General features: G+C 38.6%; 2 protein-coding genes and 1 long non-coding RNA gene across 5 annotated transcripts; 2 read left to right on the top strand and 1 right to left on the bottom strand.

Annotated features, from left to right (window-relative positions):
• The first annotated feature begins 21,485 nt into the window (after positions 1-21,485).
• Positions 21,486-24,290, top strand: LOC113093857 (uncharacterized). The gene is made up of 2 exons (XM_026259432.1): positions 21,486-21,651; positions 21,931-24,290. Exon 2 carries the CDS (start codon positions 22,866-22,868, stop codon positions 24,288-24,290), a length of 1,425 nt encoding a protein of 474 aa, XP_026115217.1. The 5' UTR covers positions 21,486-21,651; positions 21,931-22,865.
• An 8,066-nt stretch (positions 24,291-32,356) lies between these two features.
• On the top strand, positions 32,357-137,129 carry lrp2b (low density lipoprotein receptor-related protein 2b). 2 transcript variants are annotated; one of them, XM_026259434.1, is made up of 79 exons: positions 32,357-32,615; positions 34,376-34,486; positions 34,575-34,697; positions 34,772-34,888; positions 35,649-35,759; positions 35,885-35,998; positions 36,211-36,327; positions 36,428-36,571; positions 37,000-37,116; positions 54,138-54,266; positions 54,644-54,813; positions 54,956-55,179; positions 62,462-62,668; positions 66,876-67,078; positions 67,182-67,322; positions 67,468-67,677; positions 68,184-68,376; positions 68,589-68,714; positions 68,887-69,017; positions 69,159-69,296; positions 69,736-70,014; positions 70,100-70,339; positions 70,745-70,867; positions 86,730-86,846; positions 87,193-87,570; positions 87,675-87,923; positions 88,136-88,344; positions 89,253-89,437; positions 90,094-90,322; positions 90,442-90,619; positions 90,705-90,833; positions 90,933-91,099; positions 91,668-91,811; positions 91,970-92,079; positions 92,189-92,366; positions 92,464-92,677; positions 92,990-93,226; positions 93,390-93,578; positions 93,670-94,590; positions 94,684-94,849; positions 95,387-95,545; positions 95,640-95,929; positions 96,465-96,668; positions 96,789-97,031; positions 97,369-97,491; positions 97,637-97,756; positions 97,836-97,967; positions 98,055-98,256; positions 98,363-98,658; positions 99,442-99,958; positions 100,054-100,206; positions 100,288-100,458; positions 100,770-100,993; positions 118,082-118,259; positions 118,638-118,834; positions 118,992-119,237; positions 119,323-119,451; positions 120,046-120,165; positions 120,247-120,363; positions 120,826-120,942; positions 121,033-121,170; positions 121,342-121,464; positions 122,250-122,378; positions 122,502-122,633; positions 125,352-125,477; positions 125,554-125,697; positions 126,282-126,447; positions 126,630-126,758; positions 127,002-127,222; positions 127,677-127,859; positions 128,102-128,221; positions 129,291-129,378; positions 129,496-129,560; positions 129,683-129,830; positions 129,975-130,044; positions 132,216-132,344; positions 133,834-133,947; positions 135,475-135,540; positions 136,709-137,129. In XM_026259434.1, the coding sequence occupies exons 1-79, from the start codon at positions 32,549-32,551 to the stop codon at positions 136,748-136,750; spliced, it is 13,806 nt and encodes a 4,601-aa protein (XP_026115219.1). In that variant the 5' UTR covers positions 32,357-32,548; the 3' UTR covers positions 136,751-137,129. The 2 variants fall into 2 exon arrangements, with proteins under 2 accessions (XP_026115219.1, XP_026115218.1); XM_026259433.1 differs by having other exon boundaries at positions 97,366-97,491.
• On the bottom strand, positions 57,702-61,795 carry LOC113093860 (uncharacterized). 2 transcript variants are annotated; one of them, XR_003287919.1, is made up of 4 exons: positions 61,129-61,795; positions 60,934-61,042; positions 60,546-60,853; positions 57,702-58,577 (listed from the first exon to the last, which is right to left on the bottom strand). It is a non-coding gene; the product is annotated as an uncharacterized LOC113093860 (long non-coding RNA). The 2 variants fall into 2 exon arrangements; XR_003287918.1 differs by having other exon boundaries at positions 60,934-61,795.
• Positions 137,130-144,179: the final 7,050 nt, after the last annotated feature.

Here is a 144,179-nt window from a genome sequence, read left to right as displayed (position 1 = left end):
ACAATGAACTGTAATGTTTTAGTCTTTAGTGAGCCCATTAGTGGTCTTCCAGTGACATCTAGTGGTCGTAAATGCAATTTATCATACAACACTGTCTCTTTAACCTTTATAACTGTTATATGTTGTCTTAATTTCATTCCAAAGAAGCATACGCAATTTATGTATAATTTCACAGTCTAGATAATAGTACTGCACTGATTTTAAATAACCTAGATATGGCTGACAGTAAAAGAATAGAACAGAATTACAGACACACACAAACATGAAATGTTTAAACTACTATATTAATACTCAATAAGCATGCTTAAACCCACACACAGATGCACACATTTTGTTATATATATAGATAATTAAAATAAATGATGGGTGATAAAACCTATTGCAAGTCTTCTGTTTTTATGGGCTTCTATGTCATTTTTCAGGTTTCATTGCAATCATAATCTGGCATAATTATAAACATTAGATATATCTGTATGAATAAATTGATAAACTTTGACTCAATGTGATCTGAAATGCTTGAACAGTAATATTAAATAATAGTAAATACATTTTTCTAGATGAATCCCTCAACAAGCCCATAAACTGTAATGTTTTAGTCTTTAGTGAGCTCATTAGTGGTCTTCCGTTGACATCTAGTGGTTATAATTGCAATTTTTTATTCAACACTGGGTTTTGAAGCTTTATAAATATTACAGTGTTCTTTTTTACCTAATCTCTGTTAAATTTTGCATGATTGTTTAGAAAAAATACAGATCTAATGCATGTGTGATTATATTACCCCTTTTTTTTGCAGTTTAATGCCATTCACAACAGAAATCTTTTGTTTTTTTAGGCCATTTTAACTGTTATAGCACCAGCTATTTTCTGATCTTAATGAAACTTCGCATGCTTGGTGGGTCATCTTTCACATGTTATAACCAAGTTTCATAAAGTTTTGAGTTTTTGTTTCAGTTTTATAGGCTTTAGGTTACATGTGGCCACGGCCCTTTCCTAAATGACCTCTTATAGCTAACCAAAGGACAAAATGCAACATATTTCTGAAAATTATTGATCTAGAGAGTCCAGAGAATATTATTGCAGTGGTTTGATCAAGACTGAACAAAAAACCAGGTGACCCAAAACATTCAAATTCGTGGACCAATTTTACGAAAAAGGCTATAACTCGGGAACAAAATGAGATATCTTCACCAAACTCAGAACTCATATGCATGAACAAAAACTTTAGTCAAATTATAATTTTTTTTTCCATATCTGCCACTTGGTGGCGCTACAGGATGAAAAAAATATCAAATGGCTATAACTAAGCAACCGTTGATCCAATCAACTTGAAAATTGATATGGCCCAATGTGGCACAAGTGCTCTATGAGGAATTTCACTTATCTTAAAAAACATGGCCGCCATTGGCCAAACAACTTTAAGCACCTATTTGACAAGGTTAATGGAAGTCGATCGGAACGAAACTCGGTGGGCATGTTCGACTCATTGCCCTAAAGGTCTGTAAGTATTTTGAAAGAAATTGCCCACAACATTGTCACCTCCCACAGAACACAACAAAGCGATTTGATTACAGCGCCACCTATTTTCCAAAAATGATAATGCATCATTTTACTGGAGTTTTACTGGCTGTTTCAATTACACTCTTCCAATAATTGCTTTTCTTACTCGTTGCATTTGGTCTGATGCTCCATGCCATGCTTAGCTCCTCGCTGTGGAACTTTTATTAACGATTTTCAGCCATTTCAATTACAATCATGCAATTATTAATTTCATTATTCATTGTTGCATTTGGTCTGATGCTACATATGCTTAGCTCCTGATGTTGCCGCTGGAATGCTTGGCCCCGTGATTGCTGCTTGCAGCTATATTTATTCTTCCTCTTCTTCCACCCCAAGTCTATGGTAGCCCATAGAACCGATTGCGGGAAAGTTGAATAATTTGGCACACTAATAGAGGACTGTCTGAACATTAACCGTAGCAAATTTGAAGTCTCTAACTCAAACTCTCTAGCGCCACCAATTGTCTAAACTTTCAAAAACTTGATGCTAATAACTCTTGAACCGTAAGCCACAAAATGAAAATTCTTTTTTCCTGTGATTCCTTGGCTCATGCCGAGTCGAATGGACACCAAAATTCAAAAATCGCAAGGCTTAGTTTTTTCGCTATCGTCAATTGTTCGTAAAACCTACTTTTTCGAACTCGTCCTAGGCCGTTGCGTTGCACCGATTGTCACGAAAATTGAATCAGATAATCTTCAGACCATGCTGGCAAAAAGTTATGGAATTCAAGTTGATTTCTCAAACCGTTTCCGAATAGCTCATGAACGAATTCTTCGAAAAGCACGCAAACGTGAACGTGAGGCTATATCTCCGCAACGGTTTGGCCTACTGAGACCAATCTTGGTGGGTCTTATAAGAACCATTCCCTGGGACTACCTGCAGTGTTTAGGCACTGTGCCCCCTAGTGGTCAGGAGATATGAAAAATGCATGTTTTTGCTCATAACTTCTGAACGGTTTTGCCAAAAATCAAAAAAGTGGTGTTTTTAGATTCAGTGCATCATTCCGAGTCGAATGATACCGAATTTTCCCAATTCGGCCATTTTGGGCGTCGGCCATTTTGAATTTAGTTGTAAATTGCTGTATCTTAAGAATGAAGATCCGTATCGTTTCGCAAATAATTACAAAAATGTCCGGCTCCATGCCCTGAATGTACACAAAAAAATTGGGGGCAGCGCCACCTTGTGGTCAATAGTTATAACGATTTTTCGAAAAATGCTAATAACTTTTGCATACATTAGCCTATTGTAACAAAACTGATGTTGATAGATTCCTTGGGTCATGCCGAGAACACCGATACCCCATTTGTCAATTTTGGCAAAATTTCCTGTCCGCCATTTTGATTCATGTTGAAAACCTACTTTTTCGAACTCCTCCTAGACCGTTGCTCAGATTTTCACCAAATTTGATTTGGATCATCTTCAGACCATGCTGGCAAAAAGTTATGGAATTTGTGTCGATACACGTAACCGTTTTCAATTAGCGTACCAACGAATTTGCTGGAAAGATGCCAAACTGCATCTGAGGCTGTATCTCTGCAAAGGTTGGAGATATTTACACAAAACTTAATATGTGACATTGTCACATCACATTGACCACGCCACATCATTTTGGTCACAGCGCCACCTATTGGTCAAGAGTAATAAACCAATCAATAACCGCTAATTATTACATTTCCAATAATGCTAATAACTTTTGATTGCATTAGCCTATTATCATGAAACATGTCTCAAAATGTTCCTTGGGACATGCCGACAACATACATACCAATTATGTCATATTAAGCAAAACTTCCTGTCCGCCATTTTGATTCATGTTGAAAACCTTTTTTTTTAAACTCATCCTCAACCGTTTGTCTGATTTTCACCAAAATTGAATCAGATCATCTTCAGACCGTGCTGACAAAAAGTTATGGATTTCGTGTCAATAGACGAAACCGTTTTTGTACAGCGCTGCTTCAGATGTCAGGCATCTTCACAAAATGAGTCTGAGGCTATATCTCTGCAAACCTTTGTTGTAATTAAGCCAAACTTGTGTGTGCCATTGTCTAACATGGAGAATAGGCTCACAGACACTCACACACAGAAATGAAATGGTTCAACTATTATATGAATAATCAATAAGCATGATTACACACACACACACACACACACACACACACACACACACACACAGAGAAGTACATGCCCACACATTTTGTTGTATGTAGATATTTGAAATAAATTATAGGTGACACACAACTCACAGAAAGACTTCTTTTCTTACATTTCTATGTCAGGTTTCATTACATTCATATTCTGACATAATAGTAAACATTTGATATACATGTATGAATAAATTGTTGAACTTTCACTCAATGTGATCTTAAATGCTTGAACAGTAATATTAAATAATAGTAATATATATTTTTCTAGATGAATCAATCATCGAGACAATGAACTGTAATGTTTTAGTCTTTAGTGAGCCCATTAGTGGTCTTCCAGTGACATCTAGTGGTCGTAAATGCAATTTATCATACAACACTGTCTCTTTAATCTTTATAACTGTTATATGTTGTCTTAATTTCATTCCAAAGAAGCATACGCAATTTATGTATAATTTCACAGTCTAGATAATAGTACTGCACTGATTTTAAATAACCTAGATATGGCTGACAGTAAAAGAATAGAACAGAATTACAGACACACACAAACATGAAATGTTTAAACTACTATATTAATACTCAATAAGCATGCTTAAACCCACACACAGATGCACACATTTTGTTATATATATAGATAATTAAAATAAATGATGGGTGATAAAACCTATTGCAAGTCTTCTGTTTTTATGGGCTTCTATGTCATTTTTCAGGTTTCATTGCAATCATAATCTGGCATAATTATAAACATTAGATATATCTGTATGAATAAATTGATAAACTTTGACTCAATGTGATCTGAAATGCTTGAACAGTAATATTAAATAATAGTAAAATACATTTTTTCTAGATGAATCCCTCAACAAGCCCATAAACTGTAATGTTTTAGTCTTTAGTGAGCTCATTAGTGGTCTTCCGTTGACATCTAGTGGTTATAATTGCAATTTTTTATTCAACACTGGGTTTTGAAGCTTTATAAATATTACAGTGTTCTTTTTTACCTAATCTCTGTTAAATTTTGCATGATTGTTTAGAAAAAATACAGATCTAATGCATGTGTGATTATATTACCCCTTTTTTTTGCAGTTTAATGTCATTCACAACAGAAATCTTTTGTTTTTTTAGGCCATTTTAACTGTTATAGCACCAGCTATTTTCTGATCTTAATGAAACTTCGCATGCTTGGTGGGTCATCTTTCACATGTTATAACCAAGTTTCATAAAGTTTTGAGTTTTTGTTTCAGTTTTATAGGCTTTAGGTTACATGTGGCCACGGCCCTTTCCTAAATGACCTCTTATAGCTAACCAAAGGACAAAATGCAACATATTTCTGAAAATTATTGATCTAGAGAGTCCAGAGAATATTATTGCAGTGGTTTGATCAAGACTGAACAAAAAACCAGGTGACCCAAAACATTCAAATTCGTGGACCAATTTTACGAAAAAGGCTATAACTCGGGAACAAAATGAGATATCTTCACCAAACTCAGAACTCATATGCATGAACAAAAACTTTAGTCAAATTATAATTTTTTTTTCCATATCTGCCACTTGGTGGCGCTACAGGATGAAAAAAATATCAAATGGCTATAACTAAGCAACCGTTGATCCAATCAACTTGAAAATTGATATGGCCCAATGTGGCACAAGTGCTCTATGAGGAATTTCACTTATCTTAAAAAACATGGCCGCCATTGGCCAAACAACTTTAAGCACCTATTTGACAAGGTTAATGGAAGTCGATCGGAACGAAACTCGGTGGGCATGTTCGACTCATTGCCCTAAAGGTCTGTAAGTATTTTGAAAGAAATTGCCCACAACATTGTCACCTCCCACAGAACACAACAAAGCGATTTGATTACAGCGCCACCTATTTTCCAAAAATGATAATGCATCATTTTACTGGAGTTTTACTGGCTGTTTCAATTACACTCTTCCAATAATTGCTTTTCTTACTCGTTGCATTTGGTCTGATGCTCCATGCCATGCTTAGCTCCTCGCTGTGGAACTTTTATTAACGATTTTCAGCCATTTCAATTACAATCATGCAATTATTAATTTCATTATTCATTGTTGCATTTGGTCTGATGCTACATATGCTTAGCTCCTGATGTTGCCGCTGGAATGCTTGGCCCCGTGATTGCTGCTTGCAGCTATATTTATTCTTCCTCTTCTTCCACCCCAAGTCTATGGTAGCCCATAGAACCGATTGCGGGAAAGTTGAATAATTTGGCACACTAATAGAGGACTGTCTGAACATTAACCGTAGCAAATTTGAAGTCTCTAACTCAAACTCTCTAGCGCCACCAATTGTCTAAACTTTCAAAAACTTGATGCTAATAACTCTTGAACCGTAAGCCACAAAATGAAAATTCTTTTTTCCTGTGATTCCTTGGCTCATGCCGAGTCGAATGGACACCAAAATTCAAAAATCGCAAGGCTTAGTTTTTTTCGCTATCGTCAATTGTTCGTAAAACCTACTTTTTCGAACTCGTCCTAGGCCGTTGCGTTGCACCGATTGTCACGAAAATTGAATCAGATAATCTTCAGACCATGCTGGCAAAAAGTTATGGAATTCAAGTTGATTTCTCAAACCGTTTCCGAATAGCTCATGAACGAATTCTTCGAAAAGCACGCAAACGTGAACGTGAGGCTATATCTCCGCAACGGTTTGGCCTACTGAGACCAATCTTGGTGGGTCTTATAAGAACCATTCCCTGGGACTACCTGCAGTGTTTAGGCACTGTGCCCCCTAGTGGTCAGGAGATATGAAAAATGCATGTTTTTGCTCATAACTTCTGAACGGTTTTGCCAAAAATCAAAAAAGTGGTGTTTTTAGATTCAGTGCATCATTCCGAGTCGAATGATACCGAATTTTCCCAATTCGGCCATTTTGGGCGTCGGCCATTTTGAATTTAGTTGTAAATTGCTGTATCTTAAGAATGAAGATCCGTATCGTTTCGCAAATAATTACAAAAATGTCCGGCTCCATGCCCTGAATGTACACAAAAAAATTGGGGGCAGCGCCACCTTGTGGTCAATAGTTATAACGATTTTTCGAAAAATGCTAATAACTTTTGCATACATTAGCCTATTGTAACAAAACTGATGTTGATAGATTCCTTGGGTCATGCCGAGAACACCGATACCCCATTTGTCAATTTTGGCAAAATTTCCTGTCCGCCATTTTGATTCATGTTGAAAACCTACTTTTTCGAACTCCTCCTAGACCGTTGCTCAGATTTTCACCAAATTTGATTTGGATCATCTTCAGACCATGCTGGCAAAAAGTTATGGAATTTGTGTCGATACACGTAACCGTTTTCAATTAGCGTACCAACGAATTTGCTGGAAAGATGCCAAACTGCATCTGAGGCTGTATCTCTGCAAAGGTTGGAGATATTTACACAAAACTTAATATGTGACATTGTCACATCACATTGACCACGCCACATCATTTTGGTCACAGCGCCACCTATTGGTCAAGAGTAATAAACCAATCAATAACCGCTAATTATTACATTTCCAATAATGCTAATAACTTTTGATTGCATTAGCCTATTATCATGAAACATGTCTCAAAATGTTCCTTGGGACATGCCGACAACATACATACCAATTATGTCATATTAAGCAAAACTTCCTGTCCGCCATTTTGATTCATGTTGAAAACCTTTTTTTTTAAACTCATCCTCAACCGTTTGTCTGATTTTCACCAAAATTGAATCAGATCATCTTCAGACCGTGCTGACAAAAAGTTATGGATTTCGTGTCAATAGACGAAACCGTTTTTGTACAGCGCTGCTTCAGATGTCAGGCATCTTCACAAAATGAGTCTGAGGCTATATCTCTGCAAACCTTTGTTGTAATTAAGCCAAACTTGTGTGTGCCATTGTCTAACATGGAGAATAGGCTCACAGACACTCACACACAGAAATGAAATGGTTCAACTATTATATGAATAATCAATAAGCATGATTACACACACACACACACACACACACACACACACACACACACACAGAGAAGTACATGCCCACACATTTTGTTGTATGTAGATATTTGAAATAAATTATAGGTGACACACAACTCACAGAAAGACTTCTTTTCTTACATTTCTATGTCAGGTTTCATTACATTCATATTCTGACATAATAGTAAACATTTGATATACATGTATGAATAAATTGTTGAACTTTCACTCAATGTGATCTTAAATGCTTGAACAGTAATATTAAATAATAGTAATATATATTTTTCTAGATGAATCAATCATCGAGACAATGAACTGTAATGTTTTAGTCTTTAGTGAGCCCATTAGTGGTCTTCCAGTGACATCTAGTGGTCGTAAATGCAATTTACCATACAACACTGTCTCTTTAACCTTTATAACTGTTATATGTTGTCTTAATTTCATTCCAAAGAAGCATACGCAATTTATGTATAATTTCACAGTCTAGATAATAGTACTGCACTGATTTTAAATAACCTAGATATGGCTGACGGTAAAAGAATAGAACAGAATTACAGACACACACAAACATGAAATGTTTAAACTAGTATATTAATACTCAATAAGCATGCTTAAACCCACACACAGATGCACACATTTTGCTATATATATAGATAATTAAAATAAATGATGGGTGATAAAACCTATTGCAAGTCTTCTGTTTTTATGGGCTTCTATGTCATTTTTCAGGTTTCATTGCAATCATAATCTGGCATAATTATAAACATTAGATATATCTGTATGAATAAATTGGTAAACTTTGACTCAATGTGATCTGAAATGCTTGAACAGTAATATTAAATAATAGTAATATACATTTTTTCTAGATGAATCCCTCAACAAGCCCATAAACTGTAATGTTTTAGTCTTTAGTGAGCTCATTAGTGGTCTTCCGGTGACATCTAGTGGTTATAATTGCAATTTTTTATTCAACACTGGGTTTTGAAGCTTTATAAATATTACAGTGTTCTTTTTTACCTAATCTCTGTTAAATTTTGCATGATTGTTTAGAAAAAATACAGATCTAATGCATGTGTGATTATATTACCCCTTTTTTTTTTGCAGTTTAATGCCATTCACAACAGAAATCTTTTGTTTTTTAGGCCTGTTTAACTGTTATAGCACCAGCTATTTTCTGATCTTAATGAAACTTTGCATGCTTGGTGGGTCATCTTTCACATGTTATAACCAAGTTTCATAAAGTTTTGAGTTTTTGTTTCAGTTTTATAGGCTTTAGGTTACATGTGGCCACGGCCCTTTCCTAAATGACCTCTTATAGCTAACCAAAGGACAAAATGCAACATATTTTTGAAAATTATTGATCTAGAGAGTCCAGAGAATATTATTGCAGTGGTTTGATCAAGACTGAACAAAAAACCAGGTGACCCAAAACATTCAAATTCGTGGACCAATTTTACGAAAAAGGCTATAACTCGGGAACAAAATGAGATATCTTCACCAAACTCAGAACTCATATGCATGAACAAAAACTTTAGTCAAATTATTTTTTTTTTCCATATCTGCCACTTGGTGGCGCTACAGGATGAAAAAAAATCAAATGGCTATAACTAAGCAACCGTTGATCCAATCAACTTGAAAATTGATATGGCCCAATGTGGCACAAGTGCTCTATGAGGAATTTCACTTATCTTAAAAAACATGGCCGCCATTGGCCAAACAACTTTAAGCACCTATTTGACAAGGTTAATGGAAGTCGATCGGAACGAAACTCGGTGGGCATGTTCGACTCATTGCCCTAAAGGTCTGTAAGTATTTTGAAAGAAATTGCCCACAACATTGTCACCTCCCACAGAACACAACAAAGCGATTTGATTACAGCGCCACCTATTTTCCAAAAATGATAATGCATCATTTTACTGGAGTTTTACTGGCTGTTTCAATTACACTCTTCCAATAATTGCTTTTCTTACTCGTTGCATTTGGTCTGATGCTCCATGCCATGCTTAGCTCCTCGCTGTGGAACTTTTATTAACGATTTTCAGCCATTTCAATTACAATCATGCAATTATTAATTTCATTATTCATTGTTGCATTTGGTCTGCTTAGCTCCTGATGTTGCCGCTGGAATGCTTGGCCCCGTGATTGCTGCTTGCAGCTATATTTCTTCTTCTTCTTCTTCTTCTTCTTCTTCTTCTTCCGCCGCAAGTCTATGGCAGCCCATAGAACCGATTGCGGGAAAGTTGTATAATTTGGCACACTGATAGAGGGCAGTCCCAACATTAACTATAGCAAATTTGAAGTCTCTATCTCCTACTCTCTAGCGCCACCACTTGTCCAAACTTTCAATGTTTGTATGCTAATAACTTTTGAACCGTAAGCCAGAAAATGGAAATTCTTTTTTCCTCTGAATCCTTGGCTCATGCCAAGTCGAATGAACCCCAAAATTCAAAAATCGCAAGGTTATGGAAGTTATGGAATTCAAGTTGATTCGTCCAACTGTTGTCGAATGACACGTAAACAAATTTGACGAAAAGCACGCAAACATGCACGTGAGGCTATATCCCGGCAACGGTTTGTCATATTGAGACCAAACTTGGCGTGTGTTATAACAAGCATGAACTGAGACTACCTGCAGTGTTTCGACACAGCGCCACCTAGTGGTCAGGAGATATGAAAAATGCATATTTTGGCTTATAACTACTGAATGGTTTGGCCAAAAATCACACAACTGGTCTCTTTAGATTCAGTGAGTCATGTCGAGTCAAATGATATCCAATTTTCCTGTGTCGGCCATTTTAGGCGTCGGCCATTTTGAATTATGGTTTAAAATGCTGTATTTTTTGAACGCAGCATCGTATCGTTTCGCAAATAATTACAAAAATATTCGGCTCCATGCCCTGAAGGTACTCAAAAAGTTTGGTGGCAGCGCCACCTTGTGGCCAATAGTTATAATGAAATATCACATAAATGCTAATAACTTTTGAATAAATTAGTCTATTAAAATTAAAATGGTCTCGCTATATTCTGTGGGTCATGCCGAGAGTATTGATACCAATAATGTGAAAATTGGCCTTACTTCCTGTCCGCCATTTTGCTTAATGTTGAAAACCTACTTTTTCGAACTCCTCCTAGACCGTTAGCCCAATTTTCACCAAATTTGACGTGAATCATCTTCAGACCATGCTGGCAAAAAGTTATGGATTTTGTGTCGATATACGAAACGGTTCTCATTTAGCGCATCAACGAATTTGCTGGAAGGGTGCCAAAATGCATTTGAGGCTGTATCTCTGCAACACTTTGACATATTTGCACCAAACTTTGTATGTGTCATCGCCACCTCACACTGACCATGCCACATAAATTTGGTAACAGCGCCACCTATTGGTCAAGAGTAATAAACCATTCATTAACCATGAGTAATTACACTTTTTAAAATGCTAATAACTTTTTAATGCATTAGCCTATTTGAAGGAAACTGGGCTCAAAATATTCCCTGGCTTATGCCGATAACATAGATACCAAATATGCCAGTGTTTACTGAAGTTCCGGTCCACCATTTTGATTTATGTGGAAAACCTACTTTTTCGAACTCCTCATGAACCGTAGGTCCAATTTTCACCAAATTCGAATCAGATGATCTTCAGACTATGTTGACACACAGTTATGGATTTTGTGTCGATAGACAAAACCGTTTTCGCATACCAAAGTGACGAAGTTGAAACACAATGACAAAATGACACTTGAGGCTGCATCTCTGGAATGCTGTGGCATATTAACACCAAACTTTGTGTGTGTCATTGAAAAGTCAAACAGAGTACACCAAATTGATTTCATAACAGTGCCACCTATTGGTCAAACTTTATAAGCCAAGTAATCATGCTACTAGAGGTGGTATTATGATTTTTTTTTTTTACCATTTCAATTACAATAATTCCAAAATTACTGTTATTGCTCATTAATGTATTTGGTGTGATGCTTCATGCCATGCTTAGCTCCTACATTTGCCGTTGGAGTGCTTGGCCCCGTGATTGCTGCTTGCAGCTATATTTATTATTATTATTCTTCCGACTGGGAGTCTATGGCAGCCCATAGAACCGAATGCGGGAAAGTTGTTTTGGTTTGTAAGTACACCAATTTTGGTGTGTCTAAGACATTCCCTCTAGCGCCACCAACTGTCCAAAATTTCACTTTAATTTTGTTAATAACTTTTTAACCGTAAGGCCAATCAACAAAATTATTTTTTCCTCTGATTTCTGAGCTCATGCCAATTCGATTGCACCCTATGACGTCATTTTCCATCACAGAAATATGGCCGCCATTTTGAATTTTTTGATAAACCTACTTTTTCGAACTCGTCCTAGACGGTTTGTCCAATTCACACGAAAATTGAACCAGATCATCTTCAGGCAGTGCTGACCAAAAGTTATGCAAATCAATATGATCCGTCAAACCGTTTTCGATAAACGCTCAAACAAATTTCATGTAACGCTTCCAAAAACAGTCGTAAGGCTGTATCTCTGCAACGACTTATCCTATTCAGACCAAACTTGGTACATGTCATAACAAGCATAACCTGAGGCTACTTTGCTGTGTTTCGGTGCAGCGCCACCTACTGGTCCGGAGATATGAAAAATTGCTATTTTTGCTTATAACTTCTAAACAGTTTGTCCAAAAATCATAAGGGTAAGGGGTAGTAATATTCAGTCAAAGTCAAGAGTCAGTCGTTTTTTACTTGCTTTTTCATATAAATGTCTATAACTCTGAAGTGAATTGAGATATTTTCACCAAAATTGACACACATATGTATGGGCTCACTCTGAGCACACATAAAAAAAATGTTGGGACTGAGCCTCTTGGTGGCGCTATAATAGAACGAAACATGAAATTCTCATTGACTTCAATACAGTTTTGTGAAATAAAATGCTATACTAAACAAATGCATTGGTGTAATATTACGAAACTCAGAATGTGCCAACAACACCATCCCCTGAAGGTACTCAAAATATTTTGAAAGTTATAAATCAATTTACATAAAGGCTAATAACTTTTCAATAAATCTGGCTATTGACATCATGCTGGTCTTTTTAGATTCCTTGGGTCAAGTCGAGAACATAGATACAAAGTTTTCCTTATTTAGCTGAACTTCCTTTCCGCCATTTTGATTAATGTTGAAAACCTACTTTTTTGAACTCCTCCTAGACCGTTAGTCAGATTTCACCAAATTTGACGTGGATCATCTTCAGACCATGCTGGCAAAATGTTATGGATTTCGTGTTGATATACGAAACGGTTCTCATTTAGGGCATCAACGAAACTGCTGGAAGGGTGCCAAAATGCATTTGAGGCTGTATCTCTGCAAAGCTTTGACATATTTGCACCAAACTTTGTATGTGTCATCGTCACCTCACACTGACCATTCCAAACTAATTTGGTAACAGCACCATCTATTGGTTACACGTGATAAGCTAATAAATCCTATTACTAGTTGTTGTGTTTATTGTTTTCAAGCCATTTTGCCTAAAATAATCTTAAAACTGTCTTAATTACTCATTCCTGCCGTTTGTCTGAAGCTTGCTTCTGTAGTGCTTGGCCCCGTTATTGCTGCTTGCAGCTATATTATATTCTTATAATTGTTTTGTGCCGTTTCGCTGCAGTGTTTTAATGTGACAGGCTGTAAATTATCTTCAAGTGTTCAGAGAAATACATCGCGAGCTCGCGGGCAGTTGCGCTGCCGCGAATATATCATTTTATTACTTTAAACAGTTCAGAAACATCTGAATTTAGCTCTTGGTGTGTTCTAACGTGTGGATTGCGTGCAATCGCCATTTTAAAAGGTCTTAAATAAGAATGAATTCGCTCGTTGTGAGCTCCGTGGAGACAGCCTGAGCTGATCAGCAGTGATTCTTCTCTCATCTTTCTTACTGCTCTCTGCAGAGAAATCAATTATTAATGAGCCCTGACCCCTGTAATAATCAGATATGTTGGTTTAGCTTGTCAGTTTGAGGGAAATTGTATTATTTACTTGGCATTTTTAACCGGTTTAAAAGTGAAACGAAACCCGACTCCTCCCTTTAATCTCGGGTATTGCAACTAGGGGCGCAATTTTTCTCAAATAATGTAAGTCTATGGGTAATGTATTTTGACATTTAAAAATTAATAAAAAAAAAAAACTTTAAGTCTGATCAGTCTGAAAAGATATAGCACACACCACCGCTCTATCCCGCAGGTTTCTGCCAAGTTTGGGGCTTGTGGCTTTAAAGCCCTAGGAGGAGTAGCGTTCAGAATTTCTGTCAGAAAAATAACTAGAATTTAAAGTTAGTGAACTAACTTTGATGTTGGCTTGGCCATCTTGGCCATGGAGCAAAAGAGCCAAAGTACTTGTGTGCCCAACATTGAGTTGCCCCGCTGCAAAATTAATACACATAATAATGCCATAAAAAAATACACCTGCAACAGTCTTTTTCCATGCTCCCTTGCTGTTTTCTTTTTTTTAATAAAAAGCCTGGGCTATGATAACAGCTATGACAGGGTTGTCTAGCTGGATGTGAAATAAGTCATGCCTATTTTTCTCATGTATGTATTTCACAGTCCTGCCACCGTTGCGTTGTGGGCAACGACACACAAGATTACTGAAACAATGCATTTTAAATCAAGGAGATCATAAGGGGTCCAAGCACAATGGTTTGTATAGATGATGCAGTTACACACTGTTTAAAATTGTTTAATTTGTACTGTATGTTCATTCTATTTATTTATTTGTGCTATTTACATAATGTTTACTTTTTTTAAGTTTGTTTTTGTTAATGTAAAATAGCACTGCATAGTCTTCACTGTAAGATAAAATACACAATCAAACCAAAATGTATTCAGACACCTTCAACATTTCTCACATAATCACAGTTTATTTGCTGTAGTTTAGAAACTGGTAATAATATATGACAATAACTCAGAACAAATTCATCTTGATAATTTCGGATAACTTTGATAAAAAGATATGTAATGGAATCAACCAAAACTTCAGACTGTCAGTATGACAATATTTACACAACTATCAATACTTTGTTGAACAGTTACCAAGCAAGAAATGCTTAATTTGGTTCAGTCTGTGGTGTGAAAAGGTTGCATTAACAATTAAAGAAAGAAACACTTAAGCAAAACATGGGCAGGTCCTTAATTATTATTTTTTTAAATCAATTTCACTGGTAGCCTACTGTATGAAGAATTAGTGGGTATAATATTTCACAGATCACTATTTTGCCATACTCACTTACATAAATGAACTAGTGGCCTGCACCCACTAGTAAAACAATTCTATCCTATTTTTGGATTGACTTTGGATAAATTCTTGTACTACAAGGTAATTCAGTCAAGAGCAGTGAGTGATTTACTTTCATTTTCATACATTAAAGACTCTGACAGCAGAGCTAGTAAATTAGGCGCGGTCCCTTTAAGAGACAAACGCATCCATTATGATGATACACATCCGATTTTTTTTTTGCAAATCTTTACTTTCACTTAAGACATAACCACATACTTATTCGAACACACTTTCCAACACGGGTATTTCGACATATTTTGTATGTATTTGTTGTCGGTACAAAAGCAAGAAGACTTTGAGACGCGTCTCTGCTTGCTCCCTGAACAACACCGCGCTGCTGAATTGAGCTCTTTTGCTTTTCGCTCTTTTTTCTGTTTATTTAAACTGCGATTTGAATTTGTTCGTTCAGGTCCAGGAGGAAGTGAACGTCCTGAACGACAGCTCTGTTCAGTGTTGCTGTCCCTGTCCGCGATACGCGCGGCTCTCTCTCGTGCACACGCGCCATCAGCTGCTCAGTTCAGTTTCCCGCAGCGCGGGGCTGAAGCCAACTTGATGTGTTGAATGCTCGGAGCACGTTATAAAACGTATTCTTAAAATACACATTTCTGTTTTAATAAATGGTCATATTAAATCATAGCATAACACATAAGTAGGTACAAAAATAATCAGTGATGCATGCGACCCTTTTGGTCTCAGTGTAGCTCCCTGCTTTACCATGTTATGCAACGCTGAGCAATTGCTGCGACGTTAAGCCTGACAGAGAAATCTCACAAGCACATATAAACACTCATTTTCATATGTGTAATATATTCTTCTAATTGTTTTGTGCCGTTTCGCTGCAGTGTTTTAATGTGAAAGGCTGTAAATGTGTACTTCAAGTGTTCAGTCGCGAGCTCATCTGTGACGTTCAGCATGATGATTCAGTTAGAAACCAGCTAAGACCAGCGTGACAGTGGCCAAAACTACTTTAAAACCATATAATATATTATTCTAATTGTTTTGTGCCGTTTCGCTGCAGTGTTTTAATGTGAAAGGCTGTAAATGTGTACTTCAAGTGTTCAGTCGCGAGCTCATCTGTGACGTTCAGCATGATGATTCAGTTAGAAACCAGCTAAGACCAGCGTGACAGTGGCCAAAACTACTTTAAAACCATATAATATATTATTCTAATTGTTTTGTGCCGTTTCGCTGCAGTGTTTTAATGCGAAAGGCTGTAAATTCTCTGTGGACTTCAAGTGTTCAGAGAAATACATCGCCAGCTCGCGGACATTTGGCTGCCGCGAATATATCATGTTATTACTTTAAACAGTTCAGAAACATCTGAATTTAGCTCTTGGTGTGTTCTAACGTGTGGATTGCGTGCAATCGCCGTTTTAAAAGGTCTTAAATTAGAATGAATTCGCTCGTTGTGAGCTCCGTGGAGACAGACTGAGCTGAGCAGCAGTGATTCTTCTCTCATCTTTCTGACTGCTCTCTGCCCAGAAATAAATTATTAATGAGCCCTGACCCCTGTAATAATCAGATATGTTGGTTTAGCTTGTCAGTTTGAGGGAAATTGTATTATTTACTTGGTATTTTTAACCGGTTTAAAAGTGAAACGAAACCCGACTCCTCCCTTTAATCTCGGTTATTGCAACTAGGGGCGCAATTTTTCTCAGATAATGTAAGTCTATGGGTAATGTATTTTGACATTTAAAAATTAATAAAAAAAAAACTTTAAGTCTGATCAGTCTGAAAAGATATAGCACACACCACCGCTATATCCCGCAGGTTTCTGCCGAGTTTGGGGCTTGTGGCTTTAAAGCCCTAGGAGGAGATGCGTTCAGAATTTCTGTCAGAAAAATAATAAGAAGAAAAAGAAGAAGTTTAAATAGCATAAGAGTATGTTGGCTTGTTGCCAAGCCAACATAATAAAAATAAAAATAAGTTTAAATAGCATAACAGTATGTTGGCTTGTTGCCAAGCCAACATAATAATAAGAAAAAGAAGAAGTTTAAATAGCATAACAGTATGTTGGCTTGTTGCCAAGCCAACATAATAACAGGAAAAAAAGGAAAAACTTTTCAGATTCATCAGATTCTGTTCCATCCTCTTTGGCTCAGACAGTGTAGCTACATACACTGCAGAACTGCAGAAACAATCAGAAGCTGAAGAATTTCATGTTCTTGTATACACTGATAAATCTTATATTGTTTTCTAAAACTATTGCTTTAAATTTTTAACAGATGGGCTAAAAAGGTACAGAAGAATAAAATATTACCTGAAAATATTTGAAACAAGATATTTTACAGTTGATGAGTTTTTTTTTTTATATATATACTCACTCTAGCAGGTGTCCTTAAGTATGTGTATTTTTTTGTGTACATCCTCTTCAGACATTCCTTCTATGCTTTCTCAGCGTCTCCAGGAGAATGTTCCTGTCGTGTGGTCTTAGACAGTCTATGTGTCTGGATGTGTTTTCTGATACTCACTTTATAACACATTCACATGATTCTCAACAGACATTGAATCCTCCCCAACACAAGCTTCCTTCATCAGAACAACAGAAACAGATCATGCTTAGACCGTGACAGATATGAAAAACATCTAAATACTTATTGAACAAAGTGCTTTAGATATAAAAAATAATAAAAACATTGAACTGCATAAACATTAAGATGATGGTCAGGCAGTGAAGAAGTGGAGTACATACAAAAATGATTTAAATATCTGTAGTACAGTATCTTCCTTACATTAACCTGCACTAAGTGAAAATGTAAAATTGATTAACAGTGAAAAAATAAATTATGCATATGGCAGTGTGCTTACATATTCTACAATAACCTGCAAGTGCAGCACGTTCTGCTTTACATTTCAGGTTTAGGAATGTGTCAGATGTGCTTAAAAACACAAACTTGACTGATTGTCATTTTCCAGCAAATAAAGATTACAACACATTGTTACTACAATATTGTGTTATTATGTTGATAGAGATAAATCAATGGTTTAAAAACAATTTAACTTACACAGTCATTTCTTTCTATATTTCTCTGGAAAGGGTTCTTCACAACCAGTGTGTTGGCAGCTTGAATATACTCTGCATTAGTTGGACACCTGGCAGAAAGGTAGAAACAAACTCTAAATTAGAGGGTTTTTATTTTGTCTAATCGTCTTCAGATTGTGAATTGATCATAGTACAGTTGCAATAGAGGTGGTAATAATTTTTATACTTACATGATGTATTCTGTACTCTATTGTACAAAAAGGACGCAGATATAAACAATAATCTCTGAAGGATTCGCCGTCGATGCGGTCATCGTTTTGTCTCACTGTATGTCTGTCAACAACAATATACTAATTACTAAAGCTGCAAGATATAACGCAAAGGAAAAATTATGATCGTATTGTAACAAACTTATCTTAATATACATATTTGTGGTATATAAAGTATAGATAAACGTATGAATGATGAATAATTACCTCACGTCTTATCGCCGCCACCTTGTCTAAGGAAATTACGTAAATGTATATTTACTGCTGATTGGCCAGCACAGTAAACTCCTTTCACCAATGAGAAACCTTTTGACATGCCCCTACCTTTTGGCACGCCCCTACCTTTCAGCGTGCCCATTGCTCCAGGCTGCAGCTACCCGTCTCAGAACAGATGGCTTTTATGACCCTTATATATATGACCCTATATATACACACACATTATATATATATATATATATATATATATATATATATATATATATATATATATATATATATATATATATATATATATATATATATATATATATATACACACACACATGTAATGACTGTTTTGAATTTTGTGTCTAGAGTTTTGAAAAATGACATCAAGGTTCTGAAATTGGTGACAAAATGATGTAATGTAACTGTAATGTTCCCTGTGCGCATGCAGAAGAAATAATGTGCTGCACACACACACACACACAATTATTTGGGACAGCCATCTTGTTTCAATTCTAGTAAAAGCAAAAGAATTGAAATGCTCGGGCAAACTAATATAGAGTTCACATCACTATAGAGAACCGATGTGTGCCACTGCGCCAAATCAATTGGTTGTGGCTAGAAGGGATAATGTTATAGCTACTGAAATAAGTATATATTGAAAGTATTAGAGACTTATTTATTTTATTTTATATAGACGTAACCTACGCACACTTTCACCCTCCCTGCTATCTGCAATGGTTTCATCTTCACTTCCTTACCCTAAACTGTTAGCATCTTTGGATGCTAACAGTGCTACTGATACTTTCTGCTCCAGTCTTACATCTTGTTTAGACACTGTTTGCCCCTTATCTTCCAGGCCAGCCCGTAACACCCCTTCTGCCCCTTGGTTATCTGATGTTCTACGAGAACACCGTTCTAGGCTTAGAGCTGCTGAAAGGGTGTGGCGCAAATCCAAAAATACTACTCACCTTAATGTGTATCAGCCACTCCTATCTTCCTTCTCTGCTAATGTTTCCACTGTTAAAATGACATACTACCATAACAAAATTAATAATTCGTCTAACTCTCGCATGCTTTTTAACATATTTTCCTCACTTCTTTGTCCTCCTCCTCCCCCTCCTGTTTCATCTCTAATAGATGACGACTTTGCCAAATTTTTCATTATTAAAATTAAACACATCAGTCCACAATTTTACACACCACAATCAGTTAAGCTCATATCACCAGCAGACATACACTAATTTACATCTTTCTCTTCACTCTTTGAGGCAGAAGGCTCAAAACTCATTCTTTCTAATCACCCCACTAATTGCCCGCTTGATCCTATTCCATCTCATCTCCTTCAAGCCATTTCTCATGCAGTTGTACCTGCACTCACTCACATCATAAACACATCCCTCGACACTGGTGTTTTTCCCTTATCATTTAGACAGGCTGGTATAACTCCACTACTTAAGAAACCCAAAAACTTTACCCATCTCTTTTAGAGAACTACAGACCAGATTCCCTTCTTCCTTTCATTGCAAAAACACTTGAACAAGCTGTGTTCAACCAAGTCTCTACATTTCTCACACACAACAACCTCCTTGACAGCAACCAATCTGGTTTCAGAAGTGGACATTCAACTGAGACTGCCTTGCTCTGTTGTTGAAGCTCTAGGACTGGCAAGAGCGGAATCCAAATCTTCAGTACAATTTCACCATCAAGTTAGGCACATCAACCATAACTCCTTTCAAAACAGCTAGAAGCCTTGTATGATTGATGATCAGCTGACTTTCTCAGACCACATTGCTAAAACTGTCCGATCCTGCAGACTTGTTTTATTCAACATCAAGAAGATCAAGCCCTTTCTTTCGGAACATGCTGCATAACTCCTTGTTCAAGCGCTTGTTCTGTCCAGGCTGGACTATTGCAATGCCCTCTTGGCAGGTCTTCCAGCCAGTTCTATCAAACCTTTACAATTAATCCAGAACGTGGCAGCAAAATTAATTTTTAATGAGCCAAAAAGAACACGTCACACCTCTGTTTATCAATTTGCACTGTCTTCCAATAACTTTTTTCTTTGATTCTTTGATTAATAAAAAGTTGATAAGTAATAAAAATAAGAGCATTTATTAAAAATATAAATCTTTTAACAATATGTCTTTACTATCACTGTTTGAATAAACACTGTTCTTTTTAACTTTTTATTTATCTGAAAGTCCAGAAAACATATCTTAGGTCCCAAATATAGCAGCACAACTATTTACAACACTGATTATAAATTAGCATATTAGAATGATTTCTGAAGGGTCATGTGACAGGAGACAGGAGTAATAATGCTTTACAGGAATAAATTGTTTTTGAAAGTATATTCCAACTGAAAAATTGTATCGCAGTAATATTTCACAATATTATTTTGTGAAATAATATTCAGTATTTTTTTTATCAAATAGATACAGCTTAGATGAGCATAAGAAAATAAAAAAAACTTTACTGATTTTTGAACTTTGAACGGCAATGCATTATATACTGTATACTGTAAAAATGTTTTCTTAGTAACCTAAAATGTACACCATTTAGTTACATCAAGGGTCAAATGACATAAAAATAGCACATTCAATTTAAAAGTTACACACTTGTTTTTGCTGAATGTTTTTGCTCAGTTGGACGAAATATCCGCCCAATAGAGAAGGTTTTGCTCAGCAAGAAAGAAAACAATTGACGGATCATTGCTTGATATGTCATCTTACTTAGTATTACCCTCTCTCCCACTTTGCAAATATGTCTCAGATGGAAGAACATGTCTCAGATACATTTCTTGGGACACAAGGAAAGAAATATTTTGTATTTGATATTGCATTCTATTTTCTGACAGTTCACAAATAAATTCTATAACTTAAACATAACAAGATTTATCACAGATTGTTTTTTTTTTTTTTTTTGATTTGTTTTTTTAATCACATTTTTTTATTACAGTCAAGCTTTTCTCGTAAATGTTTGTGAAATGAGCTCTACCACAATCACCAATGTGACCTCATTACCTTTAGAACCATGTGGCAAACAAAATAATCTGTTCTATAACATTGGTTACTTTCACTTTCATTTTAGCGTGATTTCTGGGTGGAGTGTGTCAATTAACGGCCGAAGGGAATTGTATTTAAAGGGAGCGTGTCATACCTGAATCAGAAGCGTCATCCGTCATGCCTTCAATACCTGCAAACGTGGTCAGTACCTTTGCGCCTCCATTTCACACACTGCAACACACGCACGCACCCACCCATTCACATAGCTTTCATATTCGCACATTCTGTGTGCTTAGTGTTTTGTTTATAATTATTGTGGCCCGATAAAATTATTGACGCTGTTGATTTAATGTGTGTGATTTAATGAAACTGAATGAGATGTTCATCCAGTGTTTTCTTTGTTCTCTCTTTTTCTCTATTTTTTTTTTTATGGACATTTTTGTGAATGAATGTGGACACGAATCTGCAAACGTGGATTAGCGTGACGCGGTCGGTTTCTGGCACGGGCACGGATTCCGGAGAGAGACCGCTAGCGGGAACGTGTGGTCATTTCTTATTTTGTTTTATTATTTTTTTTGTCCATTTTGTTTTTCTGTGTTATGATTTTGAACATATGAAAGAAATAAATATCCTGATGACCTTTAGTCTGGGATTATTATTATTTGTTGTGTAACAGGTGGTTATTTTTCTGCTATCCTGGGTAAAGATAATTTTTGACAGGTTTAATCCTGTCTGGCACCCGAAGGTTTTTTTTTCCCCCCCTTTAAAATGGTTATTTTACTTTGGGGGCGGCGACCACCGTTATAGAGTGGCGCCCAAACAGGGACTTGAATTGAAACCTACTTGAAACTTGAGCTTTTGATTTTGACAATCCCTGTGAACTATTGAACACTTTTGAGGAAAAAAAAAAAAACGCACACCTCTGAAACATTGTGATTTGAAAACTTGATATATATATATATTTTTTTTTTTTTTGGAAAATTAGTGAAACAATGAAATTGTCTGAATTAATCTTGAAAATTGTTTTTTTTTGTGTATACTGTGAACGCTAAATGAACAATTAGAGGTGTTCTCTCTAAGGTGTCACAGTAATTGATAATTGTTTGAATAGTGGAAAATAGTGAAAGCGACTTACTTTGAATACTTATTGTTTTTGATTTACTTGGTGTTTGTGAGATAATACTGATTGAACAGTTGTGAAATGTTGTATTTTGTTGTTTAGTATAAATATTTCAGGGACAAACAAACTGAAACACATCTCATTTACTGATATTTATTGGTTTTCACAGTCAACATTCTTGCACTCAATCACCGCAATCATGGCACATACCCCTCCCTCCCAATCTACTTTTGTGGAAATTGAGCCTCCACCAGACAACTCAACTCCAGTATGGCCGCCTGCACTGTGACCGGGGATGCCTCTGGAACCACCTCCATGTGCTCCGGTGTTCTACCATACCCCCACTCCACTCAGCCCTGTTCATCCTGGAACCCATGTGCACATGTCCTCTCCTGCTCTGGCTGGGAGCACTCCAGTACAAACTCTCACCTGGGCAACACAAGGGGATAACATGCAACTTTGCACCTCTTCTGAAGGTGGAACTCATTCATCAGTGGCACAACATGAACTGCCCAACATTCTACCAACTCCTGGAAGGCAAATACAAGAAGTCACTGCTCGGGTACAAGGGAACTGGGATACCTTGTTTGACTTAATGGCAAGACAAGAAACAAGAGTGAATGAACTTACCCAGGAAGTGAAAGATACCTCTTCTCAGCACCAGAGCCAGATTGCTGATCTTGCTGCAAAAGTGGAGGATAACAAAAATCAAGTTTTAACCCTGTTTACTACCACTAAGCAACATGAGGAGACTGAAGCAGATAACCTGACTAAAGCGATGAAGTTAATGATCACGGAAGAACTCCAGAAGGTGGAATCTACCTTGGTTTCTGAACTACGATTCATGGTTGATCAACTCCAAGCAGAGGTTCAGCAGGACATCAAAGCTGTTCAAAACACTTTCCAAACAAGCCATAATAAGATAACTTCACAACTCCAACAATGTGTTACTCAAACTGATCAATGTCTCACCGGTTTCAAAGGGTTGAAAAGTGAAGTGGAGAAAGGATTTCAAAGTGTTAAAAAAAGTGCCGATCAACAAAAGTTAAGCGTCTTGACGCCACCAGGTCCCAGCACTATCAGTATTTCATCCCAGACATCTCCTTCTGCTCCAGTGACTCCTTCAACTTCTTCAACCCCTCCGTTAACATCTGTGGTTAAAAGTGACCATATTAAATTAACCTTCCCCACATTTGGAAGGCCTTCAGATGATGCAGACCCCCTATTGTACCTAACCAAATGTCAGGATTTTTTGGCTATACATCCCCTGACAGATGCAGACATCCTGGCTACCTTCCGTACTGTCTTGTACGGAACAGCACGAGACTGGTGGGAAGTCAGACGGTCCACCATAACCACCTGGAATGAGTTTGAGACTGCATTTTTATCTGCTTTCCTTTCTGAGGATTATGAGGATGAACTGGCTGAACGTGTCCGTACTAGGATTCAAAGAGACACAGAATCCATTAGAGACTTCGCGTTTTCTTACAGAGCTCTCTGTAAAAGATGGAAGGCAGATTTTACAGAGGGTGAGATTGTGAAGATGATACTTAAGAATATTAAGCCATACCTTGCCAGTCAATTGCGTAGCAGAGTAAATACTGTGGAAGAGCTGGTAAAATTAGGACATCAACTGGAAAGAGATTATGAGCAACAGCTTCGTTATGATTGTGGTCGAATGGGCCCTAAGCATCAAGCCACATCACAAAGACCCTACTAAAACCAACCTACTGAGAAAATCCCAGTTCAGTGCTGGAGATGTAGAGGACAGCATCCACCAGGAAAATGTCCACATTATACCTCTCCCCAGTCACCTCAGACGTCTGGTCCACAGTATTCCACCAGCGGCAAACAACCTTATCACCCCAAGTCAGGTGGTCATCCGTCCAACAACTCTGTTGCTGCAACAAGAAGTCATAAGTCACAATCAGCAACCAAGAAAACCTCCTCCTCACTTACAAGCTCTAATGAACGTGTAGCGGTACCTCAACAACTAGTTGTTCCCCTTTGTATCGATGCCTGGTCAGGTAAAGCCATTGTGGACACTGGTGCAAGCTACACACTCATCCATGAGAATCTCATGAGGCAGCTTACATCCCCCGACCAGCTGCAACCGTGGTGCCATGGTCCTCTTCATCTGGCGAATGGAAAAGCAGAGATTCCGTTAGGATGGCTGAATACCACCATTAATTTACATGGCCAAGCATTTACCTTACCTACTGCTGTACTTTCATCCCAAGCTCTAGCCTATGCTGTAGTCTTGGGGTTGGACTTTATTTTCTTCAGTGGGCTGCAACTCAATGTCATTGATCAAAAATATTCCTTCAAGTTGGATCCTTCAAAAGAGTACCCCTTTCAACCAGGAAATCCAAGTGTGTCAAATGTAAGTCCCCAAAAAGATATATGTCAATTTAAGGAAGCCACACAAAACCTTTCCTTATTAACTTCTGTGCCCCCTCCATCATCACCATTGCAAATTCAACACCCGGACGGTATTGATGAAAAGACATTGATAAAAAATGCTGTGGACGCTGCTCATTTACCCTTTGATGAAAAGCTACAGTTACTCCAAATCCTGAACGAAAGCCCTCAGGTGTGTACTCTCCGTACTGGACGTACTGTGGTTCTCCAACACAGCATCTATTCCACCAGCCAAGTCCCCATTAAACAACGGCCATACCGTTTGTCCCCCCTCAATCAAATTGCCCTGGAGGAGCAACTTGATGAGATGTTGATGCAAGGAATAGTTGAACCATCCCACTCTGCTTGGGCATCACCGGTGGTCTTAGTACCCAAAAAAGACGGCAAATTTAGATTCTGTGTGGATTACAGAAAGGTTAATTCTGTAACAGAAAGTGACGCTTACCCTCTTCCCAACATCACAGAAATTCTGGAATCCCTCTCTGGGACAGCCATCTTCTCTACAATCGATCTAAACAGTGGATATTGGCAGGTGACCATGGACCCCAACAGCAAAACCAAGACAGCCTTTATCACTCCTGCAGGTCTCTATCAATTTAATGTTATGCCGTTTGGTCTCAAAAATGCGCCCGCAACTTTTCAGAGGCTCATGGAGACAGTTCTGGGAGAACTTAGGAGAAAAATATGCTTTGTGTACATCGATGACATCATTGTGTACTCACCTTCAATAACTCAGCATTTCCACGACCTCCAGACTGTCCTCCATAGACTAGGAACTGCTGGTCTCACCATAAACTTAAAGAAAAGTAAATTCTGTCTTCAAGAACTCTCCTTCCTAAGACATGTTGTAAGTGTCAAAGGCATTTCAGCAGACCCGTGTAAGACTGAAGCCATTCATACCTATCCTGTGCCTACGAACTTGAAGGAAGTTCAGTGGTTCCTCGGGTTAGCAGGGTGGTATCACCGTTTCGTTCCAAATTTTTCAAAAATTACTGAACCCCTCAACGCACTGAAAAAGAAGGGACATAGTTTTCAATGGTCAATTCAGTGTCAGCAAGCTTTTGAACAGCTAAAGTCTTGTCTCACCTCACCTCCCATTCTGGGCCATCCCGATCTTCAGCGGCCATTCATTGTTTACACCGATGCCAGTGACATCGGCCTGGGTGCCATATTAGCACAACGGAGGGATGTAGGCAGAGAGGAGGTTATAGCCTATGCAAGTCGAACATTAACTGGGGCCGAACTCAATTATACTGCAACGGAGAAGGAATGCCTTGCAGTCATTTGGGCCCTGGAAAAGTGGCAACATTACTTGGAGCACAAGCTTTTTACAGTTGTTACCGACCATGCTGCACTGCAATGGGTCATGAACTCCACGAAAACCACCAGCCGCCTCATTCGTTGGGTCCTGCGATTGCAGAAATTCGATTTTGTTATTGAGTACCGAAAAGGGAAGCTAAATGTAGCTCCGGATGCTCTATCCAGATCTTCGGTTACCCCAGGATGTAACTTGTACACCAGCAGAAAAGACCTAGCCCTGCCTGTATCAGATGTTGTCCTGTGGGTCGAACAGCACAAAGACCCCGAAGTTACAAAATTATTGCAAGCGGTTGCAGATAATTGTGCCAGTCTGAATGACCAGTACGAAATAATTGAGGACAAATTGTATCACAAAGCATACCTGACAAATAACCAACTGCATTACAGAATCTACATTCCCAGCAGTCTCCGATCCACCCTTCTCCAGTAATATCACTCCACTCCCATCTGTGGCCATGGAGGAATCTACAAGACCTATAAGCGACTTCAGGAAGTAGCATTTTGGCCAGGCATGTGGTCAGCGGTGAAACAGCATGTGAGGACCTGTGTTAAATGTCAAACTCTGAAAAGTGATAACAGGAAGCCTGCTGGAAAACTACAGCAAATCACAACAAGCCGCCCAAACCAAATGCTAGGAGTCGACCTCATGGGTCCGTTGCCACGTAGCACAACTCAAAATGAATACCTGCTGGTCTTTGTTGATTATTATTCTCGATGGGTGGAGTTTTTCCCTATTCGGAGTTCCACAGCAAAGAATGTTGCCTCCATCTTCAGAAAAGACATCCTGACACGTTGGGGCTTACCAGACTACGTTCTCTCAGACAAAGGCACTCAGTTTGTTTCATCTGTTTTCAGAGAATTATGTGAGAACTGGAGTGTTATTCCCAAATTAACTACCGCCTATCATCCCCAAACCAACATGACAGAAAGAGTTAATCGAAATCTCAAGAGCATGATGGCAGCCTATGTGGACGACAACCATCAGAGGTGGGACCAGTTCTTACCAGAATTCAGATTCGCCCTTAATTCAGCCGTTCAAGAGACCACTGGACTAACCCCAGCCGAACTCCAGCTGGGTAGGAAACTCCAATGGACAAAATACTCTCTGGCCCTAATCTAACCCCAGATGCTGCCTCTTATGATGTAGTTCATCATCTTCATCATCTGCAAACTCAAGCGAAAGAAAACAGCAAGAGAGCAAAAATGAGACAATTGAGGAACTATAACAAAAATAGGAGAGATGTAACATTCAAAAGCAAGGATCGAGTATGGTTGCGTAACTTTCCCCAGTCTAATGCACAGCGTAAATTTAGCGCAAAACTAGCCCAAAAATGGAGAGGTCCTTATCGCATTATCAAGCAGCTGGGTCCGTTGAACTATCAAATAGCCCTGGAAGACACTGGAGAAGACGTACGTACAGCACATGTTTGCAACATAAAAATGTGTTATCCAACAGCGGCAGAACTGGAGATACAAGAAAAGAAAAAACTCCTGGATATATTTCAAGAATCCTCAGATGACGAAGATTTTCTAGGATTTTCTCTCTCCTAAACAACCATAGGTTGTTTTCTACTAGGGTGGGAGAGTGTGGCAAACAAAATAATCTGTTCTATAACATTGGTTACTTTCACTTTCATTTTAGCGTGATTTCTGGGTGGAGTGTGTCAATTAACGGCCGAAGGGAATTGTATTTAAAGGGAGCGTGTCATACCTGAATCAGAAGCGTCATCCGTTTGTTTGCACATGAGGGTAGCCCGTATGAGTGATAGTTTACAGTGGAAAGACGGCTGTGTGTCAATCAGCTGTTTCATGGGTATGATGTCTGGTGCGTGACTGAAGCATTGCACTTCCAGACCAACTTCCATGGGCAGTGCTGAAGACAAGAAAAAAACTGCTTATCCACCTATCTTGGTGTCTGGTGACCCGCGATACTCATTGGTGCCTTCAATACCTGCAAACGTGGTCAGTACCTTTGCGCCGCCATTTCACACACTGCAACACACGCACGCACCCATTCACATAGCTTTCATATTCACACATTCTGTGTGCTTAGTGTTTTGTTTATAATTATTGTGGCCCGATAAAATTATTGACGCTGTTGATTTAATGTGTGTGATTTAATGAAACTGAATGAGATGTTCATCCAGTGTTTTCTTTGTTCTCTCTTTTTCTCTATTTTTTTTTTTTTATGGACATTTTTGTGAATGAATGTGGACACGAATCTGCAAACGTGGATTAGCGTGACGCGGTCGGTTTCTGGCACGGGCACGGATTCCGGAGAGAGACCGCTAGCGGGAACGTGTGGTCATTTCTTATTTTGTTTTATTTTTTTTTTGTCCATTTTGTTTTTCTGTGTTATGATTTTGAACATATGAAAGAAATAAATATCCTGATGACCTTTAGTCTGGGATTATTATTATTTGTTGTGTAACAGGTGGTTATTTTTCTGCTATCCTGGGTAAAGATAATTTTTGACAGGTTTAATCCTGTCTGGCGCCCGAAGGTTTCTTTTTTCCCCCCTTTAAAATGGTTATTTTACTTTGGGGGCGGCGACCACCGTTATAACCACAAAACCATTTATCTCCCAAAGAGAAAAGAATCACATTCAACTATGTAAAGAAATTCGTACAGATATAATTTGAGTTAATATTATCTTTAGCCATCTTATCTTTTATTTTGCTCTGCACAAGATAACATACAAATTATATAGTCAAAAAGAAAATATCTGGTAAAACATCTCTGCAATATATTCATAACACAGTATGGTGGGAAAATTAAATTTGGTCCAAATTTGTGTGCTGAAAAATTGGTCCAAAATAATTTTAAATATACATATTTTAATACACTATAGGCCTAGCCATATTACAATAACAGTAGAGAAACAAAATGTAACAAACCAAAAGTATTATTATAAAGACACATTTTTTAAACAATTATGAAAAATTTGTGAATCCCAAAAATGTGCACCCCAAAAGTCGTCAAGTCAAGTCACCTTTATTTGTAAAGTGCTTTTAACAATACAGATTGTGTCAAAGCACTTTACAGTATTAAATAGGAAAATAGTGTGTCAATAATGCATAATGACAATAGTAAACAATACATTTTCAGTCAAAGGCAGTTCATCTTTGAATTCAGTGATGTCATCATCTAGCTCAGTTCAGTTTAAAGAATATCTGTGCATTCAAGTCGACGATGTCGCTGGATATTAAATGTCATAAATGACTGACATAAATGAGATGTTTCATAATCAGTTTCAAGAAAGAAAGAAAGAAAGAAAGAAAAAGAGCCTGACACTGAACATAAAATGCTTTCACTAATTCTGAAACATTTCATTTATGTCAGTCAATACACTCTATTTGTCATGATTCTGCCCTCGTGTCCTTGATTTTTCCTAGTCTTGAGGCAGGATCATGGCAGACCCGTGTTTTGTGTTCAAGCACATGGCCTTGTCTTTGGGCCATGTGCTTGTGTTGTCTCGTTCCCTTGCCCCGCCCCCCTTGTTATCCTAGTCTTTTTGTGATTGTCCTATCTGTGTCACCTGTCGTGTCTTAATTGTTCCCCCTATTTAGATCTCCTAGTGTGCTCTGTCTTGCGTCGGTTCATTGTGACTGTTCAACTTATGTGTTCCTACCTGTCAGCCTCCTGAGAGATCTTGTCCTTGAAACCCCTCTTAAGAAGTCTTTTGTCTTGCAGTGAGTGTTTGTTAGTAGTTAGTGTTCAGAGTCTTTGTTTACCTTGTTTATTGTGTTTTGTAGAACTATTTAGTGTCTACCCTAGCCCTTGTTTTCCCCCTCGTGGGTTTTGTTTTTCCCCTTTTTGTATATAATAAATCCTCTGTGTAACCCGATACCTGCCTGCACTTGAGTTCCTCCCTTGCCAACCCTAACAGAATGAACCGACCAAATAGGAACTCAGCAGACAGGATGTCCTCCACTCCTCAATCCCAGTTGGAGTTTCGTCGTCAATGTTGGATGTCATCCCCCACCGACAGGAAGGGGGTCACCCTCCCATACTCGCCCGAGGGGGAATGGATCCTCCACAATTATGCCCGGCTGTGGGAGAAGTTCTCCCAGGAGGAGCCACAGGCCTCCCCCCAGAGGTCCCCACCATAGACCCAGCTGCCAGTGATCCCAGAGGGTCATCTCCTGGCAGTTACTACACTGGGGGAACAGGCAGATCCCTCCCAGAGTCCTGAGGCGCCTTCCACAGCCATCAGTCTCCCCAGGAAGCGTGGGAGACGATTGTCGTGGGAGTCAGCTTCAGAGTCTTCGGTGACCGAGTCTGCCCTGCCCGAGACCAAACTCCCCCAACCCGCCTCCGACCCAGCTGTGGCCTCTGCACCGCGGCCAAGGAGGAAGAGGAAGAAGAAGGGGCCTGCCGGTCCTGTGACCCTGTCTCCTCCTGAGTCGGCGAGGTCTCCTGAGCCAGCAGCGGAGAGCGCTGGCGTGCCCGTGCCAGCAGCGGAGAGCGCTGGCGTGCCCGAGCCAGCAGCGGAGAGCGCTGGCGTGCCCGAGCCAGCAGCGGAGAGCGCTGGCGTGCCCGAGCCAGCAGCGGAGAGCGCTGGCGTGCCTGAGCCAGTGAATAAGAGAACAGTTTAAGTCTGCTGTCGTGAGGGCGGAGGAGAGAGCCGCGGCCGACTCTGCAGCAGAAACTTTGATACAGTCCGTCTCATCTCGTAAGGAGATGCCGGTTATTATAGCCGCCAAAGCCTTGTCTGATTATTTGTCCCGTCTTGTCCAGATCCTGGAAATCCCCACCAGTCCTGTCTTGTCCCCAGAAATCCCGAGTGTCCAGCCGTCGTCTCCCCGTGTCCCGTGAGTGTTGCCCCGTGTCCTGTTGATGTAGCCCTGTGTCCAGTGAATGTTGCCCCGTGTCCTGTTGTCTCCCCGTGTCCAGTAGATGTTGTTCCCCCGTGTCCAGTAGATGTTGTTCCCCCGTGTCCAGCTGTCGTCTCCCCGCGTCCCGTAAGTGTTGCCCCGCGTCCCGTGTCTGCTCCTGTCATGTCCTCTGTCAGTTGTCCCGAGACCCCTCCCCACCCCTCACCACCCAGACCTGCCCGTACCCCCCGTCGTCAGCCTTCGTCCTGTCCTCCTAAGATCCCTACCCCTCCCACCCACCCTGGTCTGTACCCCATGAACTTTGTGCTCCCGCCTCCTCCCCTTCCCTGTTTGTTTTTTTTGATTTGCCACCCTAACCCTGCCATTGTGTATTCATGTTTGCCATTGTTATTATTTGTCATGTCTTGTTGGTTTGTGTCTGTGTCCCAGTCTGTCATGTCAGTCATGTCCCGTGTTTGATGTTCCCTTGAGGAGCGTCTGGAAGCCGCTCCTTAAGGGAGGGGTTCTGACATGATTCTGCCCTCGTGTCCTTGATTTTTCCTAGTCTTGAGGCAGGATCATGGCATACCCGTGTTTTGTGTTCAAGCACATGGCCTTGTCTTTGGGCCATGTGCTTGTGTTGTCTCGTTCCCTTGCCCCGACCCCCTTGTTATCCTAGTCTTTTTGTGATTGTCCTATCTGTGTCACCTGTCGTGTCTTAATTGTTCCCCCTATTTAGATCTCCTAGTGTGCTCTGTCTTGCGTCGGTTCATTGTGACTGTTCAACTTATGTGTTCCTACCTGTCAGCCTCCTGAGATATCTTGTCCTTGAAACCCCTCTTAAGAAGTCTTTTGTCTTGCAGTGAGTGTTTGTTAGTAGTTAGTGTTCAGAGTCTTTGTTTACCTTGTTTATTGTGTTTTGTAGAACTATTTAGTGTCTACCCTAGCCCTTGTTTTCCCCCTCGTGGGTTTTGTTTTTCCCCTTTTTGTATATAATAAATCCTCTGTGTAACGCGATACCTGCCTGCACTTGAGTTCCTCCCTTGCCAACCCTGACACTATTGGCTATTTTTCTAAAGGAGTTGCAAAATCTTACCAATAAACATAAAAAAGGCTTGTCCTCCTGTTATACAAATCATTACATTAAAGGTTTTTGCTGATGCTGACAAGTTTAACTGGAAAAAAGTTAATATTAGATTAAAGTCATACAGAGTCAGGGTCATAAAGGGCTGTAACTTTGTCTGTTTCATCCAGTCCCTGCTTATTGTAAGAGAGGAGCCCATCAAATACATTTTTGGTCTGGAGACAAACTCACCATGGATGGATACTGAGACAGTTATGGAACTAGAAGAATAGAGTCGTTCTCATTCTGTAGCCTACTATCTTCAACTTTGCAAACTTTTTGACAAATAAAACCATAATGGACAGATCAGGCCTTTTTGTTTTAGCACTGTTATGTCTAATCCATGGACCCTGCATCGTGCAAGGTATGTTTTAATAAAATAATGAAATGATCAATTATTTTAATATTTGCATTATTAATATATAGTACAATATTCACACTTGAAAATATGATTGCATTTAGATTTTTTTTCTTCTTTTTTTTTAAAGTATGGTTTTGATGATTATTAAACAAACAATACACTCAGAAATAAAGGTTCAAAAGCTGTAACTGGGGCAGTACACTCTTGAAAATAAAGGTGCTTCAAAAGGTTCTTCACAGGGATACCATAAAACAGTGGTTCTCAATCCTGGTTCTGTAGAACCCGCCACACTGCACATTTTAGATGTGTCCCTATTCAAACACACCTGACTGAACTCATCACCTCATAAGTGAAGACTCCAAGACCTCAAATGTGTGCATCAGATTAGAGAGACACCAAAAATGTGCAGGATTGTGAACCACTGCCATAGAGGAACCATTTCTGATTCCACAAAGAACCATTCAGTCAAATGTTCTTTAAAGAACCACCTCTTTCCTACCTTTTTGTAATCTGAAAAACCTTTAGCCACAAATAACATTTGTGAAACAGAAAGGTTCTTCAAGATGTTAAAGGTTCTTTATGGAACCATTCTATGGCATCAAGAAGCACCTTTATTTTTAAGAGTGTATCTTTTTAAAATGTAAATTAGTCTCTAAAAGATACAAAAGTGTACCTTTTGAAAATGTATAGCCTTAATGACAGCTTTTGACTAAATGAACCTTGTCACTTGTATACTGTTGTTGTTCTCTCGTTGGTCTGATTGCTTCTATTGTTCTCATTTTGTAACTTGCTTTCGGCAGAAGCATCTGCTAAATCAGTGTGCTATTCTGCAACGTTGCTGACCCCAACCAGACTAAAATAGTCTGAATATAAACACTTATTATAGGTGTACCGTAGTGATTCGGATAAGACAAAAACACGGTTTGGAAAATGGATTCATGATGTATTCGCTCATTATATATATTTTTTACAATTTCAAAACAAAAACAACACTGTGGCACAGCCCTGCGCTGACTGGACCAGCAGAGCCGTGAGCGGTGGATTTTTATAAAACAAATAACAGAGGTGGAGGTAGAAGTGCGCTGAGCCATAACGATCTTTTATTTTGATATTTTATTGTTATTTATGTTATGTTGTTGGCACGATGTTACGACAAAGCTGCTAATAAAGTTTTATACGAATACACAGTGGATTCATGTTTGTTATTATATTTACAATATACCAAAGTTTTTATGCCAGTCGTATCATTTTATTTTGTATTTATCCATCACACCTTAAAGCCCGGTCCGTGAAAATTTTGTCTGACATTAAACCGGTGCTTGGTGCTATATATATATATATATATATTTGTATTTATTTTTTTTCTATCCAATGATGCATTTAGAAATCAAAGTTATTTGCTGACACAAAACAATGAAGCAATGAAAAAAAAAAAAATGCAACTTCAGTTACCTCTGCAAAAGTGAGTTCAATATTGCTGATTTCATGAGGTATCACATGAAGTAGAGTTTAAGGTATTCTACACAGTAGCTCCTAAACCCATAAACAGAGTTACTCATTGCCAAGTTATTCCTTGCAAAACCGTGATTTTTTTCCTCCTAAATTATCTAATAAACCTAAGTCCTCAGAACCATTAAGATTTACTTTTACATCAGCCTTCAGGTTCTGACACTTTTCTAGATTATTTTCCTTTGTTAACATCTAATGAACTGGTGAAGCCTACATTTTCAGAAAAAAAAAAAAAAACATTATTTTCTGAGCAGGTCAGTGTACCAGTGGTCAGTTCCAGTGTAGTAATGGTCAGTGCATAAATCAAGACTGGAGGTGTGATGGAACAAAGGATTGCACAGATGACTCTGATGAGCAGAACTGTCGTAAGTATCTCTAGCTGAACAATGGCTTGTTGGATTGACCCCTTATCAAGGGTCATGGATTTTCTCATTCTCTGTATTGTATTTTCAGCTTTACCAACCTGTAGCTCTCAGCAGTTCAAGTGCTTGACAGGAGAGGAGTGTATCCCTTTAGCGTTTGTTTGTGATGGTGAATCAGACTGCACCGATGGTTCTGATGAGCAAAGAGTCTGTGGTATGATTATGTGCCTTAAATGACAGAAAGAATACAGTTATTCAGTATTGTTTCAATATTGTTTGTTTTCTAAGGTGTGCAGACATGTAGCTCAGACCACTTCACCTGTCGAGAAGGGCAGTGCATTCCCAAACAATATAGATGTGACCATGTATCAGACTGTGTGGATAACTCTGATGAGAACAACTGCAGTGAGAATGTCTCTTTCTTCCATACACTAAAAAGAAATGGGGCACTTACTAACACAAACTCCTATTTATCAGTATGCATTACTTAAAACAAAACAAAATAAACATAATGATATATTGTCAGTAATATTTTAATTACAATTAATTATTTATTTATTTTATTTCATTTTGTATATAATTAATTCCTACTATTTTAACCTTGAATTGAATAAAAATATCTGTTACTCATTTGTTTGTGACAATTTAGTATCTCTGTCAAAGAGTACAAAGAGTACCTCAGTGCAAAAGTACAGCCTAGGCCTGTAAAACACTGAAATAAATATAGTCACAGTACTACCAGTACAGTTTTCTTTATTGGTCAATATAGTAATAAAAAATAAATAATTGTCAGACATTCAGAAAATTCTAAATATAATTTGAATAAAGAATTATATTATTTGTTAACAGATGTAACACATCTAACACAAGTACACACACATTATTTGTAGTTGTTACACATTATTTGTAGTTGTTGATATTCTTCGAACCTGAATTTAAACTTCAAAAACTAAAATGAATTGCAAACAGGCCTATAATGAATGTCACAAAGGTCCTTTGCAATGTTATCTTTATGAGACAAAAAGCATATGACTCTTTTAAAGCATCCAATACACATAAAAATCTCAAGATGAATCAGTTACCAAAGAATTGTCAGATTTTGTTTCCATCATCAGGTTTTAAAATTCCAATAACATGCAACAAATTTCCTAATTACTGAATCCAGATTACCCAACCTGCACAGAGAAGACATGTGCTAACGATGCTTGCTACAACAATACTCAGCACTGCGATGGGATACTAGACTGTCGAGATGGATCAGATGAATCCAACTGCAGTGAGTGAAAGTGTAGTGACCAATCAGATCAGTCAGTGAAGCTTGTTGAGATGAATATTCAACATTTGACCATGTATATCACGGTCATTTCTTTTCATATTCTTTGTTTTTCATTTCTCAAACAGCAAGGCATTGTCAGTCACATCAGTTTGAATGTACCAGTGGATACTGCATCCCAATGCCCTTTGTCTGTGATCACTGGGATGACTGTGGAGACAACAGTGATGAGCAAAACTGTGGTGGGTTCCACAATACATGTCGATCATTCTACCAAAGATGCATGGGTTACAAAAGATAACCTTCTATGAAGTAAATGTGGGTGGTCAAAGTATACATCAGGTCACCGATAAAAGTACCGTGTACTTCTGAGTACCATGCAAATACAATAGTGGATAGTTTACTTGTAGTTGTTTCTGATATTATAAAGCACTACTATGTTTTCTTCTTCCAGAGTATAGAACCTGTAGTGGGTCAGAGTTCACCTGCAGTAACGGACGCTGTATGCCTCAGCAGTGGGTGTGTGATGGCATCAATGACTGTGGGGATTTTAGTGATGAGAATGGATGTGGTGAGATTCAAACCTACCTCCTTTCTCCTATGGATATGCAACACATTAAATTAGTATATCATATGGTAAATTAGTTAACCCTAAATGCTCATACTTTCAGACCCAGGTATCAGAGACTGTTACCCTGGCAAATGGCCCTGTCCAGGCTCTTCAGTGTGTGTTCCCATAAACAAAGTGTGCGATGAACATCCTGACTGCCCTGGTGGAACAGATGAGAGCAATAGTACAGCACATCTGACCTGTGGTAAATTAAATTAAATCTTAAAAATTTTGTGTTGATCAGCATGTTACTAACAGTACTCATAAACTTTTATGTAATGATGATGTGTTGTCAAACATTTAACAATAGCATGTCCCCTAACAAGCCTAACAGCCTATCACAAAGTAATTACTAGATGCCAGTGCATTTCTAATGAATATGCATAACATCAGCGAAACCCTCAGTATAACTGGACAATAATGGGTCAAGAATTAACATTAACAATTTCCCTAACAAGCCTAACAGCCTATCACAAAGTAATTACTAGATGTCAGTGCATTTCTAATGAATATGCATAAACTCAACGAAACCCTCAGTATTAAAGCACAATTTAAAGTAGTGTATTTTGTTGAATTATCTCAAATGCCCAAGATACTTAGAGTAACTACCTACAAAAACTGTATCTCTTGTAGATTTGCACCAGTGTTCTTCTCTGAGCTGTGAGTACCGCTGTCATCCTAGCCCGCAGGGTGGAGCATGCTACTGCCCCGATGGCTTCACTGTGGCCAATGACAGTCGCACTTGTGTGGGTAAGTGCCACGAGACCCCTTTATTATCTGATTACAGATCAGGGCCCGTATTCACAAAACATTTTACCTTACCACTAAGAGTTCTCCTAAATAGCAGTAAAGGTTTTTAACAACAGTTTTCCCTTAAAACCTATTTACAAATCAGCAGAGACAAACATTTACTAAGGAATCTTCTGAGACGGACAATACACACACAGTGCATTAACATTCAGACATTTGTCTGCACATGAGGGAAAATGTGGGAAAAACACCTCTCTCACCTGTGCGTTAGTTCCTTTTCATCCCCTTCTTTCCCTTTTCCCTTCCACGCACCCATCCTTCCCTTCACCCAGCTCACTCAAAATTGTCAACAGCATAATATAATGTTCTACATGAATGCAAACGATATTTACAGTGATGTGTGGTGTCCATTGAATGGTCCCAGGGCGGCTGGTACAATGGTCTCGATTTTACAAGAAGTAGACTGAAAGGTGACAAAGATCCAAAGAGTTAAGAGAAATTTTGCTCACTGTAGAGAGTGTGCCATTTCCCAATGTCTTTCATGCAAAATGCCTTTTGTCTCAAGAGGTGATAACTCTACATGATCAATGCTAATTCCAGTTGTTATTTCCTATCTCTCGGGGGATGTTTGTTTTGGTATGAGGTACTTTAGGAAATGTTGCAAGAGGATCAGGGCCTTCTGTAGCCAGAATGATCCTATGGCATGAAGTGTCTTCATACACTTCATACTATGAATTTTACTAAAAGTCAGCACCGGCGGCGCCAGGGGGGGTCTTGGGGGGTCTCAAGACCCTGCAAAAAATGCTCTGACCCCCCATTTGACCCCCCATCCTCTTCCTGATTAAAAAATATATAGCCTATCTGGGACAAAGATTCAATTTTTTTTCTCTTCAAACTACGCAGAACAATAATAAATAATTATTATTTAGACATTTATTCGTACACTGAACGAAGAACCGTTTCTGTCAGACGTGTCTGATTCGAGAACCGAGGAGCTGATGATACTGCGCATGTGTGATTCAGTGTGAAGCAGACCGACACACAGCTCGTCTGAACCGAACTGATTCTTTTGGTGATGATTCTGAACTGATTCTGTGCTTAGGTTATAAGCGCGGGTAAACTGATGGCTTGAATGAAGGCAAAGTCCTTTTCAAAGTCCTTTTTTTATAAACTGTCTCTGATGAAGGGCAGTCATCACTAATGACATTACATCGAGCGCAAAGAACCGGTGAACCAGTTTTTTTTCCAACTGGTTTATTTGATCGAATTGTCCGAAAGAACCGGTTCACTTGAGCACCTGCTCCTTTGCCCCATAAGTGCCCTTTTGTCAAAGCAAAATTTCCTATAATTTTTTTTTTGCAATAACATACCCTTTTGTGAATGCCTGCCCACGCCCAATCATAATATTAGTAAAATGTATTAATAATAATTTAGCCGTAAATAAAATGACCAACATGATGACCTTTCAACTGACCGGAACAATTCCTCACGCCGCACGCGCATTTTTTAACTGCTAAAGGATGTTTTCAACACCGTGGCAGCTGGTAAGTGGTGTTTCATTCTCAGCGAAGTGATTTTGATGTTTATTTACTTATTATTATTTTACAAGAACAATGTGATGTGAGAACATGCAGATATGTTGCTGTGTGTAGCCTGTAGTGTAGAAGTAACACTAGTGTGCTGTTTGAGGGAGAAAAGTTTCACAGGCATCGAGGGGTCTGGTCTTTTTATGTTATTTGACTAAACTTTTATTATATTACAGTACTTATTTATTTTTTAACACGTTGAGTGCCTTAAAAGTAATTATCACAACACTGGTAAGGCTTATTCAGATTTTCTCATTCTCTGAATTATCATTATAAAAATAAAGACAATTCAGAAATTAATTATATAATTATATTTTAAATGTGACGCAATTTTTTTTTTTCCTACAATAGCAACATTGTTTACAACAGCAAAACCACTTTAGCCTGTAAACTCAATAATATCTCTCTGGAAATAAATGTACAAATATCAATGTCAAAAAAACAAAAAATGCATAATATACCTGACATCAAAGTGCAGTGTGAAGGATATGAATAACAAATGTAGCTTGTCATTTGTTTGCATTGCAAAGGTGTTCAATTTTAGACAATAACAACTACAGCAGTAATAATAATAATATTAATCACTAAATTCCAGTGTATAAGTTTTTTAATGTTTTGTATCAATATTTAAGGTGGACTTATTGATTAGGTGCAAGAGTAGTAGTGATGGTTAAAATAATAGATTAATGCTGAAATAGTAAATTGAGCCTTGTTCCTAGATGAACAGAGAGTATAAAGTAATAGATCAAATGAGGAGATGGAGATAGAGGAAGAAAAAGAGGGAAATGCAGAGGCACAAGTGACAGAAAGAGAGCAGGGAACAGCAAGCCAGGAGACAGAGGCTGGTGAGAAAGAGGAAAATGTAGAGGCACAAGTGTTTTCTATAGTTTTTACTATAACCGCTGTTCTTAATTATTCTGTAGAACAGAGAAGAAAAAGTCATCAGTTTGGGACAATTTAAGACATTTCAGTTTCTAATCCCAGAGCTATTATTATTTTAAACTTAAAATTGTCTTCTCTATTGTTTCTTTTTCAAAACTGCATCAAAGCATTTGCTGCTGTATCAATACATAACCATCCATATCGATACGTGAATCAGCAAGGAATTTATCACAATATATTGCTTTACTGATATTTTGAACAGCGCCATTTAAAGCCTTGATCCATGTGCCCCTTTTATACTTTGAGCACCTGCCCCTCCAAAGGTCTCTGTTACGAGGGATTGTAAGCCACGTTAAAAAAGTTAACCGCTTAAGTTATTTGTGGATTAATGCTTATTGGATATGCAAACAATTTCAAACAATTCAGTTCGATTTGGTGAACTGGTTCAAGAAGATCCAGTTACATCGAATGATTCGTTCGTGAACCGAATATCACTACACTTCAGTGTTTTGAAATCTCACACAACAGACACTGAAGAGAAGACAATGCTGAATAAAGTCATAGTTTTTGCTATTTTTGGACCAAAATGTATTTTCGATGCAGTAATATTCAGTTATTAGCCGTGCCCACTGTGTTTTTTTTTTGGTTTTCATGAGACCCCCCTTGAAATGACCAGGACCCCCCCATTGCTCCCCCAATCAAAATTGTATGGAGCCGCCACTGAAAGTCAGATATGCATCTTACTCTTAGATTCATCTTTGAAAAATTTATGTTTTGTATTGAGTTGATATATCTTAATTGGCTATGTAATTGGCATAATACAGTGGTTCCCAACCTTTTTAAACTTGCGGCCCACACAACCAAACACATATGTTTGCGCAGCCCACTGCAAAAAAATTAACTGACCCCACTACTGTTGGATTAATAAATTAGTACTCAGAAGCTAGATTGTTAACTGTATTTACTGAATGAACTATGGCTGTGCGATATGGACAAAAAAAAAAAAAAACTAAAAAAAAAACAACTATCGCGATTTCTTTGATAAATTTTGAGATTTCGATTTTAATCACAATTTTGACACACGGATATGCTTTACAGTCATAAATGCATTCAGAATGATTTTTCATATAACATATTTCCAAAAGAAAACCAATTAGAGCTTTATCAAAAAGTTTTAACATCTGTGGAACAGACATAAGTCAAAATAATCACAGTAGTAAAGGTGTAACAAAATGTATAGACTTATGGCAAAAAAATATAAATAAATAAATCCAGATCCAGTGTCCAAGGACTTTTATTCTTTTTTGCCATGCATTGTTCATAGAGCTCATTAATTGCAGCGGTGCCTCAGGTGTTGAAATATATTTTTATTATACATTATACAGGTTCACACGTAGCCTACTCCGTTTGCAGTATGTGTCTGCGGTGCAGAAGCAGCAGCAAGAGCACGTTATTATAACGTGAAAGCACATTCAAATAATGCACGAGCGCGAATCTCTCTGTTCGCACGCAGATTTCCTTTGTGGCGCATATTAAAACATATAAAAATTATTTTGAACACTTGCTTTGTCATGTCCAACGAAGAAGGAATTTAGCTGTTGCTGTGTGGTTCAGTTAACTCCACATCTTAGCCGCTGTCATCGGAATCCTGCGTGTTGCCCAGGCCTGGCGCTAGCCATTTGGGTGCCCTAAGCACAAATGCTTGGCGGTGCCCCTCCCCCCTCCCCTCCCCAACCAACCACCCACCCACCAACCAACCAAAGAAATAACTACCATTCAGAATTTCTTAGTTAGGTTCTCTTTACTTCCAAAATAACTGCTGCAAATGAATAATTGGAACTGAACAATGTAAACACAAAGTTAAAAGTTAAAATTTAGTGCAAATAACTGTATAAGTGTATGAATTTTATGAAGTATGAATTTTAAAGTGCACATTTTAAACTGCAAATAACCTTGCATAACTGCACAGTAGAAGTTACTCAACAGAGGGACTACATCTCTATAAAGAGACCATTCTGCTATTCTATAGAACTATATGAAACATTTTCACTACCATCAGTTGTCAGAGGCACTACAGAGGCACACGCCTACATTTCCTAGCTGCAAAATCAGCTATCAGCAGTGTTGGGGACGTTACTTTAAAAAAGTAATTAGTTATAGTTACTCACTACTTGTTCCAAAAAGTAAGTTAGTAACTGAATTACTCTTTAATAAAAGTAACTCGTTACCAGGGAAAGTAACTATTTGCATTACTGTAAAAAGAAAAAAAGGAAAAAAAAGTAGCTACATGTCAGAGAGTTTTTTTTTTTTTTTTTTTTGCAGTTTTCACAAGTCAGTTGAAATGAGTAGAACAGACAGGTACATAACTTTCAATATTTATTGCACGTCAACAGACAGCAAGAGTTTTATTCTGCACTTCAGGTGTTTTTGGCCACTAGCTTTGTAGATTCGTGTCACACATTGCATGTACACATTACATGCACGTTCTTGCCTTTGACCACAATGAATTTGAAGTAGTGCTTATATCTTCACCTTGAAAATGCCAACTTTTCATCGGATTGCTCCTGACTCGACATCTCTGCTGCGAATCTCTGTGTAGCTGTTGCGTGTGTGTGTGTGTGTGTGTGCGTTTGGCGCCGCTGGCGAAGCCGCGTGTGCCGGCATGTCTGATTGGCTACCATGAAACACATGAATCTGCCTTAGGGTGTACTCACACTAGGCACGGTTGCCATGAACCGGACCCGAGTACGATTGTCCCCCCTCCCCACTCCCCCTCTGGCCTGCACTCACATATAGGGTTTCAGCATTCGTGCCGGAGCACGCTTACGTCATTATGGTGCGACGGTTTCGGGATAAACAGGAAGAGCGGCGCTCTCTGAACACAATGGAGTGCATCGCTCTGTTTTCTTTGTGGATAATTTTGTGTCGCTTGGTCCACAGCCCTCTCACAGCCTGTTGTTAAACAGATGTGTCGCCTTAGTGGCGCGAAAATTTTCACGGAATCGTGCTGCTCGTATGAGGATGTTTGCAAGGTACGAGCTGAAGTGCAGCAAGGACTTTGCAGTTTTTAGTTTTTATGCGTTTTGCACCTCTGCCGTAGACCAAAGCGACCCCTTCCCTGCCATGTTGGTTTTGGAGCATCGCAAAACCGTGACGCAACGCGTCCTTTTCCGTGCTCCAGCACGGTTAGCGCTCACACTGCATGCGAACCGCACCCAAGTTCAACTGAACCGTGCCCTGGCCCACCTCTTCCAAGTGGGCCAGGGCCGGCTAATTGAGCCGTGCCCGGGCACAGTTCGGAGCACTCACACTAGTCAAACGAACCGCACTTTGGTGGTCAAATGCACTCGGGCATGGTTCAAACTGGATAGTGTGAGTACACCCTTAGCCAATCACAACCGCTTATCTCGTCATTAACCCACCTGCTCACTCGCTGTGTGAGCCAGGGGTCCATTCGGATTGCATAGTTTATTAAATCAATGCATAGTAACGCACCGCATTTAACGTTCATTAACGTTAACGGCGTTGTAACGATGGGAAAAGTAATTAGTTAGATTACCGCGTTACTGAAAAAATAACGTTGTTACCTAACGCCATTCTTTTAAAACTAACATTTTTATTTAAAACATTGTCTTACCTGCAAGCGACGCGCGAGCATCATCCCGCTGTCTCTTCTTTTTTCCACCCCTGACTCTTAGTGCCTTTTCGAGGCCATGTCTGAGGTCGGTGTCTGCCAAATTTGACATTGATTGAGGCATAATCGAACAGACCACTGGGAGGTGGGGAAGGGGGGGCACCAGAGGGAGACTGGCACAGAGATTCACCTTTTTCTCGACTAATGTGGTTTAGGCCTATATTACTTTTGTATTGCTTTTGTATATTAACATGCTTTTAGAAATATTTTATTTGTTATTTATAATAGTAGCCTATTGTGATGATTTTTTTTCACGACCCAGATTTTTTTAGAGTTGGGTCCGAGTCCACCTTTGTCGAGTACGAGTCAAGACCAAATCCACAAACATCGAGTTCAAGTCCGAGTCCGAGTCCAAAAGGGGCCGAGTTGGACTCAAGTCCGAGTTCTTAAAGGCAGAGTCCGAGTCGAGTCCGCCCGAGTCCAGAAAGTAATTAATTTAAAAAAGATTATGAATTGGAATTGTACATTTTTACATTATATTAATATTTTAACCTTTCAACCCATTAAACCAATGGCAATATAAAAATGTAATAAAAAAATACCACTGTTACATCTAGTCATTGCCATTGAACATTTTTATTTTATGTCAACACAACTAATTTCCTATCAAAAAAGTTTTCAAAGGTTTTATTGTATTACAAGTGCATGGAAATACAAATGAACCTATTTTATTATTGTATCACACTATACTGTCCTCCAGTTAAAGATGACATTTCAGTTATTTAATGCCTCTCCCCCACATTTGACAGAGGTAAAGTGCAGCCAATGAGGAGATCCTTAATGATGACATTATGAATTTCTTGTTGTCTTGGAGAACTTGCATCATAAAGTTGCATTGCTTGTTTGGTCAGTTCTGGTCTTGCAAATCCTGCAATGCTGAGCTGTGCAGCATCCGTTGATTGCTGCTGCTGTCACCAGTAAACTGAACCGAAAACCGTTTCTTTCGGAGGCGTCCGATTTGAGAACCGATGAACTGATGATACTGCGCATGCGTGTAATTTTTCAAGTATTTTGTTAAACATCGGAAAGTGTGATAAACTATAAAAAAAAATATGTATATATATATATATATATATATATATATATATATATATATATATATATATATATATATATATATATATATATATATATATATATATATATGTTTTTTTTTTTTTTTTTAAGATAGGGGCTTCATGTTTCTAATCTGTATATTGTAGATTATGTATGGGCCAAAGGGGTTTTCAGGGAAGTTGGACAATAATTAAGACTCTAAAGACTCCATGTTTAATATGAATAAGGGATGATTTATGAAATATCTGTACTGTATTTATAGTTAATGATGACAGATTCACAAACTGTGAGTTTGTAGTAAACAGAACACGAGTAGAGCAGCTGATGATACTGAACTGCAGCATGTGCCGGTGTCCTGACATTTTATCCTACCCTGTCAGATTTTCCTACCCGGGTTTTGAGCGATTCTCGTTCTCGAGTCAAGAACCGGTTGTATCAGTTTTCAGATCATCAATAAACTGAACCGAAAACCGTTTCTTTCGGACGCGTCCGATTCGAGAACCGAGGAGCTGATGAAACTGCGCATGCGTGATTCAGCATGAAGCCGAATGACTCACAGCGCGTCTGAACCGAACTGATTCTTTTGGTGATTGATTCTGAACTGATTTTGTGCTAATGTAATGAGTGCGGGTAAACCGAGGGCTTGAATGAAGGGCAATCTGACGAAACGTAAGTTCATTTAATAACAAATACATCGCAATGGATTATGTATCCGGTGAACTGTTTTTTTTTCAACCGGTTTATTGAATCAAACCGTCCGGAAAAGAATCGAACTTCCCATCACTAATCCACACTGATATCCAGTGAGTGGTGCGTGTGTTTCGTCTGCAAGCAGGAGACTTCTGCCTGCCGGTGTGGTGCAGTAAAATGACAGAAGGGGAGACATTCATTAATTTATCATTTCAATTTTATGCTGGTTTTATTGTTACACATGACGTGGACTCGACTGTACTCGGAATATTTTCCGAGTCCAAAATGTTCAAGTCCATGTCAAGTCCGAGTACAAATTCACCCGAGTGCGTGACAAGTCCGAGTTCATTCAAAATTGGACTCGAGTCCGGACTCGAGTCCGAGTCCAAGTTCGAGTACCCCAACTCTAGATTTTTTGGTGCCCCCCCAGGCACTTGGTGCCCCACGCGCAGTGCGTGATGTGCGTGTGCGGAGCGCCGGCCCTGGTGTTGCCAGATGTTGAAGGGGTTATTGCTGTCATGGACCGCAACAGTGCTCATTGGCTTTAAAGCAGGACACTCTCCTGCATTCTTAACACACCCTCAGGTGCACACGAACGCATTTAGAGTGTCTGTAATGAGTCGATTTTGTGTATGAGAAAAGAAGCCCTATGACTTCAACTACCATCATTTACATTTTCATTAAATTCTGAAATTATCGTACATTACGGGATTTTTTTTCATTATTGATCATAAAGAGGTACAAATTATTGTAATAATTATCGTACGTCTGACAACACTGGTGAACAGTCTGATCCGTTAACATGGGCTCGGAAAAAAGGTGCATACTGCGGGAGGTCAGGGCCGCGGAAAATCGTGCTATAAAGCCATTTAGAAATCGTGCACGCTCAAATCGTGATGATCGTTTACGATGATTTCTATTAATCGCACAGCCCTAGAATGAACAGGCAATGAACAGAAAATAACTCGGGCTGACACTGCTCAGCAAAATCAGATCCAGGCAGAGCTTGGCAGCGGGTAGACAGTCAGCGGAGCAAGCAGTCAGGAGGGAACATGTTGACAGCATTTATGCATGTTTGAATTTGTTGTTTTGTAGCATATGCAGCAAAAATATAAATTGGTGGTTTATTCCTAGTTACAGTTTAATATTTATTTTTTGTTATTTAATTACAATATATTTAAAATTGTGTTATTATGTTATGACACTTTTACATATATTAACAATATTATTATTTATTTTAATAGTAATTGGTGGCCCATCTGCAATACCACCGTGACCCGCTAGGGGCCGCAGACCACAGGTTGAAAACCACTGGCATAATACATATTTACCTGACTGATAATAAATTGTTACATTTGATTTATTCTGACTTATTCTTGAAATGCTCATGTAGATTAACTGAATGCGTATGTTTTGGCAAATCTGTGTCCAGGGTTAAGTGCATACTAGATCTCAGGTTAGATGGAGCATGGGTACATCAGTTGAGATTCTAAATTTCTGACTAACTACTTGACTTTAGTTAAGTTGTACTTAGTTGTGTTAACTTTGGGGGGCTAGTCATAGTACTGGGCATAACTGCTAGTTATTGTCTCATCTTTAATTAAGTTGTACGTAGTTATATTAACTATTGGAGGCTAGAAAAATAGTACTAGCATAACCACTGACTATTGTTTGAGCTTTATTCAAGTTGTATCTAGTTAATTTAACTATCGGGGGCTAGATAAAATTACAATCAAAATATATAATTAGCATAACTGCAGATTTTTGTCTTAACTTTAGTTAAGTTTTATGTACTTATATAACTGTTGGGGGCTAGACAAATAATTATAGCATAACCGCTGATTATTGTTTTGAGCTTTAACTAAGTTGCACATGGGTACCGTCTCAGTTATATATGCAACCCTTGTTCCCTGATGGGGAACGGCAGTGAAAATTGGCTAGTGGATTTAACATAGCTGAGCCACTCCCCGTCCCAACAGATATAAAGTGCGACAGGTGCATCCACTCAGTAGGTTTTAGCCTGAGGAGCCGAGAATGTGTCCCGGCAACAGCGAACGGTTCAAGGTTGTGGCATGGGGACATAACGTCTCCGTTCCCTCCATCAGGGAACGAGGGTTACATATGTAACCAATACATTCCCTTTCTGTCGGTCACTACGAGTTATGTCGAATGACATATGGGGTCCTATGGAAAACGCCACAACCTGAACACGTCACAACCCTGTGGCACTGAAATTGTCGGCAAGCTGTGGCATGCCCCAAAAGCTACACTTAAGGTCGTAACCTCCCCAAGGCCCAGCGCAAATTCACTGACCTTGGTACCAAGGGGCCAAAGGGTGAGTACATCGCTGCTCGAGAAGGCAACGCTGTTGTTCCGCCCACACAAAGTCAGTGGAAGGGATTTCAACCTTCGGTGAAAGATTGCTTCAAATCTTCCCTATTTGTTCTTTCAGCTTGGGAAGACAATAGGGAAGCGAGCCTAGGAACAGGCCGCTACGGAGACCACATCCTACCTGTAGGGAGGTGACATGTGGAGATACTGATATGGACTGACCAGGGGGCAGTACTACATATGGAAAGGGTCTCTGAGGAAGGTCCTACCTTAGAGTAGGGATGGAACAGCTGCCAGAAGAGACTGACAGAACAGGTCTGTCAAGGGAAGACACGCGTTTGCCAAGAGGGAAACCTTACCGTGAAAGAAGACACATATGGGATTACCTGTAGGGAATCAAGCCATATGGACACCTAGCCCAGTACAGAACCTGACCGGAGCTCTGGGCATGCTAACACCAGTACTGGGCCTGGCGACAAACTGCTCCGGCAAGTTTGACCGCCGTGCTGGAGGATGCTCAACCAGGATACCCCAACTGGGGAACTCTACTGGGAGAAGTTAGGGGTAATGGCGCAGCAAGCGTGACACCCAGCCAGCCCTTCCTGCCAATTACCTGTTACCCAACACACGGGAAGAAACTGGCTCTACAGAAAGGTTGTAGAACTTCGCGAAGGTGTTCAGTGTTGCCCAGCCGCGACAAATGTCTGCCAGAGAGGCACCATGAGCCAGTGCATAGGAGGAGGCCACACTCCATACGGTTGACTTGGGAACGGTACTCCAAGGTGATGGCATCCACTATCCATTGGGCCAACCTCTTCTTGGAGACAGCCTTCCCCTTCTGCTGACCTGCAAAGCAGACCAGGAGCTGCTCAGAGCTTCTGAAGCTCTGGGTGGGTTCCAAGTATATGCAAAGCGCTCTTACGGGACACAGCAATGCCAATGCTGGACCTGCTTCCTCTGTGGGCCAGCGCTTGCAGGTGCACCACCTTGTCTCAGAAGGGAGTGGTGGGAACCTTGGGCATGTATCCAGGCCGGGGTCTCAGGACAACGTGAGAGTAGGCCAGCCTGAACACAAGGCACTCTTCACTTACGGAAAATGCTTGGAGGTCCCCGACCCTCTGATGGAAGTGAGCGCGACCAGGAGTGCTGTCTTGAGAGACAGGAATTTAAGCTCGACTGAATCCAGTGGCTCAAAGGAACCCCTCTGAAGTCCCGCCAGAACAATAGAGAGGTCCCAGGAGGGAACCAGGGATGTACTAGGAGGATTTAACCTTCTGGCACCCCTCAGGAACCTAACAATCAGATCATGCCTCCCCAGGGACCGTCACATACACTACCAGGGTGGAGGGTGACAGCCTACACTCCAACCTTTCTTGCAGGAAGAAGCACAACTCTGACCGAGCATTTCTGGGGGTCTTCTCGGTGTGAAGAACACCAATTTGTGAACAGACTCCACTTCAGAGCATAGGCCTGCCTCGTAGAGGAGGCTCTAGCCTGATTGATAGTGTCTACCACCGCCGGTGGCAGATAACTTAGGTCTGCCACGTCCCTTACAGAAGCCACACGTGGAGGATCCAAAGATCTGGACGCGGGTGCCAAATGGTGCCCAACCCCTAAGAGAGGAGATGCTTAGTCATCTTTCTAGAGAACTTTGCATTCAGAAGTGACATGGGGGGCGCCGCTCTCTTGCGTGGGGCGTGACGTGCCGGCCTTGAAGAACTCTAAGCATGGGACGGAGCTGGTGTGGAGGATGCAGGGGGGCACCCACGGCGACAAGCAGGCTGAGACACTGCCCACGATGGAATGGTGGCAACCGGAGGATCACATCGTGGCAAGATGTGCTGTATTGCCTCAGTCTGATGTTGTTCTGTCAGGAACTGCTGGGCACAGCCCCTGACAGCGTCACCACACAGGACAGCCTGGGAGAAGGGAGTGTCGAAAAGTGCACTTTGTCAACGTCTCTCATACCGACCAGGCTGAACCAGAAACGGCACTACTGGACTCCAGAGTGGACATCGCCTTCCCGAGGGACTGCGTCGTGAATTCTGTCACCCAGAAGGGTGAGGTCAGTCGCTGTGCGCAGCTCCTGCATCAATCTCGTGTTGGTTCTACCCTCATGCATTTGTTAAAGCCTTGGCTTGGTGAGTTTGCAGGATAGCCATCACATGCAGGGCAGAGGCAGCTTGGCCCGCAACACTGTAAGCCTTGGCGGCGAGAGTGGACAACAACTTACAGGCCTTGGGGGAGAGACACAGACTATTCCTCCCAGTGGCGGCGTTTTGCGGACACAAGTGCACCGCAATCACACTCTCCTGCTGGGGAATGTTGACGCACCCCTAGCTTCCCTGTCATAGAGGGAAGTGAGGACGGAGGAACGCAACGAGCTGCTTCTGGCAGTAAAAACAGGCTATCCATGACTACATCTCTTCCCCATGCACATCCGAGAAGAAAGGAACCAGAGCAAAACGCGGTTGTGAGCTGCGCTCTACACAGAGAACCAATCAAACAGCCATGAGCACTCAGGGCTGGGCGGTGCATTCACCTCCATCCTGATGCTCACAGCACCCGAGGGGGGCATCCCCACCGAATCTTCATCCACAGAGGTCATTAGCCCATCCCGATGCTGCAGTCGACATCTGATCCCCGGCGGCAAACTGAATGACCCGTTGGGACTGCCATAAGACAGCCAAGCAAAATCACCCAGCAGCTGCACAGGACAAACAATGCGGAAGGGGTAAGAGGTCCGTAGGGCGTGGCCCGGCGGAGAAGCTCTCACTGTCACCTTCAAATCTCCCAGAGCACTAGCCGGCAGTCCTCTGCCTGTGGCAGAGAAACCGTAACGGGTAGTGACAGAGGGGTCTGCTCCTTTCCCTTTAAGAAAGGAGAGACGCGATTGCATCGTTGCCATGGTCACACACACCATGCATTTATGACCTTAAGGTTAGATTACTGTAATGCTTTATTGGGTGGTTGTTCTGCACGCTTAGTAAACAAACTACAGCTAGTCCAAAATGCAGCAGCAAGGGTTCTTACTAGAACCAGGAATTATGACCATAATAGCCTGGTCCTGTCAACACTGCACTGGCTCCCTATCAAACATCGTATAGATTTTAAAATATTGCTTATTACTTATAAAGCCCTGAATGGTTTAGCACCTCAGTATTTGAATGAGCTCCTTTTACATTATAATCCTCTACGTACGCTACGTTCTCAAAACTCAGGCAATTTTATAATACCTAGAATATCAAAATCAACTGCGGGCGGCAGATCCTTTTCCTATTTGGCACCTAAACTCTGGAATAACCTACTTAACATTGTTCAGGAGGCAGACACACTCTTGCAGTTTAAATCTAGATTAAAGACCCTTCTCCTTAACCTGGCTGTCATGGTTCTGCCTTCATGTCCTGACTTTTCTCTAGTCTTGAGGCAGGATCATGACAGACCCGTGTTTTGTGTACAAGCACATGGCCTTGTCTTTGGGCCATGTGCTTGTGTTGTCTCGTTCCCCTGTCCCGCCCCCCTTGTTATCCTAGTCTTGTCGTGATTGCCGTATCTGTGCCACCTGTTGTTTCTTAAAAACCTCTTAAGCACAAATGCTATTTTGGGGATTTCCGTTTTTCATTTTCCTACCTAATTTTGAATGCCTGCTTATACTAATGCTACAGTGTAAGCTCAGAAAGTTTGGTATAATTTCAAAGGAAACCCTTTGAAATTACATAAAACACTGTTGAAATTGATAAAAATGACAATATATGCTGTCTGTGTTATAATAAATAGGGAAAAAAACAAGGCGCTTTTTTATTTTATTTGTGTAAACTGAAGTTTGAAATGGTATAACTCAGGCATTGAAGGGGCTGGCAACATCAGACCAATGTCTTGTGCTTGTTCCACTTGTCAGCTATTAGAGGAAAACAGAAATTTCTTTCTATCCTAATCTATGCAAAAGTTATTCCATTCCAACTGAAGGAAGGAATAATACTATTTTTGTATACAATTTTAGTCTAAATAAGTATGAAGTCATCTTTTGCACACTTGCAGTATGGAATAATGTGATATCTGTATATTATTTTACAGAAAACACTCAGAAGTTACATAAAAAGCTGCTGTTTGTGACAAATAGTATTATTTATGTTGTTTCACATATGATGAACCATCTCAATACAATGTGCTTTTTTTGTGTGTGGGTTTTCTGAACAGTCTTTGAAAGAGAATAAGTCAAATTACACAATAGCAACATGCATAAAATTATAAAAAATATCTGGTCTATCACAATCTAAAATAGAATCCACAATCTCCAGCTTCATATCATTTCATTTATGTCTATTCTGCATCGTGTAAAGATTGGGAGACCTCGCCTGTCTCATTCATATATAATATTTTGATGTTTTATCAGCGTGTCTGTTTGTTTTGGTTCTGATTCAGCGTAAACACGCTCCCCGAAGCTTCTACGCGAACTTTGGAGCGTCAACAAACTAATTTATGTTTATTCCCCCAGTACTGTACTGTTTACTGTACATTCACTGAGATGCGGTCGAACACTGCACAGTTATGAAAATAAACATATTAGCTTATTGCTAGTGGAGCTTCCAGGCCTCAGAATAAAGAATCAAATGTATGAAAGCGAGTAGCACGCGTATACGCTTACCAGATGCGCGTCCTGACCTCTCCACGGTGACGCTGGTAATCCATAACTTGTATTATGAATATTATTCATTTTTAATCCGGCGAATCCCTGCGTGTAGTTTTTCCTCGCGTGCTCTTTGTTCAGAAGCAGCCAAAAACTCCTTTTCCCAGAGAAACTGAGTTTTGGTTCCTTGCCGCTGTCGCCTCTGGTTTGCTTAGTTGGGGTCACTTCATCTACAGCGATAACGTTGACTTGATTGCAAATAAATGCACAGACACTATTTAACTGAACAGAGATGACATCACTGAATTCAATGATGAACTGCCTTTAACTATCGTGTTTGCATTATTGACACACTGTTTTCCTAATGAATGTTGTTCAGTTGCTTTGACACAATGTATTTTGTTTAAAGCGCTATATAAATAAAGGTGACTTGACTTGACAATATAATAAGACGCTTAAGACGCAGTCGCAAAAGACACAGTAAAAGCACAGATTAATCCATGTTGTGATAACTGAGGGGAAACCATTATATCTTGCTCCTGCCCATATTCGCAGCGGCGTCCGAAATCATTTCGCACATTCAAAGGCTAGTGTGACCGCCCCTTGTGTCGTTCGACATAACTCGTAGTGACCGACAAATAGGGGGCTAACATTAAATAGATCTAATACTCAAATAATGGTAAGCATAGGTGACCTATTAAATAGTATTAGTCATAACCTCTGACTAATGTTCAGACTGGCAAGTTTGTAATCACGAGACACAGGTAAAACGGCCGATGTGAGGCACCTTGTGCAACATAGATTCTTAATAAATGAGTAAATATAAAGTAAAGAGTTAACTAGAATAATCAATTGTCAGAATCATAGTAATAATTAGAGACAGCAAACAAACAATTTGCCTTTCAACCTAAATTCGAGGTCATAATAAAATGAAGTCAGATTAGAATTGAATTTAAATTGAATAACTTTGCGAGCTGATAAGACTGAACATGCAAGAAACCCTCAGCCAGCACAGGATACCTTCCTTGGACAGAGTGCATGGACCTTATAAAGGTGATACCTTTTTAAAGGCACATTATTGTCAAATGTTTCTAAAACGTTTATGTCCGAGGCAGATTGCCAGCAACAGCCATTTTAGGATAGTTTGTGGATTGGTTTTAGTTACTTAGGAGTCCTCTTCATTACTCCTAACAAATCACAGATTTAGGAGCTAGTTTAGAGCTAAAAAGCTTTGTGAAATACTCTGAGCAAAAATTTTGGAGTTCTAGGAGAAGGACACCTGCATAATTTTTAAGATTTTCTCCTAAATTGGTAAATTATGAGCTACTTAAGCCTTAAAATGTTTTGTGAATATGTGCCCAGATTTCTGTCTACATCTGGATAATGTCACGCCATGCTAGAAAGAATACTGTGATATCATTGTGAGTTTGTTAGTTGCTTAAAGGTAATGATTTTTTATTATTATTTTATAATGTTTCCTGTGGAAGGCTACATTTATAGTCTTATATTCAAATATAATTCTTAGGATTTGTTAATACAAAATTATCATAATTTAGATATATATGTTAATTTTCCACCTTTAATTTTGATTTGAATGTGTAGTTAGAAGGGCCTTGTCTGCTACGTAAATGCACACTGTTCTCTCGTTTTTACTATAACAGCTGCCAAGATGAACTAATCATGAAAAGTGTTGTTTATAGAAGTGTTTCTTTTTTCTGCTGTGGCAAAATTTTTGATAAGTAAAAAAATCCCACGGCACACGCACAAAATTAAGCACTAAAATATAGCAAAAAAAAAAAAAAGATTGCAATGTTATGAAAAGGTGAAATCCTTTAAAATCTAGTTGCAAGTGCTCCATAAAGTATTACATTATGTCTCATGCATGTGAGTACACCTAATCATTATGGTTTTTCAAGTAATTTTTAAGGTGTTATAGTTTTCGTTTTCATTGGTTAAGACAGAACCGATTTACTGCTTATTTTATTATTAGATGATGACAAACTAAGACAAATATTTTCAAGAGTTGCAGCCATGTTCTTTTATTTTTTTTTTTTTTTTTTGGTACAATCTATACATTTGCATAAGTGTGTTTTGGTTAGATCCGGACAACTGAAATGAGATGTGTTATTGACCCATGCATGTGTTTTATCCTCAGACTATGATGACTGTAAAATTTGGGGTATCTGTGATCATTTCTGTGAAGATCGCCCAGGCACCCATCGTTGCAGCTGTGCAGATGGATACTTCCTGGAGCAGGGTCATGTCTGCAAGGCCAATATTTCAGGTGAGTGGAAACTAAAACCAAAAAGTTTTACGTGCTAAATGTGTCATAAAACATAATGGATCATTATTGGTATGACCATATTAATTTATTTAAATATATTTAAGTGCCTCAAACTCTTTGAATTAAAGATTTTAGTACAAGTTAACATCATCCTTTACAACAGTACTACGAATTTCATTAAAAGCATTAGTTAATAATCATCTTCCTATACTGAAGGCACTACTGCAGACAATTTAGTAGAGTAGTTACTGGCTAATAAACAATAAAGACAAGTACTATGATGCAGATAAAAATAAAATTGTTTTTGTTGTGCACAGCATTTGTGCTAATATTATTGATAGTACATTGTAATGTCGCTTTCCTCTTTGTCCTTACAGGGGGTTTACCACAACTGATCTTCACAGATGGCCGTGATATCAAGATGGCAGATATTCATGGGCGGTTTGTTAGGCTTCTGGTCCAATCAGATGGTAAAGGTTATGCTGTGGGTGTCGGTTACAACTGGCACACTCAAAGGATATTCTGGACAGACACCAATTCTCAAAAGGTGTTTAATGGTTTATAGTGTGAAATTGAAATGTACATATACATATATAAATAAAAGTTATATATATATATATATATATATATATATATATATATATATATATATATATATATATATATATATATGTGTGTGTATTTTTCAGGTTTACTCCATAAATTTTGATGGTAGTGAAAAGAAGGAGGTGCTGTCTGAAGCAGTGCACAATGCCCAGAATCTGGCTGTGGACTGGATCAACATTAAGTTGTACCTTGTTGAGGAACGTGTGGAGAGAATTGAAGCATGTGATTATGATGGAGGAAACCGTGTCACGCTGATTGCAGAAAATTTGGTGACCCCTCACGGGCTTGCACTGGACCCAACAGTGGGGTGAGTACAGTATAGGTCCTTTAAAAAAAATTGCATATTGTGATAAAGTTCATTATTTTCCATGATGTAATGATAAAAATGAAACTTTCATATATTTTAGATTCATTGCATACCAACTGAAATATTTCAGGTCTTTTATTTTTTAATACTGATGATTTTAGCATACAGCTCATGAAAACCCAAAATTCCTATCTCAAAAAATGAGCATATCATGAAAAGGTTCTCTAAACAAGCTATTAACCTAATCATCTGAATCAACTAATTAACTCTAAACACCTGCAAAAGATTCCTGAGGCTTTTAAAAACTCCCAGCCTGGTTCATTACTCAAAACCACAATCATGGGTAAGACTGCTGACCAGAAGGCCATCATTGACACCCTCAAGCAAGAGGGTAAGACACAGAAAGAAATTTCTTAACGAATATGCTGCTCCCAGAGTGCTGTATCAAGGCACCTCAGTGGGAAGTGTGTGGGAAGGAAAAAGTGTGGCAAAAAACGCTGCACAATGAGAAGAGGTGTCCGGACCCTGAGGAAGATTGTGGAGAAGGACCGATTCCAGACCTTGGGGGACCTGCGGAAGCAGTGGACTGAGTCTGGAGTAGAAACATCCAGAGCCACCGTGCACAGGCGTCTGCAGGAAATGGGCTACATGTGCCACATTACCCAGGTCAAGCCACTTTTGAACCAGAAACAGCGGCATAAGTGCCTGACGGGGCTACAGAGAAGCAGCACTGGACTTTTGGACAAATTTTGCATGTCATTCGGAAATCAAGGTGCCAGAGTCTGGAGGAAGACTGGGGAGAAGGAAATGCCAAAATACCTGAAGTCCAGTGTCAAGTACCCACAGTCAGTGATGGTCTGTGGTGCCATGTCAGCTGCTGGTATTGGTCCACTGTGTTTTATCAAGGGCAGGGTCAATGCAGCTAGCTATCAGGAGATTTTGGAGCACTTCATGCTTCCATCTTCTGAAAAGCTTTATGGAGATGAAGATTTCATTTTTCAGCATGACCTGGCACCTGCTCACAGTGCCAAAACCACTGCACTGTAAAAAATCAAAAGTTGGGCCAACTTAAAAATTTTAAGGCAACAAACTTCAGCAGATTTTTGAGTTTGCTCAACTTAAAGGTCCGTTAGTTGTACAAACTTTTGTGCATGTCCAATCAACATAATATATTAAGTTAAGTGAACTTTTAGTTAAACTTTCAATTTTGTGTTTAGTTGACTTAAAATTTTAAGTTAGCCCAACTTATGAGTAAGTCAGCTAAACACAAAATTGAAAGTTTAACTAAAAGTTCACTTAACTTAATATATTATGTTGATTAAACATGCACAAAAGTTTGTACAACTAACAGACCTTTAAGTTGAGCAAACTCAAAAATCTGCTGAAGTTTGTTGCCTTAAAATTCTAAGTTGGCCCAACTTATGACTAAGTTAACTAAACACAAAATTGAAAGTTTAACTAAAAGTTCACTTAACTTAATATATTATGTTGATTAAACATGCACAAAAGTTTGTACAACTAACAGACCTTTAAGTTGAGCAAACTCAAAAATCTGCTGAAGTTTGTTGCCTTAAAGGGACAATAAGTAACTTTTTAGGTATTTTATTATCTAAAATCAATATTTTTATTCATAAATATGCCCTCAATGGTGTACAAATACCTATGCCAATGTTTAAACTAATCCTCGTAAATGAAGAATTTATTATCTTTATATACATGGGACGGGTAGGTCGATGGAGGCTTCCATGTAGTTCCGCCATCTTGCAAAACTATAATAGCAGAGAGGGACAAAAAGTACTAAGCCAACGCGTTTCCACAGCGCGTTTTCGGTCAGAGCCAGAAACGCAGGTGCAGAGCAGTGAGAGGCGCTTGAAACTGCACCGGCAAGTTTAAAAGTCTGGAATGCATTCTTATTATGGACCATACATATGCCGCGCCACAGGAGAAGAAAACATCGTCGCCAAAACAGTCAAAAATAGAACGTAAAAGGAAACGTGACCGTAGATTAAAGAAAACAAGAGTTAATGTCGGGGAAGCTTTTTCTAGGTGGAAAGAGCTAATGCTTGATAAAGATTTCAAAAGAGACGCTGAAGTGGCCAGTTTTCTTCTCGACAGGTAAGTCAGTGTTACAATCTATATTACAATATTTTTTTTTATATCTAACAATGCACATTATTCAGAAAATATAACGAATAAAGAAGACATAACTACTAATTACAATATTTCATGTTTTCCACAGTCAGTAATTCATACTGTAACATTCGTTTGTTTATGGTCATGTTGCTGTTTGTTTGAAATAACACACCTGTTCACCTGAAGGAAAACTCGACGAAGTGCTATTAGAAGACATCCCGTCAAAGCTTTTTGGTACATATCGCCTACCGTAGATGCAACGGGCATTTGAAAAAGTGAGGCGCTGGAGAGCAAAATTAGTTTGAATGCAAAATACAATTTCACCACTAGATGGGAGTAATTCCTACTTAGTGTCCCTTTAAAATTTTAAGTTTGCTCAACTTATGATTGAGGCTACCAGCTTCAACAGATTTTTGAGTTTACTCAACTTAAAGGTCAATTAGTTGTTTACAAAACCTGATATTTGAAGTTGCTTTAAAAAAAAAAAAGTTGAAAAAACTTCAAAAAGGTTTTTGAGCTCTCAACTTTTTTTTTTTTGGTTTTTATATTGCAGCTTCAGAACTTTAGGTTTTACTCAAGTAACTTAACTAAGTTAAGAGCTTATTTGTCACATTTGTGTTGCAAAATTAAAAACTTCTACTCAGTTTTTATTTGATGCTTTCCCAATTAAATTAACTATCACAAAATTCAAGTCCAAAATAATGTGCAAAAATAACAACGTGTCCAGTCAAACATGTATTGGCTTCCATATCTGTCCTTCATATCTATCACAAGCAATATAAAATTAACTGCAATGGTGATAAAAGTGTGTGCATAACAACAGTTTGTGGCTCGCTGTCTTTTGGTTCTGCATTTCGAATAATGATATTTGCTTTAAAGTCTGTATTGGAAAAGCTGCAATGATTTTGACCACTGGATGATGAAATCAGATGTGTTTCAAAAACCACACTGGCTAAAAGGGCACCTTAAAGTTTCATGATTTTTTAAAAATGGCTCCTTATATGTTTGGAGTAATAGGGCATTTTACAAATTTCCTTAAAGTCACACAATTCACCATTCAATGTTAATTGACTCTCACGTGAAGATAAGCACTTGTGTGATCTTAAAAGGTGAGACGTCAACCAGTGGTTTTAAAGGAGCAGATGCAATCTTTGTAGAGGCAGGGTAGGTGTCAGTATCTTCCCTGGTAGTGGCACAATTAATCATGTTTCAAAAGGACCTCCTGGGCAGGGTGTTCAAATCTGCATATCTTGCACTGCATCAACCTAATAAAAAAAAAAAAAAAAAACACACAAAATAACGTTAGAACTAATTCTTTTGGCAACAACATATGATTTTATTTTATTTTTACCACCAGGGATACATTAATTAATTGCTGGAGAACAATATAAAATAACAACTTAAAGGGATAGTTCACCCAAAAATCATAATTATGTTATTAATAACTCACCCTCATGTCGTTCCAAACCAGTAAGACCTCTATTTATCTTCAGAACACAGTTTAAGATATTTTAGATTTAGATTCCATGTGACATCAGAGGGTCAGTTAGAATTTTTTAAAGCATCAAGAATACATTTTGGTCCAAAGATAGCAAAAACTATGAGTTTATTCAGCATTGTCTTCTCTTCTGTGTCTGTTATGAGAGAATTCAAAACAAAGCAGTTTGTCATATCCGGTTTGCGAACGCATCATTCGATGTAACCAGATCTTTTTGAACCAGTTCACCAAATCGAACTGAATTATTTGAAACGGTTCGCGTCTCCAATAAGCATTAATCCACAAATGACTTAAGCTGTTAACTTTTTTATGTGGCTAACACTCCCTCTGAGTTAAAACAAACATATATCCCAGAGTAATTAATTTACTCAAACAGTACACTGACTGAACTGCTGTGAAGAGAGAACTGAAGATGAACACTGAACTGAGCCAGATAATGAACAATAGATGGACTCGTTCACGAGTCAAGAACAGTTTCTGTCAGACGCGTCCAATTCGAGAGCTGAGGAGCTGATGATACTGCGCATGTGTGATTCAGCGTGAAGCAGACCGACACACAGACCGTCTGAACCGAACTGATTCTTTTGGTGATTGATTCTGAACTGATTCTGTGCTAGTGTTATGAGCACAGGTAAACCGAAGGCTTGCAATCATCGCCAATTATGTCATTAGATTGAGCGCAAAAGAACCGGTGAACCGTTTTCTTCAACCGGTTTACTGAATCAAACTGTCCGAAATAACTACTGGTGATCTGAAATCTGACAAGTCAATGTTTTGTTCGTTATCTGGCTCGGCTCGGTGTTCATCTTCAGTTCTGTCTTTACAGCAGTTCAGTCAGTGTACTGTTTGAGTAAATGAATTACTCCGGGATATTGGTTTATTCTGACTCAGAGGGAGTGTCAGCCACATTAAAAAAAGTTATTGGAGACGCGAACCGTTTTAAACAATTCAGTTCGATTTGGTGAACTGTTTCAAAAAGATCCGGTTACATCGAATGATTCATTCGTGAACCGGATATCACAAACTGCTTTGTTTTTAACTCTCTCTCACAACAGACATGGAAGAGAAGACAATGCTGAATAAAGTCATAGTTTTTGCTATTTTGAACCAAAATGTATTTTCGATGCTTCAAAAAATTCTAACTGACCCTCTGATGTCACATGGACTACTTTTATGATGTTTTTCTTACCTTTCTGGACATGGACAGTAGACATACGCACAGCTTCAATGGAGGGACTGAGAGCTCTCGGAATAAATCTAAAATATCTTAAATGGAGGTCTCACGGGTTTGGAACGACATGAGAGTGAGTTATTAATGACATAATTATGATTTTTGGGTGAACTATCCCTTTAAAATACTATCTAAAAGCAAGCAAGTTGGTTAAACGAATATCAAAAAAAAAAAACTATGAATTTAAGCTTTAAAATAGCTCTTAAGTTATTTGTATTTTTAAAACATACAGATTTATAGCACGCCAAGCAAACATAAAAACATAAATTTAAAAGAAGTTAAAAGAAGAAAATACATCTTTGAGACGAAAACACACAAGCTTATCTTATACGGTTACATTTGTTTAAAAAAAATATTAATATACTTAAAACTTAACCTTATTCAAAACTCAAAGGCACCCACACAACTGCACAAAATGAACATATTATAAACAAATAAAGAAAACTCTATATCCTTAACAATAATTAAATCCCTTTACTTAATATGATATAAAACAGTGCTTACCTAAGTCATGATACTGTCTGGAAAAAAAAGCCACCGAATGACTAAAAGACTTCTCGAAGACGAAGCAGGAGAGGTTGAACTGACCAGTTTGGAGCCACCTAAGCAGCTGTACAGAAGCACATATTGTAAACAAATACATTCTGACCTTACTGTTAATTATTCTCATAGCCTACATAGAACATTACCTGCCAGAGCGATTGTACTGTCGAGAAAAAAAAAAAAAAACCTTGTGCTCATCTGACACTTCTCATGCAACTCGAAGACGAAACAGAAAACCTGAACTGATCGGTTTGGAGCCACCTAAGCAGCTGTACAGAAGCACATATTGTGAACAAATACCATTCAGACATTACTGTTAATTATTCTCATAGCCTGCATAGAACATTACCTGCCAGAGCGATTGCACTGTCGAGGAAAAGAAAACTTGCGTACGTCTGACCCTTCTCAGGCAACTCGAAGACAAAGCATGAAAACTGAAATGACTAACTTGCCGCCACCTACACCGTTGTAAAGATGAGCATATTGTGAACAAATTTCATTTAAATCATGGCTTAAATTGATACACAAAAGAACCACCGCTTACCGGAGCGATAACAATGACGGGCCAACGTTAACAGGGCGCCGCCTGAAGCAACTCTAAAGACACAGAAAACGCAAAGCAGCCACCACGCTTCTGGCACGCAGCAGAGACGCCACGCAGCCAGTCTGTCATCCGGCCTAAAACGGCATACAAAAGCACATATTTTGAACAAACACATTTCAACTCTTATGGTAAATATTATATAAAGAACAGCACCTACCGGAGAGATTAATTTAAACTGTCAGGCAGAAAAAATAGGCGACGTCTGACCTGAGGCAACAATAAGACCAGGTGGGAAAATTTAACTGACTAACTTGCTGCCACCTATGTTGTACAAAAGCGCATATTGTGAATAAACTTCATTTAAATCATATCGTGAATTGATACACATAGCTACACTTACCAGAGCGATCACAATGAGGGAATAAACAGAGGCCGCTTAAGGTGACTCGAAAATGAAACAGGAGAAAATAAAATGGCGTTGTTTAAAAAAGCATTGGAACTGCGCATGCTCATCAGCCTTTGTTGGCAATACTAATAACCAACTTAAAGTTGTTAGTTGTTCTAACTTGAAATATTAATTTGGTGTAACAAATTGATCTAAATTTCTATTCAACTTACATTTCTGTGTTATCTCAACTTTTTTAATGTTAAATTGTTGAATTAACTTTAAAAAATGAGTTCGCAAAACAAAATGTAAGTTGGATTTTTTACAGTGTGGTAAATGGTTTTCTGACCATGGTATTACTGTGCTCAATTGGCCTGCCAACTCTCCTGACCTGAACCCCATAGAGAATCTGTGGGATATTGCGAAGAGAAAGTTGAGAGACGCAAGACCCAACACTCTGGATGAGCTTAAGGCCGCTATCGAAGCATCCTGGGCCTCCATAACACCTCAGCAGTGCCACAGGCTGATTGCCTCCATGCCACGCCGCATTGAAGCAGTCATTTCTGCAAAAGGATTCCCGACCAAGTATTGAGTGCATAACTGAAGATAATTATTTGAAGGTTGAATTTTTTTGTATTAAAAACACTTTTCTTTTATTGGTCGGATGAAATATGCTAATTTTTTGAGACAGGCATTTTGGGTTTTCATGAGCTGTATGCCAAAATCATCACTTTTAAAATAATAAAAGACCTGAAATATTTCAGTTAATGTGCAATGAATCTAAAATATATGAAAGTTAAATTTTTATCATTACATTATGGAAAATAATGAACTTTATCACAATATGCAAATTTTTTGAGAAGGACCTGTATGTTTATGGATGTGATTCATTGTGTTGTAAAAGGAATATTGAACTCATCTACTTGTGGTCTAACCTGTCTTCTACAGATACATGTTCTTCACAGATTCTGGCTATGACACAGATGATGTTAAACTGGAACGGGCATTCATGGATGGCAGTAACCGGTTTGAGCTGGTTAAGACCAGACTGGGTTCCCCTACTGGAATCACCTTGGATTTGACCACCAAGAGGGTTTACTGGACAGATAGCCATTTTAACCTGGTTGAGACCGTTACATATAGTGGCTTGGACAGGTATCGTACTCCACAAATCACCAATTTAAACCCTTCTAGAACATGTAACTCAGTAATTCTCAACGGGGAGCCCACTAGAAGGCCTAGTTTGTTTAAACATTTTGGATATATTCATACAGTATATACCCATTTAGGATCATTATATGTATATCATCATATATTAGACCTCAGTATTCCTACTGTCCATAAAACCATGGATATATGAGGTCACAATTTTAAAAGGTGTCATTTCTAGACATTTAGTCAATGAAATTCTAGACATGTAAGTCAATGACATTTTTTAACTCGACTTCCATGTGTCAGGGTTTGGCAAGGGAGGACCCAGATGCAGGATTATCAGGGGGAAACAGTTTATTAACAAGCGTGAAACACAGATGATGTAGTAAGACAGTCCACAATAGGGCAGGGCACACGACAGGAGAACAGGGTGGTCAGAAGGACATGGCTCCAGACTCTGTGGGAAAAGGAGACCTGGTAGCAACTCAAGTAGGAAGGGCCTGACCCAGTTGAAGGAACCCCTTGTAGCACCACAAGGTCTGTCAGGTCAGACGAACCAGCGAGGATTCAGGAAGCAGGGCAGGAACCAACACAGACACAAACAAAAAGACAAAACAGGGGAGACAAGAATTTGACACATGAAAGGAAACTTGCAAACCAATGCCTAGGGAGAAACGAAAACTAAAAAAAAACAAACAAAAAAAAAAAAAAAAATAGAAATAACTGGAATTATCGGAAAATAAGAAGAACAATAGGAAAAAGCTAGGAAAAATGAACTAGAACTACAAACCAAAAATAAAGAAAACCGCAACCTTGCTGAAAACTAGAAAGAGAATAAAAAGGGTGGGAAAAACCCCAAAAGGTTCAAGAACAAAAACACTAAACTACAAAGACTAGAACTAGACTACACATGGCAACAAGTGAAAACAAGAGGGAACCAAATAAGTTGCAAAATACTGATTAAAGAGCTCTTACAAGACTAAATATCTAAGCAAGAGACTGTACACAAGGCATGCACAAAAACAAACCAGCAGAGGCCAGAGGGAAATGAGCACAACATAAAGGGAGCAGAGCACACAAGGATCAGCTGAACAATTAGACAAACAAAAGGACTAAACAAGGGGGCGTGGTGATTAGAAACGAGGAGGCAGGACAAGGGGAGCACACGGCCAACATAAACAAAGACACAACCATGTGCTCAGGCACAAAATGAACAGAGACACATTAAACAAAGATAGGACAGACAAGACTGTCAGGGCAGGATCCGGACAGTACCCCCCCTCCAAAGGACGCCTCCTGGCGTCCATCCTGGGTGGAGTTAAATGGGTCACAGGGTTGGTAGGGAGCCAAAAGGGTACGAACTTGAGGGGTGGGTGGGAAGGGACCCATGGATGTCCATGCCTGTCAGGAAACACAGAGGGTGGGATGGGAAGGGCGGAAAATGTTCCAGGGCAATGGTTTAAGGCTGACCAGGGTGGTGCCATCTTAGGGAAACTTTGCAGACCGTGACCGGAGGGTGGGTTAAGGGTGGGGGCATAGTTAGTGGCACCTCTACCAGCACATTTCACAGGTGAAGGTCTCCTACTGGACTGAGTGTTACGGCCAAACTCCAGGATATTCTTGGTAGGCAAGACATGACTAACCAGGGATTCGGAGGTGGCATCAACGAGAAGTTTAGGGCTCTCTGGAAGGGCCTCCTTGGATAGAACATGTGGGCTTTACATGACTGACAAGACTTTCAGGGTTGGCCTCAAAGGATGCGACAAGACTGACAAGAACCTCTTCTGTAGCAGGGGGAGAGTCTGGAGTGGGCTCTGGGGATATAACAGGGATGCTCTTAGGGGCCTCTGGACCAAGTTCAAATACGGACACTGGACAGCTCTTGGGCCTTGTTGAAATGCCCTCCTGGGCTGCAGGAATAGGCTCAGGAACCAACTCTTGACTCCTGGTGGGGGATGACGAACTGCCCTCTGGGGCTATGAAGATTGACCAGGAAACTGGCTCTTGACGGCCCTCTGGGGCTGCTAAACTACTCTCCAAAGCTGGAACTGGCTCAAAGACAGTCTCAGGAACACCTCCTGTGGCTTCTAAACTGTCCTCTGGGGCCACAGCAACAGACTCTGGAGAGAGGGGGCTGCTCAGGAATGACGTCCGTTACCATGACAGGAAAAACATGCTGCTTAGAACCTGCCTCCATGGCCATAACTGAAGCATCAGGCAACTTGGGATCATCCAGGGCAAGTATATGAGGGGACTCTGAACAAAAGGTTCTAGCCATCCTTGCACAGGACCTCCTACCCTTACGCCCCCCAGGACCTTAATTCGTAATCTTGCCCACTTCTTGAGAGATTTGGACTGACAAACACACAATTATCAAGACTCGACATGACTGGCTTTGACTTAAGTGGGACAGACTTGACAGACACTGGAACAGAGGTTGACTGGGAAACTTCTCTTAAAGCTACCTTGATGGCTTCAGAAGGCTTCATTGATTTAGAAGCAGGAGCTGGCACTGAGCTACTCTCAGAGGCTGGAGCCAGCACAGGGGACTCCATGGCAGCTGCAGCAACTTGGGCCGCCCTCTTCCTTCGGGCCCTTCGTTTCTCAGTGGGAGTCAGATGATGATCGTGGACTTGACTCGAAGAGGGAAGGAGGGCAGGTTGCTGGTCACTGCTGATATCCTCCAGAAAGTTAAGGATTTGCCAGTCCTTGCGGTGATGCACATAATTAGAGAAGTCCCAGAAATTCAAAATACGCAGCTGCTCCATCTCCCATCGAGGTAAGGGGTCATCTAGAGTGAGGTTGAAGGCCTCCTTCAGGGTTAGATCATCATATTCAAGGCCCCTAGCCATGGTCAAAAATAATTGGGCATAGGACCGTGGTTCCTGGTCCTGCTGACGAAGCGATGCCAGTGCCTGCTGGAGCGCCAATCTCCCTTCCGCAGTGGCAGGTGGAACAATCTTAATACTCATTCTGCTGGGTCCTATAATGGCTGGTTCGTTCTGTCAGGGTTTGGCAAGGGAGGACCCAGATGCAGAATTATCAGGGGGGAAACAGTTTATTAACAAGCGTGAAACACGGATGATGTAGTAAGACAGTCCACATAGGGCAGGGCACACGACAGGAGAACAGGGTGGTCAGAAGGACATGGCTCTAGACTCTGTGGGGAAAAGGAGACCTGGTAGCAACTCAAGTAGGAAGGGCCTGACCCAGTTGAAGGAACCCCTTGTAGCACCACAAGGTCTGTCAGGTCAGACGAACCAGCGAGGATTCAGGAAGCAGGGCAGGAACCAACACAGACACAAACAAAAGACAAAACAGGGGAGACAAGAATTTGACAGATGAAAGTAAACTTGCAAACCAATGCCTAGGGAGAAACGAAAACTAAAAAAGGAAAAACAAAAAGGTAATACTAGAAATAACTGGAATTAATGGAAAATAAAAAGAATAACAATAAGAAAAAGCTAGGGAGAAACAAACTAGAACTACAAACCAAAAATAAAGAAAACCGCAACCTTGCTGAAAACTAGAAAGAGAATAAAAAGGGTGGGAAAACCCCAAAAGGTTCAAGAACAAAAACACTAAACTACAAAGACTAGAACTAGACTACACATGGCAACAAGTGAAAACTAGAAAACAAGAGGGAACCAAATAAGTTGCAAAATACTGATTAAAGAGTTCTCACAATACTAAATATCTAAGCAAGAGACTGTACACAAGGCAAGCACAAAAACAAACCAGCAAAGACCAGAGGGAAATGAGCACAATATAAAGGGAGCAGAGCACACAAGGATCAGCTGAACAATTAGACAAACAAAAGGACTAAACAAGGGGGCGTGGTGATTAGAAATGAGGAGGCAGGACAAGGGGAGCACACGGCCAACATAAACAAAGACACAACCATGTGCTCAGGCACAAAATGAACAGAGACACAATAAACAAAGATAGGACAGACAAGACTGTCAGGGCAGGATCCTGACACCATGGACATATTGATATGAGATTTTATGTTACATATTTATAGTCATGTTAATCTCTAAAATATTTTATCAGGTAAAAATAAATATTGGAACAGTAGTGCCTTTGAATATTGATATGGACAATCATGGGCCTTGGAGTTAAAAAGGTTGAAAATGGCTTTTTCTTTTTTTTTTTTTTCTTGTGAATGCTGAATTTACATTCATATTTGTGTTTTCAAATATGCTTCTAGGAAAACAGTGTTGAATGGCGGTCATCAGGTCCCCCACCCATTCGGGATTTCAGTATTCGAGAACCATGCATTTTTCACAGACTGGGTCAAGATGGGTGTGATTCGGACCAACCGCTTTAATGGCAGTGACCCAACTTTTCTGTACCGGTCTACTAGCAGACCTGGACAAATTGTGGTTTCCCATCCAGCTCTTCAGCCCTTTGGTGATAACAACGTTTATTGTTATAAAGCAAAATGTAAAATATGAGCCAGGATGACACATTACAACATTAACTGTATAATACCTGGCCTTTTTTCTGACTGCAGTGATAAACCCATGTGGCAGACACAATGGTGGGTGTCAGCAAATCTGCCTTCTGAGTCACCGAACTGACAATGACGGACTGGGTTACCGCTGCAAGTGTCGTCTAGGATACGACCTACAGGATGATCACCACACATGCTTTAGTGAGGAAGAGAGCCCGCCTGCCAAATCATGAAATGATGTTGAATTAGATGGTCATATACTGAGATAGGAGAGTGTATTTTAACATTTTTGTTTTCAGTTTCAGCTGTACCAGATCCTCTGAAACAAACATGTTTTTTCTTTCAGAGATTAGAGACTATTTACTGGTGGCAAGTGCACAAGCAGTCAGGGGGATTCCTCTTAACGTTTCATCCCAGGAAGATGTCACCCTGCCCCTCGCTGGCATGGCCCAATCCTTCTCTGGTTCTGGAGTGGAGTACGATGCATCAGTGGAGACTGTGTTTTACAATGACCGAATGCGACAACTCATTTACAAATCATCCATCAATGGAACCAGTAAGTGGAAAACGCAACATTTACATTTACTTTGTTTAACTGGTTAAACTGGCCAAGTACCACCTTTGATTGAATCCAAACAGCAATCAAATTAAATTAATCAGAGATTACAAATACTGTAAAACCTGGAAAATATATATTTCATAAATGTAATATTAATTCATTTTTAGATTAATTCATTAATTCATTAATAGGGAAAATAAAAATGAAATAATTATAAGTATTTATAAAATTAAATAATAATATATTATGTTGTTTTCATTAACATTTAAATTAATTTTATATATATATATATATATATATATATATATCACATACCATCTGGGGCATTTCACATACTCCATATTCTTCTGCTTACCCTGTGTTAGCTCTGTGTTACAGAGATTAGTTACACTCAGTACTTCTCAGTGTCAGAGAAGTAGAGTTTATTTTCTTACAAAATACTGCCCTGTAAAATAAATAACTTTTTTTTTTTCACTAAATGTGGTTCTGTTCTTATATCTCAGAAAGTGAGATCCTGACAGGTTACAGAGTGGGCTCTGTGGAGTCAATGGCATATGATTGGACCTCTCAGATCCTCTTCTGGACATCCAGCACTTATCGCACCGTTTCCGGTTTTAAAGTAACTGATGGATCAAGAAGGGACATTGTTCAGAACTTAAAATACCCCCGGGGTATTGCTGTGCACCCAAGTGCAGGGTATGAGACATCATGGACAAGAGTACATCACTCAGAATAAAGTTTTGTGCTAAATAAAACATCCATAGCATGTCCTGTAAATACAGAGGAACATAATGAAATAAAAGACCAAATTTACCATTAGCTGTTCTTTAGATTTGAATATTTGTGTGTGATTTTATTAGATGGATTTTTATGTAATTTTACTGGATAGCTCTATTTTGTTCCCTTAGATACCTCTTCTGGTCTGATTGGTACCGTCCCGCTGTGATCACCAGAGCATACACGGATGGAAGCAATGCTATTCCACTAATCAACTCAACACTTGGCTGGCCTAACGGACTTGCCTTGGACTACCTGTAAGGAGATTCTTTTACAATCAATAGTTTTCTGTACCTATACACTTTGAAGTGTTCTGTTTTTAAATGAGATAAGTTTATTCACATTTCATTGTGCTTTGATCCCGAAACAAGGATCAGTTTAAACTTAAAGAAGAAAATAAAAAGAAAAGCTTATTTTTGTGCTCAATAGGATGGATAGGCTATATTGGGTTGATGCGCAGCTAGACCGGATTGAGCATGTTAGCATTGATGGGCTAGATAGAAAAGCCTTCTCCAGTATTGGACAAATCACTCATCCTTTCTCGCTTACAGTACACACAGGTTGGCACTTCTGTATTTGTTCATTCTTCACATGGCCATTCTTCATATGATGCTGATGTTACGCCTATGTTGAACTAAATGAATTTAATAGATTTTTAATTTTTTTTTTACTGACTGATCTGCCTCCACAATATTTGTTAGATCATCTGTTTGTGTCAGACTGGAGGACAAATTCTGTATTCCGAATGAGGAAGAGGGATGGTGGGGAAAATATAATCCTACGAAAGGGCATCTCAGGCATAATGAACGTTAAGACTTACTCAGCTGATCTCCAGAACTGTGAGTGACACAGAAAAACTGCCTTTTTATCCAATTTACTGGAATTTTGTCAATTGTACTGCATTTTTAGACATGTTTTAACATGATGATGATGTCAGTTTTGGGTCACTGATAAATAAGAGCAAAAAAAAAAAAAGAGGAATTAATCATAAAATACTTTTAATATGATCATTTGTTTTTATTTACATTTTTTTAATAATTAATTTAATTATTTTTTTCTTGATGCCAAGACAGTTGACATTTAGACTTTTAAATCAGAAATTTAACACATGCTTATCATAGAAGAGGTTTATTAATTTCACTGAATTAATAATTTCTTATTGTATTTTTAAATAAATTAATAGATAGAACATAAAATTGACCCTTGTACTTGTTAGATGCAAGTTGTTATTTATCCCAGTAAGGGATAATCAGCTACTGTAATCTCATTGCTGTGTAGTGTTCAAAAGCAAATGCAATCTGATTCAAAACGGCCGCTGCAGCCACTTCTGTTTCCCTACGCCTGCATCCAACCGTGTGTGCGGATGTCCCTATGGAATGAAACTGCAGGAGAACCAGAGGGACTGTGTAAAGGATGATACTGAGCCCCCACCAGATGATAACTGTGGAGATTATTCCTTTCCCTGCGATGGGGGCCGCTGTGTGGCAAATTCTTTTCGTTGTGACGGTGTGAATGACTGTGTCGACAATACAGATGAAGCCAACTGCACAGATCCAGGTGTGTATGTACATGTGAGTGTGCTTGAGCACCACCCAAAGACCTATCAATGTCTATGAACATCTCCTTTGAACATTTTAATCAGGAACAACCTGCTCTCCATATGCCTTCACCTGTGGGAACAAGCACTGCATCCCTGTTAGTTGGCGCTGTGATGGACATGATGACTGTGGTGATGGAACCGATGAGGATAACTGCCCCACACGTGTTCCAACCACCTGCTTGTCCAGCCAATTTGCATGCGCTAATGGAAACTGCATCCCAAAAGCATGGGTGTGCGATGCCTTCAATGACTGTGGCGATGGATCTGATGAGAGACAGTGCAGTGAGTACTGAAGATTTTGAAGGAAATTCAGAAAATACATGAACAAGGTTCAGTGAATATGCAGAAATACATACTGGTAAAGACAATTTCATAAAAATAAAAAAAATCCCCAGAAGCCCTAGAACTGTCCATGTACACAAATATGACACAGTTAATTTAATTTAAATTTGCATATGCAGAAATGCTTATTGGTAAAGACAAGTTAATAAAAAATGCCAGAAGCCCTAAAACTGCCCATGTACACAAATATGACACAGTTAATTTAATTAAAATTTGCATATGCAGAAATGCTTATTGGTAAAGACAAGTTAATAAAAAAAATGCCAGAAGCCCTAAAACTGTTCATGTACACAAATATGACACAGTTAATTTTGACCAATCCCATTCTCCTCTGTCCTATCCCAGATTCCACTATCACCACCTGCCAGCCTGGCTTCTTCCTGTGTCCAGGTCACCGTTGTATATATAACTCCTATGTCTGTGATGGAGACCAGGACTGTTTAGATGGATCTGATGAAAAGGACTGTGGTAAGGCAGTGATTTAATTTGAATTTGAGATATTGGTATACACTTAAAAAAATCTGTTTTCTAAATACAGGTGCTGGTCATATAATTAGAATATTGAAAGTTGATTTATTTCACCAATCCATTCAAAAAGTGAAACTTGTATATTATATTCATTCATTACACACAGACTGATATATTTCAAATGTTTATTTCATTTAATTTTGATGATTACAACTGACAACTAAGGAAAATGCCAAATTCAGTATCTCAGAAAAATAGAATATAACTTAAGACCAATACAAAGAAAAGATTTTTAGAAATCTTGTCCAACTAAAAAATATGAAAATGAAAAGTATGATCATGCACAGCACTTAATACTTAGTTGAGACTCCTTTTGCCTGAATTACTGCAGCAATGCAGCGTGGCATGGAGTCGATCAGTCTGTGGCACTGCTCAGGTATTATGAGAGCCCAGGTTGCTCTGATAGTGGCCTTCAGCAGCTCTTCTGCATTCTTGGGTCTGGCATATCGCATTTTCCTCTTCCCAATACCCCATAGATTTTCTATGAGGTTAAGGTCAGGTGAGTTTGCTGGTCAATTAAGAACAGGGATACCATGGTCCTTAAACCAGGTACTGGAAGCTTTGGCACTGTGTGCAGGTGTCACGGTTGGTGAACCGTAGTCTCGGTTTTGCACTATGTGGGTGTAGTTTTTGTGTGTCTCTCATCAGCACTGATCGTTTCATGTGGTCGTCTCTGTTAATTGTTCATCAGCCACAGCTGCCACTTATTGCCCTGTCTTTCGTCTTGTGTTTGTCATAGTGTTGTTTGAAGTCTCCCGTTCGCATGCCTAGTTTCTCGTTCCTGTTCTTCTCGGTTTCATCTCTTCATTGGATCCTCACAACTCTGGGACCCCATCCACTCCTCACCATCACGGACCGCTCGTCTCAGTTCCTGTGTCACGCTCTCCTGATGTGTTTTCTCATCGCCACTTCCTGGATCACCGTCCGACATCGCCACACACACCTGTTGTTCCTGCCACTCTTCCCTGTTCATTGGACTCTCTCAATAAATTATTATTCAGTTACTTGCATTTGCTTCCTCACCATTATTTACAGTTACAGAACACTCTGACCAACATGGAAGCAGCAAGTTCCACATCACTATCCGAATTCATCCACCACAGCTACACCCGTATAGATCAGCAGCAGGAGATCATCATCAACACTGGACGTGCTGTCCAAGCGCTGGTGACACAGGTGTCCGAGCTCACCCAGCAGATCCAACAGCTGACCACTGCCGCAGCGCCACCCTCACCGTCTGTTCCCCGAGTTGTCCCTGAAATGAACTACCGGCCTACCTGTTCTTGAGATTTACTTCGGTAAATTTGGCCTTGTGGGGAACGCAGTGGGATATGTTCCTGCATGGGTTGGCCGACCGTGTTCAGAAGGAGATCTACCTACTCGAGTTGCCACCCAGCCTCAATGGGCTTATCGACTTGGCGCTCCGCGTGGATGCTCGCATCGGTCGACTGGGGGTGCACGCCTGTCCCACACGTCTCCCCGGCAACCCTGAGAGTGGCAACCCAAGCAGAGAGAACATGGCCGGTCCCATCCTTGATCACAAGCCCATGCAGGTGGGTAGAGCTCAACTGACACAGGAGAAGAGAGAGAGGGGGAGGTCCCAAGGACTTTGTATGTTTTGAGGTGGCTCTGGACATTTTCTACTCTCCTGCCCGGTAAAAGAGTCAGCCCGGTAATAAACTTGAGGCTACTTTCAGGTGGGATCTCCTGAAAGTACCGTGCTGCCTCAGACGACAAGACGCATCCTTGCGCGTTCTTTTTCCATCATGTATCTCCTGTCGAATGTAATTATGACATTGGTAACAGGGAATTATTGGCCGTCAAGTTAGCATTGGAGGAGTGGCGTCATTGGTTTGAGGGAGCGGGGGTGCCTTTCATCATCTGGACCGATCATAAAAATTTAGAATTTATTAAAACTTCCAAAAGACTCAACTCCAGGCAGGCTCAGTGGGGACTTTTTTTTTTTGGTCGTTTTGACTTTTCTCTATCGTATTTTTGATCCATCCAAATGCCCAGTGACTCCTGAGTGTATTTTACCTGAGAAAGTAGTTATCTCATTGTTACTAATGGAATGCATAGTCGATATAAAAAACTGGATGACGAGTAATTTCTTACTGCTAAATTCTTAAAAAACAGAGGTGTTAATTATAGGACCTAAAAACTCTGCTTGTAATAACCTAGAACACTGTCTAAGACTTGATGGCTGCTCTGTCAATTCTTCGTCATCAGTTAGGAACCTAGGTGTTCTATTTGACCGCAATCTTTCCTTAGAAAGCCACGTTTCTAGCATTTGTAAAACTGCATTTTTCCATCTCAAAAATATATCTAAATTATGGCCTATGCTCTCAATGTCAAATGCAGAAATGTTAATCCATGCATTTATGACCTCAAGGTTAGATTATTGTAATGCTTTATTGGGTGGATGTTTTGCACGCTTAGTAAACAAACTACAGCTAGTCCAAAATGCAGCAGCAAGAGTTCTTACTAGAACCAGGAAGTATGACCATATTAGCCCGGTCCTGTCAACACTGCACTGGCTCCCTACCAAACATCGTATAGATTTCAAAATATTGCTTATTACTTATAAAGCCCTGAATGGTTTTGCACCTCAGCATTTGAATGAGCTCCTTTTGCATTATAATCCTCTACAATCAGGGTATCTTCCGTCCATTCCAAATCCGTTTTCAATTAAAAAACTGAAAATGAAAGACTCAAGAGGATACAAGTGAGAGAACATTAATTAAATAATGAGAAATTGAAAAATGGCTCGTTTATTCGTTATTCCATCTAGGTTAAAAAAACGGAAAATGAGTTTTTGACTTGATTTCTCACTTTGTCGTTTGGGGTTTAAAAAACGGTTTATGGCTTCAATATTTCATTCGCACTTGTGGGCGAAGCTGAAACGCTCCTTTCATCTGATTGGTCGAATCGCTCTGCCTTCAGGCAGAATAAGAGTCTTATAGGAGCAATGTCTGAAACCACCGCTCACTGTTAATTAACATAATATTTGAGTCAGATGTTGCTGGACACATAATTCGTGCTGCTGTGACTTGCAAGTCACCCCTTTACATTATTTCTAGGTTATAGTATTGTATGAATATTGTCCAACTGATAAATACAGTGCAAATAGTTCTGTCTCCTTGGATAAAAGTGAAGTGGAAATAAAAATCAATAATAGACTGAACAGTTCTATGATAATATGTCTGTAACATTTACCACTCTTGTCTTTTAAGTCAAAAGGCACTAGGTGTGTGTGTGTGACATTAATAATTAATTGTTGAAATTAATATAGTTACATTTATTAAATAAATTCTGATTTTTTGTTTTATTACATACTAAATTGAATGATGTTTCTATTTTAGTCTTCTTTGTTGGCCACGAGAAAGCCAATATATATTTGAACATAATTATTATTATTTATTATGAGAGTAATGGAAATCGACTAAAACTTTTAATGTTTCACCAAATTCAGCTCAGATCTTCAGACTCGCCTGACTCGTTGATGTAATGTTCAGACTTTTTCCTTCTCAAAAAAATCCTAGTGACTTTCATTAAATGAGCAATGAAGGTCTTACACTTAATGTCCACTAGAAGGGGAGACAGGATTTCTTTTTAAGTAAGTTTAAATGACAAATCAATACATTGTACTACCATGAATATGCCATATCTGTGTAACACAGGTTCTTCAATGATAGATGGGGTGGGAGTGGGGTATACCTTAGCTCAATGATAACTGTATAATATAAAATAACATTAACTAATGCAGCTGGTGCCAAATAAAAATGATTATGTTTTGGAAAACTGCAAGTCAAATGTACTTGCACAAATGACTTGCTGTTACATAAAACCCCTTATGCGTTGTTGGGGACCTTTTCGTCCACTAGAAGTTGAGTCTTATTTTGTCCACAACTTTCTGTTTCAGCTAATGGAATGATTTTTGGTGGCAAATATTATTTTGACACATATTTTGGGAAAATGCTTGAAATGTTTCAAAAACTCAACAGTACACTGTGGGCAAATTCACTACCCTTTCGTTATGTTCGGGATGAAAACACCCCCTAAATTAAACTGCTGTAAAATTGTATCAGATATTTTTTTTTTTTTTTGCATAAATCTATTAATCAACCTCAGTCATGATCAAAACTACCAAATGTAAAAAAAAATATCCAAGATTTTAACTCTTTAATTAACAAGTTCATAAATGATGTCACTGATTTGAAAAAAAAAAAAAAAAAAACACACACACACACACACAAAATGACATATTTTCAATATAAAAAGTGATTGTTGACTGGATATTTTTTTTAACTTTTATGACAGTCTTGGGCATGTCAAAGATTAGTAACAAGATTGGCTTTGATGTATTGTTAGTTTTTGTCCATGTAGTTCTGAGAGCATGAGGTGCATATTTGGATTTTTTCAGATACATCAAGGTAAGTGCACAAAGTTCTCTCTCACACACTCTCTCTCTCTCTCTCTCTCTCTCTTACACACATACACAATATAGTATGCTGTTATACTCCATATAGCTTCATATACAAGTCAGAAATTAAGCTTTTTTTTAGAGGCCTATCTAAAGGGTCCCACCTAGTGATCAACTGTAAAAATAACACATTTTACCTCTTCCCAACAGGGAAAACCATATACAATCAAGAATGCATGATTATGTGTCATGGCTTTACAATCAAAAGTGTCATTATAATGGAAGTCAATGGGGCAAAAACAGCCACCAACAATAAATTAGGGGAAAAAATAAATAAATCTAATGCTGCACAAAAACTAAAAATGCATCAAAGCCAATCTTTTTACTAATCTTTGACATGCTCAAGACTGTGATAAAAAAAATCCAGCCACAATTACTTTTATATTGAAAATAAGTCATTTTGTTAGTTTTTCCCCCCAAATCAGTGACATCATTTATGAACTTGACAATTAAAGAGTTAAAATCTTGGCTTTTTTTTTTTTTTTTTTTTTTACATTTGGTAGTTTTGATCAGGACTGATGTTGATTAATAGATTTTTGCAAAAAAAATATTGAAAAAAAAAAAAAAAAAATATCTGATACATTTTATAGCAGTTTAATTGAGTGGATGTTTTCATCCCAAACATAACGAAATTGTATGTGAATGCACAAGGGACACATAATAACTTTTGTTTGGCACCAGCCGCAGTTAATGTTGACAGCTAGCAAGAGTGTGGTGGGGTGCAAGGTCTGTTTTGACCAATGGATGGAGACCTCAAGGCAGTGGCCTAAATGCTGATCTGAAGATTTTGTCTTTATAGATTACAGTTTACATTGTACTTACTGAAGTACACCTCTGCATGCAGACAACCCAACTGTACAAATTCATTTACAGATTTAAAACCCAGTCCTGAACCGGGAGAACCATGTTCTAGGGCTGGGTGATAAATCGATTTTATCGATTAACTCGAATTTGATATTAAGGGCGATTTGTTTTTAATGAAAATCGTTTTTCTCTTTAACTTCCACCACCGGCTCTCCCATTAGGCTTCCGTAGTTCAGAGTGGGCTCGCCCTCCCCCTGCTTTCCTTACAGCCGCACACAGACAACATGACAGTTAACAGCGCAGAGCTCGTTAAAAAGAAAGGCACCGTTTCATCCGTTGTTTGGAATTGGTTTGCCTTTTTTAGTGTCAGACACAGAACAAATAATGGCACATTGCAAAGTGTGTTTAAAAGCCGTTGCTACAAAAGGTAGCAGCACAACAAATTTATTCCAGCATCTTAAACAATAGGGATGGGTACCGAAACCCGGTATTAAACTGGCCCCGGGGCTAAAGACCGTATGAAAGACTGTAGTATCAGTAAGATCTGACGCTATCGGTTCTGCTTTCGGTACTGGAGGGAAAAAAAATTATGCACTATGTATTTTTCCTTAATAATGTTATCGTGCACATTTTATCTCACCAAACATTTCTAATGTGCGATCATATTGAGAAGGGTATTCCTGCACAACCGGAGGCTACAGTTACAGGACCGCAATTCTGTGACCGCAGCTTTAGGACCCTAGTATTTTTGTAACAGCGCCACCGGACGACGTGGACAGCAACCAGACGGTGAGTATCGATATTTAATTACGTTTTATTTTATAACGTTTAAACGGTGCAAAGTTTACATAGTGAGAACTGCTACCTATGAATTAATAATTAATTCCCACCAAATTAAGAATTTGTGAGCTAGTTTTATTAATTACTACAACGTTAATTCGTGGCTATGATTTCATAAATTATAATTGTGTTTTAATGACGAAGTATTATAAGTGAATCTAGCCTGCACATTAATTAAACTTATCAGATGACAAGAGCATGGTTGATGTAAGGTTTGTTAGATTTACCTGCAGCTTAATGTATTAGAGTGAATACTGGCTTAATAGTCGTTGTTTTACCATATTTAGGTATAAAATATATTTCATAATTAAACTTCACTGACTGCCTAGTTGCAGTATGTGTTAGCCTGTTGTTTTGGCATTATTTTGCAATGATAAATTAGGCATTTGGCAATTTTAATAGTTTGTTACAATTTGGCCTAATCTGCAGGTCTATTCCACATACAGTTATACATTGCTATCATGTGTTAGTTTCTGTCATGTTCTGCATGGCCAATATGAAGTGATTTTATGGATTCGATTAGGCTCATTGTAGGACAGATGATTAAAAAAGGCACTAGGGATATTTTCATGATCTCAAAATATTCTAACAAGTACACTCTCACTTTTCCAAGATACATATAACAATCAAAAAGGGAAATCCCTGCCCGAATTGAAGAGATGCACCACATGCTGCAAGGACTTTCACTTTTCATATATATATATATATATATATATATATATATATATATATATATATATATATATATATATATATATATATATATATATATATATATATTCCAGTTGAATATGTTAAACAAATGTTTCTTATTTATCTCTCTCTGTCTCTCGCTCTCTCTTTCTCTAGAGTTGAAGCCTACAGCCATTCTATCCATGCAGCAACTGATGGAAAAGGGGTTCACTTTGGTGCTGTTGTGATGTTGTCACAAAAATGACATGTAAATTCTGTACAGACCAAGAGTTTGGACACACCTTCTCATTCAAAGAGTTTTCTTTATTTTCATGACTATGAAAATTGTAGATTCACACTGAAGGCATCAAAACTATGAATGAACACATGTGGAATTATATATGGAATTATATACATAACAAAAAAGTGTGAAACAACTGAAAATATGTCATATTCTAGGTTTTTCAAAGTAGCCACCTTTTGCTTTGATTACTGCTTTGCACACTCTTGGCATTCTCTTGATGAGCTTCATGAGGTAGTCACCTGAAATCGTCTTTCAACAGTCTTGAAGGAGTTCCCCGAGAGATGCTTAGCACTTGTTGGCCCTTTTGCCTTCTGTCTGCGGTCCAGCTCACCCCTAAACCATCTGGATTGGGTTCAGGTCCAGTGACTGTGGAGGCCAGGTCATCTGGCGCAGCACCCCATCACTCTCCTTCTTGATCCAATAGCCCTTGATGCCTTCAGTGTGACTCTATAATATGTATATAAATAAACATTCTTGAATCATTCTTGTGTCTTGTCTTGCTTCTCAACAACTTTTAAAATATTGGCAGTAATTTAGTGACTCCATATGCTGATTCCAACTTTAACTTACCTGATAATGAGCTAATTCACCTTAAGGAAGTGAATCAATATACTGTATAATTCAAGAGACATTTCAAGACTTTTAAGGTTCTTCATTTTTTAAAATTGTTTTAACATTGATATACATCAATTTTACAAAATTGATATTTCATTTATATTTTGTGTAAATTCATGTTTAAATTTAAAATTGTGACTCAAAGCACACTTAGTAATTTAACTCTGCTGCATTTTGAAGCTTACATTTAAAAACATGCTACTGAGATTAATATATTGATGCTATATACAAAGTAACGTGACTGCAGTTTCAGGAACGCAGTTTACAACAGGATACTAGAACTGCGTTCCTGAAACTGCAGCCATCGCTATATTGGCCAGTACGGTAGGTGGCGCTGTCAGGAAAAACTAGGGTCCTAGAACTGCGGCCCAGATCTGCGGTCCTGAATCTGCAGCCTCCGGTTGTGCAGGAATATACTATTGATCATATTAAGTCATCTGTGAGATTAGCGAAATCTGTCATGCGCGCTGCGGAGGCTGTCTGTCAGTCACACACACACACAACAAGAACGAGCGCGGCGCACACACACGAATAACAGAACGAAAACTCCCGCTAAATAATAAAGAGTGACGATGGCGAAAAGATTTGCTTAATAATGTTATCGTGCACATTTTATCTTACCAAACATTTCTAATTTGCGATATTAAGAAGTTTGTCTGTGAGATCTGCGACATCTCTCATTCGCGCCGCGGAGGCTGTCTGTCAGTCACAAACACACAACAAGAATGAGCGCGGCGCACACACACAAATAACAGAATGAAAACTCACGCTTAATAATAAAGAGTGACGATGGCGGAGAGAGCAAAATGTTCCAAAGTGTGGTTATACTTCACTAGCGTTAGGGTGACCAGATGAGATTATTCAAAGATCAACAGTCTGTCATTAGTCTTTAGTGTGCCACAAAAAACAACAACATTAAAATCATGAACTCAAATGTCAATGTAAAAAGAAAAAAAAAAAAGAAAAAAAACAATGACTGTTGTAACATTGCGTAGATCAGACCTTTCTGTAATGCTAATGAGTTTAAAGTTTTGTTAGCACTTTATGAATACCCCTGTGACAAGTATGTATTTTTGTAATAGATCTAATTTTGTCATTTTTGTTACATTTAACCAAAAGTGTTTTATCAAACAGGGACACACAATTTATTTTTATTTATATTTTAATTTATTTTGAAGGTGCATTGTGTCACTGTAAGTTATTAGAAAACTGATAAGCTACTGTACATTTTCACTGTTTACAATGGCAGTGCCTGCCATCTCGTTTACAAGCATGTTTTGAGGCTTGTTTCTGTCACGGTTTTACGCTGCCTGAAGGAATACGGAGTCGAGGATAAACAAAATAAGGTTTTATTTTCCAACATAGGAGTTATCCAAACATGGATCACAGAGGAAGGCACAGCTCGTGAGTATCAAGTAGTGAGCAAGTAACAAGTTGATGACAAGTAGACCCGACAAAACAGAACTGAAAGGACAAGGCTTATGTACAGAGGATAATGGGGAAACACAGGTGGATGGAATCATTAAATTAACAGGGACATGGAACACATGAGGAAGATAATAGACACACCTGGGAACTAATCAAACTAAACACGGAAGACAGAAACTGGGTCACTGGGGCAAAAACACTAAATGAGTCCAGGTGTGTGACAGTACTCCCCCCTCCCTGTAGGTGCGTCCTCGCACCGTAGAAAACAACCAAGGAAGGCGTGTGTGGTAACTTGGGAGGAGGTTCCGGTGGAGGACGGACTCCCAGGAGGGGGCCAGCAGACAGGGACCACGGAGGAAGGAGCCAGGGAGGAGACGACGGAGGGAGGAGCCAGGGAGGAGACAGGAGCAGGAGGAGCCAGATGGTCCACCAGAGACCAGCCAGGACGGAGTGGCAGTCCAGTGGCGAACCGTCCCGCCCCGATGGCGCGGACTGAGGGTGAGCTGCGGGACTGACTGGCACCAGCAGGGATGGCGAGGAACTGGCTGGTCTAGGAGGAGGACAGAGAGGAAGGATGGGAGGAAGGACAGGAAGATCAGGACTGGACGGAACCAGCAAAAGTGGAGTAGAGGGACCAGCAGGTTTGGGAGGAGGTGGGAGGGAATACAGGAGACACAGAAGGTTCAGGGCTGGGCAGAACCAGCGGAGACACAGAAGGTTCAGGGCTGGGCGGAACCAGCGGAGACACAGAAGGTTCAGGGCTGGGCGGAACCAGCGGAGACACAGAAGGTTCAGGGCTGGGCGGAAACCAGCAGAGACACAGAAGGTTCAGGGCTGGGCGGAACCAGCGGAGACACAGAAGATTCAGGACTGGGCGGAACCAGCGGAGAAACAGAAAACTCAGGGCTGGGCGGAACCAGCGGAGAAACAGAAAACTTAGGGCTGGGCGGAACCAGCGGAGAGACAGAAGATACAGGGCTTTCCTCCATAGACCAGTCCATCAGATCCAGAACTTGCTCCATACGATCTTCAGAGACTGCATACAGCTCACCCTCAGTCGCAGGAGTGTGGGCAGGGCTTTCCTCCACGCCCTCGATCTCCACGAGGACTCCCACGATGCACGGTGTTGCCGGCTCACACACCTGGTCAGTCGCGCTCTCGAGATCCTGTTCCCTGTCAGTGGGTGGCTCGGGCTCTGCGGCTGCGGTGGGCTCTGGCTCCGTGCGGCGTGATGGTGGCTGGCTGGTCTCTGGGTCGGGAGTGGGACTGGCAAGATCCTCTATCGGGCAGACGGTGAAAGGTGAGCCATTTCTCGCCAGAGTCCACTCCACGAATGCGGCGAAATCCTCCCGAGGACCATCTTCGGACGACAACGCTCTGCCCTTGGGGTTCAGGCTGGCGTTGTAGAAGGCGCAGAGCGCGTCGTCCGGGTAGCTGGTGGCATTAGCTAACAGAAGGAACCGTCTGGTGTGGTCCTCGAGAGAGCGTCCCTCCTGCTCCAGCATGAGGAGGAGGAATCCGGGGCTAGAGAGGGGATCCATCAACACTATGAAACAAAAGGACTTTGAAAACACAAAAACAAAACGGAGGGAAAACACGCAGTTTTCTACTTTCTTTTAGGTCGGGTCTTCTGTCACGGTTTTACGCTGCCTGAAGGAATACGGAGCCGAGGATAAACGAAATAAGGTTTTATTTTCCAACATAGGAGTTATCCAAACATGGATCACAGAGGAAGGCACAGCTCGTGAGTATCAAGTAGTGAGCAAGTAACAGGTTGGTAACAAGTTGATGACAAGTAGACCCGACAAAACAGAACTGAAAGGACAAGGCTTATGTACAGAGGATAATGGGGAAACACAGGTGGATGGAATCATTAAATTAACAGGGACATGGAACACATGAGGAAGATAATAGACACACCTGGGAACTAATCAAACTAAACACGGAAGACAGAAACTGGGTCACTGGGGCAAAAACACTAAATGAGTCCAGGTGTGTGACAGTTTCCTGTTACACTTATGCACAAAGGGCAAATTCAGATTAAACTGCATAAGTGAAAACCAGAACAAAATAAAGAGTACATTTGTTTTGAGCAATTTCTTTGTCGGTTGTAGTTTGTTTTTAAATAGAAAAAAATCGATTAAAATCGAAAATCGGGTTTGATGTGAAAAAATCGGAGATTTTTTTTTTAAGCCATATCGCCCAGCCCTACCATGTTCTGCAGAGTACTGTTCCAACACACTTGCTTGGACATTGCTACTGATCCTGAAGACCTTGCTTAGCTTAGGTGTGTTTATTTGGGGTAGCTAAACTTTGCAGGACACTGGCCATCCAGGAGGAGGACTGAGAGTCCTGACATTAACACTTTACATTCAGTGCACGTGATTTATCAACACCGATTTATCACAACCTAAAATGTACAGCTCATGAAAAATAAAAGTTTCAGATGGACAAACATTAAATGCATAAACCAGTGTGAATAAAAAATATCTTAAAGGGGGGGTGAAATGCTCGTTTTCACTCAATATCCTGTTAATCTTGAGTACCTATAGAGTAGTACTTTATCCTTCATAACTCCAAAAAGTCTTTAGTTTTTTTATATTTATAAGAGAAAGATAGTCAGTACCGTTTTTCTCGGAAAAACACGAGCGCCAGGAGGCGTGACGTGGGCGAAGCTAAAGAATCACGAGCGCGAATAGGCTTTTGCGTTGACAGCGTCTGGAAGCTGTGACATTACCGTGTGGAAAAAAACATCATCCAAAACAAACCATGGCTAACAGTCAGATTCAGCCGTATATTTATGATCCAGAATCAGATCCAGAGGCTGAAATTTAACAAGAGCAGCAGCAGCAACGACTACAGCAGGACGTCTCTATGTGATAAGGGTCACAATGACTTGCAAGTCGCAGCAGCACGGATTATGTGCGCAGCAGCATCTGATGCAAATATTCGAATGAAATATGAAATATTGAAGTCATAAACCTATTTGTAAACCCCAAATGACAAAATAAGAAATCAAGCCAAAAACTTGTTTTCAGTTTGTTAAACTTAATGGAATAACAAATAAACGAGCCATTTTCTATTTCTCGTTATTGAATTCATGTTCTCTCACTTGAATCCTCTTGAGTCTTTCCGTTTTCTGTTTTTAAATTGAAAACGGATTTGGAATGGACAGAAAATACCCTGATTCTGTACGTACGCTACGTTCTCAAAACTCAGGCAATTTGATAGTACCTAGAATAACAAAATCAACTGCGGGCGGCAGATCCTTTTCCTATTTGGCACCTAAACTCCTACCTAACATTGTTTGGGAGGCAGACACACTCTTGCAGTTTAAATTTAGATTAAAGACCCATCTCTTTAACCTGGCTTACACATAACATACTAATATGCTTTTAATATCCAAATCTGTTAAATTATTTTTAGGCTGCATTAATTAGGTAAACCGGAACTGGAAACACTTCCCATAACACTGTATGTACTTGCTACATCATTAGAAGAATGGCATCTACGCTAATATTTGTCTGTTTCTCTCTTATTCCGAGGTCACCGTAGCCTCCAGATCCAGTCTGTATCAGAGGGTCGCTGCAGTCGCCCTGATCCAGTACGTATCCAGACCAGATGGTGGATCAGCACCTAGAAAGGACCTCTACTGCCCTGAAAGTCAGCGGAGACCAGGACAACTAGAGCCCCAGATACAGATCCCCTGTAAAGACCTTGTCTCAGAGGACCACCAGGACAAGACCACAGGAAACAGATGATTCTTCTGCACAATCTGACTTTGCTGCAGCCTGGAATTTAACTACTGGTTTCGTCTGGTCCCCCAACTGAGCCTGGTTTCTCCCAAGGTTTTTTTCTCCATTCTGTCACCGATGGAGTTTCGGTTCCTTGCCGCTGTCGCCTCTGGCTTGCTTAGTTGGGGTCACTTCATCTACAGCGATATCGTTGTCTTGATTGCAAATAAATGCACAGACACTATTTAACTGAACAGAGACGACATCACTAAATTCAATGGTGAACTGCCTTTAACTATCATTTTGCATTATTGACACACTGTTTTCCTAATGAATGTTGTTCAGTTGCTTTGACACAATGTATTTTGTTTAAAGCGCTATATAAATAAAGGTGACTTGACTTGACCGCCCTCTAATGGCATGATGGTCATTTTGACTGTAGTGGACCGATTCTCGAAGGCGGCACATTTCATTCCCTTGCCCAAATTACCCTCACCCAAGGAGACAGCAGTACCTGTAATTGATCACGTCTTTTTGGTTACATGGCCTCCCGATGGACGTGATTTCTGACAGGGGATCCTAATTTGTGTCCAAATTTTCGAAGAAATTTTCTAAATTATTGGGAGCTACGGTTAGTCTGTTTTCGGGTTATCATCCGTAGAGCAGCGGTCAGTCCGAGCGGGCCAACCAAGATTTGGAGAGAACGTTGTGATGGTTGGTCTCCAGGAATCCTTCATCCTGGAGCCAACAATTCTCCATGGTTGAGTATGCTCATAACTCGCTACCAGTGTCATCCACAGGCCTCTCCCCATTTAAGTGCAACATAGGTTACCAGCCACCAGTTTTTCCTAGTCTAGAATCTGAAGTTGCGGTCGCCTCTGCCCACGCTTTTGTCCAGAGTCGCGCACCAAGGCTAAGGCCGATCGCCACTGGTCAAAGTGGAGGCGTTCCTAGAGGGAAGGGTACTGTCATGGTTGGTAAACCCTAGTCTCGTGTGGATGGGGTTTTTGTGTGTCGTTGGTTAGCACTGATCGTTTCATGTGGGCGTCTCCATTAATTGTTCATCAGCCACAGCTGCCACTCATTACCCGATCCCTACTTATTGCCCTGTCTTTCGTCTTGTGTTTGTCAGAGCGTTGTTTGACGTCTCCAGTTCGCATGCCTGGTTTCTTGTTCCTGTTCCTCTCTGTTTCATCTCTTCGTTGGATCCTCACACCTCTGGGATCCCATCCACTCCTCGCCACCACGGACTGCTCGTCTCAGTTCCTCTGTCACGCTCTCCTGCTGTCTTTTGTCATCGCCACTTCCTGGATCACCATCAGCCATCGCCACTTCCTGGATCATCGTCAGACATCGCCACACACACCTGTTGTTCCTGCCACTCTTCCCTGTTCATTGGACTCTCTCAATAAATTCTTATTCGATTAGTTGCACTTGCTTCCTCACCATTATTTACTGTTACAGCAGGTGCCGAGTCCTGTTGGAAAAATAAACTGCATCTCCATAAAGTTGGTCAGCAGCAGGAAGAATGAAGTGCTCTAAAACATCCTGGTATACGGCTGTGTTGACCTTGGACCTCAGAAAACACAGTGGAGCAACACCAGCAGATGACATGGCACCGCAAACCAACACTGACTGTGGAAACTTTACATTGGACCTCAAGCAACATGGATTGTGTGCCTCTCCTCTCTTCCTCAGACTCTGGGACCCTGATATCCAAAGGAAATGCAAAATTTACTTTCATCAGAGAACATAACTTTGGACCATTCAGCAGCAGTTGAGTCCTTTTTGAAGCAAGACACTTCTGATCCTGTCTGTTGTTCAAGAGTGGCTTTATACAAGGAATGCGACAGCTGAAACCCATGTCTTGCATACATCTGTGCGTTGTGGTTCTTAAATTACTGACTCTAGCTGCAGTCCACTCTTTGTGAATCTCCCCCACATTTTTGAATGGGTTTGGTTTCACAATCCTCTCCAGTATGCAGTTATCCATATTGCTTGTACACTTTTTTTTTTCTACCACATCTTTTCCTTCCCTTCACCTCTCTATTAATGTGCTTTGACACAGAGCTCTGTGAACAGCCAGCCTCTTTTGCAATGAACTTTTGTGTCTTGCCCTCCTTGTGCAAGTAGTGTCAATTGTCGTCTTTTGGACAACTGTCAAGTCAGCAGTCTTCCCCATGATTGTGTAGTCTACAGAACTAGACTGAGAGACCATTTTAAGGCTTTGCAGGTCTTTTGAGTTAATTAGCTGATTAGAGTGTGGCACCAGGTGTCTTCAATATTGAACCTTTTCACAATATTCTAATTTTCTGAGATACTGAATTTGGGATTTTCCTTAGTTGTCAGTTATAAACATCAAAATTTAAAGAAATAAACATTTGAAATATATCAGTATGTGTTTAATGAATGAATATAATATACAAGTTTCACTTTTTGAATGGAATTAGTGTAATAAATCAACTTTTTGATGATATTCTAATTATATGACCAGCACCTGTATATGTTGTAGATTTTATTGTGACTAATTCATGTGTGCATATGTTTCATTAAAAGAAAAGTTTCACCTTATTATCAGAATATCTGATTTATTGAAAATGTCTGTTTAATCAAATTATCTGACAGAATTATGTCTCTTGACGTACACAGGACTTCCCCAATTATTTAATCTGTTTAAACCCAGCCCTTGCTCATTTTCATCTGTGTTCACTTTTGAGAGCAATGCCTACATCTCAAAATCCAATCAACAGTCATTGCATAAAACCAAGTGCTGGTCCTATTTTTTATTTTTTATTTATTTTTTGTCAATAGTTTGTTACACTTGATTGTACATCACAACATGAATCCAAGATCCATTGCTAAACTTCTGTTTTATGATGACTTTATTTACTATGGATGACATGGTTGTGTGTTTATGGATAGATTACTCCTGTGCAATATATGAGTTTGCATGTGCCAGTGGAGATCAGTGTGTGAGTCTGAGTTACCGCTGTGATGGGGTTTATGACTGCAGGGACCACTCAGATGAGAGTGGCTGTCGTAAGTTATAAGAGTTTAGAAGTCCTCTTTCAGCTCTTTGCCTCTTTTCAGCTTTTAATTCAATTTTTTTTTTTTTATTATTATTTATTTATTTTTGCAGTTAATTGTGACTTTTGGGGGAAATAACAGATTAGGATGATGTTTCAGGAAGTTAATTAGTCTTTATATATTTATTTTAATTGATAGAAGGCACTTTTAGTCAATAGCCATAAGTTTCATAATTTTTATATGGATAGAAGCTACTAACTGTGTGTCTAGTTTGTAATCTATTTTTGTATTATTAATTAACAATTAGTGTCATTAAAATAACACTAATGATTACTAATAACTGGTATTTTATATGCAGCCACACGTGGGCCAGGTCTGTGCCATGACAATGAGTTCCAGTGCCAGGTTGATGGATTCTGCATTCCGAAAGCATGGGAATGTGATGGTCATCCAGACTGTGAGGACGGCTCTGATGAGCACAATGGCTGCCCACCTCGAACCTGCAGTTCTTACCAGTTCCAGTGTGCTAATGGAAACTGTGTGCCTCAGAGCTGGGTTTGTGATGAGGATAATGATTGCAGGGATATGAGTGATGAAACCAACTGTCCCACTCCACCATTCAGCTGCCCATCAGGTCACTGGTTGTGTCCCACAGACCAGGTGTGCATCACAGAGGCTCAGGTGTGTGATGGCCAGAGAGACTGCCCCAATGGAGCTGACGAGTCTCCGCTCTGCAGTAAGTACTGCTGTTGAAAACTAGTAGTACTGATGTTGATGAACTAATCAAATTGTTTGTGTCTGTGTGTGTGTGTGTGTCTTTCTCACTGTTTGCCTTATTAGATGAAGATGACTGTGAGGTAAATAATGGAGGCTGCAGTCATGGTTGTATTCAGGGACCATTTGGAGCTCAGTGTACCTGTGAACCAGGATTTCATCTGCTAAATGACTCAAAAACTTGCGACGACATAAACGAGTGTTTGATCCCTGGATTCTGCAGTCAAACTTGCTACAATGAGCGTGGCTCCTTCCGATGCTACTGCCAAGATGGTTACCAGCTGGAGCCTGATGGACGTACATGCAGAGTCACATGTAAGCATCATCTGCATCATTTACACATCAAACATGACTGCCCAAGACTATGAAGTATAATATGTTGTTGCTGAATTGCATTTATAGTTAAATGGCCAATGGATTAATGCTTCCAACTAACACAAAATCCAATATTTAAAGTAATAAGTATTATAAGTATTACAATGATAGTAAAACCTGAAATCTGTGATGAAATGTGTAATCTGCTACAGCTCCAGTTGATGCTTTACTTCTGGTGGCCAGACGCAGCCAGATCAGCGCTAACCGCATCTTCTTCAGGCCACCACTTATTGTTCCTGTTGTCAGTGGCACAAGCATTGTCGCTGTAGACTTTGATAATATCAATAAACGAGTGTACTGGGGTGATTCATCTGAGAAAATGATCTATAGTTCTTTCCAGAATGGCACAGACAAAAAACAGGTAACTATTAAGAAGAAATTAAGGTCTAGTTGTCTTAAAGGGATAGTTCACCCAAAAATGAAAACTATGTCATTAATAACTCACCCTCATGTCCTTCCAAACCAGTAAGACCTCCATTTATCTTCGGAACACAGTTTAAGATATTTTAGATTTAGTCCGAGAGCTTACAGTCCCTCCATTGAAGCTGTGTGTACAGTATACTGTCCATGTCCAGAAAGGTAAGAAAAAAATCATCAAAGTAGTCCATGTGACATCAAAGGGTCAGTCCAAAAATAGCAAAAACTACAACTTTATTCAGCATTGTCTTCTCTTCAGTGTTGTAAGACAGTTCAAAACAAAGCAGTTTGTCATATCCAGTTCGCGAACTAATCATTCGATGTAACCAGATCTTTTTTAACCAGTTCACCAAATCTAACTGAATCGTTTTAAACGGTTTGCGTCTCCAATACGCATTAATCCACAAATGACTTAAGCTGTTAACTTGTTTAATGTGGCTGACACTCCCTCGGAGTTAAAACAAACCAATATCCCGGAGGAATTCATGTACTCAAACAGTACACTGACTGAACTGCTGTTCAAAATTCTAACTGACCCTCTGATGTCACATGCCATGGAATACTTTTATGATGTTTTTCTTACCTTTCTGGACATGGACAGTATACTGTACACACAGCTTCAATGGAGGGACTAAGAGCTCTCAGACTAAATCTAAAATATCTTAAACTGTGTTCCAAAAATGTCTTACTGGTTTGGAACAACATGGGGGTAAGTTATTAATGACATAATTTTGCAAATTGGGAGAACTAACCCTTTAAAATGGCTTATGCATTTCAAGTCATGCATATATTACTTATATTTTCATCATCTACAGTTTGGGATTAACTAATTTGATGATGCTGGTATGTTAGGTGTTCTCTTCAGGCCTGATGGTACCTGAAAGCATAGCAGTGGATTGGGTGGGTAGAAACATTTACTGGACCGACTACATCATGGAAAACATTGAAGTATCTACTCTGGACGGCCGATTCCGGAAGGTTTTGATTACCAAGAATGTTACCAGCCCTCGCGGACTGGCTCTAGACCCCCGCGACTAGTATGCATATTAACATATTTACTGGTTTGTTTCTGTTTTGAGAGAATGCAGTTGTAGGATTAGTTCACTCATCTCCCATTATTGTCATTATTTACCCTCATGTCATTTTAAATCCATAAGACTTTTGTTCATTCACTTTTGTTTAACAGAAATGGCATTTAATATGGTAAACATAAGCTCAATCAAACTCAACTGAATGATGCACAAGAACAAACCTTATCAGTTCTCGTGTAAGTCATTGGTTCTTGTGTGTCAAGCAAGTACATCTGCGCATCCGTTGATCATATTTTATACAATCTATGCATGTATGAGGATGTTTATGTAAGTAAATTAAATCTGTTCATTATATCAAGTGATCACATCTCTTCAGACTTGATTAAACCACTCAATTCATATGGATTACTTTTACAATCTCTTCGTGAACTTCTTACGTCAAAGTTTTCATTGTGGGGACTGAAATATTTCAGGTTTTAATCATTTATGTATGTATATATTCATGTTTTGTGTTAAGAAGATGAAGGAAAGTATTTTGGGTTTGGAATAACATGAGGATGAATAAAAAAAAATGATGTGGGTTAATTATTGATTACATTGATCAACTATGGGTTTTAAGGTCTTGTATCATACAATTATAATTCCTCCTGTTTTCTTCCCAGCACCAATGTAATGTTTTGGTCAGACTGGGGTCAGAACCCAAGAATAGAACAGGCTAGTATGGATGGATCTGCAAGAAGAGCAATTGTGACTAACAAGGTATACTGGCCCAACGGACTTACACTGGATTACACAACTAGAAGACTATACTTTGTTGACGCCTACCTGAAATATATTGACTACTGTGACTACGATGGCAAAAACAGGCATCAAGTCTTTGCAAGTGACATGGTAACTATTTAAAGTCCCTGGTTAAAATCCATCTATATTTTACATGAAATATATGTCACAGTATGGTTTATCTAATGTTGCAGTTTTTACTCATCACTTCCTACCGTCCGTGTCTGCAGGTTCTTCAGCAACCCCATGGCATAACCATCTTCGAAGACAACATATACTGGAGTGACCGCTACACAAGCCAAATCATGAAGACTAACAAATTTCATGGAGGAAACATCACCACCCTTCTGACCAGTGTGTACCAGTGCATGGGTATCACCATGGATCACCCTGTCAAGCAGCCTTTAGGTTAGGCTTTCACGCAGGTTATTAATGAAAGGAGTGTCTTTTTTTTTTTTAGCTGACTGACAGCTGTCTGTTGGATCACATACAGGACTTAACCCCTGTGAGAACCATACATGCAGTCAGCTGTGTCTGCTATCAACCTTAAGACCACGATACTACAGGTGTGACTGCCAGTCTGGCTGGACCCTTGCCAGCGATGGTCATACTTGTACTAAAGGTCAGAGTCTTGGCAAAATGAGCATGTGCCAATTGAGGTGTTGAGATCTAACTGGCCTTTCACTTGACTTGATGATGCTGTAATAGTTGTTTTTCCTAGATGATACACCATTCTTGATGGTCGCCAGAGATACTGTAATTATGGGAATTCCTCTCAACCCCAATGACACATCCAACAATGCCATGGCACCAATTTCAGGCATCACACAAGGCCGAGATATTGATTTTGATGATCAAGAGCAGTTTGTCTACTGGGTGCAAGGCACTGTAAGTTAATCAGACAATTTCTTAGAGCACTGTTTTAAAATTAACCTATGAAATTACTCATAATTTGACAGTATTTTTTACTATTACACAATATTTTGAAATAGCTTGCCAATAAAGCTCATTCTGATTCTGATTCAAATCAGCAAAGCAAAATAATACTGAAAGATTGTGAAAATGAACATTTCAAAAAAGAAATCTTTATAAAAGTAAAAAAAAAAAAAATTATATATATATATATATATATATATATATATATATATATATATATATATATATATATATATATATATATATATATAAAACACAAAGATTGAACCAAATAGCACTGTTTATAATAATAATAAATATAATAATATTAATAATAATAATAACAATTCCTTACATTTATATAGCAGTTTGCTAGGCACTCAAAGCACTTTACATTGTCAGGGGTTATCTCCTCATCCACCACCAGTGTGCAGCATCCACCTGGAGTGCCCACCACACACCAACTTACTGGTGTAGAGGAGACAGAGCCAATCAGAAATCATGAAAATGTTGATTTTAATTTTTTTTATTTTTTCACCAGGGCTCAATTTATAGAAGTAAGACAGATGGGGCCAATCGAACTCAGTTTGCACCAGCTGCTGTCATTGGTTTTCCCTCAGGTCTTGCTTTTGATTGGATAACACGAATCATGTACTACACTAATCCCACTGTTAAGGCCATTGAGGTGAACAATATTTTTTCACACATTAACACACTTTATCATATATGATATACAGTATCATCATATATATTATCAAATTAAGTTATTTCTAATTATTTATTTATTGTTGTTTTTTTATTGTTGTTGTTATTTTTTTATTTTCGCTCGTCTTCCCCCAAAAGGTCATTAGGGTTGATGGATCTCAACATTACAGGAAGACAATCATCACAAACACAGGGAAACCAGAGGGAGCTGGAGAGCCAATAGGAATAGCTCTTGATCCAGCCAGAGGGTAAACACATTTTGTGACTAGTTTACTGTATATTTGCCCTGCACTAATTTGTTATTAAGTATAAGTTATTAAGTTATTAATGTACTGTCTTCATGCACTCACCATACAGGACACTATTCTGGACCGATAGAGGTTCAGATAGTGGAGTTCCACCAAAGGTGGCAAGTGCAGACATGGATGGTGGAAACCTCAGAAACCTCTACACTGGCAACCTGGGCAGTGTTGAGTTTATTGCTGCAGACATAGAGGCCAGGAAAATCTACTGGGGTGTCCCTCAATCTGGGATGGTGAGAAGCATACACTTGTTCATAAACCTACATGTGGAAACAAGTAATTATGCACTTGTTCTATTTTCCTGGCTTTTAACTTCTCTGTGATTGGCAGATTGAATCTGGAACGATGGATGGTGTGAGCAGGGTGACCATCGTGAGTGGCCTGTCTCACCCCTGGGGCATCACTGTGTACCAAAACTACCTTTACTACACTGATCTTGACTATGAGGTTATTGAAAGAGTGGACAAGAACACAGGTGCAGACATGGTGGTGATGAGGAGTAGCATGGCAGGGGTGCGGGCACTGAAAATGAATACCAGAGACAGTAAGTGAAGCATTACAATTTGAAATTTACTTTAAATAAATGATAATTTTACAGGAGTTGCAAGATGTCACCTATGAACACTGCTAACTTGAAAAGTGGAATGAATCAAGATAGTAGCACTGGTATGTTGCCAGTGGCTAAATATTCAGTTTAGCGGTCATTACAAAATACTGACCATTCTGAAATATTAGTAAGTAATCTTAATAATACATTTCATCAGGCACAATTTAAGACTGAAAGTGTAATCCTCTGGATTTTAACTTTTGTTAAATGTTACTTATGTTCTGTTTACAATCATTTATTTAAATCCAGACTCTGCTGGCACTACCAATGCTTGCAGTATGGACAATGGAGGCTGTCCCCACCTGTGTCTGCCAAAACCTGATGGACAAAAGACATGTGCCTGCACCACAGGTTTTATCCCATCTCAGGATGGGTCTCACTGTGAACAGTATGACTCTTACGCAATAGTGTCATCTTTCAAATTTATTAGAGGATTCCACATTAACAGCTCTGACCACTCTGAGGCCATGGTTCCTGTGGGAGCAAGTAAGTAGTGATTACAGTATGCTAAACAGTTTGATCTCTGTTAGAGAGGTAGTGAATTCATTTAATTTAATATTTTTCAAATGATTACATTTTTTAAAGAAAAATCTATTTTATTATATGATGTAACATTTTATACAAAAAACAATCTGCTTGTATTCTGTAGATACTTACTCAGTTCTCAGCAAGCTGGACATGCACATTGCCTCTGGATTCCTGTACTGGACTGATAACAGCACCTACTCATCCTACAGAGGCATTTACAGGACAAAAACAGATGGCTCACGCTATTCTACTGTCATCAGTCAGTTAGGCACTGGAAGGATTCAGGGCTTGGCAGTAGATTGGATCGCAGGTAAATTAATGTGAAAGTGACACCATGTATACTGTGAAAGTTGGTCGTATGTGTTTATATATCAGACTGATTATTTTCTTTTTTATGTCAGGAAACTTGTACTTCACTAATGCATATACCTCTCAAACATACCTTGAGGTGTTACGTCTGAACACAAGCATTCAACTTATCCTGCTGAAGAGTTCAGTGGATCGTCCCCTAGATCTTGCTGTCAGCCCTAAATTGCGTCTCCTCTTCTGGACTGATGCTGGCCAGACACCCAAGATTGAGAGTGCTCTTTTGGATGGGACCAATCGGACAGTTCTTGCCTCTGAGAGCCTGTCATCCCCCCGAGGGTTAACAGTTGATTACACCAATGACCTCTTGTACTGGGTTGATGACACACTGGATATGATTTCCCGGATGGCATCCGATGGTTCACAGCGGCAGATTGTACGCTACGGTAGTCGATACCCCGCGCCATACAGTGTCGCTATTTTTGGCGAGTACATGCTGTGGGTGGATCGCAAACTGGGCAAACTGTTCCAAGCCAGTAAGAGTCCTGGGAATACAGACATGCCAGAGGTGATCCGAGACGGTATAGAGGATCTGACAGACATTGGAGTGTTTGACTCCCATGTTCAGCCCACTTCTGCCAACCTGGTCGGTTTTAACCCATGCCAAGAGGACAATGGGCGCTGTCAACAGTTTTGTTTTGCAATGCCTGAGCAGCAACAGCCAAAATGTGCCTGTGCCCATGGTTCTCTGCTCAGCAATGGAGTCTCATGTGGCTTTGGCCTGGATGAGTTCCTGATCTTCACCACTGATTACACCATGAACAGCATGAGGCTAGACCCAGAAGACCACAGCACTCCATTTCCCACCTTTACCCTGGGCTATGGCGTTTTAGCCACTGAGTTTGACTTCAAGGACAAGAGAGTGTTTTTTACCCAGTATGTGGGTTTAGGCAGGAGTAAAATAGGATACATTCTAACCACCAGCAGCACTAGCCCACCGATCACCATAGCCAGCGGTAGAGCTAAAGCTTTAATATTATCAGAATGAGTAAGCTGAAACCATCCAGTAACAATGTTAAAGTGTTCTCTGCTTTCATTTCATCTGTTAGATCTGGATGATCCTGAAGGTCTGGCCTATGACTGGATCCACAAGCGTCTTTATTTCACAGATTATTACAATAGAAGTGTGCAGTCTATGGCAATAGATGGCCAAAACCGTTCCTTCATTGCACATGCTGACCGCCCCAGAGCCATTGTAGTGGATCCCTGCTATGGGTAAGAAAAGTTCATACTTAAAATTCCCAACTAAACCCTGGGTAAACCAAATATGGGTTATCTGTTGGGTTTTTTCATATTTAACTCTGTCCATTAGGGATGCAGTGTTAACTGAAGATAAATTGAAATCACAATATGGCTTTCTGTAATTATCCAATTGCAAATTTAGTGATGATTTGTTTTTCTGACTGAACCATCCAGTTTTTCCTGAATTAACTTTTAGGACCATAACAGCAAAAATAAAAGAATAACTCTTTTTCATCTTGGTGCATTTTCTGTCACTGTTTGACATTTAGTTTTTACCTCTAACACTGACATGAATCATATAAATTGCATACAACGTGAAATGTTCTGTGATGTTCAGGTTTTTTTTTTAGCTGTTTGTTGCTAAACAGCTGGGTGTTACATTCAAACACTGCATCTCTCCACACAATTATTTAATTTAAAGGGCTTTAGAATTACATGGGTTAAAAGTGTTAAAATTTGGTTAATATATTTACAAGAGTTACTCTCCGAAAACTGATTTTGTTTGCTCAGATACCTGTACTGGACTGACTGGGGATCCCCTGCTAAAATTGAAAGAGCCACCTTTGGTGGAAACTTCCGGATCCCTATTGTAAACACAAGCCTCTCTCAGCCTAACGCTCTATCTTTGGATTATGATGAACGATTGCTGTATTGGGCTGATGCAACACTGTGGGTTCATACTGACCTCATTTTTACATCAGTTTTGTTTGATGAATATTTGTTGTTTGCAGTAAAATATAATGTTTCACTCTCTTTGTCACAGGGATAAGATTGAGCGTGCCTCTTTGACTGGAGAGAACAGGGAGATCATTCTTAGTCAGACACAGTACCCATTTTCTGTGACAGTGTTCCAGCAGGATATCTACTGGACTGACTGGAACACACGGATTGTGTACCGCGCCAACAAGGGCGACGGTTCTAGTCTGACTATTATGGCCACCGACCTTCAATACAGACCTAATGACATTAACGTCTTCTCTGCCAGCAGGCAGGAGAGCTGCTCGAGTCCCTGTCAGCTGTTCAATGGAGGCTGCAGCCACGTTTGTGTCCCGGGTTGGTCTAAATGGCACTTTAAAGAAAAAGTTGAATATACATGCAGTGGGCGCCAAAAGTCTGAGACTAAAACATTTTAAACAAATAAATAATGTAACAGATTCTGCACTACATCACTTATCAATTAAATACTTTATATTTTGACTATTCGTACATACAGTCAGATCTTTTTCCAATAAAGCACTTTTGACCATTCTCAAGTAATGCTGGAGAACATGAACTCCTGGGTGGTTTTACATATGGAGTACATGCAGATTAAGTGTTACTTTAATTAAAGCAAGAGAAAATATTAAGAATTTTTTATATTTTTAAATTAAGTTCTTTAGTCAAATTTCAATGCTGATCATAAAATGAATGATATAAATATATACTTTGTTTAAAAGAAATGGAAAATGGAAAAACATTTCTTGCTCTAGAACTTTTGGACCCCACTGTATGCAAATTCCAAGTTAGTTTTTACAGTTTTTTTTTTTCTCTCTCTCTCTTTTTGGGAAGATTACATCTTTCATGTCTTTCATGTGTCACTTTATCTCAGGTCCAACTGGCCCAGAGTGTCAGTGTCCCAGCACTGGTAACTGGTATCTGGCCAACAATGGGAAAGACTGCATCCCTGACAATGGGCATCGTTGCCATGCAGATCAATTCACCTGTCTGGATGGAAGCTGTTTGGCCCAGCACTGGAAATGTGATGGCTACAAGGACTGCATAGATGGCTTAGATGAGCTCGAGAGAGTGTGTGGTAAGTAACCTTCCCAGTTGTTACATTTAAAATGTTTCAAAAAAATTTTTTATTTAGTTTTGTGCCATTTTCTTATACCTACATTTAAAAAAAATGCAAACCTTAATGTGCCTTCTACAGCTTTCCACACCTGCTCACCCACGGAATTCACCTGTGATAATGGAGGTTGTGTGCCTCTGTACTATGTGTGTGACTACACAAACGACTGTGGAGATAACAGCGATGAGCATGGCTGTCCCTTCCCAACCTGTAACCCTACCATAGAGTTCACCTGTGCTAATGGACGCTGCATCAGTGCAGCTTTTGTGTGTGATGGAATCAATGACTGCCGAGACAATGGCACCACGGATGAAGTTAACTGTCGTGAGTGCAGTATTTTATTTAAATACTATTACATTATTTCTTAATATTTTTAATTAGGTTTTCAGATTTAATTTGTAGTTGTAGTAACTGTATGTGATTTTGTCTTACCAAATTATTTCAGCTTGATTTTAATTAATCGGTGGTTTTAGGTTCAGTTATCAATAACACTGTGTGATTGACATCAACATCCAACAACAAAATTGAATTTTCTCCCTTTGTTCTCATTTGATCTAAAACAAGCTCTGGACAAGATTCTCTTTGGTTGGGGTGATAAAGATGAAATGTATAATTTCTTGTAACAGAGAAAAAAAAACATATTTATTTGATTTAATAGCAGACAGAACCTGTGCACCAGGCTTAGTAAAATGTGACACCACCAACATCTGCATTTCTTCAAGTAACCTGTGTGATGGCTTTAACAACTGTGGGGACAACAGTGATGAAAATCCACTCTTCTGTGGTAAGTTTCAAGGTCTCAGCTTTCATCGTTTTCTGCAGATGTCCTTCATGACGATAGACATTTCAGTTTTGAGTGAATATATGAAAAAAAAAAAAATACTTGTGCATGTCCTTAAAGTCATTCCTATACTGCTTTTTGTTAACAGCTGTCCGGACTTGCTCAGCAGATGAGTTCCGCTGTGATAATGGGAAGTGTATTCCTCAGTCATGGGTGTGTGATCGCATCGCAGATTGTTTGGACAGCACAGATGAGCCACCCACCTGTGGTACATGTCAAATCCCTCATCTGTGTATGAAGTAGATCCTGGAATCACTATCTAATACTCTCTTTGTTTCTTTCCACAGAGGATCAGGTTCGTACTTGTAACCCTCAGCAGTTTAGCTGTGCGAATGGACACTGCATTTTGGCAGCGTGGGTATGTGACGGCAGCAACGACTGTGGAGACAACAGTGATGAGGCCCAGGAACTGCAGTGCGGTGAGGCCTGTCATTAATTTTCAAGATGGTAGAAACCAGCAAATCAATGGATATTAGACCTAGTCTGACTATTATTTTGTATTTCAGGATCAAGGACTTGTAACCCCAGCGATTTCACATGCCCCACTTGGTACCCAGGCTCTCCACGCTGTATTCCATGGAGTTATGTGTGTGATGGTGAGAAGGACTGCACAGATGCCGCAGATGAGCTGCACAACTGCCCCAACCGTACCTGCCACATGAATGAGTTTGCTTGTGCCAATGGCCGCTGCATTCTGGTGCCCTTCCAGTGAGTTGTTCCTCTCCAGCCGCATCTCACGCAAACAATAAATAAAATAAAATGTTTCTCAAAATCTTTATACAATCTGTATTGTGCATCTAAATCTCCTTCACAGCTGTGACCGTGTGAATGACTGTGGGGATGGCAGTGATGAGATTGGCTGCATATATCGCACCTGCTCCAGTCAAGAGTTCACCTGCCAGAATGGAGTGTGTATTCCATCAGTGTATCTATGTGATGGTTATATAGACTGTCAGGATGGCACTGATGAACTCGAGGGCTTGTGCAGGAGTCCAGAACCCACCTGTACACCTGGAAAATTCATGTGCAATTCTGGGGAGTGCATTAACATCCACAAGGTCTGCAACCATCAAAGGGACTGCTCTGACAACAGTGATGAGAAGGGCTGTGGTAAGACACCATCAGTATTTAGAAAAAGGCTCACTTTAGGAATGTGCCCAAAATAACAAATACAATGTTTGGCAAGGCAAGAATAAGGTATTCAAGATTAATGATTAATTCTATTTATTATGTAAAATTGTGTGTTGACTGATTATCCAACAATTATCATTATCATTCATCATTTAACATTTTAATTGACATGGGTATAAAACACTTTTTAAAACGATTATACCTACACATTAGAAATCTGTACTGCCTTCCAGAAGGCAACAATATGACTCTGTATGTAGAGCATTTATTTGATTAAAACTACAGTAAAGTGAAATTATTACATTTTAAAATAGCTATAAATGTTTGTATATATTTAACATTGTGATTTATTCCTGTGATGGAAAAGCTGAATTTTTAGCAGTCATCAATTGAGTCTCAAGAACAGCATTTAAAATAGAAGAAAGTAAAAATAGAAAATAGAACAATAAATTGACCAATTCCAAGAGATTACATAAATTATTTTTGCTAAAATTAGTAATTAATTTATTAATTGTACAAAACATATTTGTGGTTTGGAAATTGACTAAAAATAGACTTTTTAGCTTTGACACACTGATGAATTAGGCTCCACCCACACATAGTTCCATCTGCATGTATTTTCAGTTCGGTTCATACTGTCATTATAGCAGACACGTGTACAATTATATGAATAAAATATTACAATTCTTTTATTAAAAGCACATTAATAATTACAATAGAACTAATGAACTGGGAATGATGTGCCTTTCTGTCCCTCCACAGGCATAAATGAGTGCAATAATCCAGCCATCCACCAGTGTGCTCAGAACTGCATAGACACCCAGACGGGTTACTACTGCTCCTGCAGGGATGGCTACAAACTCATGCCAGACGACAAGGCCTGTGAGGATATAGACGAATGCAAAGAGGACCCGGGAGTGTGCAGTCAGGTGTGCGAGAATGCTGTGGGCTCCTTCTATTGCAAATGTGCACCGGGATACCTACGAGAGCCTGATGGACGCAGCTGCCGGCAGAACAGTGGGATTGCACCATACCTCCTCTACAGCAACCGTTACTACATCCGTAACCTGACCGTTGATGGATCATCCTCATCGGTGGTGCTGCAAGGCCTATCGAATGTTGTTGCTCTGGACTTTGATACTACTGAGAAGCGTTTATACTGGATGGATATTGGCACACAGTGCATTGAGAGGATGTATTTAGAAGGGACAGGACGGGAGGTCATATTGAAGAGTGACCTGGACGGGGCAGAAGGCCTGGCTGTGGACTGGGTGGGCCGGTAGGTTAATAAGGGACTTCATTCACTTATTTACTTAGAGGATGTTGTAAAAAGAAATGGGCAGGGTTAATCTATGGTTGGATTTTTCCTTGTAGAAAGCTATACTGGGCAGATGTGACTATGGAAGCCATTCATGTATCTGAGCTTGATGGACGTTATCGGAAAAAACTTTTGAAAGGTTGTGTTGACGCCAACTCTACATACTGCTTCACCAATCCGCGGGCTGTTGCTGTTAACCCTAAATATGGGTGAGCTAAAGATAACACATTTATTTTATTTGTTCAGTTGAACCATGTGTGCAAACTTTCCCTTTCCCCATTTCTGGTCAGATGGCTATACTGGACAGACTGGGGACGGATGGCTTTCATTGGCAGGGCTGGAATGGATGGAACCAGCTCATCAGCTATCATCACTACCAAGCTAGTGTGGCCTCATGCCCTGACCATCGACTTCACCAACAACAAGATATTTTTTGCTGATGCTCACCTCAATTTCCTTGAGTAAGTTGTGTTGTGTACTGTATCCAAACCAAATCTTATCTTCAGACAGTAACAGACAGCCCTGCTTTATATAACACATATAGTATAATGAATATTATGAATCAGCATGGGAGTCATTTCATTTGTATCAATCTGATGTCAGCATTTCCCATAGTGATCATCAATGTTAGAGGAGCAAACTCATTTTTGATTTTATAAATAGTACTGTTGTAGTAAAAAATATAAGCACAGCTGTGATTTTACACATTTGTACACATTTGATTCACCATATACCTATAGAATCTATACTTATAATGTCTATTTTCCAACAGTTATGCTGATATGGATGGACAAAACAGACATAGGGCTATAACAGGCTCCATGCCCCATGCTTTCGCTCTGACCCTGTTTGAGGATTTGGTGTACTGGACTGACTGGAACACCCACACCATAGAGAGAGCCCACAAATACACTGGTGCTAACCGTATTTTAATGGGAAACAACACACACCGCCCTAATGACATCCACGTTTACCACCCTTACAGACAGCCACGCAGTAAGTCAAGTCACATTTATTTATATAGTGCTTTTAACTACAGGTCCTTCTCAAAACATTAGCATATTGTGAAAAAGTTCATTATTTTCCATAATGTAATGATAAAAATTAAGCTTTCATATATTTTAGATTCATTGCACACCAACTGAAATATTTCAGGTCTTTTATTGTTTTAATACTGATGATTTTGGCATACAGCTCATGAAAACCCAAAATTCCTTTCTCAAAAAATTAGCATATCATGAAAAGGTTCTCTAAACGAGCTATTAACCTAATCATCTGAATCAACTAATTAACTCTAAACACCTGCAAAAGATTCCTGAGGCTTTTAAAAACTCCAAGCCTGGTTCATTACTCAAAACCGCAATCATAGGTAAGACTGCCGACCTGACTGCTGTCCAGAAGGCCATCATTGACACCCTCAAGCGAGAGGGTAAGACACAGAAAGAAATTTCTGAACGAATAGGCTGTTCCCAGAGTGCTGTATCAAGGCACCTCAGTGGGAAGTCTGTGGGAAGGAACAATTGTGGAAAAAAACGCTGCACAATGAGAAGAGGTGACCAGACTCTGAGGAAGATTGTGGAGAAGGACCGATTCCAGACCTTGGGGGACCTGCGCGAGTCTGGAGTAGAAACATCCAGAGCCACCGTGCACAGGCGTGTGCAGGAAATGGGCTACAAAGAAGCAGCACTGGACTGTTGCTCAGTGGTCCAAAGTACTTTTTTCGGATGAAAGCAAATTTTGCATGTCATTCGGAAATCAAGGTGCCAGAGTCTGGAGGAAGACTGGGGAGAAGGAATTGCCAAAATGCCTGAGGTCCAGTGTCAAGTACCCACAGTCAGTGATGGTCTGGGGTGCCATGTCAGCTGCTGGTGTTGGTCCACTGTGTTTTATCAAGGGCAGGGTCAATGCAGCTAGTTATCAGGAGATTTTGGAGCACTTCATGCTTCCATCTGCTGAAAAGCTTTATGGAGATGAAGATTTAATTTTTCAGCACGAGCCTGGCACCTGCTCACAGTGCCAAAACCACTGGTAAAATGGTTTACTGACCATGGAATTACTGTGCTCAATTGGCCTGCCAACTCTCCTGACCTGAACCCCATAGAGAATCTGTGGGATATTGTGAAGAGAAAGTTGAGAGACGCAAGACACAACACTCTGGATGAGCTTAAGGCGGCTATCGAAGCATCCTGGGCCTCCATTTTCTCCATGCCACGCCGCATTGAAGCAGTCATTTCTGCAAAAGGATTCCCGACCAAGTATTGAGTGCATAACTGAAGATAATTATTTGAAGGTTGAATTTTTTTGTATTAAAAACACTTTTCTTTTATTGGCCGGATGAAATATGCTAATTTTTTTAGATAGGTATTTTGGGTTTTCATGAGCTGTATGCCAAAATCATCAGTATTAAAACAATAAAAGACCTGAAATATTTCAGTTGGTGTGCAATGAATCTAAAATATATGAAAGTTTAATTTTTATCATTACATTATGGAAAATAATGAACTTTTTAACAATATGCTAATTTTTTGAAAAGGACCTGTATACAGATTGTGTCAAAGCAACTCAACAGCATTAAATAGGAAAATAGTGTGCCAATAATGCAAAAAGGCATTTTGTCATTGAATTCAGTGATGTCATCATCCAGCTTAGTTCAGTTTAAATAGTATCTGTGCAATCAAGTCGATGATACCACTGGAAATTAAGTGTCCCTAACTAAGCAAGTCAGAGGCGACGGCAAGACGAAACCAGCAGTTCAATTCCAGGCTGCAGCAAAGTCACATTGTGCAGAATCATCTGTTTCCTGGTGACCATCTAGTTGAAAAGATCTTTACTCTGGATCTGTCTCTGGGGCTCATCTAGTTGTCCTGGTCTCCGCTGACATTCAGGGCTGTAGAGGTCCTCTCTAGGTGCTGATCCACCATCTGGGCTGGATACGTACTGAATCCGGGAGACTGCAGTGACTATCTGATCTGGATACAGACCGGATCTGGTGGCTACGGTGTCCTCAGAATAAGAGAGAATCAGACTTATGTTAGCGTAGATTTCATTCTTCTAGTGTGTGTTATGGGAAGTGTTCCCTGTTCTGGTTTTCCTAATTGATGCAGCCTAAAAATCCTTGGTAACACTTTCTATGAAGCCCGTATTTATAATACATTATAAGGGTATTCTTAAGGCATTATAATGAATGCATAATGCATTATAAAAAACCTTATAATATGTTGTATCAACTCATGAATAATCATAACAGCAATTATAATACATCATAATGCTTACGTATTTGTGGTTATAAGTTTAAAAGTATGATTATTTATAACACACAATGAACACCATATTAAATCTACTTAATTTACAGTATAATGGACTGTATCATATCTTGACATTGTTTAAGATCTGCACAGTATCTTACTACAGCTTGTGAGTGGTTAGATGATGAGTGTTATTTGAGTTTTTCTGCGGAGCTAATGTTAATTAATTGATGTGAGCTGAATCCTCCAACTGAAAAAAACAATTTTTTTATCTGGTTACATTTTATTTTGATTGTCCCCTTAATCAATCAACTATAAGCGACTTTGCAACTACATGCCAAATAACTCTCATTAGAGTATCAGTATGCTCAATAAAGGTAGAATCTAGTATGGTAGAATAAACCGATTTACTAACAGTATAGTCAGTTTACCTGTTCTTTGACGATCAAAATAAAGTGTCAGCATATATTTACAGTAGCAGATATACTAATATTCTAATGACCGCTAGTTGACATGTAGTTGCAGAGTTACTTATCAACAGCTCTCTAAAGGGTACCATCAAAATAATCAAACTGACATTACAATTAAAATAGTTTAAAGCAAATGTGTCATATTACACATTCATCTGATCTGATATCTGATCTTATGGCTGTTTGAGAGAAAACTTTTTTTATTTTATTTTTATAATTAATATTATTATTACTACTTATAAGTGGACTTTGACCGCTTTAAGTAAAGTAGCATCAGAAAAATGTCAAGATATGGGACTTATAATACATTATAACTATGAAAAGTATCATCCATTGTAAGTTGATGCAGCATGTTCATTGTGTTATAAACCATCATACTCTTAAAAGCTATAACAACAAATAAGTACACATTATAATATATTAAAACTGTTTTTATGAATATTCATGAGATGATACAACATATTATAAGTTTATTTTTATTTTTATAATGCATTATGCATTCATTATAATGCCTTAAGAAAACCTTCATAATGTATTATAAATACAGGCTTCATAGAAAGTGTTACCAAATCCTTTAATGGATTTGAATATTAGAAATGTGTTAGGCCGGGTTCACACCGCAAGTTGCAGCAGAGCAGAAGCAGCGCGTTAGCAGCAGGTAGGCAGAGCAGAAGCAGCGCGCGCCTATTTTGCTTTCACACCGGCAGCAGAGGCAGCGCGCAACTGAACAGCAGATTTTGGTCAGAGTGCTCTATAATGGGTACGTTCGCATTGCTTTATTTCCCCATTTAAAATACATTTAAATAAAAAGACTTGGCAAGAATCTTTTTTAATTAATAATTTCATTGTTACTTTTGTTGGATCTTTGTTTTGCTGTCTTTGTTTTCCGTGCAGTATACGTGTTGTTGATAGAAGAAAGGCCATTGCGCTATATTTGTTATTAAGGAGACTAAAAAGACGCAGACTTTGGGTTCATCCCATTAACCGACGTAGGAGAGAACATGGTGCATATTACCATCTTGTCACTGGGTTTGTTTGCAATCAAATTTACCAAAAAACACCCTGAAAACCAATTTAATAAACGGTTTTAAATTATGTGTATTGTAAATGGTTCACAGCCTTGACTTCCTGCTCATCTTGAAATCAGAATTTACTTGTTTATTATAAATGCATGTATCACCTGCTTTTGTTATTTGTGTGCTTATGTGTAATTTAGAAATTGTAAATGAATGGTTCCAATTGAATCAATTTTGAATCAAATATTGAGTTGTTTGCTCGTGTGCCAGCGAAAGCGTCAAAAACACTATAAAATGTATTACCATCTGCAATAAGAGCCGCTGCAACTTCATCCCATGCTTTTTCCTTCTCCTGCAAGTCTTTATAAAGCACATTGTGTGGATCATAAAGAACTTGATATTTCTCAACTTCCACGATGAGACGAGTGTCGTCCATTATTGTCTTTCCAGGTGCACTCTGAAGACCACCGCCTGTGACACCACGTGCTGTTGTTTATGATTGTCAGCACGACATCCGTTCTTCTGCCAATATATAGTCCTAGTTAAAAGAATACGACAACTACTAATAATAAATAAATCTCCAAGGCTAAATTAGCAATATAAATTATTTAAAGTTGTTTTTGTATTTCGGCAAAATGTCTATTTTTGGATAGAACTGTAAGTACTTTAACAGATTTTGTAAAAAAAAGAAAAAGAAAAAAAACAATATATGAAAAAAAATATAATAAAAAATTGAAAAATATGTGGTTTAAAATATCATAATTTTTTAATGTAATTTGCTAAGAACACAGTAGATATCATTAATGCAAATTTTGGGCAAAATTCGTTTAAGTACATGTGAATTTGGCCATGATCATGATCATTTTGGCCATGGTCACTTTATCTTCTATACATATTTTTCTTATAATAATTTCCTTTTCGTAACATACTCTAGTTCTTGTTAAAACACCCTAGATGTGCTTTTTTTGTGCAGTTAGAGCATTTTTTGTGTGAAATCATATTTATTTTGTCTATCAAAGGTGTACTTTCACTTTAACTGAGCGTCAGCAGAGCAGCAAAAATAGACCCAGCGCCGAAACGATCGCGGCACTGCTGCTTCTGCTCTGCTTCTGCTACGCTCTGCCACGCAGCCTCTGCGTGCGGTGTGAACGCTCTCATCTGTTAACATAGGCGCCGAAAAAAATACGCGCTGCTTCTGCTCTGCTGCAGCTTGCGGTGTGAACCCGGCCTTAGTGTGCTATGTGTAAGCCAGGTTAAAGAGATGGGTCTTTAATCTAGATTTAAACTGACCGAGTGTGTCTGCCTCCCAAACAACTGTGGTAGTTTGTTCCAGAGTTTGGGCGCTAAATAGTAAAAGGATATGCTGCCCGCAGTTGATTTTGATGTTTTAGGATGTGGAGGACTATAGTGCAATAAAAGCTTGTTCAAATACTGAGGTGCTAAACCATTCAAATACAAATCTACACAATGTTTAATAAGGAGCCAGTGTGGTGTTGACAGAACTGAGCCAGAGAGCTGCACGGGTCCGATTTTGTAAATCCGCACCCGCCCGTACCCACAGTGCTTAAAACCGCATCTGACCCGTTTTCCGACAGCAGCACTAATTAAAATACGCACCCGACCCGACCCGCTTAAAATAGAACCGACACCCGACCCACACCCGAAATCAAATCAGTTAAGCCAATCACATTAGACCCACTTTTTTATTGCCAGGTCATACAGAAGTTATTTATGGAAAACTCTTTTTAAAAGATATTCGTTTTTTATACATTTTATCTTAATTTTGATCAATGTTTTATCAATCAATTGCTCATATTTAATAAATAAGAAGCAAATATTTTTTCCAAATATTTTGCTACCTAAAAGTTAAATATTTTTTGTGTCACGCATGCATGCATGGCTATTTCCCTCATATTAAATATAAAACCAAGTGGACTGATATTTTTCCAATGTTTGGACTCCTTTATTAATGGAGTATATAAACAGACGTTTCAATATATTGGTATTAAATGCATTTTCTGAGAATTTATATTTCACGTTTTTACTGCAAATGTCAAAATACGTGCTCTTTGGTCCATCATCACTGATCACATTAGAATAAAATATCTCATAATAAAATACAAAATTGACTGATTTATGAATGTTTATGCATAGTTCTCATCAGTCGGAAATACAGATAAACGCTTTCATTTGTTGTATTTTTGATACTGAAAGAAAACAGAAGAACAAAAGAGCGAATCATACCACCGTCTGAGGTTGTGCTTCAAGTCGAACGCACCCATTTTTAAATCATCCACAGCTGAGCATCGCGAGAGGCGGATCTGCGCCAGAGCGCACATGTGAATGAGCTGCACAAAGTCATTTTCATATGCAATTAAAAAAACAAAAACAACCCTGGATAGATTAGGCCCATATTCACAAATGTGTTAGCTATGGAATGAAATATCTGATATTCCAATTGTCAAATACATGCAAGTGGAAGTGTATTGTTGTTTAAACACCTTTATAACGATCGCGTTAGTTGAGCTGTATGCGCAATATAATTTTATGACACAAATTTTGAAATAGACTTAAATCAAACACATTTTAATCCAGATTCTGTATATATGTATATATATATATATATATATATATATACAGGGTTCTAAAATAACTTTTTTGATCACCAGCCAATCAGAATTTCCACTAGCCATTTTTTTTCCCGGTAAAAATAACAAATTATGAGTGCCACTAAATGCATTTGATCATTTTATTAACATTGTTGGCATGAAAAACATCAGTTTATAAACCGTACTCACGAATTCATAAACTGTTAACTTGGTTTAACAAATTATGCCCACGAATTTCCAATCCGTGCGCTCAGTTTTTGTAAACCGTACCCTCGGTTTTTGAATCCGTACCCACAAATTCATAATCCGTGCGCACACTTTCGCAATACGTTCCCACGGATCTGTAAACCGTACTCACGGATTCATGCAGAAAGCTCCTGTTAACATACAGTTTTATTGACTATTATTATGTGGAATAGGTTTAATAATAATAAAGGAATAATCTTATAATAGCAACTGATTATTATTGTACAATAAACCTGGCATTGTGACTAACTCTGGAGTAAATTTTTCCGGTTCCTGTTGTAAATTGTTTTGGATAAAAGATTCTTATGCATAACAATATATAATAATGATAAAAATAAAAATAAAGTTATTTTTATCATTTTAATTTGTAGGCTAAATAAATGATTACAAGAAAATAATTCATGAATTGCTTTATTTTTAAATAAACTTTGACAGTTTTGTAAATGCTTGTCTACAATTCTTTCTTAACATGCATGAAGACTTATTTTTCTGATTTTATTATACTAAGCTCCATCCACCCCACCTGCCGGAGTTAGATGCATGTTTCACTGTTAATGTTTTTAATAAATAATGAGGCCGAAAATAACATTGCATTCAGTTAGAGAGAAAAGGAATGAAAACATAACCGGCATATTATTTGTTTTGTATTGCTTTTTACCCTTATTTTCTTTTTCTTTTTAGCGTTTTTTTTTTTTTTTTTTTTGGTCATAAAACACAGGCGGCTGTGTCTTATCCTATTGGTGATTAATATAATAATCACTATTAAAATAAACGCTAAAAAGAAGACTATTTGTGTGAATGCTGATCGTGGACTCATTGGATACTATGAAAAATAATGTTTAATAAACAGAAATGAATCTGCCGGTGGGGGCGGAGCTACAAATGCGTGTCAGTTTACAAATACAAATCCGAGGGAACGGATTGTGAAAGTGTGCGCACGGATTATGAATTTGTGGGTACAGATTAAAAAAAACCGAGGGTACGGTTTACAAAATCTGAGCGCACGGATTGGGAATTCGTGGGCACGGTTTGTTAATCCGTGGGTACAATTTGTTAAACCGAGGGAACAGTTTATGAATTTGTGAGTACGGTTTATAAACTGAGGGGACGGATTGCAAAACCGTCGTCACGGATTGATTTTTTTTCTCCTACAGGTGACGTGCGGGGCTCTCCGTAATATCCTCATCCCCTGCCTCGTTCCTCTTTTCGCCCCCAGAAATCTGTCCCAACCACCGCCACATTTAGTTTAATCTTATTTTTTTTTTCTTTAATAGCTAACTCCCTCCTCTTTCAGTCTATGCTCCCTGCTCTGGCTCCATTCATTCTTCTTCCTTGTGTTTTCTGATGGACGCTATTCATTTCCATGTTTTTTCGCGCTGGTTTCACTGCAAACTGCGTGCAGCCAATGAGCATATGAAACGTCATCACGTAGCATTACAACACAGTGTTCGTGGGAAATGTAGGAAGTGCTGCCAGGGGAATAAATGACCGAGAACAGAACCTCATGTCATGCATCACCAGCCAAACTGGATAGTAAGTTTTAATTAACACCCGCCAAAATGAATTTTAACCCGCATTTGGCGGGTTGGCGGGTGTTAATTTAGAACCCTGTATATATATATATATATATATATATATATATATATATATATATATATATATATATATATATATTTTTTTTTTTTACAGAAAACATAAACAACGGAAAAAAACAACAGCTGGCTGATCTTTTACGTCTGTTAACTAATGACTCATGCAGCCGTTCACGCGGTTGTGATTATTCTTTTTTAAGTCGAACGTAGGCCTATTTTTACGTTTGCACGTGACTGTTTTGAACCCGTGTTTAGACCCGTGTTTCCCCTATGTTCGACCCGACCCGCACCCGTATGACATTTTTCACCCGTTTCAGCCAAGTTTGCGGGTCACTCGTCGGGTACCCGAACCCGTGCAGGACTCTAAACTGAGCAAATATGGTCATACTTCCTGGTTCTAGTAAGAACTCTAGCTGCTGCATTTTGGACTAGCTGGAGTTTGTTAATTGAGCATGCAGAACAACCACCCAATAAAGCATTACAATAATCTAACCTTGAGGTCATGAACGCTTGAATAGGTGAGAGCATAGGTCATAATTTGGATATATTTTTTAGATGGAAAAATGCAGTTTTATACATGTGGCTATGGAGCGAATTTTGTGCCAATATTCATCAAATAAAATCCAGCATTTTGTAAATAAACACAATCTGCTTTGCAAAGAAAAACTTGTCTTTCAAACAAACGCAAAGTGATTTGCAAATACAAAACTCTATTTGAGAGAAAATGCAGAGGTATGAATTTATTTTCTCACAAATGCATAAAGGTCATTTATTCTCACATGGATCAAAGCAGATTTTCTCACAAATGCAATTGAGCAACTATCTTTACCAAAAACAGCAGATAGCACTATTGGTCAATTTACGCTAGTCTCCCGAGACCCAAAACACCTGTTTACCTTTTCAGGGAATACAGCACACCAACATGAGTGGGGAACAGGTGAGTTTCTGTCTCACTATATAATTAGCCATTTAAATGTTTTCACAAAGCGACCCTACTACAGTGTCACTAAAATTCACAGTAAGTGCTGTAAAGCTGTTAACATGATTGATTAGTTCAAAAATCAGTAGTGACATGGTAAACATTTAACTATGCAGTCTTTCCCTATAAAAACTGATCCATTCTCCATACCTCTTATCCCCTGTTGGATAATAGGATATAGAGTATATACATATGTTGATAAAATAGTTCAATTTATAGCGTCAATATTGTGTACCAAAAATTTAAGCTTAGACAGTTTAATTTAGTATCAGATATAATAATATCACCCAAGAGGTCATTAATTATTAATAACTAAGACTGAGACTAAGACTAAATAAAAAATGCCTGCCAAAATTAACACTGTTAGCCGATAAGTTTTTCTTAAAGGCTGTGCCTGAACATACACAGCTAACATTCTCCCTATAGTTCGCTGTCATTGTTAACAGTTCTGTCATATGGTTACAAGTCTGTCTAATCATCAGATAGAAGGGTTAATCAAAGGAATTAATCTGTATAAAAAGTATTATAACGATTGCTTTCTTATTATTAGTAATAGAAAGGCAAACATTGCCATCCGTATTAAGCAGATAATTATTTATATAATTTAAACAAATCTTTGATTGGTTAATGAACATTTAATTTCACAAACTTGCAAACTTAGTCGAATCCAGCTGTGAGATCTTGGGAAGTGTACATTTTTATCCAGCTTGATCGTGTGTTCTCTGTGTGGCGGTCGGTCCGTGTGAATTAAATACATTACATTTTAAACTCGTGATTTCAAATTATGCTGTGCTTTATGCATTTGCCCAGCATCATTTTCATGTCATTTTCACTGTGTGCTGTATGTAAAAGAAGTGTAACGCTGGCTTTATTTGAAAAACATGATTCCCAATGCACACACACTTCCCAGAATACCGAGTGCTTAGTTGGTTATAGTTTTTACTTCCTTTTTAATTATATTTCTATTAAATATTTATTTATCTGTGAAAAATACTTTCATCTTTTCATCTAAAGTATAAGTATGTTTATTTTAAAAAATTTGAAATTCATTGTCAAATAATTTCACATTTTTTTAAATATTATTAAAAAACATATATATGAACATATGATAGATAAAAATTGATAGCATGAATGTACTGTAAGTCACTTTGGATAAAAGCATCTGTTCAATGTATAAATTTAATATATATATATATATATATATATATATATATATATATATATATATATATATATATATATATATATATATAATATATTTAACTATATTGGCTTTATATTGGCTATCAGCTCCCCTGCTTTCCAAGATACCGGCTGTCAAAAAATCAATATTGGTCAATCCAATATTTACCAGTATTTTAGAAGGATTATGTAATGATTAGAAACTGTAGTAGGGTCGCTTTGTGAAAACCTCTAAATGGTTAATTATATAGTAAGACAGAAACTCACCTGTTCCCCACTCTTGTGGGCCTGCTGTAGTCCCTGAAAAGGTTTACAGGTGTTTTCGGGTTTCAGGAGACTATCGTAAATTGACCAATAGCACCATCTGCTGTTTTTGGAAAAGACAGTTGCTCAATTACATTTGTGAGAAAATCTGCTTTGATCCATGTGAGAATATATGCCTGTGTGCAATATGCATTTGTGAGAAAATCAATTCCCCACAAATGAGTCTCACAATTGAAACACACACTACATATATTTGCCCATACCTCTGCGTTTTCTTTCAAATAGAGTTTTGTATTTACAAATCACTTTGCGTTTCTTTCAAAGTCAAGTTTTTCTTTGCAAAGCAGATTGTGTTTTTTTACAAAATGCTGGATTTGTTTGATGAATATTGGCACAAAATTTGCTCCATATGTGGCTTTTAAAGGAAAGATTTATTACAAGTAGCACACGTAGGTTCCTGAGTAATGACGGAGAATTGACAGAGCAGCCATCAAGTCTTAGACAGTGTTCTATGTTATTACATGCAGAGGTTTTAGGTCCGATAATTATCACCTCTATGGATAATTTTTTTTTTCAAATTGGTATGTTGCCCTGGGCCGCAAATAAATATAGAGCTGAGTATCATCAGCATAACAGTGAAAGCTAACACAATGCTTCCTGATGATATCTACCAAGGGTAACATGTAAAGCTTGAAAATGAATGGCCCTAGTACTGAGCCTTGAGGTACTCCATCCTGCACTTGTGATCGATATGATGCCTCTTCATTTGATGCAATGAATTGATGGCAGTCATCAGGGAACTACACTGCACCTGAAATGGTCGCATATTCGCCCTTTGAAAAGACATAGCGACCCAAACTTTTTTCAGGTCGCAAATGTGTCACTGATTATTTTTTATTCATAGCATATGTTTTAGGCCAGTGGTTTTCAACCTGTGATCTGCGGCTACGACATATTGCATATTGGTGTGTATCACAATCACAAAATTTATAAAAAAATTGCTATAGTTTTTTTTTTTTTTTTTTTTGTCCACATCGCACAGCCCTAGTTCATTCAATAAATTAAGTTAACAATCTAGCTTCTGAGTACTAAGTTATTAACCCAACAATAGCGGGGTCAGTTAATTTTTTTTTTAAGTGGGCCCCACAAACATATGTGTGTGGTTGTGTAGGCCGCGAGTTGAAAAATGGTTGGGAACCACTGTTTTAGGCAATATGCTATGATTAACTATGAACATTTTTTAAAATCAGAAATGTGTATTTTAAAAATACGTTTTATAACGTGCTCTGAGCATATGCATATGATGCAAATACATACTAAATATATCAAAATTGAAAAGTCTTGGAAAGTGTGTTCGAATAGTCTGTGGTTATGTCTTAAGTGAAAGTAAAGAGTTGGAAAGAAATCGGATGAGTATCACTATTGTGGCGATGTAAAGACAATCCGCCCCTTCCGTGCCCATATCGGGATGTGGAACAATTAAGACAAAATTATAAAAAGGAAAAATCGCTTGGGAAAAAGGGGGAAATGGTAAACGCGAACGCCAAGTGGCAGGTGAGCAAATCAAACAATGGACGCGAGTCATAACTGAGGAGTGGATCGGCGGGAGTGAGACGCACGCTGTAGGTCAGGGTGAGTGCGGAAATAAAGATTCACCAGGCTGCAGAGAGAGAGTGTAACGAACTGCTGAAGGAACTCACAAGATCGTCATTCCGTTGGGTTTTGCGAATCCGGAGAAAACACTGCCTCCCAAGGATCTTTTCCCTGCTAGAAATGGTCAGCGATATTGCACACACACACTCACACACTAACGCACTTCATCGCACGCACTTCATCCACACATTCGCGAGTCGCTTTGAGTGACCGATTTATATTACTGACTTTCATTTAATTTCCCTTTCAGTATATCTATGACTTTGGTTGCTCAAGAGAAAAAATATATACTAATCCTGTGTTTTTTTTTGTTTGTTTTTTTTTTTCTCTCTGGACCGCTGATGAGTGTCTTTGTTTGGAGGAGAAAGCCTCTGATCTGCTGACCTTGTTTACTTTGTCTAAGTTCATTTAATTATGCCTGTATGAAAACCTTGTCGTTTACAATTGTTGTTTTTATTATTATTATTATTATTATTATTATTGTTGTTCGTTTTGTTTTTGTTCCTTTCCTCCTGATTATATGGGGTATTTGTGTCCAGAATTGTGTATGAAGAAGGGAAAAATCTATATCAATGAATTCTTTCGAACTGCAAGTTGTTGTTTTGTCTTCTATTAAGTAACGTATAAGCAATTCATCTAATTTTGTGTAACTGCAGGTTTTAAAATCTCCCTGGGTTATCATGGCATTTTGGAATTTATTTGGTGACAGGCCAAAGTCCTGTCTGGCGCCCGAACTACCAAATAGATACTGTTTCCAAAAGGTCACTAGGGCGTGCCACCGTTACACTATAATGGATGCATTTTCTCTTAAAGTGACCACGCCTAATTTACTAGCTCTGCTGTCAGTGTCTTTAATGCATGAAAATGAAAGTAAATCACTCACTGCTCTTGACTGAATTACTTTGTAGTTTTAACAAGAATTTATCCACAATCAAATTAATTTATTATATATATATATTTTTTTTTACTAGTGGGTGCAGGACACTAGTTAATTTATGTAAGTGAGTATAGCAAAATACAGCGAACTGTGAAATAATATTCCCAAAAATTCTTCATACTGTAGAATACCAGTGAAATTGATAAAAATATAAAAAAATAATAAATTAGGGACCTGACCATTTTTTGCTTAAGTGTTTCTTTCTTTAGATTAGATCAACCTTTATTTGTCTCACAGGAGAGAAATTTCAACATTTACAGCAGAAAGTGGATAGCATGAAATAATCAATAAATGAGTCGCATTCAATAAATAATACAATACAAAAAATAAAAAATGTACCAAATATAAAAAGTGCAAGTGAATATGCATAGATGGCATTCTTTCCATCTCTGAGTTGTGGTTTCTGTTTAGTACTTAACCGTGCTGATTATAAAGTCTCACGGCCGCAGGAAGAAAGGATCTCCTTAATCTCTCCTTCGCACAGCGTGGGTGTATCAGTCTGTCACTGAAGGAGCTGCTCAGTGATGTTAGTGTCCCATGAAGTGGGTGGGACGAGTTCTTCAGCATGGATGAGAGCTTAGCTCTCACCCTCCTTTCTCCCACCACCTCCACTGGCTCAAGTGAGCAACCCAGGACAGAACCAGCCCTTCTAATCAGCCTGTTTAGCCTCTTCCTGTCTGCCGCTGTAATGCTGCTACTCCAGCATACCACACCAAAAAAGATGGCTGACGCCACCACTGATTCATAAAAGGTCCTTAGGAGTGAACCCTGTATTCCAAAGGACCTAAGTCTCTTGAGCAGGAACAGTCTCTTCTGGCCCTTCTTATAAAGGGCACTAACCGTGTCTGTACAGTCCAATTTATTGTTTACCTGGAACCCAAGATACCTATTGGAGTCCACAATATCTCAATATTTAATTGCTAATTCAACCTTTTCACACCACAGACTGAACAAAATTAAGCATTCCTTGCTTGGTAATTGTTCAACAAAGTATGCATAGTTGTGTAAATATTGTCATACTGACAGTTGTCTGAAGTTTTGGTTGATTCCATTCCATTCCATTTGATCGATAACTTTCTATCAAAGTTATCTGACATTATCAAGAGGAATTTGTTTAACTCTTGAGTTCTTGTCATATTTTATTACCAATTTCTAAACTATAGCAAATAAACTGTGATAATGTGAGAAATGTTGAAGGTGTCTGCATACATTTTGGTTTGACTGTGTATTTTATTTTACATTGAAGACTATGCAGTAATATTTTAAATTAGTTTCTGGACACCTACAAAAAAAAAAAAAGTAAACATTGTGTAAATAGCACAAATAAATAAATAGAACGAACATACAGTAAATATTAGACAATTTCCCATTGTACAACCTGCACTAGGGCCCCTCTAACCCCAGCTACGGCCCTGGGTTAAGGTATCAAGACAGAGCAATGCACTGTATGTACTGTAAGAAATAAAACCGAAGGAAGGAATGTGGTTTAAAAGATGGCAAGTAAAATAAAAAGCACATCTGTATGCAATACAGTTTCATTATTATCCAGAGCGGCTTACTATAAAAAAAATAGTGTGACCAAATCATGTTTTGCGCCAGTAACTGAAAAAGTTAGTCGTGCAAGTTCCACCAGTGGAAAAGGTTAGTGTAGTTCCCTGGTCAGATAAGTACAATTTGAACCATGCTAATGCACTTCCATTAATGCCAGCAAAGTTGTCTAGTCTATTCAAGAGAATTTTGTGATCAATAGTGTCAAACACATCATTAAGATCACGTAGCACTAATAGAAAGATACCACCACAATCAGATGATAAGAGCAGGTCATTTACATTTTCATTTAATCATTTAGCAGATGTTTTTATCCAAAGCAACTTACAAATGAGAAAAATAGAAGCAGTCAGGTCAACAAGAGAACAACAACAATATACAAGTGCCATGACGAGTCTCAGTTAGTCTAGTACAGAATGCATAGCCAGGTTGTTTTTTTTTGTTGGTTTTTTTTTTTTTATAACTTTTTTGGGATGGCACCACAAGGCGTCATTTACTTGCTGAGCGTTAACTTCTGGAGGGCACATGAGATTTAACCAGTGAGTTTAGGTATGTTGGTGCCATGCCAATGGTTGTCTTGTAGGCCTTAGTACCTTGAATTTGATGCGATCGGCTACTGGTAGCCAGTGTAACCTGATGAGGAGAGGAGTAATGTGAGCTTTTTTTGTCTCATTGAAGGCAACCCTCACTGCTGCATTCTGGATCAATTGCAGAGGCTTGATAGTACATGCAGGAAGGCCCAGCAGGAGAGCATTACAATAGTCCAGTCTGGAGAGGACAAGAGCTTGGACAAGAAGTTGGGTGGCTTGTTCTGATAGGAAGGCTCTAATCTTCCTGATTTTGTATAGGGCAAATCTGCAGGACTGGGTCATTGTAGCAATGTGGTTGGGCAGATGAGGTGGTGCGTGCTGGTCTAGACGACAGTGGGCAAAAGTTGTCCAAGCAAGAGTTTAAAGTGGAGCAAAGAGTGTCCTTAGCACTTGTGTCCAGAGCTGAAAAGTGAGAGTGCAGGAAGTGAGGATGAAACCACAGAAGATAAGTGAGATGGAGAGAATGAGCGTAGGTTCAGTCGAAAGGTGACCTGCATTGGAGTGTGTGCTGCTTCAGGAGTAAGTGCTAGGTTAGCAGTAATGAGGAAGTGGTCTGAGGTGTGCAGTGGGGCAACTGAAGAGTTGTCCACAGAGCAACAGCGCGTGTAAATAAGGTAATTCTAAGGTAATTTGTAATTCTAAGGAGAGCAGTCTCAGTATCATGATACGGTCTAAATCCTGATCGGAAATCTTCACAGATACCATTTTTCTCTGAGAAGGAATATAATTGTGAGGATTGCACATTTTCTAGTAACTTGGACAGAAAAGGAAGATTCGAGATCAGTCTGTAATTAATTGGTACATTTGGAGTCTAGTTTGATGAGAGGCTTAGGCCAGTTTGAAGGTTTTGGGGACATATCCTAATGACAATGACAAATTAATATTAGTCAGAAGAGGATCTGTGACTTCAGGAAGACTTACTAGAGCTTAGATGGAATAGGGTCTAACATACATGTTGTTGGTTTAGATGATTTAACAAGTTTATACAATTATTTGTGTCCTAAAGAGAATGAGTGGATCTGTTCCTCAGGGGATCTATAGCTCGCTATCTGATGTGATACTGTAGCTGACGTCTGTGATTTTATCTCTAATAGTACCGAACTTGGAAGTAAAGTAGTTCATAAAGTCATTACAGCTGTGATGTTGGGAAATGTTAACACCTGTTGATGCTTTATTTTTCATTAATTTAACCACTGTATTGAATAAATACCTGGGGTAATGTTTGTTTTCTTCTAAAGAGAAGAGAAGATATCAGATCTAGCAGTTTTTAACGCTTTTCTGTAGGATAGGGTACTTACGAAATACCTTTAGTGTTGTTTTCCTCCAGCTGCACTCCATTTTCTGGGCTGCTCTCTTTAGGGTACGAGTGTGCTCATTATACCACGGTGTATACGATGGTTCTACCATGCTTGTAACAAGGAGTAGAATTGACAGTTTTAGCTATATGAAGTTTACACAAGAATAGATAATGATCTGTGATATCATCGCTTGGCTGCATAATTTAAGTATATATTTAACTGTTCCTGTTGCTTGAGTGGCTCTCCTGTGTAGTGCAAGATTGTGGGTTCGATTCCCAGGGAACACGCTAGGTAAAAAATGTTAGCCTGAATGCACTGTCAGTCGCTTTGTATAAAAGTCTCTGCTAAATGCATAAAAAACTATATATTAAGACTATACATCATTCATTTCCCCATTAACTTGTACTTTTAACTTGTATGATCTTTGTTTGAATGTTTTATTAACATTTTCCTAGGTAACAATCCCTGCAATGACCATTACCTGACCTGTAGTCACCTGTGTCTGATTGGCCCGGGTGGGACGACAGCCAGATGTGAGTGTCCAGATCACTTCATTGGTCTGGCAATTGGCTTTAAGATACAGTGTGTGGCCGACTGCTCCAGCACTCAGTTCCGCTGTGGAGATAATGAGAAGTAAGTGAATCCATTTTATAATTATATTTTAATGAGCTTCCACTCTTACTTTTCTTCTGTTGTCTTTTCATATTTACTATTCTTTAAAAAAAAACTAAAAACCTTTAACCTTTAATACATTTGCAGTCTTTTTGTATTCTATTTTCACTAGCTTGCTCTATTCTTTTTCTATTATATCTGTTTTTTGTTTCTTTATTACATTATTTAAAAGCCCTTGCTACGTGTACTGCGTTTAAGCTAACTGATACTTGTTATAGCTCTTATATATCATTGCTCTCTTGTTGTTTTTGATTGCTTCCATTGTCCTCATTTGTAAGTCACTTTGGATAAAATCATTTGCTAAATGACTAAATGTAAATTTAATATAAATGTCTCCAGGTGCATTCCCATATGGTGGAAGTGTGATGGTCAGTCAGACTGTGGGGATGGCTCCGATGAGCCTCAGACATGTTCTCCACGTTACTGCCCAATAGGACGCTTCCAGTGCCAGGATGGGAACTGCACCTACCCGTTTTTCCTGTGTGATGGCCATAATGATTGTCCAGATGGATCTGATGAAGATGCTGCACTCTGCAGTATGCAACACTTTTATGCATTGTTATAATGACAGTAACAAGAACATTTTAAAAAGTTGCTATCAACTGTTAGTTACTTAATCCGGTAACTACACTGCATAGATTGGGTCCTGATGCTAAATTTTTAAATTAATAGTTACATGGCATTCGTACCCAGGTGACCATCGTTGCTCTGAGAACCAATTCCAGTGTAAAAATAAGCACTGTATCCCAATATCTTGGCACTGCGATGGCGTGCAGGATTGTGCAGATGGCAGCGATGAGGAAGCTGACAGCTGTGCTGAGAAAACCTGCAAACCTGGACAGTTTCAATGCAAAAACGGACTCTGCATACCACCAAGCTATGTGTGTGATGCGCAGAACGACTGCGGAGACCAATCAGATGAGCCATATGATGAGTGCAGTGAGTGTCATGTCCCTTTGGGAAAGTGTTCCATTCATTAACAGCTTGGAGTTAACTGACCTTTGATATTTGTCTTTTTACGTAGTGGGTCCTGATCATAAGTGTGATGCAGACACTGAGTTCTCCTGCTATACAAACTATCGTTGTATACCTCTGTGGGCTGTGTGTGATGGCACCAATGACTGTCTAGACAACAGTGATGAGCAGAGCTGCCGTAAGTCCCATATAATGATTTAAAATATTCAAAGGTTGACTCACAACATAAACAAAAAAGCTTCAAGCTTCAAAACAGTTCTCCAGTAACAGAACAAAGGCAGCATAATGGCAAATATAGACTATAATGACAATCAGTACACGTTTGGATGCACCTGCTCATTCTATATTATTACTACTGTATATATTCTATATTATTACTACATATTGTAGCATCTTCAACGTCACTATTCTTTGTCTCGATTCCAGCTCTGCACACTAAACAACATGAGGTGCATATTGGGATGATTTTAAACAGTATTTAATGAGTTCTCTTCATGTAGGACACTCTTTGCCAGCTTTTTACTATCTTCACTAACTCATCTATTTAAAAAAATAAAATACAATTTTTGTTTTGTAAGCATTTTGTTTGCATAAGATCATAAATAGCTGAGTAAAAATTTAACAAGCAAGCTAATATGTGAGCCTCCTTTGTCAAGATTCAACAAAAAACACATAATCCTTTTTATATAATCAATCAAAAGGGATAATTTAATTTACTTTGAACATTTATAAAATAAATAAAGAATCTACCTCCCCATTTTGCTGCATGCAGATGAGTTGACCTGTGATCCTCTGGGAGATTTCCGCTGTGATAATCACCGATGTGTACCCATTCGCTGGCGCTGTGATGGGAACAATGACTGTGTAGATGGATCAGATGAGAGAAACTGTGGTGAGTAATGCGTTGAGCCATACATTACCTCTTACGCATGTACTGTATGGAGCTCAAGAGTTTTCATGTATGTGCTCGCAGAACCAAGACCTTGCTCTGAGAGTGAGTATCGCTGTGACAACCAGCAGTGCATTCAAGGATCTTGGGTTTGTGACCATGACAATGATTGTGGGGACAATTCTGATGAGCGAGACTGTGGTAAGTTGAATTCAATATAAAACCCATTCACTCACCCATTCTTTCCTTCTTTCCCTAAACATCTTCTGGTCACTGAATAAGCAATGCATTTCTACTGTTCTCTTAGCTTTCTCACTAATCTAGATATCTAATAAACCTGATGTTGTGTATTACAAATATTGTTGAATCTTTGAATTTCTTTCTCTTCTTTTGTAATTCACTCTAAAATAAAGGGTCCATTAAATGCATGCACATATTAATAGACGTCAAGTCACTCCTGACATTTGTATTTATTTATTTATTGGAATATAGTGTTTTACTCAGAAATACATGACATATGGCAACACATACTATATGCTACTGTTTACTACAGTATACTTACATGTATACAGATGAAGCAATAAAAATGCAAAAATAGAGTACAAGGATTCCCCCTTTTTTAGATAATTTTTGGACTGACCAAGTATTTTATTTTGTGTGCAGAGCTGCGGACCTGTCGTCCTGGAACATTCCAGTGTACATCTGGACACTGCATCCCAGAAGTTCTTAAATGTGATGGTTTTGCTGACTGCCTGGACTACTCTGATGAGTCCACCTGCCGTGAGTGTGAAATATATGGATGTTTAAAATCTTCTTATTGCATATATTGAAAATCTTGATATTATTTTGAACCTTTTATTTTCCCAACAGCAACTCGCTATCCTGGAGGACACTGGTGTCCATCAAACCAGTACCAGTGTAACAACAAGCTGTGTGTGAACCAGCAGTGGGTATGTGATGGCTTCAACGACTGTGGAGACCGCTCAGATGAGCAACTCAGCCTCTGCTGTAAGACATTATGAGAAAATTATTTTTGTAGATAATTTTAACCATTACAATTATAATACATGCCTCTGTTAGGTGAGTTATTAATTCTAAATCTAAATCTGGAAATTCAAATTCCAAGTTGGTCTTTTCAGCAGGAAATTGTTAACAGTGTAAAAATTGTTCTGTGATCAGGGAACATTACATGTGAAATGCCAGCCAAATTCCGCTGTGACAATGGCTACTGCATTTATAGTGGTCTCATGTGTAACCAAAAAGATGACTGTGGGGATGGCAGTGACGAAAAGAAGGACAACTGTAAGAGATTCACACAAATCTTTTCACAACAATTAAAATGAAACTATGAATTTACTATAATATACTACTTCAAAAGCTTTTGGTTGGCAAGAATTTTTTAAGTGTCATATGCTCTCCAAGGTGTAAAATACTAAAAGAGTATATTATTTATTTTAGACGCAATCCTTATTTAATGTTATATAAAAGTATATTCGAAAATTTAATAATATATTTGAGGAAAAAAAAAAATCAACTTTATATAAACAAGAGTTGCATTCTAAGATGAAAAGTATTGAAGGATTTCCCTTGATGCTGAATACTTGTTGGCTGCTTAGCACTAATAAAGTAACATTTTTGAAGTGTATTTTTTTTTTTTTTTTTTTTTTTTCATAATTTCTTTGGTCAAACAAACACACAAATGTTATAAAGAACAGATTTGATTTGAAATAGATTTTGTAACTTTATAAATGTCCTTTACTGGCACTTTTTATTATTATTTATTTATTTATTTATTTATTTATTTATTTATTTATTTATCTTACGACCCCAAACTTTTGAACCTCGATAAAGTTTGTAAGATTAGTGTTTAAAACACAAAAATAAAAGTAAATTTGGCAATAAGGTAAGATGTTAAGTAGATGTAATTTATGTTTAAGTAAATATTTATTTTACTTAAAAAAAAAAAAAAACTTAAGGCTACTAATTAATTTGCAGTGTGGTTGTATACTGTATTATGTATATAGTGTAATATATACTGTTGTTATAGTTAATGAAGACCAAATTAATTGTGTTTTTTTTTAAATCAGGTCAGGAAACCACTCTCGCCCCCTGTACACCCAATGAGTTTAAATGCACTAATGGCCACTGTGTGGCACTGTCTTATGTGTGTGACCACAACGACAACTGTGGAGACCTTACAGATGAGCTGGGCTGCAGTAAGTTAACCAATATTACCAAATATGATATATTTAGTTATCCTTGTACTAGGTTATAATTGATTATTGTGAGAGCTGCCTTAGATTTTGCCTGTGAGGTACTTGATGAGTGACTCTTTTCAGATTTTGGCCACGACCGCAACTGTGATGAGAAATTATGTCAGCACGAGTGTACAAACCTGAACGGCACTGGCTTCATCTGCTCTTGTAAACCCGGCTATGCTGTGGATCCAGATAACACGTTCCGCTGCAATGGTAGACACAAACAGACATATAAAGTACCTTTCTCTTTCTCTTCAGAGTGGAAAAAGCTTTTGCTGCTAGCCTAATTTATTATTAGGGGCCAAGCACCAAAGGTGTGTCTAAGTCAGTCCCTGAAGCACCACCAACTGTCCAAAATTTCACTTATATTTTGTTAATAACTTTTTAACCGTAAGGCAAATCAACAAAATTATTTTTTTCCTCTGATTCCTCAGCTCATGGCGATTCGATTGCACCCTATGAAGTCATTTTCCGTCATATCAATCAATCAATCACCTTTATTTATATAGTGCTTTAAACAAAATACATTGCGTCAAAGCACTGAACAACATTCATTTGGAAAACAGTGTCTCAATAATGCAAAATGATAGTTAAAGGCAGTTCATCATTGAATTCAGTTATGTCATCTCTGTTCAGTTTAAATAGTGTCTGTTTTTATTTGCAATCAAGTCAATGATATCGCTGTAGATGAAGTGACCCCAACTAAGCAAGCCAGAGGCGACAGCGGCAAGGAACCGAAACTCCATCGGTGACAGAATGGAGAAAAAAACCTTGGGAGAAACCAGGCTCAGTTGGGGGGCCAGTTCTCCTCTGACCAGACGAAACCAGCCCATAGAAACCAGTCATAGAAATATGGCCGCCATTTTGAATTTTTTGAAAAACATACTTTTTCAAACTCGTCCTAGACAGTTTGTACGATTTACATGAAAATTGAACGAGATCATCTTCAGGCAGTGCTGACCAAAAGTTATGGAATTAAAAATGATTCGTCAAACCGTTTTCAATAAACACTCGAACAAATTTTAAGTAGAGCTTGCAAAAACAGTCGTAAGGCTGTATCTCTGCAACGATTTATCGTATTCAGACCAAACTTGGTACATGTCATAACAAGCATGAACCAAGGCTACATGCTGTGTTTCAGCGCAGCGCCACCTACTGGTCCGGAGATGTAAAAAATTGCTATTTTTGCTTATAACTTCTGAACTGTTTGTCCAAAAATCATAATATTGGTCTAGTTAGATTCAGGGCAACATGCCGAGACTAATATCCAATTTTACCATTTCAGTAATTTTGACTGTCAGCCATTTTGAATTTTGTATTAAAATGCTGTATTTAAAGAACGCATCAACGGATTGTTACGAAAAATGGTATGAGTCATCAGCACAATGTCCTGAAGTAGCGTGAGAAGTTTCAAAACAGCACCACCTAGTGGTGAATTTCTTTTTTAAAATGCTTATAACTTTGGATGTGGTCAACTTATTTTCACGAGACTCATCGAATTAGCCTCCTGAAACCTTACTGAGTCCTACGATACCAAACATGCTAGGTTTTGCCTTATGGTTTGTGTAGCGTTGGGATTTAGCGCTTAAAAACCATTTGGCTATATCTTCGAAACAGCTTGTCCGATCGAGACGAAACCACCGTCAGAAGTTCGAAAACATAGGTCGATAGCAATCTGTTAATGCTCAAATGCGAAAATATTGATAGTAAGTGGTAGTAACATCCAATCAAAGTCATGTGTCAGTCATTTTTTACGTGTTTTTTTCATATAAATGTCTATAACTCTGAAGTGAATTGAGATATTTTCACCCAAATTGTCACACATATGTATGGACTCACTCTGAGGACACTCTGAGGACAAAAATGTGGGACTGAGCCTCTTGGTGGCGCTATAATAGAACAAAACATGAAATTCCCATTGACTTCAATGAAGTTTTGTGAAATAAAATGCTATACTAAACAAATACATTGGTGTAATATTACGAAACTCAGAATGTGCGAACAACACCATCCCCTGAAGGTACTCAAAATATTTCGAAACAGCATCACCTACTGGTCAAAAGTTATAACAAAATTTCCAAAAAGGCTAATAACTTTTGAATAAATCTGGCTATTGAAATGCAGCTGGTCTTAATAGATTCCTTGGATCAAGCCGAGAACATAGATACCAAGTTTTCCTTTCCGCTTCTGTCCGCCATCTTGATTTTCAGTCAAAACCTACTTTTTCCAACTCCTCCTAGACCGTTTGTCCTTTTTTCATCAAAATCAAATCACATCATCTTTAGACTGAGCCAACTAAAATTTTTGGATTTTGTGTCGATATATGAAATGGTTTTCATTTAGCTCATCAACGAATTTGCTGGAAGGATGCCAAAATGCTTTTGAGGCTGTATCTTAGCAAAGCTTTGACTTTTTGCACCAAACATTGTATGTGTCATCGTCACCTTACACTGACCATGCCACATCAATTTTGTAACAACGCCACCTATTGGTCAAGAGTAATAAACCAATCATTAATTTGTCAAAATGACTCTAAGGCTATATATCTTCAAAGCTTTGACATACTGACGCCAAACTTTTTATGTGCAATGGTCACCTCACACTGACCATTTCACACTAATTTGGTAACAGCACCACCTATTGGTCACACGTGATAAGCCAATAAATCCTATTACTAGCTGTTGTGTTTATTGTTTTCAAGCCATTTTGCCTAAAATAATCTTAAAACGGTTTTAATTACTCATTCCTGCTGTTCGTCTGAAGCTTGTTTCTGTAGTGCTTGGCCCCGTTATTGCTGCTTGCAGCTATATTTATTAGTATTATTATTTTTCAAAATCAACTAATTATTAAACAGAAAGTTTCACCTGTTTATTTCGGTACATCTGCCTTATCCCACGCTGTTTTTTTATGCCTGTCTCTTTCACCCTGCAGACATAGATGAGTGTTTCGAGTATGGCACATGCCCGCAGGCCTGCAAGAACACCAAAGGAAGCTATGACTGTGATTGTGCACTAGGCTACAGGAAAGTGGGCACAGGCAATCAGTGTGAGGCTGAAGGTATGATAGAAATTGTAAGGAACCACAGAAAATAATTTCTGAGCATTTGTAGCATCCTAAAGCTCTTCTTTCTTAGGTCCTGGACCACTGCTCCTGCTGCCAGAGAACATTCGCATCCGACGCTACAATCTCCAGACAGAGGAGTATCATGACTTTTTAGAGGAAGAGGAGCGCATTGTGGCACTGGACTATGATTGGGACCACAACAACACTGGACTTAGTATGTACTCAATTCTAGGGCCTCAGCCCCTCAAAAATGTAATTACTTCTTTACTCTGTATTATGGAAGCCCATTTCCAAATAAGGAAAAAAACATCCTTTGGTAAATCCTAATTATGAGACAAACAGTTAAACTTTTGATGAAATAATAGATTTTTTTATGTCTTAATTATGACATTATATATAATAATTATTGATTAATGTAATATGTTTAATAATTTTGACTTTGTATTTCAACTTTTTTTTTTTTGTCCTGAATTACCTAAAAACAATTTCTTCCCTTTGTGGCTGGAATGGGCTTCAGTACTCTGTAATATACTCCCAACACCTGGCTGACATTCCAAAGACACAAGTAATAAATTATGAGTTAGAAACGTTTTTTTTTTTTTACGTTTTAATTCATAATTTTATATATATATATATATATATATATATATATATATATATATATATATATATATATATACTAAACAAGATGCACATAACATTTGATCCAAATGAAATTTGAGTTATTTGAATTACAGTATTGCATTATTTGTGTTTAATGTGTTTGGTGTGATTTGTCACCTCTCTTTTCCATTTCAGGTATGGTGTATTTTACAATAGAAGGACATGGTGCATTGCCTGGTGCTATTAAAAGAGCTTATCTGCCAGCTGTGGATGATCATAATAATAACATTGCTGTTGCTGTCAAGCTGGATATTAAGTACATCACCAAGCCTTATGGGATTGCAGTGGACTGGATTGGCAGGTAAAAAAATATATTCAATATTTAAACCCTGCACTGAAGCTGAATTATTTATTATTAATAATAATAATAATAATAATAATAATAATAATAATAATAATAATAATAATAATAATAACAGTTTTGGCAAAAGCAGATAATTAACCAGCCTGTAACAGCTCATGAGCCTTTAATATACTATGCAGGAATTTGTACTGGACTGATGCACAGCTCAAACGTCTGGAGGTGGCCTTTTTGGATGGGCGTTACAGGAAACATCTGATTAAGACTGACCTGCAAGAACCTAATTCTGTTGCTGTAAACCCTCATTTAGGGTGAGATTTATATCCTATTTGGCTGTGGTGTATTTAAAGGGATAGTTTACACCAAAATAAAACTATTTTGGTAACATTTCTGTATCCTCATGTCAATACAAATCTACATTCTGTTATTTTATTTCTGGAGCACATAAGGGAAAATAAAGAAAATTGGAAAAAAGCACTAAGAAAGCTTCTCCTTCAAACTCACCTACATTTAAATGTCAATGTTTGAATCTTGTTTGTCATGTTGTGATGCAGCATGCTCTACTGGATAGACAATGGCCACACGCCACGTATTGAATGTTCCTGGTTGGATGGTCAGGAGAGAAGGGTTCTGGTGGACAGTGCTTTGGGTTGGCCTACAGGCCTGTCCATCGACTTCACAAACAGCGACCGGGTCTATTGGTCAGATGCAAAGGAGAGTCGCATTGAGTCCATACTGCCAGATGGACAGAGCAGACAAATATCAGTTTTCATAGGTAAAAGTTCAACTGACTCAATTTAAAGTTTTACTTGAAATTACAGTTAAAACTGTTTTTTTTTTTTATAATCTTGTCGTGCTTTAGAGAAAAGCACTTATCGTGATATATTGCCTAATATACTAAAGCATGTGTGAAGTACTTTTTTTAAGTATGTTTATAATTTTAACTGTAGTGTTATTCAGTATTACAATTAAACATATATTTAAAATGTATTCAGTCCTATACTTCGAACCACATAAAGGCAACAGAAGTAATTTTGAAAGTACATGTAATGATACTTAAGTTGTACTTGAGCAAGTAAAAAAAAAAACAATCAAAATTCAGCTATTCACATTTAATATCAATTTAAACTATAACTCATTTTAATTGTAATTAACATGCAAAAAAAAAGTATATTCTTTTAAAATAAAACTAAACATTAATATCTTTTACCACATTTTTTCCCTGTCAGATGTAAGAAACCCTTTCAGTGTGAATGTATTTGAGGACCATGTGTATTGGAGCACGCAGGAGAAGGGTGAAGTGTTCAGGCAGGACAAGTTTGGGAAAGGCACCAAAACCAGACTCCTAATAGCAGGACCTTGGCTTACCCAGATCAATGTCTATCAGCAGCAGAAATACACCTCTATAGCCTGTGAGTAACCACAATAAAAGCGAGATTAGCATGAGGACCTATAAATCCAGTCTGTGTTTAAACTTAAGCTAACTTTTATTATTGTGCTGATATTTAAAAAAAATGTTGTGATGGTAGTTAGGGTTTTGTTGGTAGACACTTAAAGTGATATAAAATGTAATGATGGTAGTTAGGATTTTGTTGGTAGTCATATAAAGTTATTTTGTAGATATATAGTGGGTTGAGCTGTCTCTGCCCCACAGTAAAGAACCCTTGTAAAGGCACATGCACTCACCTGTGTCTGCTGAGGCCAGGAGGCTACACCTGCGCCTGCCCAGAGGGCACCAGCTTCTTCCCTGGCAGCAGTACTGAATGTGACACAGGTGCCTTTTATACTCCTTATCTGTCTTTATAGTCATCTTAACGATATGACCATAAACCAATTAATTTTAGCTTTTGCAACCAAAACTGTTGACATCAATCTCCGGTAGGGATGGGTATCTTTTATTTTTTTTATCGAAACCGATACTATTTGGTGCAAAAATATATATTTTTTTAAATTTCAAGTTAATTTATAACTGCTGAACTTTAGCAACTGTATTAATGTTCTTCAGTCAAGAACAGTGAGTTTTGTGTGTTTTATTTTATTAACATTAAAGGAATAGTTCAACCAAAATGAAAATTGTGTCATCAATTACTCACTCTCAAGTTATTTTAAACCTGAATGCGTTTCTTCTTCTGTTGAATATAAGTTATTTTGAAGAATGTGGGAAACTAAACATTTCCTGGTCCCCAATGACTGTTCGCTTCCCTACATTCTTCAAAAAATATTATTTTGTGTTCAGCATATGAATAAATACAAATTACTACATGTTTGGTACAATATGACTGAGTAAATAATGACAGAATTACATTTTTAGGGTAAACTATCCCTTTAATAACAAGCTGCAGTATGTTTAGTACTGTCCCTTTAAGAGATGCACACACCCATTTCTCTATTACCTGTTTACTTTCACGTCATACATAATTAACTGTGTTTATATGTACACCTCGTGTTTTTGACAGTATTAGCACAATCAGACAATAACTAATATAACTAAATAATCAGGTGCTGCTAGCCTGGCATTTTAGTGTATGGACGTTTCGGGTGGACGTGCTCTGTATAAGAATGTGTTTGTCGTTAACATTGAAGTATACAGAGATAAAAAAATGCAAGTATTAATAATAGTTTTATTTGTCCTGAAGCTTATCTGTACTCCTGTCCAGTATCGACCCAATTACGTACCGGTCCAAAAAAATACTGGTTCTCGGTACCCATCCCTAATCTCCGGGTTCCAGTAATAATAAAATATATAAGTACTTATACTAAGACTGTGTGGCACATTTTACTGTTCAGCTCTAAATACAGCAGCTGCTCCCATCCAATTGTTTTTGTGATGTTTGTTTTGATAGGGTTTGAGCCTGAACCCACTATGCCACCTCCATGCCAGTGCAGGAACGGTGGAACCTGTTATTTTGATGACAATAAGGCACTTTGCATGTAAGCTTGTGGTCTGATATTGACATGCATGTTACATCAGAAAAAAAAATGTTTAAAAAGCGAGGATGGATAAGCTTATGGATGTAGTAATGCTAACTGTTCATCCCCACCTTGTAGTTGCCCCCCCGAATGGAACGGAGATTTCTGCGAGACCAGTGTTTATGGTGTAGTCACAACCTCAGGTAAAATTTATGTCAGTATATGATATCAGCAAATAAGATATCATGTTGCAACTTTTTAAGCTGTTGTCTAAAAAACAAGATGACATGACCCATATCCTGTTTTTCTTTCTGTCCATTCATAGTTGCTATTGCCCTTGGAGTTACAACGTTTGTGGCTCTTTTCCTGGTTTGCCTTATATATTCTGCAAAAAAGAAGGAGAAAATTATGAACACTCTGCATAGCATTAATCTGCCTATTAGTGTATCTAACTTCAGTAGGCCCAGCTTCTGGTGAGAATGAAAAAGTGTATAATAAATATTGGTGAATATTAGAAAAAAAGTGAATATAATGAATGTAGATATTGTGCAGATATTATATACAGTTACAGTATATAACAAAATAAACCTTTGGTTTGGTTTTACTTCAATAATTAGGGGTGGTAACTCTGAATGTTTTAACATCCCATCTGAATCGGCGAATGACAGCAGCAACATTCCCAAAGAGGTTTGTTCTCACCATGTATTTTAAAACCAATAATAATAATAATAATATTCAGGTAGAATGCATTCAGTTGATCAAAAGTGACATTAAAGACGTTTATAATGTAAAAAAATAAAATAAAAATAATCTATTAAAAAAAATCTATCATTTTGAAATTCCTATTCATCAAAGAATGCTAAAAAAGAATCAGTTTCCACAACAATATTTACCAAGAGAAAACACTAATAACACACACACACACACACACATATATATATATATAAAATAAAGTTAAAGGGATAGTTCACCCAAAAATGAAAATTATGTCATTAATTACTCACCCTCATGTCTTTCCAATCCCGCAAAACCTCCGTTCATCTTCGGAACACAGTTTAAGATATTTTAGATTTATTCCGAGAGCTTTCTGTCCCTCCTTTGAAAGTGTGTGTACGGTATACTGTCCATGGTTAGAAATCTTCAATCTTCAAAGTAGTCCATGTGACATCAGACAGTTAGAATTTTTTTAAGCATCAAAGTAGTGCTGCTGAGTGCAGGCAAGTTTCAACTCAGTAACATGAAAACACATCATTCTTTAAAGGGATAGTTCACCCAAAAATTAAAATTATGTCATTAATGACTCACCCTCATGTCCTTCCAAACCAGTAAGACTTCCATTTATCTTCGGAACACAGTTTAAGATATTTTAGATTTAGTCCGAGAGCTTACAGTCCCTCCATTGAAGCTGTGTGTACAGTATACTGTCCATGTCCAGAAAGGTAAGAAAAACATCATCAAAGTAGTCCATGTGACATCAGAGGGTCAGTTAGAATTTTTTGAAGAATCGAAAATACATTTTGGTCCAAAAATAGCAAAAACTACAACTTTATTCAGCATTGTCTTCTCTTCAGTGTCTGTTGTAAGACCGTTCAAAACAAAGCAGTTTGTCATATCCGGTTCGCGAACTTATCATTCGATGTAACCGGATCTTTTTTAACCAGTTCACCAAATCGAACTGAATCATTTTAAACGGTTCGCGTCTCCAATACGCATTAATCCGCAAATGACTTAAGCTGTTAACTTGTTTAATGTGGCTGAACACTCCCTCTGATTAAAAAAAACAATAACCTGGAGTAATTCATGTACTCAAACAGTACACTGATTGAACTGCTGTGAAGAGCCGAGCCGAGCCAGATAACAAATAAAAGATTGACTCATTCTCGAGTCATGAACCGGTTGCATCGGTTTTCAGATCACCAGAAGTGATGAGAAGTTTGGTTCTTTTCCGCGAACCGGTTCTTCGGGACAGTTCGATTCAATAAACTGGTTGAAGAAAACTGTTCACCAGTTCTTTTGCGCTCAAAGTATTGACGTCATTGGCAATGATTGCCCTTGATTCAAGCCTTCGGTTTACCCGCGCTCATAACATTAGCAAACAATCAGTTCAGAATCAATCACCAAAAGAATCAGTTCGGTTCAGACGCGCTGTGTGTCAGTGTGCTTCACACTGAATCACACATGCGCAGTTATCATCAGCTCCTCGGTTCTCGAATCAGACTCGTCTGACAGAAATGGTTCTTTGACTCGAGAATGAGTCAATCTTTTGTTCATTATCTGGCTCGGCACCATGTTCATCTTCAGTTCTCTCTTCACAGCAGTTCAGTCAGTGTACTGTTTGAGTACATGAATTACTCCAAGATATTGGTTCGTTTTAATTCAGAGGGAGTGTCAGCCACATTAAAAAAGTTAACAGCTTAAGTAATTTGTGGATTAATGATTATTGGAGACGCGAACCGTTTCAAACAATTCAGTTCGGTTTGGTGAACTGGTTCAAGATCCGCTTACATTGAGTGATTCGTTCGCAAACCGGATATCACTAAACTGCAGTGTTTTGAACTTAAAAAAAATTCTAACTGACCCTCTGATGTCACATGGACTACTTTGAAGATGTTTTTATTACATTTCTTACCATGGACAGTATACCATACACACTGTTTCAAATGTAGGGACAGAAAGCTCTCAGACTAAATCTAAAATATCTTAAGCTGTGTTCCGAAGATGAATGGATGTCTTACGGGTTTGGAACGACATGAGGGTCATTAATGACATAATTTTCATTTTTGGGTGAACGATCCCTTTAATGTCAGTTAGAGGTTTGTTTGCCATGTTAATATCTATTACCATTTGGTCAATATCAGGAATCCAGCACATCAGAAGAAGTGGAGGGAAAAGGAGGGAGTTTCGAGAACCCAGCATACAGTGAGGATTCCCAGGGATCTTCTGCTGCACCTACTGCTGTAGCCACTGTCATGAATGGGCCTGCCAATGTATGACCTCTACTGGCAGAAACACTTTACTGCATGTTGTTTGAATTAAAGGGGGGGTGAAATGCTCGTTTTCACTCAATATCCAGTTAATCTTGAGTACCTATAGAGTAGTACTGCATCCTTCATAACTCCAAAAAGTCTTTAGTTTTATTATATTTATAAGAGAAAGATAGTCTGTACCGATTTTTCCCAGAAAAACATGAGCGCCTGGAGGAGTGATGTGTGGGCGGAGCTAAAGAATCAGGAGCGCGAGTAGGCTTTTGCGTTGAGAGCGTCTGGAAGCTGTGACATTACCGTGAGGAAAAAAACATCATCCAAAACAAACAATGGCTAACAGTCAGATTCAGCTTATAATTATTATCCAGAATCAGATCCAGAGGCTGAAATTTAACAAGAGCAGCATCAGCAACAACGTCTGGTATGTGGTATGTATTGAAACTGTATATATTTGCTTAGCAGTTTTGGAAAATGACTAAGTTCCACTTTATGTATTTATACTTGCACAACTCCGTTGATGCTCTGTAAAAATAAACTCCATCCACTGGTCCCTTAATGCTGTTTTTTTTTTTTTTTTTTGGTAATCTGTGCAGGGTTGTCTTGCCCTGGCAACAGGGGCGTAGCAAGCTTTTCAAAAGTGTGGGGGATGGATGTGGTTTGTTTATAAACAATAAAAACGATGAATACAGTGACAGAGGGGTACAAAATACAGGGCTTAAAGTTCTCCGGCACTGTGCCGGATTTCCAGCTTGCAGCGTTTGGCTGGGAAAAAAATTATCATACATTTAAAAAACAAAACAAAAAAATCAGAAAAGGGGAGAAAAAAAGAGAAACGGAGCAGCGACTTTAGTAAGGCATTTGTGCAAAATTGTGGAAAAACTGCAGAAAACGTGCGGGTGTTGAACCCTCTCACCGTGAAAAGTGTGGGTGTTAAAACACCCACATCCTCCACGGGTGCGACGCCCCTGCCTGGCAACCAAAAACACTTCTTTTGTGACAATTCGGTCTCTCGCTTTGATCAGTGAATGTCTCTGCTCTCAGTGCTCTGCTATACGGGAGCGCGCGCTCTTCCGGGAGAAGTGCCCTTAGGACCCATATAAGGAAATTCCGCTCCATCTAACGTCACACAGACCCATACTCGAAAAAAACTTTTATGAATCTTGTGACAAACCGGAAGAGGTATTTTTGGAACAAAAATACTCCTTCAAACGTACAACTTAATTTTTGAAACTTCGTCCATGTTTAGCATGGGAATCCAACTCTTTAACAGTGTAAAAAACTCAGTATGCATGAAATAGCATTTCACCCCGCCTTTAATGTCAAATATTTGTCCATTTTTGTTGCTAGACTGGATATTTTTGGTGAACAATTCTCTTTTCACACAGACTTTTGGCTGAAGTGCCCCTTAAATATTGAATGAAATCTCATTGTTTTATTCTCTCTCTCTCTCTCGCTCTCTCTCTCTCTCTCTCTCTCTTACTTTCTCTTTCAGGAGAGTGTTGAAAACCCAATGTATGCTGCTGAGTTGAGCTTTCTGACCCAGCCAAATGATGGTCCAACCCCTGTCAATGCAGATGCCACACCATTGAACACTGAGCCTGACAAGGTTAGCCAAAGGGACAGTAACCACATGATGCAGCTTTATTTGTCCTGGAAATTATCTTGCTTTGATTGGCTGTGTAACTGGGTCAGACTTTGAGAATCCAGCAACCATTCAGTAAAAGATGGACGGCAAGCAATAATTAACCATTAGCTCATTCCTTTAGATATAGTATACCCTACCACACCAGCCAATGCGCATTTTTTTTAGTATTAAAAGGTGATATTGAAAACACTACAATGAACTTTTACCCTCTGTAACACACTCTTAGTGAACTGCTATTTGTGGTGCTGTTTTAATGGTGAAAGAGATTTTAAAATCTTCCACTTTAGTCCAGGTAACAACATTTTGAAGATCCAACCGATTTATGCTTATATTTACATTTAAAGGAGCTATGGGGAGATTTTTACTTAAAAAAAAAAATCTTTAAGATAGAGTTTTCATTTGTACATGTATAACCATGATGTAAAAAAAGAATGACACCTCGACTATCCACCACGGTTGCCTCTGTCAGCCTGTAGGCTCAATTGTGCGTGGAGGAGTCAGCCCCGAATGGGGCGAAAATTCACAAAATGTGACGTCATGTGCGTTCTCGTCTACTTGGGCTTACAACCATACGGCACGCCAGCCATTATAGTAAGCAGCGGCAATAGTGTTTTCAGATGGACTCTGTGGATGGAAGGAAGCGATAATAGTAAAATAGTAACATAATTACGCTATAATAAAAGTAACTCGTTACCAGGGAAAGTAACTATTTTTGTTACTGTAAAAAAAATAAAAATTGCTGTATGTCAAATATTTTTTTTTAATTTTATTTATTTTAGCAGTTTTCACAAATCAGTTGAAATGAGTAGAACAGATAGGTGTTCGTAAATAATTTTCGATATTTATTGCACGTCAACAGACAGCAAGAGTTATATCCTGCACTTCAAGTATCATCTTTGTAAGAAAAGTGTTTTTGGCCACTAGCTTTGTATATGCGTGTGTCACACATTACATGTAGGCTACACATTACATGCACGTTCTTGCCTTTGACCACAATGAATTTGAAGTAGTGCTTATATCTCCACCTTGAAAATGCCAACTTTTCACCGGATTGCTCCTCACTCGCCATCTCTGCTGCTGCTGTGAATCTCTGTTTAGCTGTTGCGCGCGTGTGTGTGTGTGTTTGGCGCCGCGGGTACGTGTGCCGGCGTGTGTGTAAAAACACTGGCTCTGATTGGCTACCATGAAACACATGACTCTGCCTTAGCCAATCATAATCGCTTATCTTGTTATCAATTAACCCACCTCCTCACTAGCTGTGTGAGCCAGGGGTGCGTTCGGATTAAATAGTTTATTAAATCAATGCATAGTAACGCACCGCATATAACGTCCAGTAATGTTGACGGCGTTGTAACAACGGGAAAAGTAATTAGTTAATTACCCTACTTTGTTACCTAATGCCGTTCTTTTAAACGGTGTTATTCCAAACACTGGTTCTGAGCGTGTAATTTGGTTGTGTCTTAATTTATTTTTACTTTTTTTACACAGGCTGATACTTCACAGCTACAGAACGGGGTGGATATGCATGCTATGTTCGACAATCCCTTATATATGGTGAGAAAAAGGGACTGTGTATGGGTTTGGGCAAATACCATGAATTGGTTTGATTTTGAAGTACAAGGGAAGAATGTTTCCGAATAATAATATAGTTCTGGCTCACTGATGTAAGCACATAGTTAGTCTTTTTGACATCCCCTCTCTCCTTATTCTGCTGAAAGGAGTAAGATGAATGCTGTAATACAATGAAAGCTATAACAGTGTGCCGTAAAGGAGGGGCTCATTTAACAGCTCATGAAGGCATGTCAAGGCCTCTGGGGAATTTCCCTCTCTGGTGAAGAAGGCAAATAAAAGAAATGCAAGACCTTGAAAGTCTCCTTGAAAGTGATTTCATAGAGGCATCCTTTATTTAGACATAAATGAAACTGATGTTTGCAGAGAAGAGCATGATTATAGACAAAAGGGACATATCTGATGATCTGAAATTATTTCAATTATAATTTACAAGTATACACTAAGGGTGAATATTTTTTTTTTATTTTTTTTTATAAAAGTCTCCAAGGCTGTAGTTAAAACAGATACACTGTTTTGCACATTGGTAACAGCAATTGGTAAAACTAATAATAATTGATCATAACTGATCACCAAATTATTATATTAATGGAACTGAAGATAGAATTAATGGCTGCTGAAAATTCAGCTTTGCCTTCACAGGAATAATACAAATATATATATATATGTATAAAATGTGACAGAATTTTATTTATATATAAAATTATAATATAGTATTCTATATTTTGTATATGGTATAAAAAGCAAATCCATAATTTATGAATTTCTTAATTACTACAAACATTAATTAATTTATTATTGTCATTTGCTATGGTTATGTACTATGAATATGATGCTTTTGGATTCTATGTTTTAACAGCTATCAAAGCATTCTCATGGTATTCTGTGTTATTTAAAAGTCAATATATCACACTTTTTAGCATGTGAGGCATTAACTGTAATGGAGTATCTCAAAATTAAATGAAAATACTTCATTTGAAATAGACTAATGAATGGTTAGGCCCCCTTGAAATATGGCTGTGACCACAGATCAGTGGCAGTGACATAGATCCTCTGCTACCTCTGTGTTACCTCTTCTTAATTTGAGATGGTGTCCAAAATTGTCTAAAATTGAGGAGAGAGACTTGATATACATTTTTTTGTGTCTTGGCAGGATGCACCACAATCACACAGCAAGGGAGAATCTACAATCTAAAGAGAATTTGAGAGCATTTTACATAATCGGCTCTCAATCACTTCAGCAGCTAAGATGTATGGCTGGTAAATTATGGCTGCAGTATACCATCCATCTACTCGCATGTGATTTTAGGTTTCTATTTACTGGGAATTACTACACAGTTTTGGGCAATACGCATGCCATTATTTGTGAATAATTTTGTTGATTGTTCTTTTTATTAAATTTTTATGGGTAGAAATTTGCACTAAAATGACTATATATGATTATATATGGTATATTTTAATTTACATATTCACTCTTTGAATGTTTTTGTTTATTTTTTAGTGTGTGTATGATTAACCCCAATTGGTCTCATTTGATATCATAATAATAAAGTACAATAATGTTTTGAAAAAAATGTTTTTGGTGAATTCTGTGAGGATTTTTTATTTCATCAATTTACACAATCATTTAAAAGTTGGTAAGATGTATATAAATGCATATCAGGGTACATTAAAAATACAGCAAAAAAACGTATGCAATTTAAAACGTCATTTGGCAAAACATTACTACAGTTTAAAGTGTCAATGATCCTTTAGAAATTATTCTAATATGCTGATTTGGAGCTCAAGAAACATTTCTCATTATTATCAATGTTGAAAAAATCTGTGGTGCTCTTTTTTTGTATAAAAGTCACTTTTGGTCAACTTAAATTTAACTTTGGGGCAAGACAGTTATGACCAAGATTCACATGAGTATAATATTACAACCTTCGATCTCAAATGACCCTATTGACTCGCTTGTCAGAAATAACATGCCAGTGTCCAATTTTGTTGCTGTCCTAGTTTTATACCCAGGTGTACTACAAACATATTTTATTATGTGGATGGTGATAGAGAGCGATAGACTGAAGAAGGGTGGACTGAAGATTGTACGTGACAGAGAACGAGGGGGGCCAGTGTAGAAGGCATCGCCACAGAGATATAGAGGTTCTTTCCATGAAACCGGAAACAACCTCACAGCTCACGCAAGCACGGGCGGTGAAAGGTAAGACATACGGGGGCGTTCTTCCTTTTGCATGCTGGGTGTATAATCTGCTCTGCAGAGTGAACAGCAGTGGGGAGGATTCAGCACTTAAAAGGATATCAGCATCCAGTGATGCATTTTTCACTGGCCACATTCCCTGACGGACAGTTTCAGGGAAACTCTGGGAAGCACGTCTGCTGGAATGAGGTAGAAGGATGCTGGGTGTACCTTAGTATCTCTCAGATTCCCTTTATTTTGTCACAGTAAATGCATTCAAAGAGCATTGCTGAATTAGGTGAACACAAAAATAAATAAATAGTGATTTAAATGTTGTACTTTGTGTGTATCCTGTTTTGTTCCTCCCTAGCTTCTGCTTTGAGACTGTTTTGAGCCCTTTCAAAGTATTCCCTTGCACCTGTTTTGTGTTTTGTCATGACTGTGTGTGTGTGTGTGGTCAAGTTTACCTATTATTCAATTCAATTCAAGTTTATTAGTATAGCGCTTTTTACAAAACAAATCGTTACAAAGCAACTTTACAGAAAATTATGTTTCTACAATATTTAGTAGTAGCTAGTAGTTTGTGCACATTTGACAGGATTTTAGAAAAAATAAAAATAATAATAATAATACAAGACGTAGTCAGCTAGACGATGAACTATCAATATTATTAATTAAGTTATTATATGATTCAGTCACACATTTAGCAATAATTGTTAGTTCTGTTTGTTGATTCAGGGTTAGCATCATCTGAGGTCCTCTGAGGGTCAGCATCATCTCTTCTCAGGTGTTCTGGATCCAGACTGGAGCTTGAGTAAATCCTAGTTACATCCCGTGGCGAAACATAGAAACAAAATACAGACATCATTAGCATAGCTGCTGATCCAACAAAGTAAAATTAGTTTGACCCAAGCTAATGAATAAAAATGCACCTTTGATCAGATGCAACTACACTCACAATTAAAAAGATACATTATTCGAATGCTTGGCGAAAGAGATGTGTTTTTAATCTAGATTTAAACAGAGAGAGAGTGTCTGAACCCCGAACATTATCAGGAAGGCTATTGCAGACTTTGGGAGCCAAATGTGAGAAAGCTCTACCTCCTTTAGTGGACTTTGCTATCCTAGGAACGACCAAAAGTCCAGCGTTTTGTGACCTTAGGGTGCGTGATGGGTTGTAACGTGGTAGAAGGCTAGTTAGGTACGCAGGAGCTAAACCATTTAGGGCCTTATAGGTAAGTAATGATAATTTGTAACTGATACGGAACTTAATAGGTAGCCAGTGCAGAGACTGTAAAATTGGGGTAATATGATCATATTTTCTTGACCTGGTAAGGACTCTAGCTGCTGCATTTTGGACTACCTGTAGCTTGTTTATTGACGAAGCAGGACAACCACCTAGAAGTGCATTTACAATAGTCCAGTCTAGAGGTCATGAATGCATGAACTAGCTTTTCTGCATCAGAAACAGATAACATGTTTCGTAGCTTGGCAATGTTTCTAAGATGGAAGAATGCAGTTTTTGTAACATTGGAAATATGATTTTCAAAAGACAAATTGCTGTCTAATATGACACCCAGATTTCTGACTGTAGAAGTAACAGTACATCTGTCTAGTTGCAGATTGTAATCTACAAGTTTTTTTGGTCCAATAATTAATATCTCTGTCTTATCTGAATTTAATTGGAGAAAATTATTTGTCTTCCAATCTTTTACATTTTTAACCACACTCTGTTAGCTTAGATAATTGAAAAGTTCAATCTGGTCTCGTTGAGATATATAGCTGAGTATCATCAGCATAACAGTGGAAGCTAATTCCGTATTTTCTAATAATATTATCAAGGGGCAACATGTATATTGAAAATAGAAGGGGACATAGGACGGATCCTTGTGGTACTCCATATTTTACTGATGATAAATGAGATAACCCCATTTAAGTAAACAAAATGGTAGCGATCGGACAGGTAGGATCTAAACCATCTTAGAGCCTGCCCTTGAATACCTGTATAGTTTTGTAATCTATCTATGAGTATCTATGGTGTCGAACGCAGCACTAAGATCAAGTAAGACTAGAAATGAGATGCAGCCTTGATCTGACGCAAGGAGCAGGTCATTTGTAATTTTAACAAGTGCAGTTTCTGTGCTATGGTGGGGCCTGAAACCTGACATTCTTCATACAGATCATTTTTGTGCAGGAAGGTGCTCAATTGAGTAGACACAACTTTTAAAAAATTTTTTGACATAAATGGAAGATTTGAAATAGGCCTATAATTTGCCAGTACACTAGGATCTAGTTTTGGTTTCTTAATAAGAGGCTTGATAACCGCCAGCTTGAATGGTTTTGGGACGTGACCTAAAGATAACGACGAGTTAATGATATTGAGAAGCGGTTCTTCGGCTACAGGTAACAACTCTTTCAGTAATTTAGTGGGTACAGGATCTAATAAACATGTTGTTGGTTTAGAGACAGTGATAAGTTTATTTAGCTCTTCCTGTCCTATGGTTGTAAAGCACTGCAGTTTATCTTTGGGTGCGATGGATGAAACTGAAGTGTTAGACGCTGTAGAATCTACATTCGCTATTGTATTTCTAATGTTATCTATTTTATCAGTGAAGAAATTCATAAAGTCATTACTATTTAACGTTGGTGGAATATTTGAATCAGGTGGCGTCTGGTAATTTGTTAATTTAGCCACTGTGCTATAAGAAAAACCTTGGATTGTTTTGGTTATTTTCTATGAGTTTGTGTATATGCTCTGCCCTAGCAGTTTTTAGAGCCTGTCTATAGCTGGACATACTGTTTTTCCATGCAATTCTAAAAACTTCCAAGATAATTTTTCTCCATTTGCATCCAAGACTACGAGTTTCTTTCTTGAGAGAGTGAGTATTACTGTTATACCATGGCACGTTTTTCTCTAACCTTTTTCAATTTGATGGGGGCAACAGTTTCTAATGTATTAGAGAAAATAGTGCCCATGTTGTCAGTCATTTCGTCTAATTCATGTGTATTTTTGGGTACAAATAGCAGTTGAGATAGATCAGGCAGGTTATTTGCGAACCTTTCTTTGGTGGCTGGAACAATAGTTCTGCCCAGACGTAAACGCTGAGCCATATAGTTAATATCAGTTATACGCAGCATGCACAATACAAGGAAATGGTCTGTAATATCATCACTTTGAGATACAATATCTATAGCAGTAAGATCGATTCCATGAGATAGAATTAATTCTAGTATATGATTAAAACGATGAGTGGGCCCGGTGACATTTTGCTTGACTCCAAAAGAGTTTATTAGGTCAGTAAATGCAAGTCCTAATATATCATTTGTATTATCAACGTTAATATTAAAATCTCCCATGATTAGCGCAACTAGAACTAGAAGGTCTGAGAGGAAATCTGCAAATTCTTTTAGGAATTCTGCATATGGCCCTGGTGGTCTACACAAAGTAGCCAGAGCAAGAGATACATTAGATTTCTGTTGCATGTCTGACAGTGTAACATTTAGCAGAAGTATTTCAAAAGAGTTAAACCTGTAACCTGTTTTCTGGGTGACATTGAGAATATCACTATATTGTTGCAACACCTCCACTACAATCAGTCTGACGGGGCTCATGCTTATAACAGTAGTTTGGTGGAGTAGACTCATTTAGACCAAAATAATCATTTGGTTTTAGCCAGGATTCAGTCAAGCAGTGTACATCAAAAATTTTATCTGTGATCATTTCATTTACAATAACTGCTTTGGGTGTGAGTGATCTAATATTTATGAGCCCAAACTTTAAATACTTTAAATGGTTTAATAACGATAAGATTTTTTCTAGATCCTACATTAAATTTATATTTTGACCTCACTATTCGGGGTACAGATACAGTCTTAATAGTTTTTACAGTGCAAGTACTTTTATCATTTAAGCGGGTGGAACAAAACTCATCATAATATTTATTTGAGAATTGTCTTACTAGTCACATGGAGCGAAGTGTCCTGGAGATGTTGTCAGAAAGCAGCTCCGCTCCGATTCTGCTGGGGTGCAATCCATCAACGCGAAACAGCCTAGGACGCTCCCAGAAAAGATTCCAGTTATTAACAAATAGCAGTTTCTGTTCTTTACACCATGACAACAACCATTCATTTAAAGCAAAAAGTCTACTGAACCTTTCGTGTCCTCGCCGATACGTGGGCAGTGCTCTTGACACGATGATCATCGCCACGGGCGTCATGCTGCGAACCGTCTCGATCAGGCTCCTGAAGTCCCTCTTCAGCGTCTCTGTCTGCCGCAGCGTGGTGTCGTTAACCCCGGCGTGAAGCACGACCGCTCTGGGACTCTCGTCGGCCTTCAGGATCACGGGTATCTTTGCAGAAACATCGAGAACACGAGCACCAGGCAAACAATGAGTGTGCATGTTACCTTCGGCTAACGTAGCACGGACGCAGAGAAACACACGGAGTAGACGTGGTTGGACTGTTAACAGCACGCTGTATACTTACCCCGGACCAGGCGTCAGCCTGGGATGATTCCAGCGCGGCTCTCCGCTCTCTCAGCTAGGCCTGCGTCTCCTCCAGGTCGCGAATCTGCTTCCCCACGGCCTCGAGCGTGTCCCCACCTGCAATTAAAGGTAGACATTCATCCGCTATTAAAGCAAGTAACAGTGAGTACAGCAGTGGTAATGTGTGTGAATAGAGTATTAGCAATATAAGCGCAGTTAGCAGCAACCACGCTTGCTGATGCTAACGGCTATAAGCTAATAGCGGACCCGGGAGATCAAAATAAAACTAGTGATAGCGAGGCGCTCTAATTGTTTTTGCTGTAGAATACAATAGAGGATATATTCACACGTTATATAAACGGAAACGATGGTGTATAAAATTGATTTTTAAGTTAAAAATAGTTGATGAAAAGAATATAGTGACAGAGCTCAAACGCAGTACAGACGCCAACAACAAACAGGAAGTGACGTCTTGATCAGGTGGAAACGCTTGTCCGACTGCTTCTTGTCACTCCCGTGTCCTCAGCAGAAGCTAAGAGAACTTTCAGTGGTCTCAGAATGCTAAAAACATGGCTTTGTTGTACCATGACACAAACATGGCTGAATAGTGTTTTCTGTTTGTCATTTAAACAAGGAAAAACTTGATCAATGAGAGTGGGAAAAAAATGCTAAATTTGTGGCCTGCAAGGAAAGCCGAAAAATTCAGTTTGGAAGTTTTTATAAAAAATCTCACTTCGTTCTTGAAAATATTAAAAATATATTATATATCATAAAATATCTTTATTTCATAAAAATGAAGTAGAGATGGTCTCACATTGGTCTCAAAGTCCTGCAGTATTTTTAAATTTTGAGTATGATTTCACAAAAATAGGTTCCAAGCTATCATGGCATCTACCAAAAATTGCCACTTGGGTGCTGTAAAATGCCAATTGGTATTCTATTTAGAATTTATTATTATGAACATCAGTTTTGGGTCACATCACCATACAGCTGTCCCCCACTTTTAAAATGGCTGCTATGCCCCTGATTGGACAACACGGTCTCACTCCCAACTCGTCACATATGGACGCTTGGTCAGGACCCCTTGGCATCACATTTTAACGCACTGGGTATCCCTTTGACGTTATTTTTCAACGAGCAGGGCAGTCCAATTGACTTCTACAATGAAGATTTCTATGTGAGTGGCTAAATTTATTTGTTTTTATAACTATAATGCATAAACTATAAAATTATACAAAATGTATAAAAAAGTACAACAGTTATTCTTTTCCAATGTTTTTTATTTATTAATTTAAAAAAAAAAAAAATTTGGGGATTTACATTTAAAAAAATTAGCCTACTGCATTCATTCTAAACAGCTTGAATAAAACCTGTCAAAATTTATTATAGACCACTGTAACTGTGTATAATCTAACAGACAAGTTTATTATGTCTGTACACCAGATAAATTGGACGATAAAGAAATTGCTAACAATAGTATACTAGAGCATGTTTTAGGTTTTTAGGCGTTTAGATGCAGAAATGGACAAATCAAATGTAAAATAAAATGTAATTGATTTAATTAAATATAGATTAAGTCTTGTTAGAGCAAAATAATAAATAAATACGTACACATATTAAAAAAGCAGCCAAGATGAATGAGTTTAATTTTTTATATAGATTAAAATTGAAGACAGAAGCAGCTGGTATATGCAGTCACTTAATATTCAAATCCAGTAGATCCACTTCAGATTTATTTCTCAACAGTTTATGTCCACGTGGCTGTTTTCGTTTATATTCGCCAAGCTATTATGTATTTTGAAATAATCTTGTCCTTGATGTGTTCGTTCGTACGACGAAAGGCAGAATCCTGCAGCTCGAGAGATATATGTTATTCTGCCAGTCGTGCTTTCAAATAGTCTTGCACACTTAAACGGGTCACAAACACCTGCATTTAGCTCTTGTGTTATAATGGGTGTATT

This window comes from Carassius auratus, unplaced genomic scaffold, assembly GCF_003368295.1.
Source record: "Carassius auratus strain Wakin unplaced genomic scaffold, ASM336829v1 scaf_tig00215191, whole genome shotgun sequence".
NCBI classification, from domain to species: Eukaryota; Metazoa; Chordata; class Actinopteri; order Cypriniformes; family Cyprinidae; genus Carassius; species Carassius auratus.
This window is presented reverse-complemented; position numbering and strand designations above follow the sequence as displayed.

What these genes read in the sequence shown, in the direction of transcription:
- LOC113093857 (XM_026259432.1), top strand. Translation starts at nt 22,866, where the DNA reads ATGCCTCTGGAACCACCTCCATGTGCTCCGGTGTTCTACCATACCCCC.
- lrp2b (XM_026259433.1), top strand. Translation starts at nt 32,549, where the DNA reads ATGGACAGATCAGGCCTTTTTGTTTTAGCACTGTTATGTCTAATCCAT. An exon ending in CATGGTTCCTGTGGGAGCAA is followed by an intron (nt 93,227 to 93,389) that starts GTAAGTAGTGAT and finishes TGTATTCTGTAG; the next exon opens with ATACTTACTCAGTTCTCAGC. An exon ending in GCAGCAACATTCCCAAAGAG is followed by an intron (nt 130,045 to 132,215) that starts GTTTGTTCTCAC and finishes GGTCAATATCAG; the next exon opens with GAATCCAGCACATCAGAAGA.